Source organism: Stegostoma tigrinum, chromosome 25, assembly GCF_030684315.1.
Source record: "Stegostoma tigrinum isolate sSteTig4 chromosome 25, sSteTig4.hap1, whole genome shotgun sequence".
Classification (NCBI taxonomy): Eukaryota; Metazoa; Chordata; class Chondrichthyes; order Orectolobiformes; family Stegostomatidae; genus Stegostoma; species Stegostoma tigrinum.
In genome coordinates, this window is record NC_081378.1 from 48,631,389 (window position 1) to 48,775,567 (window position 144,179).

At 45.6% G+C, this 144,179-nt stretch overlaps 2 protein-coding genes across 10 annotated transcripts; one reads left to right on the forward strand and one right to left on the reverse strand.

Annotated features, from left to right (window-relative positions):
- The first annotated feature begins 5,530 nt into the window (after nt 1-5,530).
- Nucleotides 5,531-104,728, forward strand: rassf8b (Ras association domain family member 8b). 7 transcript variants are annotated; one of them, XM_048554612.2, is made up of 6 exons: nt 5,531-5,723; nt 11,988-12,074; nt 69,565-69,731; nt 90,332-91,218; nt 95,726-95,867; nt 102,991-104,728. In XM_048554612.2, the coding sequence occupies exons 3-6, from the start codon at nt 69,626-69,628 to the stop codon at nt 103,110-103,112; spliced, it is 1,257 nt and encodes a 418-aa protein (XP_048410569.1). In that variant the 5' UTR covers nt 5,531-5,723; nt 11,988-12,074; nt 69,565-69,625; the 3' UTR covers nt 103,113-104,728. The 7 variants fall into 7 exon arrangements, with proteins under 7 accessions (XP_048410569.1, XP_048410571.1, XP_048410572.1 ...); XM_048554611.2 differs by lacking the exons at nt 5,531-5,723; nt 11,988-12,074 and adding exons at nt 61,596-62,230; nt 62,738-62,861; XM_048554610.2 differs by lacking the exons at nt 5,531-5,723; nt 11,988-12,074 and adding exons at nt 62,247-62,499; nt 62,738-62,861.
- Nucleotides 104,729-122,288: 17,560 nt separating this feature from the next.
- Nucleotides 122,289-130,197, reverse strand: bhlhe41 (basic helix-loop-helix family, member e41). Of its 3 annotated transcripts, none has more exons than XM_048553700.2 (6): nt 130,086-130,197; nt 128,800-128,884; nt 128,645-128,699; nt 128,290-128,397; nt 127,890-128,001; nt 122,289-126,970 (listed from the first exon to the last, which is right to left on the reverse strand). In XM_048553700.2, exons 2-6 carry the CDS (start codon nt 128,877-128,879, stop codon nt 126,117-126,119), a joined length of 1,209 nt encoding a protein of 402 aa, XP_048409657.1. In that variant the 5' UTR covers nt 128,880-128,884; nt 130,086-130,197; the 3' UTR covers nt 122,289-126,116. The 3 variants fall into 3 exon arrangements, with proteins under 3 accessions (XP_048409657.1, XP_048409661.1, XP_048409658.1); XM_048553704.2 differs by lacking the exon at nt 130,086-130,197 and adding an exon at nt 129,969-129,986; XM_048553701.2 differs by lacking the exon at nt 130,086-130,197 and adding an exon at nt 128,986-129,122.
- Nucleotides 130,198-144,179: the final 13,982 nt, after the last annotated feature.

Genomic DNA, 144,179 nt, shown 5'->3' on the forward strand with positions numbered 1-144,179 from the left:
GGAGGTTACCATTGACCAGAAACCCAACTGGACTTGTCACATAAACACATTGGCTACAAGAGCGGGTCAGAGGCTAGGAATCCTTCAGCGAGTAACTCCTTACTCCCCCTGAAGCCTGTCCACCATTTACAAGGCACAAGCCAGCAGTGTGATGGAATACTCCCCACTTTTCTGGATGAGCGCAGCCCCAAAAACACTCAAGAAGCCTGACACCATCCAGGACAATGCAGCCTCCAAGTTCCCCTCCCAGCCGTCCTGACTTGGAGAAATATTACCTTTTCTTCACTGTCATTTGGTCAACATCCTGGAATTCCCTTCTTAAGGGCATTGTGGGTCTCCTTACAGCATGTGGACTGCAGGCGGTTTAAGAAGGCAGCTCACCACCACCTTCTCAAGGGATGGGCAATAAATGCTGGTCATGAAAGATTAAAATAAATCTTTCCAAACCTCTAGGCAAATCACCTTAATCTGGTTGAGATTATGAGTAAAATGAGGTAGCAGCTGAAAATTAATATCGTCAAGACCAAACCTCCCAATGGAACCATTGTCCCTCAGTTGCTTGATGCTCCTTTAGTTGCCTGCCTAGGTGAGAGAGAGAGAGCTATGCGACCTAGCCCTGCTCTTTCTGAACGTGTAGTCTGTCAGAGGCCAGTGTAACTTCCTTTAGCTGTGATGCTCAGCGGTGCAGTTGATGTCTGAAGTATGACTACCTCCCCTTTATCCTTCCTTCCAGCCCACTCAAATAACGGCAGTCACACCGCACGGCTGCTTTGGGTTTCCTTCTCTACCCAAGGGGTGTTGATCCTTGCAAAGCATTTGCCTCCTCGTGACAGAGTAGGGGCATTTTAAAATTCAGTGAAATGGACTACCCGTGTACCACAGAGAGCTTGTTAGACACAGCCTTGTCTAAAAATAATACCAGTACACGGCAGCTGTATGTGTCACTTAGAATTAGCCCTGTCCTCCAGAATGAGTTGCATTGTTAAATCGAAGTCAGCACATTTACTGACAGCTTGTGATTTTGTAGGAATGGGCGCAGTGCCTGTTAAATATTTAGTTTTCATTATATCTAAAACGTCCTCTTAATCTTACATTGCATTTGTTTCATGTCTGTGATGCTGTTTAATATAAGAAATTACATATATATACTGAAATAAACCTTGCTTCTGTGAATGTGCTGACTGCTTGTCAGAAAATATCCATGGCTATGTTATTATGTTGGGTTCAGTGATTTCTATAAATCCATAAGCTTTCATTGTTGGCACTGTGAGACAAAGGAGCCTTGGGGTTGGCGATAGTGGATGAGAGAGTGCAAATATAGCAGTTATGTTATCAGACCGTAATTCACAGGGCTTTGGGCTCGGAAGTTTTGAGTAAATCTCAACACAGTATTGGAGGAATGCATTTTCAATCGAGTTATCTTTTCAGACTGGATTAAAAATCTTGCCACAATAATGGTGACCAAGAAACTATAGAACAATAGTACAGCATCCATCTCATTCACAGATTTCCTTTAGTGTAGGATAGAAATGTGATATCAAGAAGCATTCAAGAGCATATTGAATGATTATTCAGACAAAAATAATATGTAAGGGTATGGGGGGGGGTGGATTTAAAGCAGGAGATTAGGAGATTGGCATGAGGAAATGAAGCTGGTTTGAAGAGTTGATGCAAGCAGAATGGGCCAAATGGTGTCTGTCTGCATTGTAACACTTTTCAGTGACCCTTACCCAGTCTGGCCTGTACATAATTCCAGACCCATAATAATGTGGTTGGCTTTTAAACTGCCCTCCCCTTTAAAATAGCCTGGCAAGCCAAAGTTAGATTCATCATCATCTGACAATAAGGCGGTGAATGCTGGTCCCATCAGTGACATCTGTTTCCGTGAATGAGTTGGTGGGGGGGCATGGTGTGCTTGGACACACCATGCCCCCCCAGAGTCAGAGGGTGCAGTGAAGACCAAAGCTCCCAATTCGTAATTGTATTAACATACAGTAAAAAGTAAAATAAAGTTGCTGCGCTCCCAATGGGCCCTGGAGCTGCAGCTTCATTAGAAAGAGATTGTGGTGGTTTAACCTGAGAATCACCACTCCTCAGGAAAGGGGTGAGGTTGAGAAGGAAGGCCCTTCATGTTAAAGGTAAAGTCGCTATAGTCCCAGGGGGCGTTAGGGCTGCTGTCTCATTGGACATGGAGTGAGAGACAACTGGCAGTAAGTTTAACCTAAAGGCCACCTTAGGCTAAGGTTAACCTTAAGCTCAGCTGATGTGAACAAGATAGGATGCTCATTGCAAACTTTTTGATAACCTCAGCCTGAGCGGGAATTAGGCCCATGTTATTGGTGTTACTCTGCATTGCGAATCAGCTGTCCGACAACTGAGCTAAATAACCCTTTAACATCCATTGGATATGAGGACATCTTCTCTGATTGTAAACATTGTGAGGGCTCACAAAAGTTTAAAGACTGGTATAAGGATGGCGTGGCCTGGAAAGATGGATTACACTGGTCCTGCGAATCATCTGCAAATCCTTCCAATGCTCCATGTGTGTCTCCCGAGGAAGCGTGCGGAGAAGTGAATAAACACCAACCAAGGATGCAAAGAGTCGCAAATGTTTGGGACTGGTACAAGGAATAAGGTTAAAGGTCACGTGGTTTCTTTCATGTGATAGGTGCGCAAAAACAGAGACTGGTGGCTTTGATTACCCGTCCCATTGTTGCTGTGTTGTTGCTTGGACGGCGTTTATGTTCTGTGCTTCATTCCTTCCTGTGGGAGTATGGGAGTGATAGTTCATTAAGTAGTGAGCTGATTCCTGTTCGCTTTCACAATGGAGGGAGTTGAGTGAGTGAAAAGTTGTACCTTGCAGGGGTTTTCTTGCTGTTTCATAAGGTTGCCACTCACACATTACTGTACCACGGCTTGACAGAATCCCAGATTCCAGAGTGTATAAAAAACAGCTCATCTCCAGCTTTGTGCTGACATCTGTATGTGACCTTCCTGTAGCTGGTTCCCATCGTACAGATCTCCGCTCCGTGGTTTCTGTACCTCATAATCTAAATTATATCCAGTTACAACGTTCTAGGAAAAGCCTTTTAGTACTTTTCCATTGGCCTTGCTTTGTGAACGTTGAAACTCTGTTGTCTGCATCACCTTGCTTGTGTAAAGACTCTGGCAACCTCCTGGTCATGTGCTAGTTGTGTATTTGCACCTTGCCTGCTTATGGCCAGGGGAAGCCCAAGTACAAATTGATCATTATAGATCATTGTCTCAGAGATAATGGGAACTGCGGATGCTGGAGAATTCCAAGATAATAAAATGTGAGGCTGGATGAACACAGCAGGCCAAGCAGCATCTCAGGAGCACAAAAGCTGACGTTTCGGGCCTAGACCCTTCATCAGAGAGGGGGATGGGGAGAGGGTTCTGGAATAAATAGGGAGAGAGGGGGAGGCGGACCGAAGATGGAGAGTAAAGAAGATAGGTGGAGAGAGTGTAGGTGGGGAGGTAGGGAGGGGATAGGTCAGTCCAGGGAAGACGGACAGGTCAAGGAGGTGGGATGAGGTTAGTAGGTAGCTGGGGGTGCGGCTTGGGGTGGGAGGAAGGGATGGGTGAGAGGAAGAGCCGGTTAGGGAGGCAGAGACAGGTTGGACTGATTTTGGGATGCAGTGGGTGGGGGGGAAGAGCTGGGCTGGTTGTGTGGTGCAGTGGGGGGAGGGGACGAACTAGGCTGGTTTAGGGATGCAGTAGGGGAAGGGGAGATTTTGAAACTGGTGAAGTCCACATTGATACCATATGGCTGCAGGGTTCCCAGGCGGAATATGAGTTGCTGTTCCTGCAACCTTCAGGTGGCATCTTTGTGGCAGTGCAGGAGGCCCATGATGGACACGTCATCTAGAGAATGGGAGGGGGAGTGGAAATGGTTTGCAACTGGGAGGTGCAGTTGTTTGTTGCGAACTGAGCGGAGGTGTTCTGCAAAGCGGTCCCCAAGCCTCTGCTTGGTTTCCCCAATGTAGGACCGCTTTGCAGAACACCTCCGCTCAGTTCGCAACAAACAACTGCACCTCCCAGTTGCAAACCATTTCCACTCCCCCTCCCATTCTCTAGATGACATGTCCATCATGGGCCTCCTGCACTGCCACAAAGATGCCACCTGAAGGTTGCAGGAACAGCAACTCATATTCCGCCTGGGAACCCTGCAGCCATATGGTATCAATGTGGACTTCACCAGTTTCAAAATCTCCCCTTCCCCTACTGCATCCCTAAACCAGCCCAGTTCGTCCCCTCCCCCCACTGCACCACACAACCAGCCCAGCTCTTCCCCCCCACCCACTGCATCCCAAAATCAGTCCAACCTGTCTCTGCCTCCCTAACCGGCTCTTCCTCTCACCCATCCCTTCCTCCCACCCCAAGCCGCACCCCCAGCTACCTACTAACCTCATCCCACCTCCTTGACCTGTCCGTCTTCCCTGGACTGACCTATCCCCTCCCTACCTCCCCACCTATACTCTCTCCACCTATCTTCTTTACTCTCCATCTTCGGTCCGCCTCCCCCTCTCTCCCTATTTATTCCAGTTCCCTCTCCCCATCCCCCTCTCTGATGAAGGGTCTAGGCCCGAAACGTCAGCTTTTGTGCTCCTGAGATGCTGCTTGGCCTGCTGTGTTCATCCAGCCTCACATTTTATTATCATAGATCATTGTCTAACGGCTTTGTTTCTCAGAACGACAATTCAGCAATCCTTTGTTATTCTCCCATACATTACACTGCTGTTGGTTTGCAAATGCTATTTCCAGGCAATCAATGTGAGGGAAGAATTTGTGATTTACTGTTTGATGAACATGTCAATGGAAAAACTTGTTGGAATTGTGTCCAAAGATGCTTGGCAGAAATTTGAGCAAAAAAATGTTGTTTTGTATCCCAAGCTAACTCGAATGGTGTTTCCTCCCTTCCTTCTCTCTCTCCCCCGTGCCGCCCTCCCAACCACTTACGTCCTGCAGTGGCTTGTTTGTTTGTGTGCGTTCTCCTATATTCCTGACTGACTACCCCATTTGTACTCAGAGTAACAGATATGGCTAACAATTCAGCAGAGAGTGAGAGGGAGAGAAACTTCTCAATTTAAGAAATCCACATGCCAGACTTTGATTCCCAAGAACATCGCTGAACAAGTTGTCCCCCTGGGGTGTGGGGATGGTGGGGGAGGGAGTGCAGTTGTGACTTTGAAGCCATTCCTTTAGACTCCTGTCAATCAGCAGAGTCCAGGCATTTGAAGCTCAAGAAGCAAACTCTGACCCAGCTCCCACTACAACTAGACTCTGTAGACCTCTCACCGGTGTTTGACTGCAGAAGGGAGATGTAATTCAAAACCCATGATGACCGAAGAGGGTTAACAATGCATTATGTCGACATTTTACTGCTGTAATAGTACTCTGGCATTCTGCACAAACTTCAGGGAGGAAGTTAGTGCAACATGACACCAAAATACATACCACCGTAGCAACCCAGGCAGCAGAGAGAGCCAATATAAGGGCCATGTCAGTTTATTGTATAATGAATCGTGTCAGGACAGGACATGTTGAACACATTTGGAGAGGAGACAAACACAGAAAGACAAACTTTAACCTTCAGAGTGCAATTCATTTCAAAACAGTTTCCAGGATTTGCTGAAGGACTGCTGAAGATGAATGTTAACTCATGGCCTGCTGAGTGAAGTGGAGTCACTCTGAATCCACCGGTTAGTGCTGTGGGACAGATGGTGTGTGTGTGTGTGTGTGTGTGTGTGTGTGTGTGTGTGTGTGTGTGTGTGTGTGTGTGTATGTGTGTGTGTGTGTGTGTGTGTGTGTGTGTGTGTGTGTGTGTCATTCACTCCCAATTAGAGAAAATTTCCTTGTGGAGCCGGTGAGGGACATTAGAGAGCCAATGCTGTTTGTGTCAGTGTTTTGTGGACTGCAACATTCCCTTCTCCATGAGACACTTCCTGCCACCGTTTTGAGTCAGCACAGAGTTATTTTGTGGCAGGAATGGTTTCTCAACCAGAATTACCCAGAGCACTGAAGGCCGTTTGAATGGCCATGCTGAATAGATGTTTCCTTGGGAACTGAGGGCAAGCGAGTTCCTTTGAAATATAGGAGCAGGAGCTGGCCATTTGGCCCTTCAAGCCTGCTCTGTCATTCAATATGATCATAACTGGTCATCCCAGTCAGCCCCCTCTTCCCACTTTCTCCCTGTACGCTTTGATCTCTTTAGCCCTAAGAACTATATCTAACTCTTCTTGAAAACATTCAATGTTTTGGCCTCTGTCACCTTTTGTGAAAGAGAATTCCACAAGACTCTGGGTGAAGAAGTTTCTCCTCATCTCAATCCTAAACTGATTACCCTGTATTCTTAGACTGTGACTCCTGGTTCTGGTCTGCCCAGTCATTAGGAGCATCATTCCCAATTTACACTGTCTAGTCCTGTTAGAATATAATCCTGACTGATCCAGTCTCTCTTTATACTTCAGTCCTGCCAACCCAGGAATCAGTCTGGTAGACCTTTGCTGCACTCCTTCCATAGCCAGGACATCCTTCCTCAGATTAAGGAGACCAAAACTACACACAATACTCCAGCTGTGGTCTCACCAAGAACCTGTACAGTTGCAACAAGACTTCCCTGCTCCTGAGCTCGAATCCTCTCATTACAAAGGCTAACGTTCCATTGTCTTCCCCACTGCCTGCTGCACCTGTATGCATATTTTCAGTGACAAGTGTACTCTCTTTCCCAATTTATCACCATTCAGATAATAACCTACCTTTCTATTTTTGTTACTAAAGTAAAGTAACCTCACGTTTATCTACAGTATGCATCACCTGCCTTGCATTTTCCTGCTCGTCCAACCTTAGCCAAATAACACTGAAACTTGTCTGCATCCTGTCCCACCCAGCTTTGTGAGTGAGATGGTTGAGATTGAGAACTGTGACTGTCTCTATAGGCCAGAGTGTTGGTAACTAGAGGGCACAGGCTTAGGATAAATAGATAAAATTGACATAAGAAGCAGAGGGAAATTGAAAGTTTTTTTGTACATGGACATAGTTGTGGAAAGGAATGTACAGCTTCGAAAGGGCAGTGAAAGCAGATGCGGCCATTCAAAATGAAATTGATTCAGATTAAAAGAGGGAACGTTTTTGAGAGCTGAGGGGAAGGTGCAAGGCAATGGACTAATTGAATAGTTCCTTCAAAGAGTCAGCACAAGCACAGAACGCCTTTCGTTGAGGATGGAATTGAAATATTTCATATTGCTAACAGGAAGAAAGGGTCAAAGCTCAAAGTCTGGGCTGAATGGCCTCCTGTCCTCCAATAATTCCATAAATTGGGCTAGCAAGGAAATGCAGTTTCTGAATTTATCAATGTCCTTTCTTCCAATATCAGAGATGCTCTGTAATATCTTGTATGTCAGCTGTAGCTTGGGGGTACCACTCTTGTCTCATTTCAAAGACTGCGGGTCTGAACACAAAAATTTAGGCAGCTGCTTCAATGTAGTATGAACAAGAGTTCAACTGTTGAAGACGCTATTTCTCAGATGAGATGTAGGGGCAAGGCCCGGTCTGTCTCTTTCTTGAGCACATGTGAAAGACTCTGTGACACCACATTTAAAAATGGCAGGACAAAATGGCAAGCCCGCATATACAGCTATGTCCTAATAAGCTGTTTATTTAGTGATGGAAGGTTGAAAATTGGTCTGGTTGTTGTTAGAACTCACTGCCCTTCTTCAAATCAATGCAAAGGCTCTTTCACATCCCCTTAAAAATTGTAGTTGGGACAGCACGGTAGTTCAATGGTTAGTACTGCTGCCTCACAATGCCATGGACCTGGGCTCGATTCCACCCTCGGGTGACTGCCTGTGTGGAGATTGCACATTCTTCCCGAATCTGTGTGGTTTTCCTATGGGTGCTCCAGTTTCCTACCACAGTCCAAAGATTTGTAGGTTAGGTGGATTGGCCATGGGAAATGCATGTTTATAGGGTAGCATGGTGAGTCTAGTTGGGATGCTTTTCAAAGGTTTATTCTAAATTCAGGCTGAATGGCCTGCTTCCACGCTGTAGGGATTCAATGTACACTACAAGGCCAAGCCAGTGCCTGTGACAGAGCAGCACCCACTCAGCAGTATCCTTGAATGCCAGTCAATGGTGTGCTCTGGGACTTGATTTTGACTCAACTTTGCTGCTACTGAGACATGTTCTTAACATCATTGAGTTGTTGTTGAGATATGCTTGAGTCTACATTTGTAAATCCAATCTGCTTAGGGGAATAAAAAGTCTACAAAACAAACTTGTCATATTTGTCTAATGTCAATACTGGTTGCCATTCTAATCCATCGATGACTAAAGACTTGGGATATGTGTATCTTCAAGATGTGTTGTGCTTTGGAGATTTGTAAGACATTAGCACAGTATAAATTCACTCACCCACTCATCAAGTCAGATGTTAAAACCTAAACAAGTGAGGGATGGTTGAAAGTGCTCAATAAACATGTTTTGGGAATGGAGAGCGTTGGCTTTTGATGTAGGTGTAAGGGAAAGCCAGGAACAGCGTATGGTTTGTGGTGACAGGCAGCCCAATCCAGCTGTGAGCTTTCTCTGTAATTACCACTATTTGGGTTTTCCTTAAAGTCACATGCTTAAATACCCCTGTCAAATTTCTATCCTGGACAGTTTCGCATGTGGGGTAGGTCAAGCTGCAACAGTATATTGAGAAGATTTCTGAAGAAGAGTCGAGGCCTGAAACGTCAGCTTTCCCGCTCCTCTGATGCTGCTTGGCCTGCTGTGTTCACCCACCTCTACACCACTCCGGGCTACAAATATTACTGTTTCCACATGGGGTCCAAGTTTGAAATCAGCTATTAGTAGTCAAGAGAAACATTTAATTTAGTTCATCTTGAAGTAGTTTTCTTAGTCCTGACTCAGTGATTCATAGCCTGGAATTTTTGGAAGGTAGGTACATTGATACAGAATACCTTGGAATGGCTAAAAGTTCAAGTGAATATTTTGTTAGGTTTAGCCATTGGCTGAGTTGACCAACTCTCTGGGTTGTACTGGAGCCTCCTAGAATTAAAGGACATTGCCAGTAGGAAACAGGAAGAAAATCCGTTGAGGGATTGAAACACAGTGCAGTTTTTTTTTAACATAATGGAATATGTGAGCTAAGGCTACATGATTGGCTGGGGCATTTGAAGGGGAAAGTTGCCTGATAAAACCTTCAGGAATACATCCAACCAGAATTGTCAATCCAATGTTGGGATGTTCTGTGTTGGCTTGGCCTTCACTCTGAATTTTTTCATAAAGCTCAGCAAGCCTTGATCAGGTAGGCCAAGGAGTGGCAGATGAAGTTTAATTTAGACAAATATGAGGTGTCACATTTTGAAAAGGTAAATCAGAGCAGGACTTATGCACTTAATGGTAGGATCCTGGGGAGTGTTGCCAAACAAAGAGACCTTGGACGGTAGGTTCATAGATCCTTGAAGGTGGAGTCACAGGTAGACAGGATAGTGAGGAAGGATTTTAGTACGCTTGCCTGCACTGGTCAGTGCATTCAGTTAGCATGTCATGACGTGGCTCTACAGGACTCTTTTGGAATACCGCATTCAATTCTGGTCCCCCTGCTGTAGGAAAGGTGTTGTGAAAATTGAAAGGGTGCAGGGAAAATTTGCTTGGGTTGGAGGGTTTTATCTTTATGGAGAGGCTGAATAGACTGGGGCTATTTTCCCTAGAGACTGAGGGTTGAATGTATAGAAGTTTATAAAATCATGAGGGGCAAGGATAGTGTGAATAGCCAAGGTCTTTTTCCCAGGTTAGGGGAGTCCAGAACAAGACGGGATGGGCTTGAGGTGGGAGGGGAAAGATTTAAAAGGGACCTAAGGGGCAACATTTTCATACAGAGAGTTGTGCGTGAATGGAATGAGCTGCCAGAGGAAATGGTGGAGCCTGGTACAATTACAACATTTAAAAGGTATCTAGATGGATACATTGATAGGAAGGGTTCAGGAGGATGCAGGCCAAATGCTGGCAAATGGGAGTAGATTCTTTTAGGATATCTGGTCAGCATGGACAATTTGGACCAAAGTGTCTGCTTCTGTGCTTGTACAACTCTATGACTCTGTAAGCACTTTGTGCATAAGGTCAAAAGTCACACGACACCAGGTTATAGTCCAACAGGTTTACTTGAAAACACAAGCTTTCGGAGTCTCACTCCTTTTTCAGGTATTAGTGAGAGAAGTGGCATCAGACACAGAATTTATAAGCAAAAGATCAAAGGGCCATAAAACTAATGTAAATGTATTGAACAAACCGAAGTTGGCTGTTAAATCTTTAATCACTTCGAAGGGAGATGCAGGTTTCGATTGATTAATACGCAAATCCCAGAATTTCTTTCAAGCCACCGCCTTGAGGTAACTAAAGGTTTTATCAATGTACACCAGAGGTGACATCTCAGTCAGACAATGCACTTTTGGTGTGAGGCCTTGTTTAGAATCTGGCTGTGTTTTAACTTGCCTGGTTTTATTTCCAAAGTAGGAATTTACAAAATGCCACATTGACTGTCAACAAATTGTGTGCTTTTTTGAGCAAAATAGAATGTATCTACAATTACACTTGTCCAACGTCTCCACATCACTCTGTGAATGACTGGGATTAAACTGGTTGTCAGTCCCCATCAATGGAATACACAGGTGTTTGACGTTTTGAGTGTGACACTCTAAAAGCAATGGAAGCAGCAGCACATTCACCACAAAAGGAATTTATTGTGTGCGAGAAGCTCCTTGAACTGATAATAACCCCTTTTACAACTTCACTGCAACTCAAAGCCCTTCGCTGCAAACAAGGTACTTTTGCTGAATATATGGATTGGAAACCATGTGCCTCGGATTGAGCATTCTGTCTGGGTGTATCATGGCTCGGTACAGCAACTGCTCTACCCAGGGCTGTAAGAAACAACAGAGTTGTGAACACAGCCCAGACCTTCACGCAAACCAACCTCCCATCCCTCTTCAGTCCACCTCCCTCTCTTTCCCCATTTATTTCAGAATCCTCTCCCCATCCCCCTTTTTTGATGAAGGGTCTAGGCCCGAAACGTCAGCTTTCGTGCTCCTGAGATGCTGCTTGGCCTGCCGTGTTCATCCAGCTCCACACTTTGTTATTTCCCATCCATTGACTCCATTTGTGCTTCTCAATGTCTCATCAAAGACCCCTACCACCACTGCTATATTCTCTTCTAGCCCCTTCCATCAGGCAGAAGATACAAAAGCTTAAATAAACATACCAACTGATTAAGAATAGCTTCTGCCCAGCTGTTATTAGACCGCTCGAATGTTAAATTTAATGTTGATCTCGCTGTTTGTGCACCTTCTCTGCTGTCATAGTTTTATATTCTTTGTTCTGTTCTGCTACCCTAATGCATTTTGTATGGTATGATCTGCCTATTCTGCATGCAAAACAAATGTTTCACTGTACTGAGGTACATGTGACAATAATAAATCTAACCAAATTAAATCAATGACTGTAATGTGAAATGCAATACAAAGCTACCTGATAGATATTTAGCTCCACTGTGTCTGACTGCACCCTTACTTCACAATCAGGCTGTGTCCACGTTTAATCTCCAGCAGCAGCGACAACTGGAATCCCATGATTTCTAGGTGCAGTGTAAACTGCCTCCTCCACTTACTTTCTTAACAGTAGCTAGGTAAACACATTTTCCTGATGTCATTTCTTCTCTAATATAGAAACTTTTCTGAAATTGAAGAGTGTCAGGGATTAGTGTGAATTAATAGTCATGTCATCAAACAGCCTTGGATTAAGTCTGGAAACTAGATCTAATAGTTTGCTGATATTCAGATGTGCTGCATTTTTAAGACTCTCCCCCAACATAAAAAGCTGATCATTGTCGCTCTGTATTTAGTAAGGAATGCGAAACTTGTTTAACTGAAAAAATGTTGTAGTTATTCAACACTTTATTTTACTTTTAGATGGTCTTGAAATTTCAGATCCAATTAATTACATGTTTTGAAGATCGATTGCAATTGTTATGCACCCAAGCATCGCAACAGTATTACGTAAGTAATGTCTCTTGTACATTTAATTTGCATTGTCACACCAGTGGAAAATATTTCATTACGGTATCAGATGTGTGCACAGTTGGTGTCAAATCATCGTTGCATCAACAGCCACTTCCCAGCAGGGACTGGGTTGAGACTGATGTATTTCATTAAGCTTAAGGGGGAAGCCCACGGGTCCCGGGGGTGATTCCAGGACGGAGCCTGGAGCGGGAAACAGTGTGAGCCCGGGCTGGCCTGGGAGACGATTCCTGGAGGCTGGTCCCGGAGGTGAGTCCAGGCCGGAGGTCAGTGCGTGGAGGCAGCCAGACCTCGTGTTCTGAAACTCAGTGGGCAGAGACTCAGTGAAAAGGGCTATAATTTGAATACCTTTCAGAGGTACTTCTGTTCTTTAAATAAGTCAAGTACTTTCAAAACTTTGAATTCTTATGTTGGACTACTTTTTTTTAACTCTTTCAATTCTGTAACAAACACTTAAAGTACCAGAACCTAAGTTAGTACCAAAGTAGTGACATTACCAACTTTTCACGGCACTTATTCGAGTTACAATAAATTCTATTCTACAGTGGTGCCCCTACCTCTGGGTCAGAAGACCTGGGTTCAGGTCCCAACTGGTCCAGAGGTATGTCATAACCTGGCTGAATAAGTTGAACTAAAAATACCAAACAGAGGGAATCCTGTGGGGGTAACGTCACTGGACCAATAATCTAGAACCCAGAACCCATTTGAACATGGATTTCAACCCCACTTTGGCAGATGGTGAAAACTGATTCAATAAAATGAAGAAGCTAGTCTAATTTTCGATTGTCATAAAAACCCATCTGGCTCACTAATGCCCGTTAGGGTGGGAAACTGCCATCCTAATCTGGTCTGGCTTACATGTGACTCCAGGCCCACAGCAACCTGTTTGATTCTTGGGCTAGAGAACCAATTATCTCAGGGGCAACTAAAGAAGTGCAATAAATGTTAGTGACACCCACATCTCATGCACAGATTAAGAAAAAAACTAGGTGGAACTTTCTTCACATGATATCCAAGTGGGAGTCAGAACTGAATATACAATGCACAAACCCATGTAAATTGGGAAAACAAAGAAAGTCTTGGATTTATGTAGCACCTTTCACAACTTTGCTGCATTTACATATTCAACAGGATACCAGGGAGGACTCCCTGTGGCACACCTAACATGCATTGTCTGACCTAAAATGTTACCTCTGCTTTACACTGATAAAACCTTTAGTTCTCTCAGGATAGTGACGTGAAAGAAATCCAGGGATTAACATTTATATATTAACAGATTAAAACATTCTAACTAATTAAAGATTGAACGGCACCTTAAGTTTGTTTAATACATCCTCATCAGTGGTGCGACCCTTTGGCCTTTTACTTATAAATTCTGTGTCTGATACTACCTCTCTCACTAACACCTGAAGGAGGACTGAGGCTCTGAAAGCTTGTGTTTTCAAATAAGCCTGTTGGACTATAACCTGGTGTTGTGTGATTTCTGACCTCATCAATTGGAAAGGGCAGACAGAGCCGTGGCTTAAACTGCTGTACAGTCAGTGCTGTACCTTTTGAGGTATAGTTATTAATTGTAATGAATGAAACGAAGCACCCAATTTGCTGATGGTTATTTTTAATCAAGCGGTTTGGACACACCTCCAGGATAGAAGGGACTTGAAACCTGGACCTTCTGGGCCAGAGGTAGAGAAGCTATCGCTGTGCTACCAGGTCCGTTGTGTATTCCATGAGCCTAACATCATTTGAGTGAATAACCTTCTGATCTTGAACCAGGTGTGATGCCTTTGCACCTCATACCCTGCCATCCACTTTGCAGGTGACAAGGTCCTGCAAATAATAATGTGCTAATGACCAGGTACATTTTTTTTAAGGAATGCTGACTGGGGAGATAAGTCACCTGGATGTTTGAGAGAGCTCCCTTTCAGTTTTTTTTAACTTGGGCCCTGGGATCTTGCACATCTCAATGGAAAAGCAGACCAGTCCTTGGGTTAGTTTCACATCCGAAAGATGGTAGCTCCAAGCATTCACTCACTGCTGTACTAGAGGGTTAGTCACAAGTTTTTGTACTCCAGATTCTTAGCTGGGACTTTTGCTTCGGAGTCAGACAGTTCCAGTGATCCCAACCGAGCCCCAGCTCTCACCATTGTCACCCCATTCCCCGTCTGCAATCCTCTGTCAATACCAGATGATAGTTTACAGTCTATCCCCTGGAATTTCAAATCCTCTGTTTTAAAAGTAACATTGAAGTTTTGTTACAACAACTGTCCAGGAGTGTTTTGACTTGCATGAGATGTGTGTTGTTGGGCTGTAGAGGAAGAATATTGAGGGTGTAATGTTTTTATGTACAACAGGCTGATCTCCAGACACTGTTGCTTTTGATATAGTTGGGAGCTTTGTGTCATTAATTCTAGGTTGTCCCCTTAAGATTGTTGCAGAATGTCATGGTGTCCTTGTCTTGGCTTGCAAGTTAAAAACCAGTCAGCCTTGATCTTTTAAAGTAAAACAAGGAGGCTGGAAATAAGTAGATATTACTCATAGAATCCTTACAATGTGGACACAGGCCCTTTGGCCTAACAAGTCCACACTGACCCTCACACCCAGATCCATCCCCCTAATTTACACACCCCTGAATTCTCTGGGCAATTTAGCATGGCCAATCCACCTAACCTGCACATCTCTGGACTGTGGGAGGAAACCAGAGCACCTAAAACAAACCCACACAGACACGGGGAGAACGTGCAAACTCCACACAGACAGTTGCCCGAGGGAGGAATTGAACCCAGGCTTCTGGTACTGTGAGGCAGCAGTGCTAACCACTGAGCCACCGTGCTGTAAGTCTGCTGCAAGAAATCTGAAACAAAAATAGAAATTGCTGGAGAAACTCAACAGTTCTGGCTGTATCTATGGAGAGAAAGCAAAGACAACATTTTGAGTTCAGTGACTCTACATCGGATTGGGTTTTGGGCTCCAAGTGTTAATTCTACTTTCTCCCCACTGATGCTGCCAGACCTGCAGAGTTTCCCCAGCAATTTCTATGTTTGATCTTGTAAATGAGGGGACGACTCTGATGTGATGTTTGCTTTTATTATCAAGACCACTCAACCACTTGATTTTACAAACAGAGTAAGGAAGGGATTCTCCTGTTTAGATCAGCCTCACTCACAAAGGATATATTCCCACCTTGACAAACTACAGCTTCCTTATGTGATTAGTACAGCACAGATTCCTTCGGCCTTCCCGAATATTTTTATTTTTAGCCAACTTAGCCAATTGTGTGGCAACTACAGAGGTCAGTGATTTGTAGCTGAAGAGAGTTAGACACTCCTTTTGACTGGTGAGCAGTCAAGTTATTAACTTTATTTGGCTAATATTGAGCATAATGCTCTACTTGTCCCATCCTGTGCACTGCCCGAGTGATTTGATCATTGCTTTTCCTGAGGACAGGGAGTTAGTGTTCCATAATAGAGAGTGCAATCAGCAAAGAATGGTATTTTCAATGACTCACCGTAACCCTTGATAGTGATACAATGAAACCAAGCTGCTGGGATAAGAATGACTGTCCTGTTTACCACATTGAGCTAAATTTTCCCATTTTTAGTTAAGGCCATTTCCATGGTCGTGACTCCGCTGCTGCCTGGAGCAAATTTTCCTGCACAGTTTTGCAAGGAAACCTGCTGCAAACAAGAGCTTAATGCTCAGCTTGGCCCCGGGTCTCTGGGCAGCTCATCTCTTAAACCCTAACTCTGCCCCACACGCGAGGAAGAAGCGGGAAGAAGGTTTCATAAGGGATACCTGCTTGCGGTGCCCTCCATGTCTGCTATTGTGCCAGCCAAGACCCTCGAGCACATCCAGTAGCACCCCTTGTGCCTCCAGGAACCGTCACCTCCATGCCCCCACCCACCCTCGTGCCCTATCACCCGGTAGGTACTATATTACTGAACCACATTAATACAGTAACCAGTCTGCGTTACTCATTAGGTGAATAGCCAAGGTCTTTGCCCCAGGGCAGGGGAGTCCAAAGCTAGAGGGCATAGGTTTAAGGTGAGAGGGGAAAGATTTAAAAGGTACCTAAGGGGCATCTTTTTCACGCAGAGGGTGGTGCGTGTATGGAGTGAGCTGCCAGAAACACTGGTGGAGGCTGGTACAATTACAACATTTAAAAACCTCAGCACAGGTTCGTGGTTGGTGTTTGAAGTAACTATCTATGTTATGATAACAAAGTGTGGAGCTGGATGAACACAGCAGGCCAAGCAGCATCTCAGGAGCACAAAAGCTGACGTTTCAGGCCTAGACCCTTCATCAGAGAGGGGGTTGGGGAGAGGGAACTGGAATAAATAGCCAGAGAGGGGGAGGCGGTCCGAAGATGGATAGAGGAGAAGATAGGTAGAGAGGAGAGTATAGGTGGGGAGGGGATAGGTCGGTCGGGGAGGATGGACAGGTCAAGGTGGCGGGATGAGGTGGTAGGTGGGAGATGGAGGTGCGATTTGAGATGGGAGGAGGGGATAGGTGAGAGGAAGAACAGGTTAGGGAGGCGGGGATGAGCTGGGCTGGTTTTGTGATGCAGTGGGGGGAGGGGATGAGCTGGGCTGGTTTAGGGATGCAGTGGGGGAAGGGAGAATTTGAAGCTTGTGAAGTCCACATTGATACCATTGGGCTGCAGGGTTCCCAAGCGGAATATGAGTTGCTGTTCCTGCAACCTTCGGGTGGCATCATTGCGGCACTGCAGGAGGCCCATGATGGACATATCGTCTGAGGAATGGGAGGGGGAGTTAAAATGGTTGTGAGGTAGATTTCCCTCCCTTCTCATTGGGTGTGGCCATGTAACCAAGCTCCTACATGGAAGAAGATAACAAAGTGTGAAGCTGGATGAACACAGCAGGCCTCTGATGAAGGGTCTAGGCCCGAAACGTCAGCTTTTGTGCTCCTAAGATGCTGCTTGGCCTGCTGTGTTCATCCAGCTTCACACTTTGTTATCTTGGATTCTCCAGCATCTACAGTTCCCATTACCTCCTACATGGAAGAATCTTACTCCTGAAAACTAGGGAGAAATATACAGCCTGGTTGTCCTTTTTGAGCTGAATTTGCAGCTGTGTTTTATTACCCATTGTCCAACAGGAAGTGGGAATGTGTTTTCATGCTGACTTAATCTTGAACCTGTATACTCCTCAAAACCTGGGACCAAACTCCACTTTCCAGCTTTTTCCTCCACATAACTCTTGATTCTATTACTGATCAAAAACCTGCCTGCCTCAATGTTAAATATACTGAATGACCCAGACTGAACAGAATTAGAATTAGAATTAGCCTTATTGTCACATGAAAAGTTTACAAGTTATGGCCGGACGTCCATGCTGAGGCCCCCACCAGGATAGGAGACTGCCACGCCAGGCCGCGCTGAGGCCAAGAGTCCATGCCCATGCTGAGGCCGGGTGTTCAGGACATTGCCATGCAGAAAGAAGGTTTAAGAAGAAAACGCAGAAGCGGAAGGAAAAGTGAGAAAAGAAGCGACATAGCGGACGAGCTCCAGCTGAGGAGACGGACTCCGCCGCCATTTTGAATCCCTAGGCCCCTCCAGTAAAGAATTCACATTCGCTGCTCTCTGAGAGAGGAAATTCCTCTCCATCTGCCTTTTAAATAGGTGATCCCTTTTCTCTGAGATTACACCCTCTAATCTAGATTCAACCGGAAGGGGAAACAACCGTTCCACATTTATACTGTCAAGTCCTCCAAGAATCTTTTATATCCCAAAAACAGGCTGTTCCTGTTCTTCTAAACTCTGGTAAGTACAGGCAGAATTTACTGCACCTGTCCCCATATGGCAGTCCCTCCATACTCAGAATCAGCCTAGTGTCCCTTCCCTGGATGCCTCCAACACCAGTACAGCTTTCCTCAGATAAGGGGTCCAAAACTGTTTGCGGCATTCCAGGTATGGCCTGACTAGCATCCCGTACAGTTTCAGCATATTGTTAGACCCCAAATATCTTGGGAAACTTCATTCTGTAAAGGCGCTATATAAATATGAACTTTGTTCTCTTAAGAAATACGCACAGTGAAGAGATCTGGGATAAAGAAGTGATGAAATGTTTTGTGGGTTAGCTGCTGGTAGATGTACAGTTTTAGGTTGGGTTTCGATTTAGGTTTTATTGTCACGAGTACTCAAGTACAGGGTACAAGAGTACCATGAAAGTGTACACATGGTACTATCGTGGATACAAAGGTTCCGAAGTACAAAATCTTAGTTACTGAAATAGAGAAATAGATAAGTTAAAAACGTTCAGCACCACGGTGTTCTTAGCAAAAACATAGAAAAATAAAGTTAAAATGTCAACCATTACAGTCCTTTCTTAAGCCACGGGCCTGCAGATCCTCCAAGCTGGGCTTTCCCCAAGAGGGCTTGCTCTCCCCCAGGCTGAGCTAATATCCACCCTCCACGGCGCACCAGGTGTCTCTGCTGCTCACAAGGCTTCAGGCCCAACCTCCAGTGGTGCAGGGTGAATGTCCCCCTGAAAGCGCAGGCAGACCCCCATTTAGAGGCATCATGTGAAAGTTGGCATCTCCGGCAGCACAGCACTCCATCAGTCATGACAAATGAGTGTGGAATTTCTTTGGGATCCTGCGGTGGGACAGTGCGGACAGCGCAGTATATCTGGATAGATGCTGAGTGGGCACTTCCCTAGAGAGGCTGGCAAATGTTAACCCATTCCCACCGTGCCCCCCTGCCAACTCTACATATTTGGGATATGGGCAAAACATTATTCATTGGCTACCCCAAGAGACACTGACCAGCTGTCGAGTTTTCAGTAAAATACAGAAATCCACAGGAATTCCAGAATATTGACTCAATGACAATGAAGGAACAGTGAAATATGACCAATATAAATGCATCACATGAAACTTTTAGAGTGTTTTTAATTATCGCTGCACTTCATGATGGGATATAATTACAGAGGGATTTTTTTGTGCATTGGTTATGTAATGAGAGGTTCTAACAGTGGGAATGAGGAGAAACTGCCTCCACAGACAGGGAAGTCAGTAACTAGAAAACACACATTGAAGATAATTGGCGAAAGAATCAGAGGCGGGTTGAGATTCTTTTTTTTAATTGTTTGATCTGGAATGCAGTGCTTGCAGGAGTGAAAGCTTTCAACATTGAATGTTTTCAAGAAGGGGATATTTATAGTTCTTAGAGCCAGTGGGGAATAAGTGAGAACGGGGGTCTGAGCTAGATGATTAGCCATCACCATGGTCTACTCCTGCTCCTATTTTCTACATTTCTGAAGAAGATTTTAAATACTAGATGCTCCAGTCTTAATCTCAAGAAGCTTGACACCGTCCAGGAGCCCACTTGACTGCCACCAGCATCCGTTCCCCCCATCACTAACGCTCAGCAGCAGCAGTGTGTACTATCTACAAGATGCATTGCAGAAATTCACCAAAGACCCTCAGATACCACCTTCCAAACCCGTGACCACTTCTATCTAGAAGGACAAGGGCAGCAGACATATGGGAACACCACCCCCTGCAAATTCCCCTCTGAGCCACTCCCCATCCCGAGTTGGAAATATGTCTCCGTTCCTTCACTGTCGCCAGGTCAAAATCCTGGAATTCCCTCCTTAAGGGCGTTATGGGTCAAGCTAAAGCGCGCAGATTGCAGGGGATCAAAAAGGGAGATAAACACTCCCTTCTCCAGGGCAATAAAGACTTGTGACAATATAAGCAATGTCTACAACCTGTCAATGAAACCAATAAAAAGACTTGTGACAATATAAGCAATGACTACAGCCTGTCAATGAAACCAATAAAAAGACTTGTGACAATATAAGCAATGTCTACAACCTGTCAATGAAACCAATAAAAAGGAGAGGAGGAAGTTTGCAGGGCTGGAGAGAGAGTTTGGGCAAGTGGGTGTCATTGAATAATGTTTTCACAGTGAGCTGAATGGTCTCCCTCTGAGCTGTGAGTGTTTCTTTTTTTAATGCCTTTTCATCGCTGCAGTCCTGTAGCATGTGCCTGCTTAGTAGGAGTATTAACACATGGCAGTAGATATTTTCGAATTAACCTGTTTAGAGATGTTATGACACACATGTGGAGCAGGTGGAACTTGAACGCAGGCCTCCTGGCTCACATCATTTTACACTGACAGGAAAGCTCTAACCAGCAACTGTGAATGAAACACTGCCATTACAGGGAACCGAAGCGGGTCAGTTCCTCACTGTTAGCTGAGCATTAGTTACACTTGGAATGCTGGCACCTGGTGTTGAAGTCCGTGCATGCTAGAACATTGCACTTTCAGGAGCAGTAAACATTGGCCCTGAGTTGAAGCCCACCCAGGAGGTTTTGGCTGTTAACTCATCTGGAGCATTGCAAAAGGCCTGAATTAAACACAGTGCTGACATAAAAGTGTTTCAGTAATTAGCTTTAGTAGCATGACTAATATGCATCAAGGTTCAAAGGGCAAACTCTGACTTGCGTGCTCCTCAAGCAACTTTAGCAAAAGGCATCCTCTTGGATTCAGACTGCCCAGTTCCTGGAATCGCCAGCATTTCGATAATAAGTCCACAAATCAAGTGGATATACTGTGCCTTGTAGTAGTTCGCGAGATGTGCTTGTCCCCTACAGAAGCCTCAAGAAATCAGTTGCTGAAAAGGAAGGTTCTGACAAATTAGCCACAGTGGTATTCAAAATGCACGAGATAAGTGGGTTCGAATGTTTGCAGTATTTCACAATGCCTGACCTTGTACGAGAGCTCCTGACAAAGTGACTCTTTGTCTTGCAGTTGGCCTTGTATAGAAGGGTGCTAGTTTTGTAACTATTCTTAAAGATTCATTCTCAGGATCAGCTTTGGAAAAGAATCACTTCCGGAATTTCAAATACGGCATTGAAATTGTCGAATTGCCACAGTGGGGTTTGACCCTGTAATGAGCCCAGTACACTACTGGACAAGTTTAATTCTTGGTTTTGGGACACGCTTATCTATCTGAGTCCCCCAGGGGTTAATTTTTTGAGAAATGTCAGTTTAGAGTGCAATAATAGGCTTAATCAATTGCACAAAGAGCTGGTCAGGTGTCAAAGATCAAGCCCTTGGGCTTCTGGTCCAGCTAGAAATCAATAAGGATAAAAGAACACACTGTTCAGAGAGACAATTTGGTGAGGGAGCCAGGTAGCAAGTGAAATCCCAACTGCTGCCTTCACTGGGAATACCAACCCATTTCTGAGGAATTATGGATCAGCAGTTTTATAGTTAGCTCTGCTAACTGGGCCAGAGTGACATATTTATTACTTTCTGCACTATATCACATTTTACTTAATTAAGTTAAAGCAAGTAGTGGCCAGGTTACTGTCCACAACAACTTAGGGTTTGTGAAAGAAATCTGCTCTAATTTACAATCAGATGACAGTGCTGGGAACACTCAGCAGGCCTGGCAGCATCTATGGAGAGAGAAGCAGCTAACCTTTCTGGTAGGTGATTTTTCTTCGGAACTTCCAACATCAATGTTTCTCCGCCTACAGATGTTGCTGAGTGTCCCCAGCACTGAATGTTATTGTTCCAGATTTCCAGAATCTACAGTACCTTTCAACATTTGTATTTGTGTCACTAAACTTGTAAATTCTGCCTCATGGGATGTCTTGGAAAAAATTTTCACTTCAGGTTGTGCGGTGCTGTTGCAAACCTAGATGGTGTAAGGTAACAGTGAACTCCTGATGATGTGGAATGGGAGGTCCTCTTAACAGGCAGCCCCAACGAGGTTGAACCAAACAGAATACCTTTGTGTTGATCTGAACGTTGCAAAACAGGAGGGCCAAAGCCAAAGATAACAGCAGATAGAGGAAATGGAAGGAAAGGACTGGTGTTTAGATGGCTGTTTGGAAAACGAAAGACAGCGGGTAGGGTTAAGGAAAATGATGTTTCTCAGTCTAGAAATTTTGTCTCAAAGCACTGTTGAAGTCTTGGAATTATTATGTTCAAGAATTAGCTCCATTTAAGAATTGAAGTAACAAATTGAACATTGCTTTTTGCACCAAACTGAAGAATCACCGAAGACTCCAGGAGAACTTGGGCAGGTGGGTACACTTAAGACTCAGGAGGAGAAAATGATTTGCAAGAAAGAATAAGGAACTGAGATACCACTGAAATGGTAAGACTTTATTGTGAGTAGAAGAGAAGCGACTTTATTGTACAGGAACCTAATTCGACTCAAGGAAGATGAAAGAGGAAAAAAATGAGGTCAGTTGCTACTTTTGCACCTAAAGGTTCAAAGCACAAAGTGCTTTTGAACTACTAAAAGAGCTTATTGTATTTTCGTGTAATGTTGGCTGAAGGATAAATATTGGCTGGGACACTGGGGGATCCTCCCCGCTCTACACAGTCATTTTTACATTATCTGAGAGCAGACAAAACCTTGAATTAATAAGAACCAGGACTGTGAGAGAATACTCCCCATGTGCCTGGATGGGTGCAGCCCCAACAACGCTCAAGAAGCTTGACACCGTCCAGGACAAAGCAACCGCTTGACTGGCACCACACCCACAAGCATTCACTCCCTCCACCACCGATGCTCAGTGGCAGCAGTGTGCACTATCTACAAGAAGCACTGCAGAATTTCATCAAAGATCCTCAGACAGCACCTTCCAAATCCACGACCACTCCCATCTAGAAGGGCAAGGACAGCAGATACATGGGAACACCACCCCCTCCAAGATCGCCTCCAAGTCACTCACCATCCTGACTCAGAAATATATCGCCGTTCCTTCAGCATCACTGGGTCAAAATCCTGGAATTCCCACCCTAAGGGCATTGTGGATCAACCCAGAGCAGATGGACACCAGTGGTTCAAAAAGGCAGCTCACCCCCACCTTCTCAAGGGCAGCTATTGATGGGCAATAAGTGCTGACCAGCCGGCTATGCCCATATCCCACAAAATGAATACATTTTAAAAATAGTCCTTTCCCACTGAGTTCATGCCCACCAGGCTTCAGAACACTCGGCCTCACTGCCACCACACGCTGGCCCCCATCCTGGACTCGCCTGCCGTGACTCCATTCCCGGACTTGGCCTGCGCTCGCTCCGCTCCCGCTCCGGGCCCTGGCCGTGGCTCCGTTCCCGGACTCGGCCCGCGCTCGCTCCGGGCCCTGGCCGTGGCTCCGTTCCCAGACTCGGCCCGCGCTCGCTCTGCTCCCACTTTGGCTGCAGCTCACTTCTGGGACTCAGCACCTCCGGCTGTAACTGATCTCCTCATCAGGCTGGTCTCGGACTCCATTTTCCATTCCCCCCCGGCAGGGTATTATGGGGTAGGGGGTGGAAACAATGAAACATTGCAGCAAGAGGAAAGATAGGAAAGAAGGAGAAAAAGGAGCTGGCGAGCAGAGGAGTTCCAGCTGGAGTGTCTTACCCTGCCACCATTTTGTAGGGCCTTCTAATGGGGCAATTAAGGACTGGCAATAAATACAGTCACAAGAGTGATCTTCACTTCATCTGAAAGTCCAAGGTGGACCGTGTCTGCAGGGACTCCATGTACGTAGTGCTGGATAAGCTGTGGAAGAACATACAAACACCGTCTTCATCCAGATGGTCATCTTGTGAGGTCCTGATTCAAACTGTGCGTAGACCCTCCGTTCGCAAACACCATATACTGAGGTTTTTCCTGTCCCTGGTGCTTGAGAGGATGGGACTTGCCTCGCTGCCATGGAACACTCCAAATAGTTGGACCATTCCATGCCACATCTCCTTGGGGGAGAAATTTGAAAACAAAACAATCTTTCACTACAAGCGCATCAGGAAGTGGTCAGCACGTAGTGTCAGTGCGGCCCTGTAGGAAAAGGAGAGGGTGGATCCTGCCAGGTTGTTCCCCGAGCAGACTGTCAAAGTCATTTGGCAGGATGCCCCATCACCAGAACTTTCCTACAGGCAACAGGATGTAGCTTGGCTGGTAGTGAGAAGGTCACTGCCTGACAAAGCCTTCATGCAACTGCACGCTGACCTCGAAGAGGCTGTAGGAGGTTAGAGACTGCCACAAATCTCCTTCTGGGATGTATCTTTGCAAAGAAGGTCTTGAGAGAGATGCGAGATAATGAGAAGTGCAGATGCTGGAGAATCCAAGATAACAAAGTGGGCATTCCACTCCCGCACATCCCAGATGTCCTCGTTCTTCAAGGGCCACAACTTACCTCCCCACAGTGGTCGAGAATGCCCTCAAGCATGTCTCCCGCATTTCCCGCACCTCATCTCTCACAACCTGCCCCCACAATAATCACCAAAAGAGAATCCCCTTCATCCTCACATACCACCCCACCAACATCTGGATACAACGCATCATCCTCCGGCACTTCCGCCATCTACAATCCGACCCCACCACCCAAGATATTTTCCCATCCCCACCCTTGTCTGCCTTCCGGAGAGGCCACTCTCTCCGCGACTCCCTTGTCCGCTCCACACTCCCCTCCAACCCCACCACACCTGGCACTTTCCCCTGCAACCGCAGGAAGTTCTACACGTGCCCCCACACCTCCTCCAAGGCCCTAAGATGACTTTCCATATTAAGCAGATGTTCACCTGCACATCTGCCAATGTGGTATACTTTATCCACAGTTCCCATTGTGGCTTCCTTGACATCGGGGAAACCAAGTGGAGGCTTGGGGACCGCTTTGCAGAACACCTCAGCTCGGTTCACAACAAACAACTGCAGCTCCCAGTCGCGAACCATTTCAACTCCCCCTCCCATTCCTCAGACGACATGTCCATCATGGGCCTCCTGCAGCGCCATAATGAGGCCACCTGAAGGAACAGCAACTCATATTCTGCTTGGGAACCTGCAGCCCAATGGTATCAATGGGGGCTTCACAAGCTTCAAAATCTCCCCCTCCCCCACTGCATCACTAAACCAGCCCAGCTCGTCCCCTCCCCCCACTGCATCACAAAACCAGCCCAGCCTGTCTCTGCTTCCCTAACCTGTTCTTCCTCTCACCTATCCCCTCCTCCCACCTCTAGCCGCACCTCCATTTCCTACCTATTAACCTCATCCCGCCTCCTTGACCTGTCCATCCTCCCCAGACTGACCTATCACCTCCCCACCTATACTCTCCTCTCCACCTATCTTCTCCTCCATCCATCTTCAGTCCGCCTCCACCTCTCTCCCTGTTTATTTCAGAGCCCTCTCCCCATCCCCCTCTCTGATGAAGGGTCTATGCCCGAAATGTCAGCTTTTGTGCTCCTGAGATGCTGCTTGGCTGCTGTGTTCATCCAGCTCCACACTTTGTTATCTTGGATCCTCCAGCATCTGCAGTTCCCATTATCTCTGATCATATGTCGTCGAGGCTTTCAGTTTGCACCTATTGTTAGTGTCCACCAGTTCTGCAATAATCTTCTTGGTTTGATTGATTGTCCCACCAGTGAATCATGGGGCCGGGGAAGGGTGGGGGGGCAACTTTTCAAAAAAAGATTAGAAACTGATTCATTGACAGCAATTTGTTAGCTACTGTCAGTGTCAGTGGTAGAACACAGATTATCTTGCTGGCTTTTGAAATAGCCTTGAGGTGCCAAAAGTCATGTTCTTGAGCTTCTTGGCTGTTAAACACGAGATGTGCCGCATGCCTCGTTTCTTGCTGAAAGTGAAACCAAGACACTTTGATCTGAAGACAAAGGGTGGGAGAAATGTTCCAACGCAGAGCATTGCAAAGATGAACAGCACTGCACTTGTAAGTGTAGGACTGATGCTTCCAGTCGTCTTGATGCCTCGGCAGGTCCCTGCCTAATGCACATCAGATTGCGGTAAAAGGCTGCTTTGTAACTGAGGTCAGTGTCTGAGCACCGTCCTCTCCAAATGATTGACTTTTGAGAGGGCTCCCAAATGCTGCTATCCCTGTTTCTGTAGCTGTGGCCCCAAAGCATTTTCCCCGTGAGCTTCGCAGATCATCTCCACTTTTATTTTGTGCTCACACGAGCTTTGAACGGAAGGCACTGTGCGAAGGGGCTCAAATCTGTATTGCTTGGCAAATTGTAACAAGCGCAATGCATTCTCATCTCCAGGGGCAGCGGAGCTTTTTCACAGGCATGTTGTTCAAGGGCTTAGCTGGCTTTCAAATGCAGACTGCAATGTACAGTTGCTGATTTCTGTGTGCGTGCTTCTGCTGGGGCCAAATTCAGTTGATTGCTTCCAGACTGAATTTATTCAATTATGGCGTGGTCCCCTTTCATCTGGAGAGGCTGGAAGGTCGGAGGAGGAGGGAATACTCTTGGATTGTGAAGCTCCTCTGGGCAGAGGAGTGAGAAAAGGAGCGAAATCAAGATGGACATTACGGCATTTACCGACAGCCGTCGGTAAGATTAGGGTAAGAATCTCACCACAGAGTCGGACCACTTGATTTTTCCAGTACTGTTTGTACTTATATTAGATCTCCAGCATCTGCATTGTTTGGCTTCTATATTTGTGGTTGCCTGTCTTGTACTGTTCTAGAAATGAGGGGTTAACGTCACTGCTGTATTCAGATGGAACAACATTGAGGTACCTTGCTGCACTAAAAATGCTCCTCCCAGTGACATTTCCTTCACTTCTTGCTTTTTTTGTACTTGGCAGACTAGGTGACCAGTGTCAATAAATGTGGAGCTGGGAAAGCACGGCCCGTCAGACAGAAGAGCAGGAAAGCCAATGCTTCGGGCCAAAACCCTTTGTCAGGACTGGCTGGGCGACCATTTTGTGGAACAGCTGAGTCAAGTTGACGTCACATGACACGGCACTTCCTGTCACCCGCCATTTTCATTCTCCAACCTGCTCCCCACCCTGACCTCTCTGTCCTCGGCCTGCTTCACTGTCCCAATGCAACCAGCGTCTCATCCTTCAGTTGGCCAGTTTATAGCCCTCTGGGATAAGCCCTGGGTATCAGAACACAACGTCCGTCCATAATTTGTTTACTTGTTAACTCGATCCTGAATCCGATCCTCATCCCACTGGTCAGGGAACCAGTGAGAGACCCACTGCCTGTTTTCAGGGAAAGCCACAGAAAACCATCGGCCGGCTGGGCCATGGTGAGGCCTGCCAGTGAGATCTTGGGACCGCCCTCAGTAAATCTATGCCATGGGTGCTCACCTCTTCTGATCAGCAGCACCACAGGAGATGCTGTATCTGCTCAGGGGAAAAGCATCCAGTGGAGTCCCGGGATAGCAAAGTGACAAAGGCTCGGGCGGGGGGGGGGGGGGGGGGGGGGGAGGTGTGGAGCAGGAGGTGGGTGGTGGAGGGAGGCCAGGTACATCTCATCCCACTTCACGAGGTGTCATTCCCACCTCCAAACCTGCCTCCAGCACGAACAATTGATTTCCACCGCCCCCCACGCTGCCCTCTGTTTCTCTCTCAACACCCACCACCAGACCTCGTCGAGAATTTGCAGCATTTCCTATTTTTTTCATCTAAGGAGGAAGGGACACGCATTTATGTAGCCTCCTTCTTAACTTCAGGATGGCCCACAGTTATTCAGGCCAATGCATTTCTTAAAAAACATCAATGTAGGTGACCATTGGGATCCTGACAGGCATTCTTTTGCACAGCACTATCCCACAAGCAGGTCATCAAGATCATTTATTCCGCTGGGTGCTGGCTGTGTGATTAATATTGGCTCAGACACTGGCAGGTGCCCCCAGCTTGGAGCCATCCGAGAGGGCCTTAGCTTAATGTCTCATCTGAAAGATGTGGTACCACCAACAGTCAGGTACATCTGAAGTGATTCTTAAATCGACGATCTTCTGACTCCGAGACTAGGGAGGTGCAGAGCTGTCTGCTCATCACGTTGATAGTTCCTCAAGTGGATCTGCAACTTTCCCCTCAATCTCTCAAAGCACCAGATCAATACTGATAGCAGGGCTAGTAAAACCTATGAGCTTTGTAACCAGGTATGTTTCCGTCATTAAAATAGGATAGTTTGCATTTGCAATTCCTCCCATTAACATTGATCAACATAATAGCATTTTGAGGGCTGGATCTCAAAGATCAACACAAAAGCTCAGGCTTTCCCAAAGGACCTCACATCTGTGAAGTTATTTAAGCTCTTGGATGGGCAATTTCTGCCAGCCAGCTTGTGCAGGGCAGCAGACCAAGGACAGCACAGTGGCGAGGGCACAGACAGTCAGTCTTTTGGCTGCTATCACCAATTGGAGCTGCAGGAGGAGGAGGCGAAGAAGTTTCTCCTGCAGCAGCGTCACGAAATCTGGCATGTCAACCCCTGTGCTTCCTGTGCGAGTCTCAACTCATCACGATAAGGATCAAGGGGAGCAGCAGGCTTGTGTGAATAGATGAGGTATCTGTTGCCCTGGCGTTTCTCATGCTGTGGATTATCTAAGGGACGAGGCCGTGTGTTGAGACCATCTCCTGGGCAAATTGTCTTTGCCGGTGTGTCTTTGCTGCACTCCTGAAGGTGATGTTACACCAGCAGTCTTGTTTGAGAAGGCATTCCGAAGGCACCCTCTGTATATGATCGTGCCTGAGTACTTAATCAAGACTGAGACTGTGGAATGCTGCCCTGCCTTACATGCCTTCTTTCAGATGGAGGCCCATTCTGCCTTTTCTGCTGGGACTAATGGATGCCATTCTGAAGAAGAGCATGGGGCATTTTCCCCAGCGTTTTTTTAAATGTTTCCTCAGTCAACATTATTGTGTCAACATTATCACGGCAATGCTTGTGGGATCTTGCCATGCACAATTTGACTGCTGTACGTTACGGCTGCGATTGCACATCTGAAAGTGCTTCATTGGCTGGAAACATGTTGCAAGTGATGTAAGGCGCTATATAAATGCAAACTTTTTTCTCTCTGTTTGCTGGTGGCAGTGCAGTTAAAAAAATACACAAACACACAAGCTAATTTCACAAAACAGTCTTGAGGCACTGTACATGAAGAATCAAGATAAAATGCCATCCTCGGGTGAGAGGCTAGACAACGGGAGTTAACTGAGACGAGAGTACACTTGCAGAGTGCAAATTCCTTTTTAAAGCCAACCCAGATTTACATTTGCATCAACATTTGAGATTGAAAACTTTTGACATTGTAATTATAACCTCCCAATGGTGATGGTGCCAGAGTTCCTACACTCATGGAAAGTTATAATTCCAGGTAACAGGTTTCCACAGACAATTCTGGTTAATGTTCTATAGAAATTGTGTAAGCTATTAGAAGGTAGCATGTAAAACATCATTTTGTTCATTCTGAAGCGATGTGGGCCTGGAGCAAAACATGCAAATTCAACCATGATTAATTTCTTATTCAATATTGGTAACCAGGCAATGGAGCTTGGAAAAATCACAAACATGACCAACTCTTTAAAGGATCAAACGTGGGCTTGATGACCTCGCCTCTGCCTTTTTGGCAGTTAGACGTTGCCATATCTTTAGCCATTTTTGATCGAAGTTTGAAGCCAGGTTTGCACTGATTGGAAGAGACCACAGTAATTGGCCTCAGGACCTTTAGGTTTGGACAGGGATGAATGATGATCAGGGATGAGTGAAGAAAGTCACGCAGGATACTAACTGGAATTGTGTGTGTGTGTGTGTGTGTGTGTGTGTGTGTGTGTGTATGTCTGTGTGAGTGTGTGTTTGTGTGTGTATGTCTGTGTGTGTGTCTGTGTGAGTCTGTGTGTATGTCTGTGTGTGTGTGTGTATGTGTATGTCTGTGTATGTGTCTGTGTGAATGAATGTGTGTGTGTGTGTGTGTGTGAGTTACTGTGGGAGTGTGTGTCTGTGTGTGTGTGTGTGTGGGAGGGAGAGACAGTGTGGAAGTGTGTGTCTGTGTGTGTGAGTGCGTCTGTGTGAGTGTGTGTGTGTATGTCTGTGTCTGTGTGTGTGACCGAGTGTGTGTGTGTGTGTGTGTGTGTATCTGTGTCTGTGTGTGAGTGAGTGTGTTTGTGCCTATGTGTGTGTGTGTGTGTGTGTGTGTGTGTGTGTGTGTGTGTGTGTGGTGTGTGTACCTGTGTACGTGGCTAAACTCACTTGTATTAGCTCTCGATTGGCCTTGGACAGAGGATGTTTGACCCGATACATCAGCTTTCCTGCTCCTCTGATGCTGCTTGGCCTGCTGTGTTCATCCAGCTTCACACTGTGTTACCTACAGGGCAGTGTTTGTGCCAATCAGAACTTCTCCAGGCCAATTCAACAATTGTTTGTCTAAATGTATCCTAAATAACTCTGTGACTTGCTGCTTAATTATGGTCAAGATTGTGTTGGCTGGGAATTGGATTAGTAATGTCAGAGTGATCATGCTGGCGTCTGCCACCAACTGAGGACTTAAGTGGAATTGAAGTCCAATTTCAGGTATACAATGACAGTATTCTGACCTCACAGTATTCCCAGTTGCTTCTAACTTTCCAAAAAATTGACCTATTTGTGCTGATTCAAGTACTCGGCGCTTTTCTGCAGCTCTCCCCAGTAGACTGTCTCTGAACTGGATGTGTTTCTGATGGATGCTAATTTAGTTGTGCAGATGGTTTTGGTCACTAACAATTCCTCCCTATTGCGGTCCTCTACAACTAATTGTCTTAAATAGGAATGTGCGTACAATCATAGGGCTCACATTATCAACTTTCACTGTGACGTTGAAGAAGGAGTGAGCCATTGTGCAGTGCAGGGTTTGGACCCTGAGGAGCTGGACGGCGATAAGTTGGCCTCCATTTTGATCTCTCGAGAGGATTTGATCTCCATTCACCTTAAGCCAAGAGCGTTTGATGTAATGATGAACTGGGAACTTCAAATAATTTGGAACTAAATCCTCTATATGTCATTCCATCTTTCTCCATTTAATGATCAACAGCTGTGGGCTGCGATAGCAAGACCACCCAGAGCAAACTGTCATTGTTCATTGACAGAAATTTCTTTGCAATTTTTCTGAGCGAGCAGGAGCCACGAGTGTAGTGTTTTTAAACACGAGTTTCATTTACATTCGGAGGACAGTACCTCAAATTTGACCTAAGTAGTCTAAGTATGAACATCCCCCTTTTCTGATGAAGGGTCTAGGCCCCAGACATCAGCTTTTGTGCTCCTAAGATGCTACTTGGCCTGCTGTGTTCATCAAGCTCCACACCTTGTTATCTCAGATTCTCCAGCATCTGCAGTTCCCATTATCTCTGATAACAATTTTAGCCTCACTGCAAAGCCTCTTCCAGGGATGCCTAACCTGAAGAAATTACCCTCCTCCCTCTGGAAAAACCTCAGGGGATCTCTCTCCCACTGCAACTCTTTTGTACTCTCCTCTCCACCTATCTTCTCTATCCATCTTCGGTCCGCCTCCCCCTCTCTCCCTATTTATCTCAGAACCCTCTCCCCATCCCCCTTTTCTGATGAAGGGTCTAGGCCAGCTTTTGTGCTCCCAAGATGCGGCTTGGCCTGCTGTGTTCATCCAGCTCCACACTTTGTTATCTAAGTATGAAAACCCTACAGGTTTATGTTACACAAAATCATTTCCAGGTCACACATAGTACTAAGAAAACTGACATTGATTCCCAATATATGCCCAAGGCAGACTGGTGGCAAACTTCAATTTTAAGTAACTTACGTGTGAAACTGAAGATGAAGAAATCGTGAGGAAAGTAATGTTCTACAGCGATCTAGTGTGTATATGATGGGCTGAATGGCCTGCTCCATTATTATGGTGATACTGTGGCTCTATAAACTTGTCGAATGTTTATGAAGAACGCATAAACTGAGAAAACAACTTGGAGTGTTCCGAAATCCTGAACACACATTGTAAAAATGCAAAGTTCTGGAAAAGGGTCATTAGAAATGTTGAACAAAAACAAAGTTGCAGGAAAAGCCCAGCTAGTCTGGCAGCACCTGTGAAGGAAACAACAGAGTTAATGTTTCAGGTCCGGTGACCCTTCCCAGAACAGAACAAGGTGAGTGGCAAGTATCTTTTCTGTAGCATGGGGGATTTCAAGATTAGGGCGCATGTTTTTAAGGTGAGAGGAGAGAGGTTTAGGAAAGACATGGGGACAATTTTTTACACAGAGAGTAGTTCATGTACGGAAGGAGCTTCCAGAGGAAGTGTCGGATTGGGGTACAGTCACAATGTTTAAAAGATATTTGGATAAGTACATAAGTAAGAAAGATTTAGAGGGATATGGGCCAAGCGCAGGTAGGTGAGATTATGGTCAGCATGGACTGGTTGGACGAGGGGTCTATCACTGTGCTGTATGACTCTGAGTGGGAAACACAGAAGGCAGGAAAGGCTGTGATGATAACATGAGTGAGGGCTGTTTAAGGGGAACTTGATATACGCTGTCATGAGATGTGATGTCCATCTTGGTCAGATACATGGTTGTGTTAGAGACAATATTGGCCCTGTGTGTGTGAGGTAGCAGACAGAAGATGGTGGATCATATCTTTATGGAGCACAGAAGTTTATCGAGTTGTTTCCCACACTGCAGGGTGGCACAGTTCACTCAGGACAAAGCACTGGCCTGAGCTGCAATCCATGTCCCACAGGAGTTGCTCTGTCGCCGTGGCCTCCTGTGACAGTGAGCTGGAAGGGGATCTGCCTTCCTCTCTACCCACCAGCAGCAAGTGCCCGGAGCAGTGAGTCCTGGAGTGTGGGCCTGGGGACCAAGCTGGAACGCCACGTGATGCTGCGTGTCCTGGAGGAGCGTGTGGTATGAGCCCCAGAACACCGTATGGGGGGCTGTGAGTCCCAGAACACCGTATGGGGGGCTGTGAGTCCCAGAACACCGTACGGGGGGGTGTGAGTCCCAGAACACCGTACGGGGGCTGTGAGTCCCAGAACACCGTATGGGGGGGTGTGAGTCCCAGAACACCGTATGGGGGGCTGTGAGTCCCAGAACACCGTATGGGGGGCTGTGAGTCCCAGAACACCGTATGGGGGGCTGTGAGTCCCAGAACACCGTATGGGGGGCTGTGAGTCCCAGAACACCGTATGGGGGGCTGTGAGTCCCAGAACACCGTATGGGCGGGTGTGAGTCCCAGAACACCGTATGGGGGGCTTTGAGTCCCAGAACACCGTATGGGGGGCTGTGAGTCCCGGAACAGTGTATGGGGGGCTGTAAGTCCTGGAAATCCACATGGGGGGTGCTGAGAGTCCCAGATCCACTCATGGGGGCTGTGAGCCCTGGAAATCTACATGGGGGCTGTGAGTCCTGGAACAGCGCACGGGGTGGGGAGCTGTGAGTCCCGGAACAGCGCATGGGGAATCCAAGCCCTGGAGCAGCGCAAGAGAGATGAATCCCGGTAAAGTGTAGCTTATGTTGTTGGTGCAGAGTGCTGGTGAGGAGCAGACTGGTGTGATGCAGGATAGTTGTTAGATTTGGGCCTGGCACCACGTGCTGAGCTGCTGCTGTTTGGTACTCTTCCTGAGCTGTAATGTAAATCCTTACCTTTTAATCCTGTTTTGTACAACAACATTTTTTTTTACTCTAAGATTTGTGCCTAGGTACCTGTATCTAAGATGGCACTATTAAAAGGCAGCCATTGTAAAACCTTTTCACCGTACTCCTGTACTGGAGTAGAAGTGACAATAAAGGATATTCTATTCTGTTCTATTCTACGGATCGAGACCTCTAAGGTCCTGGATAAGAAGCAGGGAAACAGCTTTCCTTTCCTCAGGGCTGTATTTCGGTAATCACGGCTGAGAAGCACAGTATGGAGGAGCAGTTTCTGGTTGACAGCGACTGAAGTGGGGAGTAGCCGGGATTTAAAAATGGCATCAGAGGCACGAAACCCAGAGGTGCTGACTTTGTTGAACACTTTCACTGCCTCGTGGCCAATCACTTCCCCAGGCAAGGTATCATAAAGCCCTGAGTCATCAGAGGCTGGGTTCCATGGACCACAATTAATAAAACCCTTCACTGAAGATGGAGAGATTAAGCCCTTTGTGCTAACTGCAGTCATTCCCACTTTTGTCAGTCTCTGCGCATGGATTTCATCCATAGACCCAGGTCATGTTCTGGGTTCGAATCCTGCCACGACAGAGGGTGGAATTTGAATTCAATAGAAATATGGAATTAAAAATAGAATAGGCAATTGTCAATTGTTGTAAAAACCCGTCTGGTTCACTAATGTCCTTTAGGGAAGGAAACTGTCAGCCTTACCTCCCCTGGGCTACACGTGACTCGAGGCCCACAGCAATATGGTTGAGTTTTACCTGCCCTCTGGGTAATTAGGCATGGGCAACAAATGCTGCCCAGCCAGCAACATACATCCCATGAATGAATGAAAACAATGACAGCCTTTTTACCCTTGCTTGCTTATCATCAACTACGAGCTTCTTACCACCACTGTCAGCCCTGGGTGCCTAGATGAGATTAAAAGCCGACCAGGCACTTTCCTGGTCAGCCTTAGGGGTCTCGGGTCCTGCAGGGTGAATTCCACACCTCTGGCCATTCAGAGGCTGTCAGCTGTTTCGTGCCACTGAGGAGCGGTGCCCACTGCCAATACTGCAGGAGGAGGACCAGCCACCGAGCCTCAGACCCAGAAACGTGTGTGTGTGTGTCTGTGTGTGTGTGTGTGTCTGTCTGTGTGTGTATTTGAGCGTGTGTGTGAGAGAGTGTCTGTGTGTGTGTGTGTGTGTGTGTGTGTGTGTGTGTGTGTGCGTGTGTGTATTTGAGCGTGTGTGAGAGAGAGTGTGTGCGTGTATTTGAGCGTGTGTGAGAGAGAGTGTCTGTGTCTGTGTGTATGTGTGTGTTTGTCTGTGTGTGTGTGTATTTGAGCGTGTGTGTGAGAGAGTGTCTGTGTGTGTGTGTGTGTGTCTGTGTGTGTGTGTGTGTGTATTTGAGCGTGTGTGTGTGTGTGTGTGTGTGTGTGTGTGTGTGTGTGGTTGGGGGGAGGATGTCTGTCAGACTGGTGGCAGTGAGGAGTGGGAGGAAGGTCAGTGGACTGGGCAAGGCCTGGTCGTTCCTACAGGAATGGCCCTTGCTACTGGCTGTTGGCCATAAGTTGCCCATGTGGGGGTTACCCCCAACCCCATTCTCCTGGTAGCCAATCCACATGGTGTAGGCACACAATCAGCCTTGGGATGCAGCAAGACTGTCCTTGACCCTTCATGACCTGGGTAGCTGTGAGAATGGTGAGCTGTCCCCTAACCTGCCAGTCCGCTCCGCAGAGCCACTGTGCTCCACCAACCCATAACAAAATATCCATTGGAATGCTACCAGAGGGACCGCCTGGCATTGGTCGAGTTATCAGGCGTCGCACAGGTGTACCCAGCCCAAAGCAACTCCCCGTGAACCTCCTCACTGACATCTGGCGATGTGTGTTGGAATTGGGTGAGGTGTCCCACAGAACACTCATAGACCAAAAGCTGCTTTGGCACCCAATTCCAGGCCTATGGGGCAAGGGTAATGGGAACATGGGTAACCTGCCACTCGCAAGACCCTCTAAGGCACAGAGCTTACTGACTGAACAATACCACCATTCCTTCGCTGTGGCTGTCTCTGAAACAGCACGGTAAATATACCCACATTACTCAGACTGCAGGGGCTCACATAGACAGCTCACCATCAATGTCTCCAGGGCAGTTAGGGGCAAGCAACAAATGCAGGCCTAACCAGCAATCCTGTAAATAAATAAATATTTTAAATTCCCAGGAAGATGTCTGAGACCTGTAAACACATCTTTGTAATCTTCTCGGATTTACTCTGCAGTCATTGGCCTGTGAAATGCTACAGTTTGCCTTCTGGCCCCTGGAAGTCCAAGCTTCGGCTCAGGGGAGAGGGTTTTGCTTAACGTCTCTATCTGGGACTCCAGGTCTTTGCTCTTCCCGTGGCAGAGGGTTGTCAGCTTCATTTGCCCTTTAGGGATGAGCATCACTGTCTTGAGTTGAGCCTGTGAAGCTGATGGTGTTCCATGAATCACCACTGCCTGCCTGACGCTTCATGTTCTCTTTCTGCAGTTATCACACAAATAGTCACAAGCTGTTGATCTTTAGGCCCGAAGTAAGGCCTGAAGTGATTTATTAGAATCACTGACTGACATCATTACAGTGCCATCTTTATAAGCTCACTTTTCTTCTTTCCAGCTCAAACCTTGTGTGCAATGGTCCCACTTCTTACAATTTCCCCAGTCTGGACACAAATTCTTTTCTTTCAAGCATTACCATATGTAATGTTTACCCTGTCCCCTGCCTTTGATCTTTCCCCTGGCCCTTATGTCACAGTTTTTCTTGCTAATTTTTAGGCCTTGTTCAGCCCAGAATGTCTTTCAGAGTAATGCAAAGCTTCATCTGTTCTCCCTTTAAAATGCACTGGCCAATGATTGACAACTTTTGCGCATATGTATAATATTCTTGAAAGGATTGTTCTCCTCTCTCAGCAGAAATGCTCTCATGGCAGGATCTCTTATGATTAAGACAATCTCTCTAATGACATCACTTTTTAGTAGTCCAAACTCTCAGGCGTTAACACAATGTACCACCATCGTCAGATGTAGTTCAATATTCTTCTCCCCTCCACCCGCTGAGCTCTGATGTTGAACACAGTGCTCATAAGTAATACTTGTCGAGGGCTCAAATTTTGTTTTTACTTTTGCTCGCTTATCATCAACTCCCAGCTCCTCAAAGAACAATTTCTTGGCCATCTTCTCCTTCTTTCCTTTTTTTCAGGACTTCCTCAGTCGAAGGTTGCTTTGTCTGTCTTTCAGGGTGGATTTGGGTCAACCTGACCTCTCCCTGACTTGAAAATTTCTTCACTGTGACCTTTCTGTGCAATCACAGTTGCAACCGAGTTTGGAGCACTCTTTCCCAGCACCAGTAACACAAATGCTGTTCTTATTTATTCAGATTTCTTATTAAGACTAGTAGCTCTCTCACAGTTTTGCCAAACACTGAGATTAGAAGTTCCAGTTCTGTCTCAATGTTGCTTTTTTTGTTATATGCTTTAATGGCTCCTCATTCCAGTGAAAGCAAGGTTCAGCAGAAGTCAACCAGTAATGGTCAGCCACCATGGTACAGTATACAAACACATTTCTCCAAATACTATGCACAAGTGAAAGCCAGTGTTAGTTTGCTGTTAGATCAGCCTGCTATATTTATGGCATACTGTAGCATGCTAAACCCCTGTGAGCATTTCCAGCCAGAATGTTCTCACAATAGCTGCTAATGCTACACCTCTCTGGTTTATTGCAGTGGATAGAATTTGCACAAAAAACCAAGGAACTGAAATAAAGTGACAACTTGGTCAACAGTGTGAAATCCTCTGGGTAATGTATCAGAACCAATGGTGGGACATGTGTGTTTAATGATTCAATGATGGCTGCCCCGTGGGATGAACCCCAGTAGTTCCTACCAGAGGGAACCATTGTGTCTTTAGACAGTGCCTCTGATCATGGCCTGGTCACTTGTTGATGCTGGTATTTTCTTGTCTGTTCGTGAAGAGATTACCGCACTACTCAGTTAAATCAGATTACCGAAACAAACCAGACACCAATCAGCAAGTGGATTACGTGGTCTTAAATCTCTCGAGTGACTTAATTCCATACGGCGAATGCAAATTAGTGGTGACCTACTTTTGTGAGTAATTGTTTCGTTTACTAAATACCTAGGAGCTCGGCCCCTCATTTGTTCAATTCCCAGAAATGCCAACCCTGTGGGTTATTTTTGTTCTTTCTGATCCTTACAGGTTTAAAATTAAGTAAATTCATAGACTTGGAGCCAAAGTTCAGGAGAGACAATTGGACTGGTGTAGAGAAACATGGGAGAGGTTTGAGTCTGTGTTCACATTTTCTCTGTGTTGGAGGTCAGTTCAGAGAATGTTTACTAGATCAGTACCTGAATAGGCAGGCTGTTTTATGAGGAAAGCTTGAACAGGCTAGGCCTGTGTCTGCTGGAGTTTAGGAGAGTTAGAGGTGACTTGATTGAAACTTATAAGATAGAATCCCTACAGTGTGGAAGCAGGCCATTCAGCCCATCAGGTCCACACCAATGATCTGAAGAGTATCCCACTCAGATTCATCCTTCTACCCCTCCTGTGGCTAACCCACCTGGACACCACAGATCTCTGGACACTACTGCATGGTTAATCCCAACCCACACAACTTTGGACTGTGGGAGGAAACTGCAGCACCCGGAGGAAACCCACACAGACATTTGGAGAATGTGTCGATTGTGCAAAAATCAGTCACCTAAGGCTGGAACTGAACCCAGGTCCCTGACGCTCTGAGGCAGCAGGGTTAACCGCTAAGCCACCGTGCTGCTGAAGGATTTTGACGGGATAGATGAAGAGAGGATATCTCCTCTTTTGGGTCACTGTGTTTAAAAATATGGTAACACCTATTTAAATTGGTGAGTTGTTTTCCTTAGAGAGTCTTTGGAACTGTCTTCCTGAAAAGCTGATGCAAACCAAAACCTTCAATATTTCTAAGGCAGAAGTAGAGGAATTCTTGTTAAGCAAGGGTTTAGTTTATCAGGAGTTGATGGGGATGCAGATTTGAAGCTCCAATCAGATCAGCCACGATCTTATTCAATGGGGTAGTAGCTCAATGGGCTGAATGGTCTACTGCTGCATATTGTTTATGTTTTTGTATGTTCTGTGCTTGAATTGGAGAGGGGTCTGTTGCTGATGTTGAGGTGGCAAATTGAAAAGGATTTGTTTTCAGTTTTACTGCCTCTCACTGCCATCCTATCCATCAGTTGGGTTTCTGATGATGCTGCCACTTTAAAAGGTTAAGTTGTCCTTGGTTTTTTGGAGGAGAGGGTTTAGAGACAGCAGTGCCGAAGAGTCTAGGGAGTAACAGTTTAACATTGGAAAAGGAGTGCCCAGTTCTCCCAGTTCACGTTTTTGTCTAGAGATAGGTGGAACTGCAGATGCTGAAGAATCCGAGATAACAAGGTGTGGAGCTGGATGAACACAGCAGGCCGAGCAGCATCTTAGGAGCAGGATGGCTGACGTTTCGGGCTTAGACCCTGAAGGAGGTTACAACACTCAGTAAAGAATTCCCACCTGGCTTTCTCTGAAATCTCTCTGGATGTTATTCCCTCCTGCCTGTAAAAATCTGTGTTTGAATTTACCCTTTTGCCAAGACGTGTGTTTATGGGATGTTACTATATTGGAACAGTTAATTAGTTAAGTCACTGTTGAGTATTTGGTTAAGTTTTCCAATAGTTAAGCTAGTCTAAATTTCCCATTTTTTAGTTCATGTTTTAACTGTAGAGTTTAAATAAATTGCATTTTGCTGAAAGCCAAGTTGTTTGACCAGTTGCATTGCACTTGCTTCACACCTACCTTTAAAATAAAAAAAAATTAGGATCTAGGTGTTCTGCGTGTTCCAAACAGTTGAAACATCTGGACTTTTCAAAATATATTTTGAGGGAGTTTGACCTAGTCCATAACAGGTGGTAAGGAAGCTCTCTGGCAATGGACAGACCACCATTTCAGGTATCTGACATCAACCAATGTGAGCTCAAATGCCACCATTGAATTTCTGACCCCAGGTTACAAGATCTGCCCATGGCCTCTGGATTACTCCCAACCACCATAATTCCACATGTGGCCTGACCATTCACCCTAAGGAACAGTGGGTTTGCACTTTCTGTTTATCCTCCTTGTTCATGAATCTGCAGAACTGGTCATGCAAACTGCTCGACTGTTTGATTCAGGGCATTTAAACATCTGCCTTGTGATTTTATTTCTTCCCTTCCACTCATCCACCGCACCCCTCCCCCCACCACCACCCTTTCATGTCTGGAACTAATGAGCTTTGGATTCGCTCATTAAAAGCGATTTTTCAGTGTGTTTCCACTCGAGATGTACTCAGTTTAAATGGCCTCCAGAGCGAACTGCAATCCCCAGGTCAATCACACAAGAGGGCAAAAAGATGGGCTTAGTTCTAAACCTTGACTTGGGCGCAGCCTTAGTTAGATTTAAATGTGGTGAGGTTTAAAGAATGCGTGTTCCAAACAGTTGAAACATCTGGACTTTTCTTCCCTGTTTGTCGCCTGGTCATTCTTCCCAGCATTACGCCCCCCATACCCACCCACCACTGACCACCCATCCATACGCCCAGATGTCAGCAGAGTCTGAGCAGCCGAAATAAGTGTAAGGTTTAGCAAGCAAGTCGTTCTGGCAGAGGCATCTGCAACGATGCACATGTCAGGAGAAATACGAGGAGGGAAATGTCTAGTGAGACATCTGGAGCATTTGGGCCCCACCCTCAAATCCTCACCAGAACAAACCAAGGCGAATCAAGGAGGTTCTGATTTAACATTTTCAGCAAGGTTCACTCTGTACTTCAGCAGAGGGTAGGAACTGAGTTCTTACTGCAATTCAACACTGTACAGAATGTTCCTGATCATCTGAACTAGACATTTATTTGAAGGTGAGTGGACAGAAAATGTCATCATATGTTGCTGGCCTACTCTGCATCTGCCTTCTTTAATTTATAATCCCATCCATTCAATTGTGACAGCCCGCAAACAAACAATATTTCTTTTTCGAAAAACTCGAGCAACCATTTGTAACTCCCAGTAGCCCGCTGTGTCTGTCTGTAATTACCTCATTTGAAAATATTTTTCAACGTTGCCAGATGTTAGAAGTGACCTTCCTGTATCCTGCTTTGGTTTCCTTTCTGAAGATTTGTCATAAATTGTTCCTTTTTTGGTAGGTAGCACCTTGGAGCAGACTGTTGTTGCATTCTAGGGTCATTTTTTAGATTTTCTCCTTCACATAACCACTGTTACAGTCTGGTTTGCAATTCCTCTTGTAAAACTCTTGTGTACAGCTTTTGAAAATTGCATCGAACCATTTGCTGCTTTTTAAAAGAAAAAGTCTGGCAGGTTTGCTGAAAAGTGCAATGAGTGCAGCATTATGTTCTAGTCTGAGTATTTGACCTGTGAGGAGTTTCATCAGCACTATCTCTCTTTACTATTCCTCACAGCTTTTTGTGAACAAATAATGTGTTTGTAGTTAAGTGCATTCGCAAGGTTAATCTGTAATTGTTAACTATTCTCGACTTGGAACTCCTGCTAATTATCTCAGACCTTTCACGTTACTCTGATGAAATGCAGGGATAGGGTAGGGGGTTGGGTCTGGGTGGGATGCTCTTCACAGGGTTGGTGTGGACTAAATGGGCCGAATGGCCTGCTCCTAAACGGTAGGCATTCTATGATTCTGTGAAAGTGCTGCGCAAGTTCCAAAGAACAAGTCACACCAGACTTGATACATTAACTTTGTTCCTCCCTCTAAAGAGACTGCTAGACCTGCTGAGTTCCTCCTGCACTTTCTGTTCTTGTGTCAGAGGGGTATATGGAGTTGATTGGAAAATGGAACAGTACAGGCCCTTCAGCCCACAATGGTTGAGCCAAACTATTATCCTACTAAGATCAATCTACCCTTCATACCCTACATTTTACTATCCTCCATGTACCTATCTAAGAGTCGCTTAAAAGTCTCTAAAGTGTCTGACTCCGCTACCACTGCCGGCAGCGCATTCCATACACCCATCACTCTCGGTGTGATGAGCCTGCCTCTGACATCTCCCCTATGCCTTCCTCCAATCACCTTAAAATTAGGGAGGGAATTACAGCATTTAATGTTGAAACAACTGAGGGTATGCCCAACAATAGCAGAGTGTCGTCGGGAGTGGGGGCATGGGGGGGAATGGGACAGGGGGGGTAGCTGACTGCGGTGTAGGGTTAGGGCTGGGATGTGTGGTGGAAGAAGAAAACTGGGATAGTGCAAGAGGCCAGAACTGGGGGATCGCAGAGATGTCTGTGGATGGTCAGTCTGGAGCACATTAACAATGTGTGGACAGGTGAGGCCATGCAGGGATTTAAACATAAGAAATTACATGTTTAAAAGTGACAAATAGCAAATATAGATCAGTGAGCATGGAGGTAAAGTGACAGCAAGGCTTGATGCCAATCTGGGTATGGGTAACTGATCATAGAATCCCTACGGTGTGGAAACACGCCCTTTGGCCCAACAAGTCCTCACCAAGCCTTCGAGCATCCCACTCTTACCCACCTAAACTACGTATCCCTGAACACTACAGGCAATTTAGCATGGCCAATCCACCTGGCCTGAACATCTTCAGAATGTGGGAGGAAACTGGAGGAAACCCATGCAGACACTGGGAGAATGTGCAAACTCCACACAGACAGTTGCCTGAGGGAGGAATTGAACCCAGGTTCCTGGCACTGTGAGGCTGCAGTGCTAACCAATGAGCCACCGTGCCACCCCTTCTGTTTTGTTTCGCACAATATTTTGTTTCATTCCACCCCCTCGCTTGCTCCTCTTTTTACGTTACTCCTCAAAACCTTGATTTTTGACTAAGCATTCAGTCATCACTTGTAACATCTCTGCTCGTGGTGGTTGATGATCTTCTGAGTCATTTTGGGACATTTTCACTAAATAAAAGACGCTGTGTAAATGCACACTGTTGTCTGTCCCATTTCTGGACAAAACGTCTGCCATTCTCCTCTCACTAACTCAACTATCTCCCGTGCCACTGGAGAGAAAGAAGCAGCTTGCCTTTAATAAGGGGACTGATCACATCTCAGGCAAAACTTTGCATCCACGGACTTACTTCTGCACTGTCACAGGGGCAAAGGATTCAGCAGGCAGCAAGTACCTGTAAACAGCAACTTAAAAGGGTGACCAGTTAATTCGCTTTGGATGAAATTGTTTGCAACCATGCTTATTTCTGGTTCTGAGGCTGGAAAATGTGTTCCTCCAAGGATTAAGTCCTGGGACAACTCAGAGAAGCAGTTTGCAGTTGGAAATACAAATGCAAAACTCGGGAGCAGAATTCCTGTGTAGCAAATGCAGAAATCCAAAAGCACACCAAACTTTGTTGGCCAGGTCGCTGGGAGAGCCTTGATCTGCTTTTCAAAGGCTTATCGATAGCTAACCACAATGTATCATAAATTCAGGTATGGGTAGGCACTGTTTGAACAACCTCTTCAACAGCTCTGACATAGTGGTCTCTTAAAGGATTCTGCCTCCTGCTTTTTTAGTAACGGTGTTTTCATATACTAACATCTATATTCCACGAATTTGTTTTATATTAACCTGGTTATGGCATGATAACCCTGTTTTATGTGATTTTGAATGAGGCATAAATATTGACCAGGACTGGAGACAGCACACACGTTCTGCCTGAGATATTGCCCTGGGATCTCTTATGTTAGCTCAAACTTGTGATTTTGTTTCAAAATCTCATCCAGAAGACAGCGCCCCCAGAAGTTCCCCAGTTCTGCACTGGAGTGTTCATCTTGGCTGATGATGTGCTTCCAGCCCTAAGTGATTCTTGAACCCAGGACCTTGCAGTTCAGAGGGCAAGAGTGCTTCAAACTGTGATATAACTGAGAAGGAACTAACCCTTCCATTCCTAGCCTGGAATACAGGTCACAGCAGTGAGAGCGTCGGGTCCTGATCATCAGAGATGCCATAACGAGATTTGCAACAAAGTTGCCAACAAGATTCCACATTTTAAGAAAAAGAACTTTCATTCGCAGAACTCATTTCACTATCTCAGGACCGTGAGTACAGTGTTGTGTCCTGTATCTAAGGAAGCATATACCACCAGACTGATCTTCAGTATGGAGGGACTGTCTCATGAGGAGAGGTTGAATGGATTGGGCCTGCACTCATTGGAATTTAGAAGAATGAGAGTATTGAAACATGCGAGATTCTTAGAGGCCTTGGCAGGGTTGATGTGGAAAGGTTGTCTTCCTTGAGGGACAGACTAGGACCAGAGGGTCATACATTTAAGACAGAGATGAGGAGGAATTTCTTTCTCTGGGGTGGGGGGGTGGGGTGGAGTTGAATCTGTGGAATTCTTTACATCTGTTGAGGCTAGTTCATTAAGTCTGTAAGCTAGGCAGATTTTCAAACAATAAAGGAATCAACGTTATGGGGAAAAGGCAGGAAAGTGGAGTTCAGCCATGGTCTCATTGAATGGCAGGGCAGACTCAGTGGGCTTAATGGCCTACTTTTGATCCTATGTCTTGTGCTGTAATGGATTTCTAAAGCTTACTTTGTGGAGTACAATTGAAATTGTAACATAATGTGCATCAGAAAACAATTAAAACAATGTCCCATCAGTAGCCAAGACCAGATAATGTTCATTGAGGGAGAAACATTGGTCAGAACACTGGGAAGAACTCTTCCCTCTAGTTTACTCCATTTCAAAGTTGATAGAGATTAAGTGAGTTTTCTTGTTGAAATTGGATTTGGGATTGCCTGAAAGGTAGCAAGCAACAAGTTATTTTAAGGTGGAACTTGTCAGGGTGCATGTTTTAAGTGGGAGTCTCCTAGGGGTCAGTTACATCTCTCAGTACTGCTCTGGAGTGTGAACCAAGCTCCAATATCCTCGAGTAGAACTTAAAACTGTGCGATTCGGATGAGACTTGTTTTTTCTACGCACTCGTGGGATCTGAGCATCACGAGCTGAACCGGCATTTATTGCATATTGCTAAGTGTCCCAGAGAAGGTGATGTTGTTCTCACTTCTTGACCTGCTGCAGAGCTGATTAAAGGCCCCTGCAATGCCGCTAGGGAGGATTTTAACCCAGTGACACTGAAGGAACGGCAATATATTTCCAAGTCAGGATGGCGAGTGGCTTGGTGGGGAACTTTCAGGGAATGGCGTTCCCATGTATCTGCTGCCTTTGTCCTTCTCGAAAGTAGTGGTTGCGTTGTTTAAGGAGCCTTGATAAATTTCTGCAGTCATCTTATCAATGGTACACATGTTTGCTATAGAGCATCGATCGTAGAGGAAGTGGGTCCTTGTGGATGTGGGGCCAGTCAAACAGGCTGCTTTGTCCTGGATGGTGTCAAGCTTTGTGAGTGTTGTTGGAACTGCACTCATTCACACAAGTGGGGAGTATTCCATCACACTCTTGACTTGTTCTTGGAGATGGTGAACAGGCTTTGGGGAGTCAGGAGACGAGTTAATTACTGCAGGATTCTTTATTGATGACTTATTCCTGCAGACACTGTATTTATATGATGCATCTAATTCAGCTTCTGGTTAATGGTTACCCCAGGAGGTTGATAATCGGGGATTCAGCAATGCCGGTACCTTTGAAATCATCTAGTTAAACAGTGGTTAAATTCTCGTTTGCTGGAGATGGTCATTGACTGACTTTTGTATGGTGCAAATTTCACTTGCCGGTTGTCAGCCCCAAGCCTGGATATTAAAACCAAAACAACTGCGGATGCTGTAAATCAGGAACAAAAACAAAGTTGCTGGAAAAGCTCAGCAGTCCTGGCAGCATCTGTGGAGGAGAAAACAGAGTTAACGTTTTGGGTCCGGTGACCCTTCCTCAGACCCGGGTTCAAGCCTGGATATTATCTAGATCTCGTTGCATTTGAACACGGACTGCTTCAGTGCGTGAGGAGTCCTGAATGGTGCGGAGTATTGTGCAAATGTTGATGAGCATCCTCACGTCTGACCTTAATGATGGAGGGAAGGTCATTGAAGGGGTTGTTGATGGTTGGGCCGAGGACACTACTCTCATGAGCTCCTGCAGAGATGTTTTGAAGCTGAGACCAGTGACCTCCAACAACCACAGCCATTTTCCTATGTGCCAGGTATATTAACTGAGCTCAGCTGATAAGATGTATTACACACCCTGCACTGTCCAGGTCAATGTTGTCCAATATGTTTGCCGTTCACCACAGACACACAATGAATTTTTCTTTATTAGGTGAGATTTTAAACAGATGGACATTAGGACCCTGTGGCAGCCTGTCTAACTGAGGACGCAGTTCCCCAGACTGTATTGCACAATTACCCATCAAAAGCAAGAAGTAAATTCTACAGTGAAAACAGCCGTTAAAGTTAGGACATAGCACATAGAACATTACAGCACAGTACAGGCCCTTCGGCCCTCGATGTTGTGCCGACCTGTCATACCGATCTCAAGCCCATCTAACCTACACTATTCCATGTACGTCCATATGCCTGTCCAATGACGACTTAAATGTACCTAAAGTTGGCGAATCTACTACCGTTGCAGGCAAAGCGTTCCATTCCCTTACTAATCTCTGAGTAAAGAAACTACCTCTGACATCTGTCCTATATCTTTCACCCCTCAATTGAAAGCTATGCCCCCTCGTGCTCGCCGTCACCATCCTAGGAAAAAGGCTCTCCCTATCCACCCTATCTAACCCTCTGATTATTTAATATCTTTCAATTAAGTCACCTCTCAACCTTCTTCTCACTAATGAAAACAGCCTCAAGTCCCTCAGCCTTTCCTTGTAAGACCTTCCCTCCATACCAGGCAACATCCTAGTAAATCTCCTCTGCACCCTTTCCAAAGCTTCCACATCCTTCTTATAATGCGGTGACCAGAACTGTACACAATACTCCAAGTGCAGCCGCACCAGAGTTTTGTACAGCTTCACCATAACCTCTTGGTTCCGGAAGTTGTAGAAAAGTTGTAAGGATTTGAAAGGGTTAATACTGAGGAGTGCCTAACGCACCACCCACAGTGATGATGTTTCTGGATTTGTGGGCAGAGTAAGTTTTAGATCTCGAATGAGTGTGACCTAACATCTGGATCATCTACACAGTCTGTGCAGTAGTGTCGTGTAATATCAATGTAACCCACAATGAGTCACCAACAGCAGTAATCTACTTGTTGTTCAATACGAAACCCTCATTTGTTTCTCTAGTATATAGTTTACCTCTGCCACACTAAACAGGCAGGCCCTGTAACTCCTTACACAGAGAGGATGATGGCAGCAAACCTGCTACATAGAATCCCTACAGTGTGAAAACAGGCCATTCAGCCCATTGAGTCCACACTGCCCCTCCAAATAGCATCCCACCCACACTTCTACAAGCCTGCATTTTCCCATGGCTCATCCACCTTACTTGCATATCCCCGGATACTATGGGCAATTTCGTATGGCCAATCCATCCTGCACACCTTAGGACTGTGGGAGGAAACCAGAGCCCCCAGATGAAACCCAAGCAGACAGGGGGAGAATGTGCAAACTCCACACAGATGGTCACCTGAGGCTGGATCTAAACCCGGGTCCCTGGCGCTGTGAGGTAGCAGTGCCAACCTTTGAATGACCGTGCTGCCCTGCATGGTGAGGTGCTGACTCAGTGTGACTGTCTCTACAACACTGTCTCTAAAACAACCTACAGCCCAGATCTGTCAAGGTTAGTGGTGAAGAGGATTGAAGGAAGCCGGGACCCTTCTTCAGAAAATTTTCAGACCCTTCTTAAGAATGGTCCCAACCCGAAACATCAGCTTTCCTGCTCCTCTGATGCTGCCTGACCTCCTGTGTTCTCCAGCTCCACACTGTGTTATCTCTGACTCCAGCCTCGGCAGTTCTTACTATCTCTTTGAAGGACGTTGAAGCTGTTTGAAACATTTAAATTGCAACACGAAAGCTTGATGCTGTGAAGTAGTGAGCTACCGTTACAACATGATTGTTTGATAGATCTGCTGTCACAGAGCAGTGGTCTCATTCAGTGCTGTTCCTCAATTCCATTGCAAAGTTCACCACAACACTGGTAAAGGTTTTATATCACATGGTGAGTATAGTGACCTTATCACTGCCAACAGTGAAACGCAATTGGACAACACTGGTTTAATTGTCCCACTCCGATTGGCTGATAATAGGTAGCAGTGATCCCTACTCTGTTATCAAATCTTTGGGAGAAATTGTTTTTGGTGTTATGCTTTCCTTTAGGAGACACATTTTGTGAAGAATTGTCAGAGTAACAAAAATGCAAAAGAGCTAATTAAAAAGCAAACGTGAAAAGTAATTGACCGATGCATGAGAGTGAGCACGCTCTCAGTAGATTCTGAGCAGGCCTTTATTAATGTCACAGACCTTGTTGTGCAAGGTACAATTTCAAAGCTTGCGGACAATACAAAACTTGTGAGCACTATAAACTGTGAGGACAATGTAAACCTTTTAAAGGACATAGTGAACCAGGTGGAGCAGGCGAATAGGTGGCAGATGAAGGTCAATGCAGAGAAGTGTGAGATGATAGATTTTGACACACAGAATATGGAGGTAGAGTATGAAGTTAAGGGCACAACCTTAAAGGAGCAGAAACATCCGGGTGTGTGGTGGGGTGGGGTGTCAGATTATTAAATTTGGCAGGACAGGTCATAGAGCACGGAAACTGACCCTTTGGTCCAACGTATCCATACCAACCACATTTTCCAAACTAAAATAGTCCCATTGCCTGCCTTTGGCCCATTTCCCACAAAACCTCTAACAAAGTATAGAGTATCCTAGGCTTTATTAATAGGGGTATGGAGTACAAGACCAGAGAGGTGATGCTGAACTTGAATAAGATACTTGTTTAACCACAAGTAGAGTAGTGCATACAAGCCCTGGGTGCTACATTACTGAAGGGTGTGAGTTCATTGGAGACAATGCAGAAGATGTTTACAAAAATGGTTCCAGGGATGAAACACGTAAATGACAAGGATAGATCAGAGAATTTGGGACTGTTTTCCATGGAGAGGAGAAGGCTGAGGGAAGATTTGATTCAAGTTTTCAAAATCTTGTGCGCACAGACAGAGCATAGAACATAGAACATAGAACAGTACAGCACAGAACAGGCCCTTCAGCCCACAATGTTGTGCCGACCATTGATCCTCATGTATGCACCCTCAAATTTCTGTGACCATATGCATGTCCAGCAGTCTCTTAAATGACCCCAATGACCTTGCTTCCACAACTGCTGCTGGCAACGCATTCCATGCTCTCACAACTCTCTGCGTAAAGAACCTGCCTCTGACATCCCCTCTATACTTTCCACCAATCAGCTTAAAACTATGACCCCTCGTGCTAGCCATTTCTGCCCTGGGAAATAGTCTCTGGCTATCAACTCTATCCATGCCTCTCATTATCTTGTATACCTCAATTAGGTCACCTCTCCTCCTCCTTTTCTCCAATGAAAAGAGACCGAGCTCAGTCAACCTCTCTTCATAAGATAAGCCCTCCAGTCCAGGCAGCATCCTGGTAAACCTCCTCTGAACCCTCTCCAAAGCATCCACATCTTTCCTATAATAGGGCGCCCAGAACTGGACGCAGTATTCCAAGTGCGGTCTAACCAAAGTTTTATAGAGCTGCAACAAGATCTCACGACTCTTAAACTCAATCCCCCTGTTAATGAAAGCCAAAACACCATATGCTTTCTTAACAACCCTGTCCACTTGGGTGGCCATTTTAAGGGATCTATGTATCTGCACACCAAGATCCCTCTGTTACTCCACGCTGCCAAGAATCCTATCCTTAATCCTGTACTCAGCTTTCAAATTCGACCTTCCAAAATGCATCACCTCGCATTTATCCAGGTTGAACTCCATCTGCCACCTCTCAGCCCATCTCTGCATCCTGTCAATGTCCCGCTGCAGCCTACAACAGCCCTCTACACTGTCAACGACACCTCCGACCTTTGTGTCGTCTGCAAACTTGCTGACCCATCCTTCAATTCCCTCGTCCAAGTCATTAATAAAAATTACAAACAGTAGAGGCCCAAGGACAGAGCCCTGTGGAACCCCACTCACCACTGACTTCCAGATGTTGTAAAGGAAATTCCTCCAGTGGATCAGTCCAGAGCTAGGGAGTGCTATTTAAAAATTATTGCTCTTTCAAGGCAAAAGGGGGTCTTTTTTCTGAGAAAGTCATGCACATTTTGGAATTCAGTCTCAGATGATGTAAGTGCGGAAAATGAATACTCTTAAGAAACGAAGTTAAAGATTATCAAACAAAGGTTATTGCAGGAAGTGAGAATGTAGAATTCAACATGAACAGAATGGAAGAGCAGGTTAAAGGGGCCAGATAGTCTATTTTTGACAGGCTGATTAGTGGCAATTCAATCCAGATAAATGTGACGTGATGCATTTGAACAGGACAAAGGCGGCAAGAGAATTCCATAAGACACAGGAGCAGAAACTACACCATTCGGCCCATCAAGTCCGCTCCGCCACTCAATCCTGGCTGACAAGTTCCTCAAACATACTGTCCCGCTTTCTCCCTACAACCCTTGCAGACAGATAGAAATTGTTCCCACTTGCTCAGTGATCAATAAGGAGATGGCATAGGATTGAAGTTTTTCCAAAATAAGTAGATGCAATGTAGGAAAAATCTTTATCACTCAGTGAATAATCAGGGTTTGAAATGCACCACCTGGTAATGTGCTGGAGGCTGGAGACTGGTTCAACTGAGATATTCAGGAGATCATTGGATGGTTATTTGCATGGACTATTGGGCAGAGAAAGGGTGGGAGAGTGACAGTAGGTCATAATGCTTATTTAGAGAACTAGTGCAGACACAGTGGACTGAATAGATACCTTGTGTATCATAATGCAGTGACTTCAATAGACAGGAGAGTTACAGGCTAGGTTAGCACTAGCAGCAGAAAACACTGAGGTTCTTCAATGTTCAGGGGGTTCTGTAGGAGCAGTGGGAGTGTGTGAACCTCTGATCAAGAGGCTCTAGGTTGAGTCCCTCACCAGGACCTGTTGGCCATGGAAGGTCCATTCATAACATGGTCAAACGGGTGACTTACTGGTCTTTAAGTTCTTCTGTTCAGCCTGATGGTAAGTGAAGGGTGTCAGAGAGCCTCCTGGTCAGCCATCCTACAGACAGCAACAGCAAACTACAGCTGCACTTAGCCCATAAGCCTGAACCAAACTGTGGCCCAACTTGGAAACGAGGCAGAGACGAAAGTCAGTGTTTGCGATGGACACTGCAAAGAGCTTCACTCTTAAAGGAGCGACTGATGTCCGTGAGAGGAAAGGTACCAAGTGACGCAAGCATAGCGTCTCCTTGTTTCGGCCTGTGTGGATTTGTGTGCCCAGGAGTATGAACAGTTACAGAGTTCAGCCAGGTCTGTGCCAGTCTCAGAGCTTCCTCTAAAGAACAGGCGATTGTTTGAAATTTCTGACCAGATCTGACTCTTGTTGTAAACGTGGTATCATCATGCTGACAGCTCATCTGGGGTCTTTGTTATTTGATACTCTGCATTCGAAGTGGAGATAAATACAGATGCAATTTGCATTATTCTGTTGCTGTGATTTGGCTGTCACTATTCATATTCTACAATGGTAGCTTTAATGTGACATTAATGTTTAATCATTAACCAGTATTAATGACAATGCCATAAATCCGAAATCTATTTGCTGAGTATTCTGGTGATGGCAGATTGGAGAGTGCCAAAATTGAGTGGTAGCCCTTGTGTTTTTGAGCTATTTCCTCATTTAGACCCACTCTTACAAGTATCTCCTCCAGACTGTTTTATAAATAGGCAATTTTATTTTGCAAATAAGTAGGCCACGTTAATAGAGACGTGTTGGTCGGAAGAAAAGTGCTGAAAATCAGACCTCTTGGATAGATTTTACTTTTCTATTGTAGACCCCTTTATCCTTGTTTATAACCAATGCTATGCTGTGTTCCCACAACTGAATTCCAGATCTGACTCAGGAGCTGAAAGATTCCAGAGTGAAACAAAACCATTCGTTTCAGCTCAATGATAGAACATGGTAGAAAATATCTGTCCGCAATTTTGCTTCCCATCCTTCTTCCACACCATCTCCTCCAACATCATCATATCCTACAGATGATTGAAAAATGATTCTCAATTACCTTTATCTCTGACCTGTAGTGACAGAATATTAGTGCCTCTGTTTCAGCCTCACAACTTCCATTTGTATGATGATATGGAGGGATCTCTGGAAAAGGCTCTAGGTTATAGACACAGGCATTCGGTGATAGAACGAGTGCAGGCACAATGAGCCGAATGGCTTCCTCCTGTGATCATTGTGCACTCCAATGTACAGTTTTGTCTTAGTGATGGAATTTGACTTCTGCACCGCTGACGACAACAACAACTGACCCTTAAGTAGTGCCTTTCATAGAGTGAGGCGCGTAGGAGGTGGAACAGGAGCTCAGTGGTTAGTTCCACTGCCTTATAGCACCAGGGACCCAGGTTTAATTCCACCCTTGGGCTGTCTGTGTGGAGCTTGCACATTCCCCCTCCTGGGCCCGTGTCTATGCTGGTTTCCCCTGGGTTCTCTGATTTCCTCCCACAGTCCAGGCTAGGTAAATTGGCTGTGGGAAATTGCCCTTAGTGTTCAGGTGGTTTAGTCATGGGAAATGCGGGGTTACAGGGAAGAGGGATGGGTCTGGGTGGGTTTCTCTTTAGAGGGGTCAGCGTGGATCCGATGGGCAGAATGGCCTGCTTCCGCTGTAAGTGTATCAATGTGCCACATAAGTGGTGATGTAGGCAGGTGGCCTAAAGCTCATGTAAGAAGTAGATTTTAGGAAGCGAGGCGACACAGCTGGACGGGTTTAGGGAGCAGTTCTAGAGTGTAGTGCCCGGGCACCTAAAAGTGCCATTCATAGGGTAGAGGAAAACAGTGATGTGCAAGAGGCTAGAATTAGATGAAGAAATTGATTACCTTAATCTTTTAGCATTGGAAGAGGAGAGGGAGCTGTTTCATACATGCGCTGGAAAACTTCAGGAGTACCTCTGCTTGGAATTGGCACCTGATGTGTTCACACGATTAATTCAGAAATGCCCCTTGCTGGGGAGGAACTCTGATTGTCAGCAGGCTTTTCACAGATCATCTAAAAGTCCTTCACAAACTGGTGTGGACTTTTGCAAAGCCGCACCCATTCCAAAGATTGTCCACTCATCTTCAAAGTCGGAATAAAGGATTGGAGAAAGCTGCAGTTTCCCAGTTACTTCAATGTTATTATTAAAGCATGTCACCCAACACTCTGTTGACTCCAACTTCAAGACTGGGGTTTGTTCTGTTTAAGAATGAAATCAAATATCGGCACACTTTTCCAGAAAATAATGGCTCGCTTGTTGAACTTTGCGATTCTGCCACTTTCAACCTGTAGGCAGTATCTGTTGGTAACAGCAGAATTCAGAAACTGTCCCAAGAATTGAGCAGAGATAGTGGGAACTGCAGATGCTGGAGAATCTGAGATAATAAGGTGTAGAGCTGGATGAACACAGCAGGCCAAGCAGCGTCAGGGGAGCAGGAAGGCTGACATTTCAGGTCTAGACCCTTCTTCGGAAAATCTTTTTGAAGAAGGGTCTAGGCCTGAAACGTCAGCCTTCCTGCTTCTCTGATGCTGCCTGGCCTGCTGTGTCCATCCAGCTCTACACCTTGTTATCACAGAGTTAAGCAGCTGCCTTTTGAGCCTGGGGCCTGTATTCAAGTCTAGCTCAGCTGCTGGGGAGAAAACTTCTTCAAAGCAGCCTTCAGGACAAATGTGGAGTGGGGTACAGTTGGTGGGGGGTCAATAAAACGTGGAGCTGGGGGTGCACAGCAGGTCAGACAGCATCCAAGGAGCCGGAAAGTCAGCATTTCAGGTCAGGACTTTTCATCGGGACATTGGTAAAATCGATTCTTTTATGGGAAATAGGCATCACTGCCTGGACCAGCATTTCTTGTCCATCCCTAGTTGCCCCCTGAGAAGGTGGTGGTAATCTGCCTTCTTGAACTGCTGCAGTCTGGAGGTTGACCCACAATGACCTTGGTGGGGTGGGGGTGCATTCCGGGATTTTGACCCAACGACAGTGCAGACCAGTGATATATTTCCAAGTCAGGATGGTGAGTGGCCTGGAGGTGAATTTGTAGGTGTTAGTGTTCCAATGTATCTGCTGCCTTTGTCTGTCATTGGAGGGGCAGAGATTGGATTGGGGCCGATCAGTCTGCACACTTAAAGCTCATTAAGGGCCTAGGCATTTCCTAATCAACCTGTTCAGAGATGTTGTGACACACTTCTGGGGCAAGTGGTACTTGAATCTGGGCCTCTTGCCTCAGAGGTAGGGACACTACCATTGTGCCACCTTTCCATTAAAGGCCTAATGGAGCAAAATTAAAGAAAGCCAACTGGAATTTTCCAATCAGGCACCAGGTTCCCTCAGGACCTGTTTAGAGGTGGACACCTTGCCGGAGGGCAATGAGCTAGTGCTGTAGGCAGGCCTGAATGTTCTCTCTCCCTCCGTTCTTCCATACTACAGGAGCAGTCAGAAACCTTCCTGTTGCAGCATCCATTTTCCAATAAAGGGCTGTGAAAGGTTGAAGAGAGGCATCTCTACCTCTTTATTTATTCATTCACAGGATGAGGGCATCGCTGACCAAGCAGCATTTATTGTCCATCCCTAATTGCCCAGAGGACAGTTGAGAGTCAATCACATTGATGTGGGTCTGAAGTCACATGTAGGCCAGACCTGGTAAGGATGGCAGTTTCCTTCCCTAAAGGGCATTTGTGAACCAGATGGGTTTATTTCCCAACAATGGTCATCATTAGATATTTTTAATTGAATTTAAATTTCACCATCAGCCATGGTGGGATTTAAACCCAGGTCCCCAGGACATTATCTGGGTCTGTGGGTCAACAGTCCAGTGATAATGCCACCAGGCCATTGCCTTCATCTTGGATTATGCATGTTCTCTCTCACTTATCTTCCACTGAAGGTTGTCTCTCCCTCTGGCCTTTCGAGGTGCCACCTCCTAACCTTAATTATCTGCCCGTTAGTTGTTCACGTCTTGGTAAGTAGCCCAGGGGAAAGAATAGTAAGCAACAAACACAATAATCCTGGGAAATAAGTGTACTGCATTTTGAACTATTCAAGATGAATCAGAGCAAGGTGTGTCATTTGCAGGTTGTGCCTTATTGTTTGTTCCAGGAAGTTACAGAAATGGTCCCATACTTCCTGCTCCCAGAGGGAATATCCAACCTTAGTGTCTAAAATGTATTTGAAATGGAAATGTCCCATCGATGGACTAGACTTGTTACCAACATTGATGGTGCTGGAACTCTACTGTTTCTTGACCATGAGCTGGGCCTAACCGGGGAGGGCCGGGGATGGGGGAAAGCCAGTTGCAGAGATCAAGCAAACGAGAGATGTTTCCTCCTTCATTTTCATCAGACATTCCACTCCTAAGAACTAAACTGGCCACTGCTGTGGGGGTGACAAATAGGCAATAGTATTGCTGAGGGCATGTCTTTGCACAAGCAACTTAAGATCAGGAGTCTTTGTGTTTTATTTTAATTTGTTCATGTGATGTGGGTATCTCTGGCTAGGCCAGCATTTATTGCCAACCCCTAATTGTGCAGAGGGCAGTTAAGAGTCAACCGCATTGCTGTGGGTCTGGAGTCACATGTAGGCCAGACCAGGTAAGTGTGGCAGTTTTCTTCCCTAAAGGACAAGACCTCTTATAAAATAGAACCTTAGGATTGTGACATACATTTGGCCTGTACTTTCTCTGCTGGCCCATTTAAGGAGCATTTCACCTAATACCACTCTCCAATGTTCCTTCTCCAACCCTTGTGGCCCCACACCATCTTCTTCACAGGTAACAATCCAATTCCAGTGGGAAATTCCCAATTGAATCGGCCATTACCATGCTGTCAAGGTATAGATGCCAACCATTCTCTGTGCGAAAATGTGACACCTTTAAGTTGGTGTCCTTCTGGTGCTCAACCCTTCCACCAGTAGAAACAGTTTCTCTCAATCTGGTCTGTCCAGGCCCTTCATAAAAACAGTCCCAACTTCTCAACCTGTTCTCCCTCTCTGCCACTGAAGGTCTTAAGCTGGGCCACTAAGATTACAATGCCAACTCCGCCAGGGAGAATCGGGATCCATGACTGAACATGGAGAGATTAATGGTTCAGCATTGAATCAGTAATGTTTCAACTCCAAGAAATCTCGCTGGTATCGATTCGGATGAGATTCTATAATCAAGGGGATTTTTATAAACTGGAGTATTTGGTTCATAGGCGCACATCATTAGGAAGTGCTGCAAATGGTTGTTGTGTTGAGTTCCATGGGTAGCTAGCTCAAAAAATCCTCCCAATCCCACAAACTGTTCCTTTGCCGGGTGAGGGAACAGGGAACCAGCTTCAGGTTCACCCCACAAGCCGCACACCATCCTGAGTCAGAAAAATGTGGCAAGTTCCTTCATCGTCACTGGATCCAAATCTTGGTGAATGTCCTTCACATGGATCACTCCATGTTCAAAGAAGCAGCTCTGCAACACTACCTTCTCGAGTTCAGCTAGGAACAGACTGGCTTTACCAAACATATGCTTTCAGAGAATTTTCTTAAGAAAACAATCTAAGTTTGTATTTGCATAGATTTTAAGAATGGCACTTTTCAAAAGAATTAAAGTCCCTTGGTTATTAACATCGGATACACCATGCTATATACAACAGCCTGTCCATCTCCACATCGCAAAAGCTCTGATACTAGAAACAGAAGTGTTGTAACCAACACTGATGTTGCTGTGTGTGTGGTTTGGAACTGTACTCTTTGTTGACCATGTGCTGGATCTCATGGTGGGGGCCAGGGATTGGTTTCGGGCTGTTGTAGTGATCAAGTGAATGAATGAACAAAACACACAAATGAAACTGATAGTGCTGGCTTCAATGTGAAACGGATAAGCCATTTCTATTCTCTAACCCTTGAATCAAAAGGTCTCAGGTAAGAGGTTTAAAAGGGATATAAGGTAGAATTTCTTCACCCAGAGGTTGGTAGGTCTCTGGAACTCTCTGCCTGAGAGGGTGGCAGAGATGGGAACCGTTACAACATCTAACATTTAGAGGAATACTTTTAAGTGCCGTAACATGCAAGGCTATGGATCAAGTGCTGAAGTTGGAATAGGTAGATGGAGGTCCTAGTGCATGGATCACACAAAGGTAGCATCCAAATTCAGTGGGTGATAGGGAAAGCCAGTGGAATTGTGGTATTTATTTCAAAGAGAATTGGGTGTAAAAATAGGGAGGTCTTGCTAAAACATTCCACGATACCAGTCAACCACATCTGGGATAATGTGAAAGGTTATGGGCCCCTTATCCAAGGAAAAATACAGTACCATTGGAGGCAGTCCAGAAAAGGTTAACTAGACAGATCCCAGGTCTGGAGGGATTTTCTGATGCAAGGTTGGGGTTTGGATGAATGAATGGAGCGCTAATTGTAACACATATAAGATTCTCAGGGGACTTGACAGGGTAGATGCTAAAAAGTTGTTTCCCCTTTTGGGAGAGTCTAGGAGCAGAGTATATAATCTCAAAGTAAGGGGTTGCCTCGCTAGGATAGAGATGAGGAAGATGTTTTCTCTTGGGGTGGGGGCTCTTACATGCTGTAAACCCCTATGGCTTTGTGATGGGAGTTAGGAAGCTGAGAGAGAAACAGCTAAACTTTAGCAAAATAATTTCCTTCCTGTCTCAGTCTCTCCTCCTTGACCTCCTGAGGCATATTCTGGGTTTAAGTGTAACATGTTATTAAAGCCACTGTGATTGCGAGCTATTTCTGCATGATAGAAACATATAGGATCAAATTATTATCACCCCATCCCCAGCTCCTTCACTGATTAGTACTTAAGAAGCAGAGCTTTTATGTGTTTTTTTTTCTCATGTACTATAGGACTGCGTGACCCAATACGTTTAATGATACAACAGTAATCCTCTGCCTGGTCTTTTGTTGTATGTTTTCAGTAGCCTGCATTTTCCTAACCAATGTACTGTTTAAGTATTCCTGGTGTAGTCAGTCAAACTTTAAAGGAATATATTTTATATGTGTTGGAATTTACTGACCATTCATTAGAAGGTAGCAATGTAAAATCCACCAAACTGCCCCATCACAAATTGCTGGTTACAAAATGATAGTTGGACCTGAGCCCCACTCGCCAGCTGACCACCCATCCACATCAGCAACCCCGCCCCCACACACACACACACACACACACACACACACACACACACACACACACGCGCACGCGCTGTTTGTACTCACTGGAAATTAGAATTACAGACTTTACAGCAAGGCAGTACCATTCACACACAAATGTAACAGGCAGGATGTCCCCTTGAGAATTTATCTCTTCCTGACCCCCTGAAGCAGGCCCAGATGGGCAATCATAAGGCCTTCTAGTGCGACAGTCACTCTGAGTATCTTTCCCCAATGAACGACCAGAGGACTGGTCTGCCAACCAGCCAAGTGCAGTAGGCCACCTCTTCAAACTGGAGGCCGAAGCAGAGGCTTTGGTGCTTGATGGGAGCAGCTGGTTGCCATGGTAGCTAAGTGACACAGAGACGCTTCAAAACAGGGGCTCCCTCTCTCCAACCTTTCTTGGCTTTAAGTTGAAAAAACGCCTTTGCAGCCAAGCCATCACTGGAGGTTGTTTGGTGAGAGGACAGCGGGAAGGGGTGGGCAAGCTGTACCTACTACTGAGGCCAAGCAGGCAGATGGTAACATTGACCTTTGAGACTTTTCACTCCTAGCCCCATCCATTCCGCTATAGGGAGCCAGCCTCCTGGCAACTAGAATAACAGGCCTCAAGCTTTTATTGCCTCATTGTCTCGAGTGCTCATTTACCTCCGTCCAGAGCAAGAATAACTCAAGGGATTTGTAAACGTAATCCACTCCAGCAAAATGTCTGCAAGATGATGTTTTGTGCATTGTTTTTAATTGCTATGTGATCTATTTTAAAGCAAGAAGAGAAACTCGAAACAAAAGGTTTGCATGCTTTAGAGGGGAAGTAACTGGATCGTTTATTGAATGAGCTGGCGTAGACACAATGGGCTGAATGGCCTCTGCCTGCGCTGTATGGTTCAAGACCTCAACAAAAACTGGATTGTAGCATTAGCAAATTCCATACAAGCGAGAGTGCAACTCATAGGGGTGATCCTTCAGCCCATTCTAAATTGGTACTAGCCCTTCAACTGCTGGTATCTTCTCTGCTCCAATTGTCCTGTTATTTCATCGTAAAAGCTATCACTGAGACTTTTCTTTCTGCATTTTTTTTTGCCAGCTTCTGTTCCGTGAGTACTGCATTTCTCCGAAGTACATTTTGTGAACAATGATACTATTTCTACCAGTTTGGTTACTGATGCCTGGAATATGTTCCTGTGACTATTCCTGTTGTGTTCCAGTCCTTGATGCACACCTAGTACTCTGCTCGCACTTTAAAGAATCTATTATTGAGCTTACTCAATATCTTTCACAGGACACGGGAATCAGTGGCAAAGCCTGCATTTATGTTGCCCTGGTCCTGAGTGGCCTGCTCAGAGAAGGCAGTCAAGAGTCAACTGTGTTATACTGTAGGTGTTCAGTCACACATAGACCAGACCAGGTCAGGACAGCAGATTTCCATTTCTAAAGAAGTTTGGTGAACCCATTGGGTTTTAATAGGTTCATAGTCACCAACTCCGTTGTGAGTGCACGGAATACTTTGCCAGTGTGAGTCGTGGAAGCGGAGTCATTAGTGACATTTAAGCGACTGCTGGACATGCACATGGACAGCAGTGAATTGAGGGGAATGTAGGTTAGGTTATTTTTTATTTTTGGATTAGGATTAATCCATGGCACAACATCGTGGGCCGAAGGACCTGTACAGTGCTGTACTTTTCTAAGTTCTATGTTCTAACTCTCCAAGCATATAGGCCAGGGGTTTAATTCCACAACCAACCCACCTCCCTTTCTTTTAAGAGACAGTAAGTACTGCAGATGCTGGAGAATCTGAGATAACAAGGTGTAGAGCTGGATGAACACAGCAGGCCAGGCCGCTTCAGAGGAGCAGGAAGGTTGATGTTTCGGTTCTGGACCCTTCTTCAGAAAATCAGCCTTCCTGCTCCATTGATGCTGCTTGGCCTGCTGTGTTCATCCAGCTCTACGCCTTGTTACCTCTTTCTTTTAACCTGCCTTATATTCTGGTCGCCCTGCTACAGGAAGGATGTTATCAAACTGGAAAGAGTACAAAAATGATTTACAAGGATGTTACCGAGATTGGAGGGCTTGAGTTTATAAGGAGAGGCTGGACAGGACGGGACTATTTTCCATGGAGCGTACGAGGCTGAGGGGTGACCTTACAGAGATTTATAAAATCATGAGGGGCATAAATAAGGTAATAGCCAAGCTCTTTTCCCCAGGGTATGGTTTAGGATGAGAGGGAGAAAATTTAAAAGTGAACTTAAGGGCAACTTTTTCACACAGGGTGGCATGTATTGAATGAGCTGCCAGAGGAAGTTGTAGACGCAGGTATGATTACAACATTTAAAACATTTGGATAGCTACATGGATTTTTTTAGATTAGATTAGATTCCCTACAGCGTGGAAACAGGCCCTTTGGACAACAAGTCCACACCGCCCCTTGGAGCATCCCATCCCCCTATAGCCCACACATCCCTGAACACTACGGGCAATTTAGCATGGCCAATCCACCTAGCCTGCACATCTTTGGACTGTGGGAGGAAACTGGAGTGCTCGGAGGAAACCCACGCAGACACGGGGAGAATGTGCAAACTCCACACAGACAGTTACCCGAGGCTGGAATTGAACCTGGGTCCCTGGTGCTGTGAGGTTGCAGTGCAAACCACTGAGCCACGTGCTGCCCTAATGGGTGGGATAGGAAAGGTTTAGAGGAATTATGGGCCAAACTATGATGGCTCAGTTATTAGCACTACTGTCTCATAGCACCAGGGACCCAGGTTTGATTCCAGCCTTGGGCGACTGTCTGTGTGGAGTTTGCACATTCTCCCCGTGTCTGCGTGGGTTTCCTCCGGGTGCTCCGGTTTCCTCCCACAGTCCAAAGATGCGTAGGGTAGGGTGGATTGGCCATGCTAAATTGCCCCATAGCGTTCAGGGATGTGTAGATTAGCTGGATTATAGGGGGATGGGTCTGTGTGGGATATCCGACGGTCGGTGTGGACTTGTTGGGCTGAAGGGCTTGTTTCCACACTGTGGGGATTCGGCAAATGGGATAACACAATGTGGAGCTACAAGTGCGCAGTATCAGAGGAGCAGGAAAGTTGATAATTTGGGCTGGCATGCCTCTTGTTGCTGCCTGGCCTGCTGTGTTCCTCCACAATGTGTTACCTCTGACTCCAGAATCGGCAGCTCTTACTATCCCTGGCAAACTGGACTAGTTCAGTCTAGGAAGCTTGGTCGGCATGGACGGTTTGGGCTGAAGGGCCTGTTTCCGTGCTTGATGACTCTGTAACTCCCACCTCCCTCAATGTTCACAAAAATAAAACAAAAGCACAGGGATGGGAAGTGTCGCTGACTCAATCTCTCGTAGACTGTTCTCGAATACCGAACAAAAATCTGTCTCTTAAAGTGATAACGGATAGTCCGTGCAGACTTGGTTTATCCCCGCGGTGTCTGAGCTGTTAGGCGTTTCCAATACTCAGCATATGCCCCAAGGATCACAGCTCGAATTAGTTCACACCGTGGCCATAAGTGGGCTTCACTGTGGGATTGGCCTGTGCTTTTTAATTGGGTGCAGCCTGGTTAGTGTCTTGGCCCATTTTGTACAGTAAAAAAGAGGAGATCGGAGCAGGGGGTAGGCTTAATACAGTGTCCATTGCAGACTGCCACGTTAAATAAAAGCATGCTAATCTTGCCCCTGTTTATTTTCAAACAAGACATTAAGAAGGGATTATGCTTTGTGGATAAAGGAACGGTGGATTTGGTTTGCTGAGGATTTGAGTGCACAAGAGACAGTCAATATGGGACTGATTTCCAATGAGATTTGAGAGCAGGCCGTTTTAAGGAGCTGTGCACTCCCTGTGAGGGCCCCTTTTAAGATCTATAGCACTGTCTCACTGCGTAAACATTGACATGTCAGGAACTGGTCAGTCTTACTGTAGGATCTAGTAAGTCTTTGTGCATTGTTCAGTCCTTTTCCCACGGGGCCCCCTCCCACCCTAACCATTCAAAAGAAAATAGAGTTTCTTTTAATTTTGGAAAAGGGGCGTAAAAAGTGATCGTACCTATGGGAAATAAAATTTGAAATCACAGCGCGGGGAGAGGGTAAATGAAAATCCTTTAAGCATGTTTACTGATGTCAGAATCTAAAGAAACTTCTAGACAGGGGGAGAGAGAGTGAGAACCCCTTTTAAGAGTTGTCATATTTGTGAGAGCCTGGGGAAGCTAACTTTATTTGGTTTGGAGCTTGGCTGCATCCCCCAGGCTGCGGTCTTGATAGTATTCACATACGAGCAGGATCAGTTATCCTGAACCAGCTGATGTCAGCTCTTCTGAAACGCACCAAACTCGCTCGTTAAATAACCTGGCCCTGGATTTCAGTAACTTGAAGTTCCCAACTTGCACGTTATTGTTGAACGACAACAACAACAAAATCCTGGATGGTGAGGAGGGGGAGGGAAGAAGTCGGAGAGTGTTGCAACCGGTGGACTGGTCTCTGCTGAGCCTCATAAGGTAGGAGGTTTTCATTTGAAAATGTAGTTTTCACTGACCACACCAGAACGTTTAGTTTCCCACCCCTCTCTCCACCCCACCCACTGATGTTTGAGTTTAGTTCAGTGCAGTGTGAAGGACATATCGCCCTAAGGGATATAGAGACCGAGTAAAGCAGAAACTAGAACAGAAAATCCAGACATTGGAATGCTTAACTCCAGAGAGCTGAATTATCCAGTTATCCTGCTGGCTCTTTGCTGCAAGTCAGTTATAGCTGAACTGTATTCCCGGTAGGTAACTACACTTGATGATGTCTCAAGCAATGTGTTAAATCGAGTGATTGCTGGCTAATCTCTACTGATTTATCTTTTATAAGAAGTGAAACTTTATTCATATTTTTCGTGATATAAAAAGGTCCATTTGGTAGATTAGACCTGTCATTCAGTCACTGTTCTTTCTTTTAGATGGGTCTAATCAGCTTGTCAGAACGTTAATATTGAGTTTTCCCCCTCCCCAAACTGAATCCAGATTTCCATTTCGTGCTTTGAAAGTGTGAAAGCCAGGACTGAAGATTTCGAACCTGATATCTGCTGTTGTTTTGAAAGTGAAGCTGCCAAGAAATGTCGGACACACATGTTGTGTGCATTAGTAGGTAATTTAGTAGCAATTTTCCAGTCCTTAGTGCCAATGATAAAGTGTCTGTTGACTACGTGAATACCAAACCTTTTTGAATAACAACTCATTCAGCCCACATTGAGGCATCATTGCACAAACATACACTAAATCCTGTTACATTTTACCCTTTCAGCTAATACTTGCAGCTTGTCCCAAACTGCTGTACATCTTTAAGAATCTAACAGTGAGGAGGATCGTGTCTGAAGTTTCTCCTTCCTGTCTGAAATGTGTTATTTTCTAGCAGAATGCAAAGTGATCTTTGTGAGGCCAAATACTGAGTGTTGCATAACGTGCGGTCAACAACAAGCCATCTTTGCTCTAGAGTTTAATATCATCTGTGGATTTGCTTTTCTGTCTTCCCTCTGAATGTTTGGAGTATTTTAGTGTCTGTATCTGTGAGGGATGACCATCCAGTATCTCAAATTACATTAATATTTGAACTGGCTCGATCTGCATTTTGTGGGGGAGGGGCACGGAATGGGGTTCTCATTACTGTCTCCCTTTGGCTTATTACTTGTGCAGTTTCTTTAGGCTTTTGTAGCAGAGAAATTACAGTACTCTCACATGAAGATAACACAACCTCATGCATGTGAGGGGATTAACACGCAAACCAGAAACAGGTCATCCAGCCTTTCCAGGCTGCTCTGCCATTCAGTATGAACACAGAATCCCCACAATCTGAAAGCAGGCCTTTCAGTCCATCGAGTTGACACCAACCCTGCGAACAGCACCCAGACCCACACCCTGTACCCTGCATTTCCCGTGGCTAACCCACCTAGCCAGCATATCCCTGGACACTATGGGCCAATTTTTTGGCATGGTCAATCCACCCTAACCTGCACATCTTTGGACCATGGGAACAAACCCACACAGACACAGGGAGAATGTGCAAACTCCACACGGATAGTCACCTGAGGCTGGAATCAAACCCAGGTCCCTAGCGCTGTGAGGCAGTGATGCTAACCACTGAGCTATTGTGCTGCCCTCATAGTTGATCAGTCAACTGTTCCAATTTTCTTCCTCTATCCTTTAATCCCTTTAAGTTTAAGAAATACATCTACCTCCTTCTTGAAAACATTCAGTGTCTTGCCCTCAACTGCCTTCTGTAGCAGAGAATCCCTCAGGCTTCCCCACTCTCTTGGTGAAAATGTTTCTCCTCATTCCCAGCCCTGAATGGCCTACCCCATACCCTTAGACTGTAGATTCTGGGCTCCCAGGTCAATGGTAATATCCTTCCTGTGTTTACCCTGTCTAGTGCTGTTTGAAGGGCCAGCCTCCTCCAGTGCAGACCCTGTCACCCCTTTAATGCTCCCCAGTGGGACCTTACCTCTTCCTTTATTGCACATCCACTAGAGTTAAAGTCTCTGACTTTTTGTGCCACCTGAAGTCATTTACACAACTGCATGCAGTATAAGGTTTGAAAGCATCTTCTACGTGGAAAGACATTTAACTGTGCTTCGTTGCTAATGGAAAGTGAAAGCTCAAGGCCTGGGGCATTTATGTGCTGTTTAAAACTGCTGGAACAGCTGTCTCGAAGTGCTGAGTGTGCAGAGTTTTTTTTCAAAAAGCTAATCCACATCCCTGGACGAACTGTTGAGTACATTTCCAGGTTTCCACCAGTTCCTCAGAGCCACCTCCCTGAATTTTCTCATCTCCCTCCCATCTTGTTCCTAAAGCATTGTGGAGCTTTTCAGAAGGAATGAATTTCGGATCTGCCCCTTAACCGAAAGGATGTGTTTTCTCAGTGATGTTAGTTCTGATGAAGAGTCTAGGCCTGAAACGTCAGCTTTCCTGCTCCTATGATGCTGCTTGGCCTGCTGTGTTCATCCAGCTCTACACCGTGTTATCTCTTAGTCCCTGACAGTTCACTTTCTCTAGAGTCAGCGTCAATACAGTTGTTGGTTTTGCTGACCAGAGAATTCTACGTCAAATTGAAGTTGCTTCAAAAGCAGTGCAGCCCACAGCATTCCCCCCACCCTCCTGTTAATTAATATCACTCCATGAACGTTCGCCCTGAAATTAACTGTTGGTTTAATGAGCAGTCAGTCCTGGGAGAAATTGCTTAAGCCGAGTTGATGGATGGGACCCGTTATTAAGTTGCGAGCAACAGTTAAAACTGGCTTGATGGTTCACTGTTAATTAGTGCTGACTGCTGACCTTTTGTTCAGAATTGTGTTACCAACATCTTAATTGAAATATATTGAGTCCCTGACATTCCGTAGAAAGGAATTTAAAAACTTCATATATCTTATGCTTGTTGTCCTTTTCCAAAATGAAAACCTGCAGTGAATCATGAGTAATGCACGTGATCTTATTAATTGCTCTGCAATTTGTGAATTTTCAAAAATATTTTCATGGGATGTGGGCATCGCTGGCTGTGCCAGCATTTGTTACCCGTCCCTAGTTGCCCCTTGAGCAAGTGCTGGTGAGCTGCTTTCTTAAACCGCTGCAGTCCATGTGCTGTGGGTTGATCCACAGTGTCCTTAGGGAGGGGAATTCCAGGATTTTGACCCAGCAACAGTGAAGGAACGGTGGTATGTTTCTAAGTCAGGATGGTAAGTGGCTCGGAGGGGAACTTGCAGGGGGTGGTGTTCCCATGTATCTGCTGCCCCTTGTCCTTCTAGACGGAAGTGGTTGGCGGTTTAGAAAGTGCTATCTAAGATAATGCAGAATTGCCATATTTTTTAACTCAGTGCTGCTATGCATCAGGGGGTGAGTGCTGGTGAGCTGTGCTGGGGAGCTCAACAGAGCACAGGGTGGGTGCAGTGAGGCAGTTCTTTTCAGTAATATCACATTTTCGCTCACTAATGCATGTGACGACCTTTTGCGATATTGTTTCACGCCTGAGTACTGATCGTACAAGGCCCAATCTTCACTTGGTTTTGATCCTCTGGATCAGCTGTAGCTTCAGGTGGTGTCGGGTCCTGGTTTTAAAATGAGCCCAAGGGCCCGCCAGTGTTCTGGGACTGAAGACCCCTCCTAAAGATAGCGCTCCCCAAAACCTTCTCCCTCACTTTGAGGCTTGAAAATTCCCCCAACCAGTAAGAAATGTAAGAGTGGGGAGTGTGAGGGTGGGTGGTGGGGAGGTGTGGGGTCTGATGGTCAGGGCATGTGTTGGGAGTACAGATGTAGGAACTTAGTCAAAGCTTAACCCTGACCTGAGCTGTCTCAGAGCCTGTGATCCCAGAATTCCAACTTTTAAAAAATTTGTTTGTGGGATGTGGGCGTCGCTGGCTGGCCGGCATTTCTTGCCTGTCCGTAGTTGCCCCTTGAGAAGGTGGTGGTGAGCTGCCCCCTTAACCGATGCAGTCCATGTGCTGTAGGTTGACTCACAATGCTATTTGTTGGGGGGCAATTCCAGGATTTTGACCCAGTGACAGTGAAGGAACGACAATATATTTCCAAGTCAGGATGGTGAGTGACTTGGAGGGGAACTTGAATGTGGTGATGTTGCCATGTATCTGCTGTCCTTGTCCTTCTAGATGGAAGTGGCCGTGGGTTTGGAAGGTGCTGTCTGAGGATCTTGGTGAATTTCTGCAGTGCATCTTGTAAATAGCACACACTGCTGCTACTGAGCATTGATAGTGGAGGGAGTGGATGCTTGTGGGTGTGGTGCCAGTCAAGCAGCTGCTTTGTCCTGGACTGTGTCAAGCTTCTTGAGTGTTATTGGGGCTGCACTCGTCCAGGCAAGTGGGCAGTATTCCCTCACACTCCTGACTTGTGCCTTGTAGATGGTGGACAGGCTTTGAGGAGTCAGGAGGAGAGTTACTCACTTGTGACCCCATTCCCATTGGTTGCTAGTCCCCATTTTCAAAATCCTGCTCTAAGAATTAATTAACACCACAGCAGTTGGTCCCCAGCAGGCTACTGGGACGTGGATTTACAGTCAGCTATCTGCATTGGTTGGCAATATGAATTTGAAGACCGCAGAGGAGAAGGTCCCTATTAGGCCAGGAATGTTTTTTCCCAAGAGCTGCAGAAAGGCTGAGCCGAGGCCGAAGTACGAAGAAAGCGTAATAAAACAAAAGTTCTGAGGAAGGGTCACCAAACCCAAAACGTTAACTCCAATTTTTCTTTCTTCACTGATGCTGTCAGATCTGCTGAGCTTTGCCAGCAACTTCTGTATTTGTTCCTGCATAGGAAGAAAGCTATTCACAACAATTCAAACAGAAACACGACCGGTGCCCCATGGTTCCCCTGCTGCCTATCTGTATTCCTGCTCTTTCAGTCAGGGCAATGTTTACGTTTCCCCTCGAGTAGGTGGCACGGTGGCTCAGTGGTTAGCACTGCTACCTCATAGTGCCATGGATGCAGTTTGATTCTACCCTCAGCTAACTGTCTGTGTGGAGTTCGCACGTTCTCCCCGTGTCTGCGTGGGGCTCCCCGGGTGCTCTGGTTTCCTCCTGTAGTCCAAAGATGTGTGGGTTAGGGTGGATTGGCGGTGGGAAATTGCCCCCGTAGTGTGCAGGGATAGGTGGATTAGGCATGGGAAGTGCAGGGTTCCAGGGGTGAGGTGAATCAGTGACTGAACAGCCTGATGGTACACTCGAGGGGTTCTATTGCTCACTGTGCTGGGTATTACCGAACCAAAGAATGAGGGTTAGCCTGGCTCAATGTTTATCACTCCCCCCACGCCCAAACCTAGGCTGGAGTTTATGTGTTCAAGGCACACTCTGGACACGTGAGCATGGAATCCAGGCTGGCCCTCCTGTGGGAGTGCTGCCCTGTCAGGGGTGTGCTATTTCATAGAGACATCAAAGGGGAGTCCTGTTTCTGCCCTCTCAGGTGTCCATTAAAAATCCCATTGGCAGTATTCAAAGAAAGCCTTTCTTAAAGGGCAGGAGGTTACAATTGTCAATCCACCAATGGTGTGAAGTGAAACAATCATAAGCAACAACAACTTATATTTAGGTGACATCTTAAATGTAATCAAACCTCCTATAGCACTTAGGAAACAAAGTAGGAGATATGGGGTCAGATGGCTGAACACTTGACTTGAGTAGGTTTTAAAGAGGGGAGCAGTGTGGGGAGGGAGTTCCAGAGCTAGGTAACTGAAGGCGTGACGGCCAATGGTGGAGCGATTAAAGTTGGGGCTGGATAATATTTGGAAGAGCCTGGATATCTCGGAGGGTTTTGGAAATGGAGGAGGTTGCGGAAATGAGAAGGTGAGGCTGTGAAGCAATTTGAAAACAAGGATGAGGGTTTTAAAATCAAGAAATCGCTTGACAGGGAGCAGAGATAGTAGGAACTGCTGATGCTGGAGGCAGAGATAAACACAGTGTGAAGCTGGAGGAACACAGCAGGCCAGGCAGCATCAGGGGAGCAGCAAAGTTGACGTTTTGGGTCGGGACCCTTCTTCAGCAGAAGGGTTCTGAAGAGGGGTCCTGACTCGAAACATCAACTTTCCTGCTCCTTTGACAGGAAGCAGGCCTGTTGTGAATTAAGGCAGGAGCAGCAGAGTTTTCACTGCCTTCAGTTTACAGACAGAAGAATGTGGGAGACTAGCGTCAGTGTGTTGGCATGGACTGCAGCAGCTCAAGAGGCAGCTCACCTTCACAGTCTCAAGGGGCAACTAGGGACAGGCAATAAATGCTGAGCCTAGCCAGCGACACCCATATCTGAAGAATTAATTAAAAATAAACCTAGCCTTCAAGTAACTTGACGTATAAATGAGTTTGAGCTGCACATGAGCTAAGGGTTGATACAGAGGTGAGGTAGGAGTTCTTGGCTCTACGTAGGGTAGCGATGTTGTGCCAGAAGCTCATCCCCAGGTCAAATGTGACACTAATATGCAGACAGATTTATTTTTTCTCAGGCTGTTGTTACACATAGCTAGGGAATGGACTTCTGAGCGAGGACCAAAAGCGATGGATTTGCACTTCCCGAGACTTTATGGAAGGATATTTCTGCGCATCTAGTACGGGATGTCGGATAGCAGTCCAACTATTTGGTAACAGTGGTGGGGCCGGGAGAGGTGGTGGCATGATGGAGCGGTGTGTTGTCAGGGTTTGTGCAGAAACTAACGATGTGTGTTTGGTTGATGCTGCCAAGAGACAGTCGATAGGTGAGAAATAGCACGGAGTTAGGGATAGATCTGCAGCAGAGGTAACGGAGCAGGAACAGAAAGATGAGCCGTCGGAAATGATACTGTGTCTGCGGTGAGGTGGACAAAAATGGAAGCAGACGAGAGCAGTCTCACCCAGCTGAAGAGGGCCTGGGAGGAGGATAGTGTCGTCGCTGTGTCATGGGCTACCGACCTGATTGATAAGGACCAGAAGGGAGAGCGTACCACAGTCAACAGAGGATGTGAGTTTGAGATGTTGATAAGCACAGACCCAGTGATGTGGCAGGGCTTAGACCCTGGTTGGAGACTCTCAAACATGACGATCTGGGACACATGGGAACAAATTTGAGAGATGACTGGTTTTGACGACATTGGACAGGAGAAGGATGTTGCAAGATGGTGAGGTCACGTTTTCATTTTCTTCATGGAGCGGTGATGATAGAAGCTTTACAGAAACTAGACGTTTTTACATTTTTTTAATTGTATTTTTTACATTTGTATTGTACCTGCTTGAGTACCGTTTATCCTTCACAGACGGCACCTCCCATACTCCTGTAGTCCGAGTTCTGTTTGTAAATGAAGAGGTATTTAATGACTGTTTGATTATGTTTTCCAGTAGGTGAGTGCCAGCCTGCCAACTCCATGGTCCCTGGGCAGCGAGGATGAGCTGATGGTATATGATGGAGCTGAAAGTATGGGTGGATGGAGTCCAGCGTATTGTGTGTGGAGTGACAGAGGTCACAACCTGCCAGGAGGTGGTCATTGCCCTGGCTCAAGCCATAGGTAAGAGGCTGTTAATTGATTGGTGAGTCATGCATGTATGGGTGGGAGATGTCTTCTCCAACATGGAATTGGAACCTGGCCGTTGTTTTCCAGCTAATCTGTATGACCCGACTGGGATTAGGAATAGGCAGAGCGGAGAAGCTGAGCAATGCAGGGCTGATCTCCATTAAGCACCATCATAGAATGATTGATCATGTATGATGTTGTAACGACATTTCTTGTGCCTGTTACGGGCTTGATGATTAATAAGCCTGCCCTCGTCACCAGTCATTGTGGTTTATTTCCCTTTGTACTTTGGATGTGGGTCTTGCTGGCTGGGTTAGCATTTATTACGCGTCCCAAGTTTTATCTGAGTGACTAGCATTGCAGAGTCAATCGCATTACAGTGGGCCTGGAGTCACATGTAGGGCAGACTAGACCAGATAAGGGAGACAGATTCCCTTCCTAAATTACTGAACTGGATGGAGTTTATTTTTTAAAACAATAATCAACATGGTACTATTGGGCCATCTTTTTAATCATTCCACATTTTACTGAATTCAACGTTCACAGTCTGCTGTGATGGGATTTGAACCCATGTCCCCATAGCATTGTCAGTTTTGGATTATTAAGGCAGTGACAATCCCAATAAACCATGACCTTCCCCCTGCTGAAGTTCAGCTTATTTTTCTTCTGTTTGCTTGTTTTATAATTTATCGCCCTGTGATGGAGTGGTTTTCTTCAGTTCACCGGGTGTCACCATCAAATGTTCATTCTCCATTTCCCCTCCCCTCCTCATATTCTCCCTCTCCCTTCCTCTGCCTCATATTCTCCCTCTCCCTTCACCTCCCTCACATTCTCCCTCTCCCTTCACCCCCCTCACATCCTCCCTCTCCCTTCCTCCCCCTCACATTCTCCCTCTCCCTTCACCTCCCCCTCACATTCTCCCTCTCCCTTCACCCCCCTCACATCCTCCCTCTCCCTTCCTCCCCCTCACATCCTCCCTCTCCCTTCACCTCCCCCTCACATTCTCCCTCTCCCTTCACCCCCCTCACATCCTCCCTCTCCCTTCCTCCCCCTCACATCCTCCCTCTCCCTTCCTCCCCCTCACATTCTCCCTCTCCCTTCACCCTCTTGTCCTCCCATTCTCCATCTCCCTCTGCCCTGCAGCTGATTCCTTTCCCAGCCTGAGTTTCCATCCACTGACCCTATTGCTCAAGTGCGCCTCCCTGTGGTCAGTGAAGGTGCGGGTCACAGGTGTGAATGAAGCCAGACAAGATCCACTGAAGGTTTCACACATGTTGCGGAGCATGGTGGGAAATGGGGGCACAGGAGTAGAAGGAAAGGCTTGAGTTGACACACAGTCTTGCACCTTCTCCAAGTGTCATAATGTGCTTTACAGTGAAGTATGTTTGCTCCTCTTCCAATCTTTATGGGTAGCTCAGAGTCAGGCAGGCCCTTATTAGCTGGAGGATTGCAGCATTCCCTCAGTCCTGCACTGTTTAACCCTGGCATTTTGACTCCTGTCTCTGAGGTATGATAGAATCCCTAGAGTGCAGAAACAGGCCCTTTCGCCCAACAAATCGCCACCACACCTCAAAGCATCCGCCCAGACACACCCTGCTATAACCCACCTAATCTAGGCATCCCTGCACACTACGGGGCAATTTAGCACGGCCAATCTACCTAGCCTGCACATCTTTGAAGCGTGGGAGGAAACCCACGCAGCCACAGGGAGAATGTGCAAACTGCACACAGACAGTCGCCCGAGGTTGGAATCAAACCCGGGTCCCTGGCGCCGTGAAGCTGCAGTGTTAACCCCTGAGCCACTGTGCTGCCCCCGTGTCTAGGCTTGCAGCCTCCTGGGTCAAAAGGCAGAGAACTGCATTGAGCCATGGCTGACACCATGAGGCAGGATGTCGGTTAGAAATTGTGGCCTGACGGGCAGCAAAGCAGCTGAGAGGCTGGGTTGCCTGACCATCAGTCTGCGTGACCACATCCTTATATTTCCTACCAGCCAGACCACATCCTTTCTCCTCCGAAACCCTGTCTCCGTCTATGTCCAGTTTTGGAATATTGCATTCAGTTCTGGTCTCCCTGCTGTTGGAAAGATGTTGTGATACTTGAAGAGTTCAAAAAAGACTTACAAAGATGTTGCTGGGGTTGGAGGGTTTGAGCTATAGAGGGAGACACTGAATAGGGCTGGGGCTAGTTTCCCTGGAGTGTCAGAGGCTGAGAAATGACCTTATAGAGGTTTACAAAATCATGAGGGGCATGGATAGTTGAGGTCTTTTCTATAGCAAAGGGAAGTCCAAACAAAAAGGAACGGAAAGAAGTGTGGATGCTGTAAATCAGGAGCAAAAACAGAAGTTGCTGGAAAAGTTCACCCAAAACATTAAGTCTGTTTTTATTCTTCACTGATGCTGCCAGACCTGCTGAGCTTTTCTAACAACTTATGTTTTTATTCCAAACTAAAGGGCATAAGATTAAGGTGAGAGGGGAAAGATTTAAAAGGGACTCAAGTTTTCATGCAGAGGGTGTTGTGCGTATGGAACAAACTGCCAGAGGAAATGGTGGGGGCTGGTACAGTTACAACATTTAAAAGGTATTTGGGTTGGTATGTGAATGGGAAGGATATGGGCCAAATGGTGGGCAAGCGGGACTAGATTAATTTAGGACATCTGGTCGGCATGATGAGTTGGACAGTGGGGTCTGTTTCCACGCTGCACTCATCTCTGACTCTCGGCTCTATGCCCCTCTCTATTCCCCCTGACCCTGAAACCCTTCCAACATTTAGACGCCCCAAGACCAATACCCCCTCCTCAATCCTGCTCCCCTGGAAATCTTCTTAGTTGTTATGTTTATACCAAATGTGTTACATTTTGTGCATACGGTGAACATTAACTGGCAACTCGTTTGAGCCCCTTTGAATGGACACAGTCTGGAACTGTTTTATTTTGAGTTTGGAGATCTGTTTGTAGAGTGGATGTCTGCAAATAAAATCTTCAAACATGTGTGAAGATTGGGACGGCATGGTGGCTCAGCGGTTAGCATTGCTGCTTTACAGGGAGCCACGTTCAATTCCAGCCTCACACAACAGTCTGTGTGGATTTTGCGTGGGTTTCCTCTGGGTGCTCCGGTTTCCGCTCACAGTCCAAAGATGTGCAGGTTAGGTGGGCTAGCCATGTTAAATTGTCCATAGTGCCCAGGGGTGTATAAACTTAGGTGGATTAGCCATGGGAGATGGGAGAGCGGTTTACAGGAATAGGGTAGGTGATTGAGTTTGGGTGGGATGCTCTCCAGAGAGTTGGTGTGGTTTTGTTGGGCCAAATGGTCTGTTTCCACAGTTTGAGGATTCTATGATTGGATCTATTTCTATCCTTCACCACTGGACTTCCGGAATATAACCGTGCTTCCCAGATTGCTTCTCAGTCTGAGCCCATTTTGAGGCTCGGAAATAAATTGCTACAACCTCACCATGCCCGTCCCTAAACTCCATTCGCGGGGGCTTGTCCAAACTAAAGTACAGCTGTTCTAACTTGATCAGAATTTCATGGCAGCTTTTGTACCCTTCCGAGCTCAAATGTTCAGCTCATGCCCCACCTGGGAGTCCAGACTCCCATTCTGGGGTGGGGGGTGGGGTGCAGTGCGATGGTATCGGCACATAAAGACAGTGCTTCCCAGCCTGCACGCATAATCCAGAGGTTTTGGTGTCCTTAGGACCATTAAGGTCTTGGATCCCAGTATCCCATGGGCCATCCATCAGTGGTTGTCTTCACTGACCAATGATTGGAGGGGTGGAGGAGAGCACAGCCAACACAGCAGATTCTTCTGAAGGTAAAAAGCTGGGAGTCTATGAGGAGGACGGGTCAGACGGATGAGGTAAGATGGTGAAGAGAATGACACCAAGGGCTTGGGAGCTCAGCAGTGAAGTGGGTGGGGTGTGATCTGCAGAGGAGGAATGTTGCCAGTCAGTTTGACCACTGGCCCCTCGCTCTCCCCTCTCACCAACGTGACTCTTAATCTGTTAGTCTTCAATGGACATGCTGCTCACTGCAGTCTGGTTTAACTGATGATCGGAGTGTTTGCCGGTACATGGGGACGGGATGGCATATGCAGAGGATTGCAGGGGCTGAGGGGAAAGTCCCTGATCTCACTCTGTGTCGTGGGTTGGTTGTGGATGATGCAAAACTTCTGTAGACGCACGTGAAGTCAGCATGAGGTATCAGAATAGAATTGAAAAGTCAGCTTGGGGTGAGGAACCAGTTGAGCGGGGTGGGCGTGGTTTGCTGGTGAATGGTCAGTTTGTATAAGCTGTCAATTTTGATAGAGGCATCAATTGTAGGGGCTGGGGGGAGCAGTTTGATTGGAAACCCAGGGTTATAATGCAGTTTGTTAGTAAGCAGCCAGATTAGGACGAGGGTGCAGATTTGGGGTAATGGGTCCAATATGGTGTAATGGGACATCAGTGTCAGTTTGTACTGAGAGGTAGGAGTTCAATAAATGGGTTAGATTTGGGATGTGGGAGTATTCTGGTGTGAGATGGCACTATGGTTAGTTTGGGTACAGGGATAACTCTGAGATGAGTGGCTATTTTAGGGATGAGGGTCTGTTTGAAGTCATAGATATGTACAGCACAGAAACAGACCCTTCAGTCCAACTCATACATGCTGACCAGATATTCTAAACTAATGTAAGTCCATTCGCCATTAACCTTTTAATCCCATTAAACCCTTGCTATTCACGTACCCATTCAGATGCCTTTTAAATGCTGTAATTGTACCAGCCTCCACCACTTCCTCTGGCAGCTCATTCCATACACGCACCACCGTCTGTGTGGAAAGGTTGCCCTTATGTTCCTTCCCCCTCTCACCTTTAAACCTATGCCCTCTGGTTTTAGGCTCCCCTACCCTGGGGAAAAGTCCTTGGCGATGCGTCCTATCCATGCCCTTCATGATTTTATAAACCTCTATATGGTCACCTCTCAGCCTCCAACACTCCAGAGAAAATAGCCCCAGCCTATTCACCCTCTCCCATTAGCTCAAACCCTCCAACCCTGGCAAAATCTTCGTCAGTTTTTTCTGAATTCTTTCAAGTTTAACGACTGGAGACCAGAATTGAACGCAGTATTCCAAAAGTGGCCAAACCAGTCTCCTGTACAGCCTCAGGAACACCTCCCAACTCCTATACTCAATGCACTGACCAGTAGAGCATTACAAACGCCTTCTTCACTACCCTGTCAGTGTGGGATTCAGACAGTTTAAGGTGGGGATAATTGTGCGTGAGATTTAAGTTCAGCATGAGGATTGGTTTGGGCTGAGGAATTGGATTGAGAGTGAGTGTTCAGGTTGAGATGATGGTCAGTAAAGGATATGAGTTTGGTTAGAGGTGAGTGTACAGTTTGGAGTCGGGTGTTACTGTAGTGACAGGGCCTGAATTAACGGGTTGTCTTCTCTCAAAGATGATGGGGGAAGGTGGCTGTAGGTGAGTTGCTCATCCGGAGAGCTAGAGCACACATAATGGTCCCAATGACCTCCTCCTGCACTGTAACAGTGTTCTAGGAACATCACTATAGACCCTCCTTCAGAATTTAATCTCGAGTTCAGTTTAAATGAGAGTTCAGAGATAAAATTGAGGACATGAATGGAGCAATATGAAATAATAATCAAGGTCACTGATTTACAGTTTCCACAAGCATTGTGAACATTGTTTATCAAATTTAAGCTGTTAAGAAATTCCAGTAACACTTCCAGGATAATCTTTAAAATGCTGTTTGGTTGTCCAAGTGGCAGTGCTCTGATATATTGTAACAGAAATAAAGGCTTGTTTATATAGTGTTTCACAAATTCAGGACGTCCCAAACTACATTCTAACCAAATGAAATGATTTTGAAATGTAGGAATGTATGATCAGTAGTGGGCCATTCAGCCCCTCAAGCCTTCTCCACCATTCTAGATCAGGGCTGATCATCTACCTTAATGCCATATAGCCACACTATCCTCATATCCATTAATGTGATTGGTATCTAAAAATCTATTTCTGTCTTGAATATACAGAGTGACTACAAATGTTATACCGTAGAGAACACAGCAGTAAATTTACATGCAGCACGCTATGTTTTCAAAATGTTTTCACAGGATTTGGGTGCCACAGTCTGGGCCAGCATTTATTGGCCATCCCTAGTTTTCCTTGAGAAACTGGTGGTGGGCTGCCTTCTTGAACTGCTGCACTGCCTGTAGTCTGGGTACAACCTGAATGCCATTAGGAGGGAATTCCAGGATTTTGACCCAGCGGCACTGCAGGAACACAAAATATATTTCCAAGTCAAGATGGTGCATAGCTTGGAGGGGATCTCGCAGGTGGTGGTATTCTATGTATCTGTTTGCCTTGTCCTTCTAGGTGGAAGTGGGCATGGAATTAGAAAGTGCTGTAAAAGGAGGCTTGAAGAGTGACTGCAGGGCATTGTGTAGGTGGTACACACTGCTGCTAATGAGGGTCGGGGTGGAGGAAGTGAATGCTGAAGATGGTGGATGTGGCGCCAATCATCCATGCAGTCTTTTCCTGAATGGTGTAGAGTTTTGTTGGGTTTAGACAAATGGAGAGTATTCCATCACACTCCTGAAGGTGAGTTACACACTGCAGGCTCCCTAGCCTCTAACCTGATCAGTTATGTGACTAATTCAGTTCATTTTCTGCTCCGAGCTCACCCTCTGGATGTTGATAGTCAGGGATACGGTGATGGTGCTATCATTGAATGTCAAGGGCGATGGTTAGATTCAATCTCATTGGAAGATAATCATTACCTGGCACTTAAGAAGGATAAATATTATTTGCCATTTATTAGCCTAAGTCTGGACATTGTCCAAGCCTTGCTGCATGTGGACATTGGCTGCTTCATTGTCTGAAGTTGCAAATAGCTCCACACTTTGATCATCCTCCTTCTGATCTCATGATGGAGGAAACGTCACTGATGAAGCAGCTGAAGATGGTTGGGCCTAGGACAGTATCCTGAGGAAATCCTGCAGAGATGCTATCAAGCTGGGATGACTGAACTACAACAGGGGTTCTTCCTATGTGCCAGGTATGACTCCAACCACCGGAGAGTTTGCCCCCGATACCCATTGATTTCGGTTTTGCTCGGGCTCCTTGATGCCCATTCTCTCGATTGCAACCTTGATTTCAAGGGCTGTCACTCTCACCTCACCTCTGGAATTCACCTCTTTTGTCCATATTTGAACCAACGCTGTAGTGAGGTCAGGAGCTGAGTGGCCCTGGCAGAACCCAAACTGGGCGTCACTAAGCAGGTTATTGCTGAGCGGGTGCTGCTTGATAGCACTGTTACTGACACCTTCCATCACTTTCCTGATGATCGGGAGGAGACTGATGGGGCGGTAACTGACTGGGTTGGATTTGTCCCACTTCTTATGTACATAGAACATAACAGCACAGTACAGGCCCTTCGGCCCTCGATGTTGTGCCGACCTGTCATACCGATCTCAAGCCCATCTAACCTACACTATTCCACGTATGTCCATATGTTCATCCGATGATGACTTAAATGTACCTAAAGTTGGCGAATCTACAACCGTTGCAGGCAAAGCGTTCCATTCCCTTACTACTCTCTGAGTAAAGAAACTACCTCTGACATCTGTCCTATATATTTCACCCCTCAATTTAAAGCTATGCCCCCTCGTGCTCGCCGTCACCATCCCAGGCAAAAGGCTCTCCCTATCCACCCTATCTAACCCTCTGATTATTTTATATGTCTCTATTAAGTCACCTCTCAACCTTCTTCTCTCCAACGAAAACAGCCTCAAGTCCCTCAGCCTTTCCTCGTAAGACCTTCCCTCCATACCAGGCAACATCCTAGTAAATCTCCTCTGCAACCTGTCCAAAGCTTCCACATCCTTCTTATAATGCGGTGACCAGAACTGTACACAATACTCCAAGTGCGGCCGCACCAGAGTTTTGTACAGCTGCAGCATAACCTCTTGGTTCCGGAACTCGATCCCTCTATTAATAAAAGCTAAAACACTGTATGCCTTCTTAACAGCCCTGTCAACCTGGGTGGCAACTTTCAATGATCTGTGTACATGGACACCGAGATCTCTCTGCTCATCTACACTGCAAAGAATCTTACCATTAGCACAGTACTTTGCCTTCCGGTTACTCCTACCAAAGTGCATCACCTCACACTTGTCTGCATTAAACTCCATCTGCCACCTCTCAGCCCAGCTCTGCAGCTTGTCTATGTCTCTCTGCAACCTGCAGCATCCTTCGTCACTATCCACAACTCCACCAACCTTAGAGTCGTCTGCAAATTTACTAACCCATCCTCCTACGCCCTCATCCAGGTCATTTATAAAAATGACAAACAGCAGTGGACCCAACACCGACCCTTGCAGTACACCACTAGTAACTGCTCTCCAGGATGAACATTTCCCATCAACTACCACCCTCTGTCTTCTTTCAGCAAGCCAATTTCCGATCCAAACTGCTATATCTCCCACAATTCCATTCCTCCGCATTTTGTAAAATAGCCTATTGTGGGGAACCTTATCGAACGCCTTGCTGAAATCCATATACACCATAGCAACCGGTTTACTCTCATCTACCTGTTTGGTCACCTTCTCAAAGAACTCAATAAGGTTTGTGAGGCACGACCTTCCCTTCACAAAACTGTGCTGACTATCCCTAATCAATTTATTCTTTTCTAGATGATTCTAAATCCTATCCCTTATAACCTTTTCCAACACTTTACCAACAGCTGAGGTAAGGCTCACTGGTCTATAATTACCAGGGTTGTCTCTACTCCCCTTCTTGAACAGGGGAACCACATTTGCTATCGTCCAGTCATCTGGCACTATTCCTGTAGACAATGACGAGTTAAAGATCAATGCCAAAGGCTCAGCAATCACCTCCCTGGCTTCCCAGAGGATCCTAGGATAAATCCCATCCGGCCCAGGGGACTTATCTATCTTCACCCTCTGTAGGATTTCTAATACCTCTTCCTTGTGAACATCAATCCCACCTAGTCTAGTAGCCTGTATCTCAGTATTCTCCTCGACAACATTGTCGTTTTCTAGAGTGAATACTGTTGAAAAATATTCATTTAGTGCTTCCCCTATCTCCTCTGACTCCACATACAACTTCCCACTACTATCCTTGATTGGCCCTAATCTTACTCTTGTCATTCTTTTATTCCTTAAATACCTATAGAAAGCCTTAGGGTTTACCCTGATCCTATCTGCCAACAACTTCTCATGTCTCCTCCTGGCTCTTCTGAGCCCTCTCTTTAGGTCTTTCCTGGCTACCTCGTAGCCCTCAAGTGCCCTAACTGAGCCTTCACATCTCATCCTAACATAAGCCTTCTTCTTCCTCTTGACCAGAGATTCCACCTCCTTCGTAAACCACAGCTCCCGCGCTCTACAGCTTCCTCCCTGCCTGACAGGTAGATACTTATCTAGGACACACAGGAGCTTTTCCTTGAATAAGCTCCACATTTCTAATGTGCCCATCCCCTGCAGTTTCCTTCCCCATCCTATGCTCCCTAAATCTTGCCTAATCTCATCATAATTGCCTTTCCCCCAGCAATAACTCTTGCCCAGTGGTATACACCTATCCCTTTCCATCACTAAAGTAAACATAACAGAATTGTGATCGCTATTACCAAAGTGCTCACCTACTTCCAAATCTAACACCTGGCCGGGCTCATTACCCAGTACCAAATCTAATGTGGCTACGCCCTTTGTTGGCCTATCTACATACTGTGTCAAGAAGCCCTTCAGCACACTCTGGACAAAAACTGACCCATCTATAGTACTTGAACTATAGTGTTCCCAGTCAATATCTGGAAAGTTGAAGTCCCCCATGACAAGTACCCTGTCTGTCTTACTCCTATCGAGAATCATCTTTGCTATCCTTTCCTCTACATCTCTGGAACTATTCGGAGGCCTATTAGAAAACTCCCAACAGGGTGATCTCTCCTTTCTTGTTTCTAACCTCAGCCCATACTACCTCAGTTGACGAGTCCCCAAACATCCTTTTTGCAACTGCAATACTGTCCTTGACCAACAATGCCACACCTCCGCCCCTTTTACCATCTTCTCTGTTCTTACTGAAACATCTAAATCCCGGAACCTGCAACAACCATTCCTGTCCCTGCTCTATCCATGTCTCCGAAATGGCCACAACATCGAAGTCCCAGGTACTAATCCATGCTGCAAGTTCACCCACGACTTGGGGCTGCTCCCCCTCCCCCTTAAGGATCCCAAAAACACGATCAGAGACATCACGCACCCTGGCACCTGGGAGGCAACACACCAACCATGAGTCTCTCTCGTCCCCACAGAACCTCCTTTCTGTCCCCCTAACTATGGAGTCCACAATGACTACTGCTCTGCTCCTCTTCCCCCTTCCCTTCTGAGCAGCAGGGACAGACTCTGTGCCAGAGACCTGTGCCCCACTGCTTTCCTCTGGTTGCTCCCCCCCAACAGTATCCAAAACGGTATACTTATTGTTGAGGGGAATGGCCACAGGGGATCCCTGCACTGCCTGCCGATTCCCTTTCCGTCCCCTGACCGTAACCCACCTGCCTTTTTCCTGTACTTGAGGAGTGACTACCTCCCTATAACTCATCTCAATAACCCCCTCTGCCTCCCGAATGACCCAAAGTTCATCCAGCTCCAGCTCCAGTTCCCTAACGCGGTTTTCAAGGAGCTGGAGTTGGGTGCACTTCCCGCAGATGTAGTCAGCAGGGACACTAGTGGTGACCCTTACCTCCCACATTCTGCAGGAGGAACATTCAACTGCCCTGACCTCCGTTCCCATTATTCTAAATTCCCAAGACTTAAAAAATAAAGAATAAAAAATAAACTTCTTACCTTACCAATCAGGCACACAGAACCTTTTTGTTTTGGTTAGAGGAAGAGGAGGATGGGTGGGAGACATTACCCGGGTACTGTTTCGGGTAATGCAACCACACAAATATATTACCTCACTCACCAGTCCCGTGTCGGCTCCTGCTCAGCGTACTTCCGCCTATTCACGAGGTAAGCCTTTTATAGATTCAAAAACAGTGACTCACCGGCTTCCGGACAGGCTCCTGCTCCAAGCTCCCGCTCGCGCTGCTGCTCAACCAGAAATGGGACATACTTGGGCAATTTTCCACATTGTCAGGTAAATACCAGTGTAACTGTACTGAAGCAGTTTGCCTTGGGAAGCAGCCAGCTCTGGAGCACAAGTCTTCGGTACTATTGTTGGAATGTTGTCAGGGCCCATAACCTTTGCAGTATCCATTGTCTCCAGCTGTTTCTTGATGTCACGTGGAGTGAATCGAATTGGCTGAAGACTGGTAACTGTGATGGTGGTGACCACTGGAGGAGACTGAGATGGATCATCCACTCAGCACTTCTGGCTGAAGATTGCTGCGAATGTTTCAGCTTTGTCTTTTGCACTGATGTGCTGGGCTCTTCCATCATTGAGGATAGGGATATTTGTGGAGCCTCCACCTCCAGTGAGGTGTTTAATCATCTACCATCATTCACGACTGGATGTGGCGGGACTGCAGAGTTTAGTTCTGATCCGTTGGTTGTGGGATCGCTTAGCTCCGTCTCTCACTTGCTGCTTTCGCTGTTTGACGTGGAAGTCCTGTTTGGTGGCTTCACCAGGTTGACACCTCATCTTGAGCTATGCATGGTGCAGCTCCTGGCCTGCCATCCTGCACTCTCCATTGAACATAGAACATAAAACATAGAACATTACAGCACAGTACAGGCCCTTCGGCCCTCGATGTTGTGCCGACCTGTCATACCGATCTCAAGCCCATCTAACCTACACTATCCCATGTACATCCATATGCTTATCCAATGAAGACTTAAATGTACCTAAAGTTGGCGAATCCAGTACCGTTGCAGGCAAAGCATTTCATTCCCTTACTACTCTCTGAGTAAAGAAACTACCTCTTACATCTGTCCTATATCTTTCACCCCTCAATTTAAAGCTATGCCCCCTCGTGCTCGCCATCACTATCCTAGGAAAAAGGCTCTCCCTATCCACCCTATCTAACCCTCTGATTATTTTATATGTTTCAATTAAGTCACCTCTCAACCTTCTTCTCTCCAATGAAAACAGCCTCAAGTCCCTCAGCCTTTCCTTGTAAGACCTTCCCTCCATACCAGGCAACATCCTAGTAAATCTCCTCTGCACCCTTTCCAAAGCTTCCACATCCTTCCTATAATGTGGTGACCAGAACTGTATGCAATACTCCAAGTGCGGCCGCACCAGAGTTTTGTACAGCTTCACCATAACCTTTTGGTTCAGGAACTCGATCCCTCTATTAATAAAAGCTAAAACACAGTATGCCTTCTTAACAGCCCTGTCAACCTGGGTGGCAACTTTCAATGATCTGTGTACATGGACACCGAGATCTCTCTGCTCATCTACGCTGCTAAGAATCTTACCAAGGGTTGACCCCCTGGCTTGATGGTAATGGTTGAGTGGGGGATATGCCGGGCCATGAGGTTAAAGATTGTGCTGGAGTACAATTCTGCTGCTGTTGATGGCCCTCAGCACCTCATGGATGCCAGTCTTGAGTAGCTAGATCCTGTTTAGCACAGTAATGTCACACAACATGAGGGAGGATTTCCTACTGGAGTTTGCACTGTTCAGCTTCCTCCTGCCAGTACTCTCATGGACATATACATCTGTGGCAGGAATGTTGGTCAAGTGCTGCTGTAGGCCCAGTTCCCCAGCTATGCCCTTCTGGACTGGGTCACTTTGGTCAATAGTGACTCTGCTGTTAGACAGTGATAGACTTTTCCCAGACTGGATTCTGTGTCCTTGCCACCCTCAGCGCTTCCTCCAGGTGCTATTGGAGGAACACATGGAGGAATACCGACTGCTCCAGCGAGGGGATAATCTGCAGCAAGTTTCCTTAGGGTGCCTTGAGCCTTCGTTGAGTCCAGAGTCAATACTGAGGACTCCCTCCCAGATGTCATGCAGTTCTGGAATTGTTGTCCATGTGGCCCCTTTTGTCTTTGAGAGCCCACTGAAGGACACCTATCTTTTCCCGACTACCCTGCAATTTTTTGTTTCTTTTCAAATAATTCAATTCCATTTTGAAAGTCTCAGTTGAAAATCTGCCTCCGTTATATTTTTAGGCAATATGTTCCAGTCCCGAACCACATCAAAAACGTTCGTCCCCGCTCGTGTGGTCATTGCTTTTTTTGTTAAATCTCTGAAATGTCTACCCTCTGATTTTTAAATCCTTCCCCCAATAAGAATTGCTTCTTGCTATCTATTCTTTTCAGACTTCTCATGATTTTGAATTAAATTTGTTCCCATCCTTGTCATCTCCAAGGACAAGTTCCAACTTCTCCTCTCTGCCTTCATATTGAAAGCTGTCATCTCTGGAACAATTCTCCTCAATCTTCTGTGTACCCTCACATTGTTCCTAAAATATACTGGATGTAATACTCCACCTGAAGCCAAAAAATACATGTTTAAACTCATTTCCTTGCATTTGTATTTTACAAAACCTTGATTTACAAAGTTCAAGATCCCTATGCTTCATTAAAAGTCCTCTGAACATCCAGTCAGATGATGGTGGAGAAGGGCTTCTGAGTTCGGGGCTCGCCCACTCCGTCAGCTTTTCTTTTCATGTCTTTTCTTTGTTTTTTTCCTCCTTTTTTAAAAATATTTTCTATTTCTTGGCGCGGGGACCCGAGCTGGCCCAGCAGCGCCAACTTGTGGTGGCAGGGGCATTGCAGGTGAGAAGCCACAGCCTTAAGACTGCCTCATGGCAGAAGCTGTGAGGAACTCAAACTCACCTGCAATGCCCCTGCCACCACAAGTTGGCGCTGCTGGGCCAGCTCGGGTCCCCGCGCCAAGAAATAGAAAATATTTTTAAAAAAGGAGGAAAAAAACAAAGAAAAGACATGAAAAGAAAAGCTGACGGAGTGGGCGAGCCCCGAACTCAGAAGCCCTTCTCCACCATCATCTGACTGGATGTTCAGAGGACTTTTAATGAAGCATAGGGATCCTGAACTTTGTAAATCAAGGTTTTGTAAAATGCAAATGCAAGGAAATGAGTTTAAACATGTATTTTTTGGCTTCAGGTGGAGTATTACATCCAGTATATTTTAGGAACAATGTGAGGGTACACAGAAGATTGAGGAGAGTTGTTCCAGAGATGACAGCTTTCAATATGAAGGCAGAGAGGAGAAGTTGGAACTTGTCCTTGGAGATGACAAGGATGGGAACAAATTTAATTCAAAATCATGAGAAGTCTGAAAAGAATAGATAGCAAGAAGCAATTCTTATTGGGGGAAGGATTTAAAAATCAGAGGGTAGACATTTCAGAGATTTAACAAAAAAAGCAATGACCACACGAGCGGGGACGAACGTTTTTGATGTGGTTCGGGACTGGAACATATTGCCTAAAAATATAACGGAGGCAGATTTTCAACTGAGACTTTCAAAATGGAATTGAATTATTTGAAAAGAAACAAAAAATTGCAGGGTAGTCGGGAAAAGATAGGTGTCCTTCAGTGGGCTCTCAAAGACAAAAGGGGCCACATGGACAACAATTCCAGAACTGCATGACATCTGGGAGGGAGTCCTCAGTATTGACTCTGGACTCAACGAAGGCTCAAGGCACCCTAAGGAAACTTGCTGCAGATTATCCCCTCGCTGGAGCAGTCGGTATTCCTCCATGTGTTCCTCCAATAGCACGTGGAGGAAGCGCTGAGGGTGGCAAGGACACAGAATCCAGTCTGGGAGAAGTCTTCCCCTCCACCCACTGCATCCCAAAACCAGTCCAACCTGTCTCTGCCTCCCTAACCTGTTCTTCCTCTCACCCACCCCTTCCTCCCACCCCAAGCCGCACCCCCATCTACCTACTAACCTCATCCCACCTCCTTGACCTGTCCAACTTCCCTGGACTGACCTATCCCCTCCCTACCTCTCCACCTATACTCTCTCCACCTATCTTCTTTTCTCTCCATCTTCGGTCCGCCTCCCCCCCCTCCCTATTTATTCCAGAACCCTCTCCCCATCCCCCTCTCTGATGAAGGGTCTAGGCCCAAAATGTCAGCTTTTGTGCTCCTGAGATGCTGCTTGGCCTGCTGTGTTCATCCAGCCTCACATTTCATTATCTTGGCTTCGGAGGTGAGTTTGGTTTCCCGGCGGTGAGCTCTTCCAGCGCAGCTTCATGGAGAGGGTGGGGGAAGGTAAATTTGGGCCATGTGGTACAAGGCAGCATTAGTGGTGTCTGCATTGATGAGGCCCAGTGAGAGCTGATAGGGGCGAGGATATTGGTGGAGATGAGATGGCGCGGAAGAGTCCCATTGGCAGTGGCACAGGGAAGGGGATTTGTGCCTGGTCACTAGGCCCATGATGGAGCACTTAGAAGGAGGACTGTAAAGTTGGCCACTTCTTTATTTCTTCACTTTTCTGCCTTTATATTCTATATTTTGGTTTTATTTTCCAGCATTTTAAGCTGGCACTAGAGAGCGGTGACCATACAACACTTTTAAATGCAATTTCTAACAAGACACATGTGATAATAAATAAAACAAATCACTGAAATTGTTCCATCTCTTTCAGTAGTTGCCCAGTTCCTTCTGCTCCTGCTCCCACCTCCTTTATAATTTTACCTTTCTTGTTTATTGTCTTTCCATGGTATCCCCAGCAAATCTTTGCATATTTCTCTGAGCTGCCACTTGTCCACCCACTCCACCAACGAGTCTAAAGTCTGACATTCTGCATTGAGCCCCTCACAGTTCACCATACCCAAAACGTTATATTGTCCACAATGTTTGAAAGTGAATCATGTGCACCAAAGTTTCAGTTTCTGGCATGGTGATGTACAGTCATAGAGTCATAGAGTAGCACAGCATGGAAACAGGCCCTTCAGCCTAAACTGGTCCATGGTGCCCACTCAGCCAGTTCCAATTGCCGGTATTTGGTCCATATCCCTCTAAACCCATCCCATCCATGTATCTATCCAAATGTTTCTTAAATATTGGTATTGTATCTGCTTTAACCACTTTCTCTGACAGCCCATTCCGTATACGCAGCACTCTCTGCGTGAAGAAGTTGCCCCTCAGGTCCTTCTTAAATCTTTCCCCTCTCACCTTAAACCTATGCCCCACAGTCTTCAATTCTCCATCACTGGGAAAAAGACAATATGCATTCATCCAATCTATGCCCCTCATGATTTTATATACTTCAACAAGCTCACCCCTCATTCTCTTATGTCCAAGGAATAAAGCCCTATCCTGACCAACCTCTCCCCTATAACTCATGACTACTAGTCCTGGCAACATCCTTATAAATCTTCTTTGCACACTTTCCAGTTTAATAATGTCTTTCCTATAACAGGGTGACCAAAACTGTACACAATACTCCAAGTGCGGCCTCACCAATGACTTACACAACTGTAACATAACATCCCAACTCCTATACTCAATGGCCTGACCGATGAAGGCCAGCACGCTAAATGCCTTTTTCGCTACCCTGTCTACCTGTGATGCTGCTTTCAACAACCTATGTACTTGTACTCCTAGCTCCCTCTGTTCGATAACACTCCTCAGGGCCTTACCATTTATTGTATAAATCCTACCTTGGTTTGACTTTCCAAAGTGCAACATCTCACACTTATTTGTATTGAATTGTATTTGCCAATCCTCAGCCCACTTCCCCATATGATCAAGATCTCTCTGTAATTTTTGATAACCTTCCTCACTGTCAACGATACCGCCTAATTTTGTATCATCTGCAAACTTGCTACTCTTGCCTTGTACAGCTGAGTCAGCCATGGCAACTGTAAGCTCTGATCCATTTTATCCTTTTCGGATGATAATGTGACATAGCTATGCTGCTGGAATCTCTCTGGCCTGGATTTTCCAACAGTCTTTATTGTCAGGTAGAAGGAAGGTGCCCTGCGGAATCCCCATTGTAGCAGACTCAGAAGAAACTACACAGGAAATTGAAGATTTCACAGGAATCCTCTGGAAGTATCCATTTAAATCCGAAAAGTCAGAAATTAAGTAAATAACTACTGAGGAGGACTTAGACTGTTAAGGATGTAGTCTATCGGGGCAGCCAATATCCTACTGGTATTATTGCTAAACTATTAATCCGCAGAACCAGGTAATGTTCTGGGGGCCTGGGTTCGAATCCTGCCATGGCAGATGGTGGAATTTGAATTCAATAATAATCTGGAATTAAGAATCTAACGCTGACCCTGTTGGGAAAAACCCATCTGGTTCACTAAAGTCCTTTAGGGAAGGAAACTGCTATCCTTACCCGGTCTGGTCTACATGTGACTCCAGACCCATTGCAATGTGTTTGACTCTGAACTGCCCTCTGGGTAATTAGGGATAGACAATAAATGCTGGACCAGCCTACAATGCCCTCATCCCATGAATGAATGTAGTAATAAAAAGAATTCAGTTGTGGAGTTAGGCCGCAGATTGGTCACAATCTCATTGAGTAGTGGAACAGGCTCGAGGGGCTGAATGACCTGCTCCCGTTAACTGGTGTAGCTCCTGAGTAACTGATAAACTGATCCCCTCTTTACAACAGACTTCCCCCTGCTACAGACCCCTTCCATCTCCCTGGCGTGACCTCCCCCAACACCTCCTCCCGGCACCCCCAACCCCCCATTCGGGTTGCTCCAGAATCCGCTCCCTGCCCGCCTTCCTGTGGATCTGATTAATTCCACCTTCCCTAACAATTCACAACTTACCTGGCAAACTAGCCAGCTGGCACCTTATTGTCTGGGCACTCTATGTCCAGACCCTACCCTCACACGTGCCTTACTCCTGCAGCAAAGTGGCTGTGATTCTGGACCTTTCCATTTTGAAACACAGCAGCGATCTGTGTGAAAAGGGCCTTCTTCTCACACAGTCTCCAGTTACAAAAAAAGCTGGCAGAATGGACAGAGATAATGGGAGCTGCAGATGCTGGACAATCCGAGATAACAGGGTGTGGAGCTGGATGAACACAGCAGGCCAAGCAGCATCTCAGATGGCAGAATGGAGAGGTGGCTGCGAGTTTCTGAGGGAGACCTGAGTAGAGCCGTCTCTCAGAAACATGAAGCTCCCTCCTTTCGTCTACTGACAAAAGTGGTGATCTCACAATGAAGTTGTGAGGAAGGGTCACCAGACCCGAAACGTTAACAGTTTTTTCCTTCACCGATGCTGCCGGACCTGCTGAGCTTTTCCAGCCACTTCTGTTCATGTGGCGATCTCACAAGATTGTCGGTGCTGGGAAAGTCTTCGATCCTTGCGGTTTCTTTTAATGAGAGTCCGTTCGCAGAGCCGTCGTGAACGTGCTACTTGTACCTGCTGCTTAATTTTCAGCTCCGTCAAAGAGTCCTCCGCTACTTTCAATCCACTGGCAAGCAACCCGGTCAGCACGGTGGCTCACTGGTTAGCACTGCTGCCTCACAGTGCCAGGGACCCGGGTTCGATTCCAGCCTCAGGCTACTGTCTGTGCGGAGTTTGCACATTCTCCCCATGTCTGTGTGGGTTTCCTCCCCCAGTCCAAAGACGTGCAGGTTAGGTGGGTTGGCCCTGCTAAATTGCCCATTGTGTCCAGGGATGTATGGGTTATGGGGGATGGATCTGGGTGGGATGCTTCAAGGGGCGGTGTGGACTTGTTGGACCGAAAGGCCTGCTTCCACACTGTAGGGAATCTAATCTTACTCAATTAAAACTCATGTTGCTTCAGTGTGCAAAGTGCTGATTACAATGGCCACTAATTCGGATTATTCGGAGAATGGTGTATCCTTTCACTGACCACACATCAGAAGGCCAGAATAAGGGCTCTCTCCCATTCAAGATGGAAATGAGGAATTTCTTCTCTCTGAGGGCTGTTAGTTTTGGGAATCCTCTTCCGGAGAAAGCAGTGGGCACTTGGTCATTGGATGAGCTCAAAGCAGAGTTAGATGGATTTTGATTGACAAGGGAGTGATGGGTTAATGGTGGGGGGCTGGGCGGATGTTTGTGGCAGGCAGGAGGGTGGAGATAAAACCAGGAATCAGCTCAGCCATGATGAGATTGAAAAGTGGAATAGTCTCAAGTGGCCAAATGGCTTGCTTCTAGATCTTATAGAGTCATAGAGTCATACAGCATGAAAACAGATATTTGCACCACCTGCCTGCACTTGGTCCATTATCCCCCCAAACATTTCCTACTCATGTACACATTCAAATGTCTTTTAAACATTGTAACTGTGCCTGCACCTACCATTTCCTCGAGAAGTTCATTCCACATGCGAAACACTCTGTTCAAGGAGCAGGAATGCTGACGTTTCGGGCCTAGACCCTTCATCAGAAGGAGGTCCTTTTCTGATGAAGGGTCTAGGCCCGAAACGTCAGCTTTTGTGCTCCTGAGATGCTGCTTGGCTGCTGTGTTCATCCAGCCCCACACTCTGTTATCTCGGATTCTCCAGTTCCCATTATCTCTCATCTTATAAAGTATAGATTTTATAAAACTCCATCAGGTCACCCCTCAACCTCTATGCCTCAGTGGAATTTGTGTTATCTGTTGTTTGTTAAAAAGTGATTAGAAAGCGATCGCTTTATTTAGATGCCACCTGTCAAAACATCCCAAACTGCTTTACAGCCAATTAGATACTAATTAACATGCAGCTAAACCTTGGAGCAGCTGCCCAGCTTCAAGGGAACTCTGCCCCCACCCCCCAATTAAAGCCCCACTTACAAATTTACATGTAGCATTCACCAGCACGTTGATCCTAGCATGGTTCACAGCTCTGTCTTTCCCCCATCCTGGTAACAGTGCGCCACAAATCCCAGTCCATTCCTCCCTCACCAACCTCTGTGCCACGCATTTACTTGCCCGATCTTATGCGCCTTCCCCTCGATTCACCCATGGCTTGCTCATCATGGGGTAATTGGCTTTGCATTTCGGCTTTTTACTCTAATCCTGAGCTGCTCATCTCCTGCGATAATGCACAGTGAGCTTTGGTGTTTTTTTCACTTGTGCTCACATCTCTGGTGTGGGACTTGAAGTCTCAGGGTCTTTGGAAGGCAGTGAATTGTATTGTGGAATCCCTACAGTGTGGAAGTAGGCCATTTCAGTCCATCAAGTCCACACTAACCCTTTGAAGAGTATCCCACCCAGACCTCCCCCCCTCCCCCCCATCCCTGTAACATCACATTTCCCATGGCTAACCCACCCAGCCTGCACCTCTCTGGACACTATGGGGCAATATAGCGCAGCCAATCCACCCTAACCTGCACATCTTTGGAATGTGGGAGGAAACTGGGTCACCCAAAGGAAACCCACGCAGACATGGGGAGAATGTGCAAACTCCACACAGACAGTCGTCTGAGAGTGGAATCGAACCTGGGTCCCTGGCACGAGGCAGCAGTGCTAACCCTGAGCGACTGCACTGCAATTTGTCTCACATCTGATACATTGCAGGCATCGAAAAGCTGCTAATGGTCTTTCTGATTTTAAGATGCGCTGCCCTTTTTGCCTGTATTAGCAAAGATGTGAGCCAACATCATTGCTGGGAAACTTAAAATGATCCCGAGCAACTTTATTCTACTTTTAATACTTAACTCCTGATTCCTTTGTGCTTCCCAGGAAGAACTGGCCGCTACACACTCATTGAGAAATGGAGGGAGACAGAACGACACCTAGCGCCGCATGAGAATCCGCTCGCAGCCCTGAATAAATGGGGCCAGTATGCCAGTGATGTGCAGCTGATATTACGACGAACTGGCCCTTCGTTGAGCGAGAGACCCACATCAGACAGCTCCGGCCGAGGACCTGAGAGGACTCTGTACCGACAAAGCCTTCCCCCACTAGCTAAGCTGAGACCACAATATGATGGATCATTAAAAAGGAAAGAACCAAAAAGGAAGTCATTGACTTTCACAGCAGGCCCGAAAGGGTTTGTTGACGTTTTTGGAAAGGTCAAGGAATCGGAAGTCAAGCACCAAACTCTCAACTTCAGAGCCCCAGTCAAAGAGCTAAAGAAGCTGGTTCTCTTCCAAAAGGACAAGCTCCACACTCTTCAGAGCCAGCTGGAATCCAATCAGGTGGAGATCAGGTACTGGGAGGGCAAGGCAAACCCCAGGATTGACGAGGAGATTCTGAGACTGGGCCAAAGGATCAAAAAGAATGAAATTGAGATCGAAGAGGAGGAGTTCTGGGAGAATGAGTGGCAGATTGAACAGGAAAACGAAAGCCAGCTGAAGGAGCAGCTGAAAGAGGTGAAGCAGAGGATCAGGGACTGTGAGGACAAGCTGAAGGACTACACACGGAAAATCCAGGAGATGGAGAGCGGCATTGAGGCGGAGAAGCTGCAGCAGGAGCTGCGCGGGGCTCATATCAATGAGGATGAGGTCACAGGGAACTTGATCAAAATCCGAAATGATATTGAGCTCAAGTGCCAACAGAGTGCGAGGCTGAAGAACAGCCTGAGAGCTGTGGAAAGGACTTTGGGCCAAGCCAACAAAAAGTTTCAGGTACCAGTTTGCAATCTTATGCCCCCAACAATAGCACCGTCACATTTAGTGAACACTTCTGGAATTTTAAGAACTTGGAGGATACTTGAGAACTTAGAGAATTCTCTCCGCTCTTAATTAAAAATATAATATATTTTAACTCCTATTTGTGAGCTCAGCCCTCGCCAATTGGAAAGGGGGAGAGAGAATGCGAAATTTGAAACCAGTACTGCAGCCGATGACGGTCCGGGGTCCTGAAATTCTTTTTGCCAGTCCTCAGGACTTTTCCTCTCCCATCACTCGATTGTCCAAGTGTTCGCTTCACATAACTTTCAGAGCCAGTCTCAATGTGTCTGCGCAGTTTTTCTGAGAACGTGTTAACTTGTTAGCAGCATTCTCATTTTTTTGTTTAACGTTGGTTCAGGGGATGTGAATATCGCTTGGTCAGGCCAACATTTATTGCCCAGAGGTCAGCTCAGAGTCAACAATGTGGTTGTGGGTCTGGAGTCACATGTAGGCCAGACCAGATAAGGATGACAGACTCCCATCCCTTAAAGTACATTAGTGAACAAGATGGCCTTTTACAACAGTTGACCGTGGTTACATGGTCAGCATTAAATCTCTAGACCCTTAGGAGCATTGATATGTAGAGGGACTGTGGGGTCTCAGTCTATAGTTCCCTGAAAGTGGCAATATAAGTGGAAGAGGTGGTAGAGAAGGCGTACAGCATTCTTGCCTTCATCAGACAGGGCATTGAGTATAAAAGTTGGCAAGTCATGTTGTAACTGTATAAGACTTTAGTTAGGCCACATTTGGAGTATTGTGTGCCATTCCAGTCAGCACACTATAGGAGGGATCAGAAGGCTTTGTAGAGGATGCAAAAGAGGTTTACCAGGATGTGACCTGGATTGGAGTATATTAGCTATAAAGAGAGTTTGGACAAACTTGGATTGTTTTCATTAGAGCGACAGAGGCTGAGAGGCATCCTGATACAAGTGTATAAAATTGAGACACATGGAGAGGGTTGATATTCCGCGGCTTTTTCCCAGGCTGGAAATGTCAAAGACTAGGAGGCATAGCTTTAAAGGAGATGTGCGAGGCAAGTCTTTTACACGGGTACCCGGGGAAGTCATAGAGGCAGATGCGAAAGCAACATTTAAGAGACATTTAGACCATGAACAGACAGGCAATAGAAGGATATGGACCATGTGTCGGCAGATGGGATTAGTTTAGAATTGTCAGTATGGTAGCACAGACATGGTGGACCGAAAGCCCTGTTCATGTGCTGTGCTGTTCTTTGAGTTCTATTAGTTTAGTCCTTTATTCAAGATATTTATTGATTGTATATTTCCTCTTTGGCCATGGTGAAATTCGAACTCATATCTTCAGAACATTAGTCTGGCATTTGGATTGCTAGTCTAGTGATAAGGTCACTTATTCTTTCTTGTGCTTGCCTACAGACTCAAAACTTTGGAGCAGGATGAGTCCATTAAGCCTGTTCCTCCATTCAATTAGCTTTATCTGTACCTTAATTCTAATTATCCATTTTCATTCTCTCACCCTGGCTAGCAAATAAAATTGATCAGTTTATGTTTTATCAGTTTTTTTATTGAAATCACCCTTCATAGCTTCTTTGGGGAGACAGTTTCAAGTTTATGCTACGCCTTTAGAGAAGAAATTAGCTTGGAAGGGCCGAGCTCTTAGTTTATTGTCCTACCAGTGTATTCTGGACTCCCCCAACACAACAAATCTTTTAATCAGAGATAGCAGGAACTGCAGATGCTGGAGAATCTGAGATAACAAGGTGTGGAGCTGGATGAACACAGCAGGCCAAGCAGATTCAGAGGACCAGGAAGGCTGACGGTTCGGGCCTAGACCCAATCAGCTTAAACACTTCTGAACTCAATAAATGCAAATCATGGTGGGATTTGAACTCATGACCTTTGTGTTATTCTATCTGTAGCAGAACCGTGAAGCTCTGGCACATCATTTAGTGGCTGCTATGTTCATAGCAGCTTTTAATTAAAAGAATTTGATTCATCTTTACAATCTATTTTTGATTCAAATTAAAACTTTAGTTGCCTATTTTAATGTGACAAATGTTTCAATGTAATTAATTTAAAGTTTCCTTTTTGTCTGAAGGAAGTTGAATTAACCAGCTTCATTAAAATGGAAATGTAAAGAAAAAGTGATAAAATTTTACTCAAATTAACAGATAATTTGGAAACAAAATCTAGAGGCTGTTTACACTGAAATGTTGCTCGCTTTTAAAGAATTTGGATGATTTTTTAAAAATCTAAACACAATTAAAGACTTTTCTTTCTATAAATCTGAACAAGAGACTGTTCAGATACAATATAGTCCTGACAAAATCCAATCCATTACAGAGCTGAAGAGAACCTCTTTTGACTTCCAGAGCGAAGGGAATGCAGAACTCACAAACACAGGAAGTTGTGAATAGTGCAAATGTGTTTAAGGGAAACTGGATCAGTAAGTGCGTGACAAAGGGGCAGAAGCTAATGCTGAGAGGGAGAGGTGAGATAAGGTGCAAGATGGTTCTGGTGAGGTAAGGTGCAAGATGGTCCTGGTGAGGTAAGATGTAAGGTGGTCCTGGTGAGGTAAGGTGCAAGATGGACTTGGTGAGGTAAGGTGCAGGGTGGTTCTGGTGAGGTAAGGTGCAAGGTGGGTCTGGTGAGGTAAGGTGCAAGATGGTTCTGGTGAGGTAAGGTGCAAGATGGTCCTGGTGAGGTAAGGTGCAAGATGGTCCTGGTGAGGTAAGGAGCAGGGTGGTTCTGGTGAGGTAAGGTGCAAGGTGGTCCTGGTGAGGTAAGGTGCAAGGTGGTCCTGGTGAGGTAAGGTGTAAGGTGGTCCTGGTGAGGTAAGGTGCAAGGTGGTCCTGGTGAGGTAAGGTGCAAGGTGGTCCTGGTGAGGTAAGGTGCAAGGTGGTCCTGGTGAGGTAAGGTGTAAGGTGGTCCTGGTGAGGTAAGGTGCAAGGTGGTCCTGGTGAGGTAAGGTGCAGGGTGGTCCTGGTGAGGTAAGGTGCAAGGTGGTCCTGGTGAGGTAAGGTGTAGGGTGGTCCTGGTGAGGTAAGGTGCAGGGTGGTCCTGGTGAGGTAAGGTGTAGTGTGGTCCTGGTGAGGTAAGGTGCAGGGTGGTCCTGGTGAGGTAAGGTGCAAGGTGGTCCTGGTGAGGTAAGGTGTAGTGTGGTCCTGGTGAGGTAAGGTGCAAGGTGGTCCTGGTGAGGTAAGGTGTAGGGTGGTCCTGGTGAGGTAAGGTGCAAGGTGGTCCTGGTGAGGTAAGATGTAAGGTGGCCCTGGTGAGGTAAGGTGCAGGGTGGTCCTGGTGAGGTAAGGTGCAAGATGGTCCTGGTGAAGGTCAAACACCGGCATCGAGCAGTTGAGCTGACAGGGGGCAAGTTTCTGTCATGTTTGTCCTTGGGTGATACAGTGGCACAGAGGCTAGCACTGCTGCCTCACAGCACCAGGGACCCGAGTTTGATTCCTCCCTCAGGTGACTGTCTGTGTGGAGTTTGCACATTGCTCCGGGTGCTCCGGTTTCCTCCCACAGTCCAAAGATGTGCAGGTTAGGTGGCTTGATCAAGCCAAATTGCCTGTAGTTTGCAGACTGGGTGGGTTAGCCCTGGGAAGGGCTGGGGTGGGATGCTGTTTGGAGGGTTGGTGTAGATTTGATGGGCTGAATGGCCTCTATCTGTACTGTAGCATTTTCGAGGATTCTGTGTAATTCTGCACTATCAGTTAGTGAAAATGCTGTTGGTAAAAGTGCGTTTAATGGTTGTGATCTCTAAAACCCGATAAAACAAATTTATGTACAGTAATGTTCGAATCAGGGACAATTGAGCATCTGTGATATTATCCAAATCATTTAGTTTCATCTTTTGGTATAATTTGCAATGTAAATTCCAACTTTGCATGTTATAAAGTGAAGACATGAAGCAAAAGTTCCCTTCGACTTGCGCTGTTAATGGTAACTTGGTGTGACCTTCCTATGTTGCAGTCTGTAATCACTCAACCTTCCTCTGGTGTCCTGTGTGGAAACACTGACTTCAAAGTCAAGAAGGACTTTGAAGGTCTTTTGTAATTCTTGTGCATTTTCCAAAATAATTTGATACAGTCTTTGTAGAGGCCAACAGAGCTGAAGGAGTGCTGCCCAGTGGCCAGAACTTATAACTACACCACAAGCTATTGACAACAGAAACACTGTGAGGATATTGGCAGAACAATTCCAGATTACGATAAATGTTGACACAAAAATAGTAGCAGGTTAAAGTAGGGTTTGTCGACAATAAGTGTGTAATCTATTCCATACATAAACCAAAGTGCAATCCTAAAAATTTGAAACAGGGTTACTTGAAAAGTGTCAATTTAATTGTGTGCCTTAAACTTCAGAATAATGACTTTTGAGTACTGACATTATTCAATTTGGCTTGTTGTTGGGGTTTGTGATTTGTCAAGATGGTTGGTCTGTGTCCACACATTCCAAAACTTTACAAACCTCTCCTGTCCCCACAGGAGAGAGAACTAGAGCTGGAGCAACTGACCAAGGAGCTAAGGCAAGTGAACCTCCAACAGTTCATCCAACAGACGGGGACTAAGGTCTCAGTACTTCCTGCTGAACCAACTGATGACGAACTGCCTGCATCCCAAGAGAAAGGTGATGTTCTGTTTGTGGCTTAGTTCCTTGTGCTCGGGTTTATTGCATGGAGACGGTCCGTTCGACCGGTGCTCCTGTCTGTTCGCCATCTCAGTCGTATTCTAACCCCATAAACTAGTCCTATTCCCAATAATCTTTCATCCGCATCCTTCACCCTTTCTCTAACTTATTGCTTCATGTTGACAGGTTCTGAATTTTAGCCTCACAGCCTTCAGTGTGTAAAAACAAAACACTGTTGTTCTCTAACCTAAATTTTTTACCCTTAATCTTCAATCTACACCCTACTGTTCATCTTTCTTTCTATTCTGTCCCTTCTTGTTGTAATTTTAAATGTCTCTGTCAGATTCCTTCTAAGCATCCACTGTTTTTAAGAAAATTTTGAACTATCTTGCCGAGGTTTTGTCTCTCTGTTTGCTGCCAACCAGCTTTTTTTCCATCCATGCTATCCTCTACTCCATAAGCTTTTCCTTTCCATAATAACCCACAATTAGCACCTTTTTAAATGCCTTCTGGAAATCCAAGTATAGACCATTGATTGGAGCTTTGGTGGGACAGTGGAAGTATCTTTATCTCCAAGTCAGGAGTCCTTGGGTCAAGTCCCAGAGGTGTTTCAAAGCTCGCCTGAGGAGGCTGATTAAAAATATCTAGGCCATCTCCTCCTGCACACATTAGAGAACTCCAGTAAGTTGCTTAAAAATTATTTCCCTTTGATTTCCCTCTTTCTAATTAAGTTTAATTTTCCTAGTTGTGTAGCTGTAACTTTTTAAGTAATTTAGTCACAGGATGTTGGCAAGATCAGTACTTATTGCCCATCCTAAATGCCCAGAGGGCAGTTAAGGGTCAAACGCATTGCTGAATTAGTTAGGCTTTTCCAACAATCGATAATGGATTCATGCTCATCATTAGACTGTTAATTCTAGATCCTTTATTTAATTCAAATTCTGCCATGACAGAATTTGAACCCGGGTCCCCAGAACATTAGCCAAGTTTCTGGATAAATAGCCCAGCAATAAGACCACTGCCTGCCCGTATAATTTCTTTATAGATTGATTCGAACACCTTCCCAAAGGCCCACATCAACCGGTCTATAGTTTCCTGCTGGCTGAATGCCTTCCTTCTTGAATGGGGGTTTTCTTCTCTTGTGGGATTAGCAGGGGTGTCAAGGGGGTAAGAGTGGGCAGGAGGCTTTAAGAGCTTAACCCCTTTCCTACCAGCTGGGGGCAATTGGAGGCCCCTCAATGAAGCAGGCAACATCCAATACCATATTCATTAATTATAGTATGGTGCTGTGTTTAATTCCTCAGGAAAACAAGCCCCAAAATAATTATATTCCACCACCTCACCCAGGATTGCCTTGTTTCCAACCGATTCATACCATCTTACGTTAACTTGTACCGAAGGGGCAGCTAGGACGTGGTTCTACTCTCTCATAATCCAGAGGCTAATGCTGCGGGGCCATTCAACCCCACTATGGTGTGGAGGTGCCACCGCTGGGCTGGGGTGGACACGGTCAGAAGTCACGCGACACCAGGTTATGGTCCAACAGGTTTGTTTGAAATCACAAGTTTTCGGAGCCTCAGTCCCTTGTCAGATTATTTCGCCTGAAGAAGGAGCGAGGTTCCAAAAACTTGTGACTTCAGATAAACCTGTTGGACTAATAACCTGGTGTCGCGTGACTTCTGACCGAATCCCACCACAGCAATTGGTGGAGTTTAAATCCAACGGACAAATCTACAGTTGAAAGCGAGGTCGATATTTTCTCTTTCTTTTTACTTGAAGTGTGGGCATGGACGACTTTAAAACTCACCCCCTGTCCATTGGAAGAGTGAGGAGCGACAGATCAGCCAGGATTGTATTGAGTGTCAGACCATGCTCGAGGGGCTGAATGGCCCACTCCCATTCTCTTTTTTAAGACTGTGTTACCAGGTTCCAATCAGGCAGTTAAGTGGTGACATGGCGGGCAAGTTGACCTATCAAATGAGGTGGTTCAGAGGTCCTGCCCCATCCAAAACTGCCGGTCAGCTGGAGGATAGCCACTGGGAATGGCAGAGCCTTGTTGGGGTATAGGTACTTCTGATGGGGACTGTGAGGAGAGGGTGGGGATGGGTCAGTTGAGCGGGGGGGGGGGGGGCGGTGGTTAGAGTCAAGCACAGGGGATGCATAGTTTTCAGGACCCACCAACCTCGTCTTCCGCTCCTCCCCAACCCCAAACAAAAAAAATGAAACCCCAGGTAAACAGGGATGGCCTGTTTTCCCAAGTAGGAGGGCAGTCCGTTTCCTTGCTGTCTGAGGTGATAGAATCAGGCTCGTCGTTAATTGACCATTTATTTGGTGATGGGTCAGGAAGGCCACAGCAAACCATCCCTGCCCCAGGTTGCTGAGCTGTTGGGAATTGAAGGAGTATTTCAGCCATACCAGCCCATCCAATTGTTTGCCCTTCCCACCACTTCTAGGAGGTGAATCTCACTGATGGTGACTGTGACCAATCTCATGAGTTGTCCTAAGGACACACCTCGCTTGCTAAAGCCCTAGAGGGAGCAAAGTCAGCCATCTGATCTGGCTTACATGTAACTTCAGACCCGCAGCAATGGGGCTGACTCTGAGCCGGTCTTTGAAATGGCTGAGCAAACCATTACAGTTAGAGCTACAAATGCCAAATACCGCTCACGCTCGGATGTTGAACAGTTTTTCCTCCGCCTCCGTGCTTACTTCTTCGACCATGAATCTAACCCTCCCTCTACTGACCCTTTCTCCCGCCTCCAACACACCCCCTCCTCCTGGGCACCACCCCAAGGACTCCTACCCTCCCTTGACCTCTTCATCTCCAACTGCTGCCGAGACATCAACCGCCTCAACCTCTCCACCCCTCTCACCCACTCCAACCTCTCCCCCGCAGAACGGGCAGCCCTCCTCTCCAACCCCAACCTCACCATCAAACCCGCACACAAGGGTGGCGCAGTGGTAGTATGGCGCACTGACCTCTACATCGCTGAGGCCAGACGCCAACTCCCCGACGCCTCCTCCTACCGCCCCCGGATCATGACCCCACCCCGACCACCAAACCATCATCTCCCAAACCATCCACAATCTCATCACTTCAGGTGACCTCCCACCCACATCCTGCAACCTCATCATTCCCCAACTCCGCACCGCCTGCTTCTATATCCTTCCCAAATTCCACAAACCTGACTGCCCTGATCAACTCATCGTCTCCGCCTGCTCCTGCCCCACCGAACTCATCTCGACTCCATTTTCTCCCCATCTACGTCCGTGACACCACCCACGCCCTCCACCTCCTCCAAAACTTCCAATTCCCCAGTCCCCAACACCTCATTTTCACCATGGACATCCAGTCCCTGTACACCTGTATTCCCCATGCAGATGGCCTAAAGGTCCTCTGCTTCTTCCTGTGTCGCAGGCCCGACCAGTCCCCCTCCACTGACACCCTCATCCACTCAGCCGAACTCATCCTCACCCTCAACAACTTCCCTTTCGATTCCTCCCACTTCCGACAGACAAAGGGGGTGGCCATGGGTACCCGCATGGGCCCAAGCTATGCCTGCCTCTTTGTAGGTTACATGGAACAATCCCTCTTCCAAAGCTACACTGGTACCGTACCCCACCTCTTCCTCCATTACATCAATGGCTGTATCGGTGCCACCTCGAGCTCCCACGAGGAGCTCGAACAGTTCGTCCACTTTACCAACACCTTCCACCCCAACCTTACGTTTACCTGGGCCATCTCCAACACATCCCTGTCCTTCCTGAACCTCTCTGTCTCTATCTCTGGCATCCACCTGGAAACCGAATTCCATTTCAAGTCCATTGACTCCCACAGCTACCTAGAATACCCCTCCTCCCACCCACCTTCCTGCAAAAATTCCATCCCCTGTTCCCAATTCCTTTGCCTCCACCGCATCCCAAGATGAGGCATTCCATTCCTGGACGTTCTAGATATCCTCGTTTTTCAAGACTGCAACACCCACAGTGGTCGAAAACTCCCTCGACCACATCTCTCACATTTCCCACAACTCATCCCTCACACCCACTCCCCGCAATAACAGCCAAAACAGAATCCCCCTCGTCCTCACATACCACCCCACCAACCTCCAGATCCAACACATCATCCTCCGACACTTGCGCCATCTACAATCTGACCCCACCACCAAAGACATTTTTCCCTCTCCACCCTTATCTGCCTTCCGGACAGCTGTCTCCAAGACTCCCTTGTCCTCTCCACACTCCCCTCCAACCCTACTACACCCGGCACCTTCCCCTGCAACCACAGGAAGTGCTACACCTGCCCCTATACCTCCCCCTCACCCCAAGAAAACCTTCCACATTAAACAGATGTTCACCTGCACATCCGCTAATGTGGTCCATTGTATCCGCTGTTCCCATTGTGGCCTCCTGTATATCGGGGAGACTAAGCAGAGGCTTGGGGACTGCTTTGTGGAATACCTACACTCGGTTCACAATAAACAACTGCACCTCCCAGTCACGAGCCACTTCAACTACCCTCCCATTCCTCAGACGACATGTCCATCATGGGCCTCCTGCAGTGCCACAACGATGCCACCCGAAGGTTGCAGGAACAGCAACTCATATTCCACTTGGGAACCCTGCAGCCCAATGGTATCAATGTGGACTTCACAAGCTTCAAAATCTCCCTGCCCCCACCCGCATCCCAAAACCATCCTAACTCGTCCCCGCCTCCCTAACCTGTCCATCACTTCTCCCACCTATCCACTCCTCCCACTTCAATCCCCATCCCCAACCTACCAGCCTCATCCCCGCCTCCTTGACCTGTCCGTCTTCCCTTGACTGACCAACTCCCACTCTAATTCCCCACCTACACTCACCTTTACTGGCTCCATCCCCATCTCTTTGACCTGTCTGTTGTGCCGGGTTGTCTCCTCTCCACCTATCTGCTCCTTTATCCATCTTCTATCTGCCTCCCCCTCCCTCTCTATTTATTTCAGAATCCCCTTCCCCTCCCCCATTTCTGAAGAAGGGGCCCGACCTGAAACGTCAGCTTTCCTGCTCCTCTGATGCTGCTTGGCCCGCTGTGTTCACCCAGCTCTACACCTGTGTTATCTCAGAGTCTCCAGCGTCGTCAGTCCCTCCTCTGACGAGCATTGCCCAGATTCCACCAAGAGATAAAGATTAAAACAGAGCCTGCTATGCTACACTTTACTGTATTTCACCACAGTAGTGTCTGCATGAGCTCTTCCACTGCTATGTATTTCATACTAAATATTATAATTTATATTTCATATGTCTGGCCTTCAAGTGGAAATATCTTCTCTACATCTGCCCTATCAAACCCTTTTGTTATCTCAAAGACCCCCTACTGGATGATGCTTCTCACATTTTAACCCTGTTTCTCAGTCTGTACACCCTACAAGCATCTCTAAAATTACTTACACTGCATCCTTGTGGGTATTGCACACCTTTCTCATAAAATTGCTTGAGGTCATCGTTGTTTCAAAAACATTGTCTCGGGATACAATTCTGCATTCAGTCCTGGTCGCCACATGACAGGAAGGATGTGGAAGCTTTGGAGAGGGTGCAGAAGAGGTTTACCAGGATGCTGCCTGGATTAGAGGGGATGAGTTACAAGGAGAGGCTAGAAAAACTCGGGATGTTTTCTCTGGAGCGGCGCCGGCTAAGGGGAGACTTGATAGAAGTCTATAAAATTATGAGATGCATTGATAGGGCCTGACGGTCAGAATCTTTTCGCCAGAGTTGAAATGTCTAAATGTGGGGGGCATATATTTAAGGTAAGAGGGGGCAAATTCAAAGGAGATGTGAGGGGCATGTGTTTTACGCAGGGAGGGGTGAGAGTCTGGTACACGTGCCGGGTTGGTGCTTGAAGCAGACGCGATAGGGGCATTTAAGAGACTTTTAGATCAGTACATGAATATGCAAGGAATGGAAGGATATGGTCCATTGGCAGGAAAAAGGGATTATTTAATTTGGCGTCATGTTTGGCACAACATGGTGGGCCGAAAGACCTGTTCCTGTGCTGTCCTGTTCTCTGATATAATATCAATAATTATTGTGAACAGTCATGAGAAAAATAAATTGAATTGTATCTCATTGTAAAACCTCTTACCTAGGGTTCCACATTTAACATTTTTCATATTCTGTAAAACTGCAGCATAATATTTGGGCAGCTTGGTGGCTCAGTTATGAGCACTACAGCCTCACAGCGCCAGGGACCCGGGTTTGATTCCCACCTCAGGTGACTGTCTGTGTGGAGTTTGCACGTTCTCCCCGTGTCTGCGTGGGTTTTCTCTGGGTGCTCCAGTTTCCTCCCACAGTCCAAAGCTGTGCAGGTTAGGTGGATGGGCCATGCTAAATTGCCCGTAGTGTTCAGGGGTGTTTGGGTTATAGGGAGATGGGTCTGGGTGGGATGCTTCAAGGGGCAGTGTGGACTTATTGGGCCGAAGGGCCTGTTTCCACACTATAGGGAATCTAATCAAATATCTTGGAGCTTCCCTGCAGATTTTCAATGTTTGAACGCCTTTGCTTTTAAAGATGCGCTTGTTTATAAATTGCTGGGTTAAGACCTGAACCTCCAGCCCAGAGAATATTTTGATGGAAATATATCGTGTTGCAGTAATCACTTTGTACCACAAGAGGATGCCTTGGCTCAGCTGTTGACACTTTACCCACACCTAACACTTCTGATCACTTGCAGAGGCTTATCATCCAACACTCCACTTACGCCATTTGTATGATTTTTTTTATCTCTCTGCCCTTGATGCTTCTGCCCATAAATTCTGTGACTGTGTGCTACCCTTTCACTTCACCTTACGCAGAGGCTACGCTCCAAAAGCTTGTTATTTCAATTAAACCTGGTGTTGTGTGACTTCTGACTTGGGTCTGGTTGCTCAAAGAATGACCGGTGACAGACAGGAATCATGTGCCGTATTTGTTAGGCATTCCTGGGAATGTTGACTTCTAAACCTGCAGCAATAATAAATATGCTGGACATTCTTTTTATGGTAAATATCTTTTACGCCGAGCTGATCTATACATTGCAATTCCCCTGGCTGTAAGCCTGATTTTTTTTTGGTTTGCTCTAACGCAGTTTCTCTTTGTTGTATCCCTATAGCGTCAGTGACCCCTGCTGCATCACCGAAAGGGCCAAGCCCAGCAAGGCAGCTTCCCAGCAACTTGAGACTTCTGCAGAACCCTCTGATTTCAGGCTTTAACCCAGAGGGTATCTATGTATAACTAGATAATGCCTCCCGCTGGCGAAACCATCTAGAGTGGCTCAAAGGGATCTTTCTCCCCATTGCTTTTTGCAAGAGTGTGATCGATACGCACTTTGTGCAATGAGTCTGTCCATCCTGTGTGCCTTTTACAGTAGCTGCCTCTACCCCAAAGGACAGGAGTCACATAACCGCTGAGCTGCTGATGCTGTTGGAGGGTAGGGAGAGACATTGGCGAGTGCAGTGGTCGCTGGACAAAGGGCAAGAACATCTGTGCAAAATGGGCTGCCTTCCAGGGGCATGTTGGTTCAGTTTTTGCTTCAGCCTTGCAATATATCAAAAGAGGTTAGGGTGGAGAGTCAGGAACATCATGCAAGGCACACTGCTGGATCGGTGAATCCACCTGAAGTTTGTTTAAAACTCTTTCGGTCTCTCCACCTCGTGAGGAAGTCGCCTAGAATTAAAAGCTTAAAAATTCCTGTCTGTATTCACAAACTGGACCTGACTTCTTTCTCGCTGAGTTCCCTGAGTGTGCGTTACAGAACAAACATTACTGTGATGGTGTCTGGGATGCTTTTAAAATCAAGCTTCCTTCGTGTGTAGTTGATTGGTACTGTGAAACAGCGAGCGAACTGTGTTTCTAAAGAATGAAGTTCAAAAATGGAAATTGAACCTGAGTTCCAAAATACCAAGCATCTAATCTGCTCCACAACATCTAAAAAAATTGCTGGGTTTTTGAATCTAAAGTTGTTGGGGTTTGGAATGCGAGGCTTGCGTTCTGCATCATTACCTCCTGAGATTTCCTAACGACGACTGATTTCTAGACTTCTGCTGTGATTGTTCTAACACATTTTGCCACTTCTGCCACGACCAGCCCTCAGGAGAAGGTCTGTCTGCAGACAATGGAAATTAGCTTGTGTCAAAATCTCTGCTGCGAACTCTCAGCAAGCAAGCTAGCGCATTAAAGCCGTTGGTTGGAAGCTCAGCTTGTAATGTTTGCAAAGTTCAGTAAACCAGTCAGGTGGCCCACAGGCCATGCTTATTAACAAACATTGACACACACAACGAAAAGAAATGTATATTTGATGTATTTCAGTGAATCTCAAGCAGATTGGGGCTCCGTAACTTGGGGATTTGGTGAGGCAAATGAGATTTGCCTGATTCCAGCTGTACAATGTATAACAAACAAAATGTTAAGATGGTATTTTTGGCTACTCTTCGGTAGATATTGGTATGTACAATTAATATAAGAAGCTGTTTAATGATGTTGCCTTTATATTATGCAAAGTGATCAAGATGGATAAATGCACAGACTGAACACGTGAGCTTCTTTCACTGTTTGGAACGACAATGCCTTGGCTGTCAAAACAATCATTTCTGTAAATCCTATTTATTATGTACTGTTACTCTGAATTATTCGAAAGGCTGATGTCACACTCTATAGTCTCAATAGCAAGCATGCAATTCGTGCTAAATCAATGCAAAGTGTTAATATTTCAGTATTATGAAGTGCAATGAAATGTACTGTAAAATGATTTTTATCACATTAAGTTGTAACATTTTACGTTTCAAGCTGCCTCATGCTGATATTCTGCTAATGTGAAAGGCAGAGAAGAATAAAGTTCATGCCGATCGGTTGATGATGAAGTGTGTAGATCTATATAACTTGTATTAAGTGTAATCCACACCTTAAATCTGCAGCTCAATGTTAAACCGACACATCCCCCCTCCACCACACCCCTGAATATTGCATGTTTTCTAATTGGTTGAAGACACCATTCGGCACATTGATCTGCTCTAACGAAAGGTATCAGTAACCATCACAACCAGATCTGATAGAAACATACAAAATTACGAAGGGAATGGATAAGATAGGAGCAGGGAGGTTGTTTTCACTGGTGGATGAAACTTGAAAATCAAGGGATGGTGATTACATTGTCTGTTATTGGAGCGGGTCACTGACTGGCATTTGTTGAGTGCAAGTGTTACTCGACACCTGTCAGCCCAAGCCTGGATCTTGTTGCATTTGTTCATGGGCTGCTTTGGTATCTGAGGAGTTGCGAATGGCGCTGAACATTGTGCAATCATTGGCGAACATGCCACTTCTGACCTTATGATGAAGGTCATTGATGAAGCAGCTGAAGATGTTTGGGCCTAGGACACTTATTTAAGATTAAATCCAGATACATTTTGTGCGTGTTTATAATGTTGGTACAGCCTCAAAATAAGGGGTCGCAGATTTAGGACTGAGTTGAGGAGGAACTTCTTCACGCATAGGATTGTGAATCTGTGGAATTCCCTGCCCAGTGAAACAGTTGAGGCTACCTCATTGAATGTTTTTAAGGCAAAGAGACAGATTTTTGAACAGTATAGGTTATAGTGAGCAGACAGGTAAATGGACCTGACACCTCAAAAAGATCAGCCACGATCTTACTGAAAGGTAGAGCAGGCTGAACAGGCCAGATGGTTACCTGTGGTCCTATTTCTTATGTTCTTATGCAACAGAGGGACCTGTTAAGATACATTGTCAGATTAGCGATGCAAATGTTTCCGTGGTTTCTGGGCTAATAATTCAGAAAACGAAGTCTCCACCATGGCTGACTGAGAATTTATCTTTGGATTTTAAGAGAGAAGTTGGACCCAAGATGCTAAAATGTAGCCATGCGTGATCTGTTGGACTGGCATAAAAATATTTCTGATAACATACATTCACTCAAGGAAAGGAGGTTGCCATCTTTCTCCATTTGGCCAAAGTGTGACTTTTGGCAAGGAACTAGTGTGGTTGACTCTTAAGTGGTCTCGCAAGTGCCTCAGATAGAATAGCTAGTGATGAATCAATAAATGTCAGTCTTGCTAGCAAGCATGTCTGCATCCCAAAAATGAGTCTTCTTTTTACTAAACTGCATTGAACCAATTACTTCACACTTGATTATTTCTTAACGCGAGCTACCATTTAATAGTCAAGTTTAAGTCATTTTTTTAAACTGGTGAGTATCCATTGCCATCTTGCACTCTGACTCCTTTAATGCGAGCATAAGCAACATTATAAACACGCACAAAATGTATCTGGATTTAATCTTAAATAAGTGTCCTAGGCCCAACCATCTTCAGCTGCTTCATCAATGACCTTCCACCCCCCCATCATAAGGTCAGAAGTGGCATGTTCGCTAATGATTGCATAATGTTCAGTGCCATTCGCAACTCCTCAGATACCAAAGCAGCCCATGAACAAATGCAACAAGATCCAGGCTTGGGCTGACGAGTGTTGAATAACTCTTGCACTCAACAAGTGCCAGGCAGGCCGTGACCATCTCCAGTGAGAGACAATCTGATCACCCTTGAGTTTCAATGGCATCACCATCATTGAGTCTATCACCGTCAATATCGTGGGATAACCATCGACCAGAAACTCACTTGGACTCACAAACCAAATACAACAGTGGGTCAGAAGTTAGGAATACTGTGGTGAGTAACTCACCTCCTGGCTCCCCAAAGCCTGAACATAATCTACAAGGTGCAAGTCAGGAGTGTGATGGGATACTCCCCATTTGCCTGGATGGGTGCAGCACCAACAGCACTCAAAAAGCTTGATATGATCCAGGATAAAGTAGCTGCTTGATTAGCACCACATCCACAAACATCCACTTGCTCCACCATCAATGCTCAGTCACAGTGGTGTATATTATCTCTTTCTAATTCATTGATAGGATTAGGGCATCACTGGCTAGGTGAGCTTTTATTGTCCAGGATGCACTGCATTTCAACAGCACCTTCCAATCTCTCAGACACTTGCACCCAGAAGGACAAGGGCAGCAGATGCATGGGAACACCACCCCCTGCAAGTTTGCCCCCAAGCCACTCACCATCCTGACTTAGAAATATATCACCGTTTGCTCATTGTCCCTGGGTGAAAATGCTGGAATGCCCTTCCTAAGGTGTGGTTGCACCTCCTGGACTGCACTTATTGATGGGCAATACAACCTGTGAATTGATAAATTGACAAAAGGAAAGCAGTCCGATAATCATGCTTATGCCACCTCCTTACACAAAGTGTCCAATTTAGCTCACTTCCCCTTGCTTTTTCTCCTAATCCTAAAAGTTTTATCTTTTCAAATACATATCCAATTTCCTTTTGGAAATTGCTGTTCAATTTGCTTCCACTATCATTTCAGGCAGTGCATTCCAGACTGTATACATCATTTGTCTCATGTAAGCTTATACCATGGAGCATTCAAGCTTACTAACACTAGCCTGTGACCTTTAATGACTGTAGATGACTGATATTATTCTGCTGTTTAATGGGGTGGGCTGCTTTTCGGCTAAAAACACAAGGGTTCAAGTAAACACTGACATGGACACAGCATGCCAGAAAGCAGTGCATTTGTGACTCGATGAATACAGAACCTCACCTCCAAGAGATGTAAAAACATTACATCAGAAGGAAGCACAAAGGAAGAAAGAGTGAAATGAATTAAAATTGGGTGTTAAGTCTCACAGCAAGTATGCAATACCTTTCATAAGCATACTCATGGTGTCATCAACATATTGTAGCATGTGATCTGATGGGCGGAATGTCTCAATCTCCATCTTACTCAGCCCTCTGACAGTTTGAAGTTGTGGGTGGTACAGGCAGGACAGTGGCTTAGTGATTAGCACGAACGCCTCACAGTGCCAGGGACCTAGATTCGATCCCAGCCTCGGGCGACTGTCTGTGTGGAGTTTGTGCATTCTCCCTGTGTCTGTGTGGATGTCCTCTGGGTGCTCTGGTTTCCTTCTGCAGTCTAAAGATGTACCAGTTAGGTGGATTGGCCAGGGGAAAATACAGCGATAAGAAAGGGTGGGGGGCTGGATCTGGGTGGAATGCTCTTCAGACGGTTGGCCCAGACTTCATGGGCTGCACGGCCTCTTTCTGCACCGTAATGATCCTAAACATGCAACAATTTACATCCTAATTGCTTGGCTTGAGCCCAAACACATACAGCTAAATATTATGGGTTCTTTATCTAATTGTGAGTTGCGCAAGTTTTTCCTGGAGTGTTTCCACCATGCCTTACCAAACTCACCTCATTAACTACCTCGTGTGGCTCTGTAGCATCATAGAATCTCTACAGTGTGGAAGCAGATCATTTCAGCCCAACGAGTCCACACTGACCCTTTCAAGAGGACCCCACCCATACCTGCACCCCCTACCCTACCACTGTAACCCTGCATTCCCCATGGCTAACCCACCCTAACCTGCACATCTTTGGACTGTGGGAAGAAATCAAAGCACCTGGAGGAAACCCGCACAGGCACAGGGAGAATATGCAAACTCCACGCAGGCAGTCACCCGAGGCTGGAATTGAACCCACGTCCCAAGTACTGTGAGGCAGCAGGGCTAACCACTGCACCACTGCGCCACCCCAAAGGCAGGGCAATGGTGAGGGTCAGGAAACTGGGAACCTGGCATATGCTGTGCATGCCCCATCCTCACAGGAGACAGGGCAATGCCAGGAGGAATCGCACGAAGTCCTCTCCCGTAGGAACAAAAACAGATATTGCTGGAAAAGCTCAGCAGGTCTGGCAGCATCTTGTAGAGAGAGATCAGAGTTGACGTTTTGGGGTCCAGTGACTGCTCCTCAGAACCTCTCCTGTCAGGACAGGCCAGAAGTGGCTACACCCAACCCTGAGGATGCTCCTCTCTCTGTATAACTCGCAGGCCCTAGGCATGTCAGGCTGGTCTGGGTACCAGGTCTCCTGGCCAAACCAGTGAGCTCTCCAGCTGGTAAACAGGCTCCTTGCTGAGACTGAATGGCAGAGACAGGAGAAAGAATTCCTACTGAAGGCATTTTGGTGACACGGGTCAATTTGGAACATAAGTGAGAGCTCTCACTGTTATCCAAGTCAGAGATTTTACAGCCCAACTATATGTTTGAGTCTTTGTGTAGCCCTGACTATAATGGTGGCATTTCCTCTCCATAGAACATTTTAAAGTTGCAGCATGATATGGTGGGTAGGTGTATTAACCATGGTAAATGCAAGCTTATGGCAATAAGGTAGGGGGTTGGGACTGGGTCTCGGTTGGATGCTGATTGGAGGGTCGGTTCAGATCTGATGGGCTGAATAGCCTCTTTCTGCACTGCAGGGCTTCGAGCCTGATGAAAGCCTGAAGCTCCTAACCTCTCCGCTACATGTCTGTGAGGCCCTGAATGTCCAGATCCTCTTCCTGTGCCCCCCTAGGCTTCACAACTCACCCACCCATTTACCTAAAACCACCTCTACCTACCTCCCCCAAACTCCCAGCCTATGAGGTGGCCATGCCAAGTGTGGTCATACAATGCCCATCCCTTGAGGCCCAGGGTGCTCCCGACTGCGGACAAACACTCCTCCTCCATTTCCCCTTCTCTAGCTGTCCCTCACCACGTCTCCCTTCACAAATACAGCCGCCCCCTTTGCAGTTGTCATCTCTCCTCCAAACCCCACCCACAACCCCAGAATTGGTTTGTGATCTTCCTTCCCACTATGGCAGATCATCTTTAACCTCCTCCATCCCCTTACCCCTTCGTTTCAATGACAGACTGACTGTGACCCCCATTCTCCCTCCCCAAGCTATCTAACCCCAAAGTCACAAGAAATGGGCAATAGCGAGTGCTCAGGTTCCTTAGTGATGCCAGTCATTCACCCTGACTACACTCACCCTGGCCCCCATGCCCCACCAGACTGGCCATTGTCGATTGTCAGAAACAAAACATCTGGCTCACTAATGCCCTTTAGGGAAGGAAATATGCCACCCAGTGGGTCTGGCCTACATGTGACTCCTGACCCACAGCAATGTGTTGTTTCTCAACTGGGCAATTAGGGATGCGCAATAAATGCTGGCCTGGCTAGTGCCACCCGCTTACAGTAATACAGCTTGGAAACAGACCTTTCGGTCCCATCACCCCAACCCAACCACAATGCCAAACTAAACTAGTCCCACCTGCCTACACTTGGCCCATTTCCATCCAAACATTTCACATTCATGTACTTATCCAAATGTCTTTTAAACATTGTAACTGTATCCTCATCCAACACTTCCTCAGGAAGTTCATTCCACACATGAACCATTCCCCTTGTAAAAAAAGAGTTGCCCCTTAAATCTTTATCCTCTCATTTTAAAAATATGACCCTGGTCTTGAAATGCCCCATCCTAGGGAAAAGAGACCTGCCATTTGCTTTATTTATACCCCTCATGCTTTTGTAAACTTCTGTAAGGTCACGTCTCCCATGAACAGAATAAAAAACACAAAAAGAAGCAAGGCAAACTGTTGTGGTTGTGTGACTATGCTCATCAGCACAGTAAGGCATGGCGGGGGCATGCTATGCAGGTTGGCACTAAATGAATGTTAAGAGGTGAGCGGACCTCTTCCAATCCATGACCTGGATCCCTGTCTACATGCAAAATGTCCTTGCAGCAACATTTCATCTCTGGTTATTAGAGCACACTGTGCTTTCTAATTAGCCTGTAAGTGCATCAGAGATGTGCCGCAATGGTCGTGAAGTGTTGGCAAATGCTGGATGCCAGCCACTGTGGGTGAGAAGTGAATGCAGTTGATGCTCTGAGATGCTGATTGACACAGAGGCTCCTCACAGTCAGCGGCTGGTCAATTTCTCCATGTATCCATTCTGAGTGCCACATCCCAGAGCAAGGAGTTGACCCTGACCATGTGTGGCAGACTGGTGCATTCCAACATCCAGGTCTACATGCTGAGGGACACACTAAAGCTTGGGGCACTACCAGGGAAAGACCATTATCTGAGGGCTTCCTGCTGAAGGTAAATGGGGGTCCGTGTTTGTGCCTCAAATGTATGTAATTATAATCTTGCATATGTCAGAGAGGTTTTAGTTTGCTTGAATAGAGTCAAACTCCAATGTTTGTTTGTTCCCTTGATACATTATTGTACAGAACTGAACTGCATTTGTGACTATGTATATATAAAAAGATATGTTTTATGAATAAAGTTTATGCTTGAAATTTAAAAAAACGTTCAGATTGCCACGTTGAGAATTCTTGACATCTAATTTCTTCAGCACGTTTTGGTGAGAAGCTGAGAATTGACAAGGAGAGGTGTGGCCTCAATAAGATGAATTGGTGACTTGCCTCTGCCAAGGGTGTGACTTGCTATGCCACCTGTCAGAAGAATAAATGATGCAGCAGGTTGTTCTGATGTCGAGAGTTCAGGCACGATTCTGTGACTAATCTCCGTCAGTGCTACAGCCCGCATTGTTCAGGTCTCTCACAGATTCTGCTCCAAAGTGCCTGTGATTGTAACGTAACTGCCAGGAACTGTACTGAATTCTCCCAGGATGTTTCAGTACCATGTTACCCCTTTTTCTACAACTAGTCTGTATCCAAGATAGGGGAGGCAATGGCTAGAGGTATTATTTGTATTATTATCGCTGACATCTGTTAATCTAGAGACCCAGATAATGTTCTGGGGACTGGGGTTTGAACCTTGCCACGGCAGATGGTGGAATTTGAATTCAGTAAATATCTGGAATTAGGAGTCTAATGGTGACCATGAATCTATTGCTCATGTCGGGAAAAACCCATCTGGTTCACTAATGCCCTTTACGGAAGGAAACTGCCAACCTTATCTGGTCTGGCCTACATATGACTCCAGACCCACAGCAATGTGCTTGACTCTTAACAGCCCTCTGGGCAATTAGGGATGGGCAATAAATGCTGCCTGGTCAGCGACGCCCTCATTCCATGAATATATAAAAAAAATTCCCGATCCGAAGCTGTAAACAGTTTAGTGCTCACTCAATTCATTATTTTCACACGTCCTATGATGCAACAGTGTATTTCATTAGCTGTAAAGCAGTTTAGCAAGTCCTGGGGTCATGGAAGGTGCTATATAAAGTCAGGTCTTTTCTTCTACCAAGGTCAGAATCCACAAGACACCACGTTATAGTCCAACAGATTTATTCGAAAACATCAGCTTTCGCAGCGTCTCACCTTCCTTGGGTGCTGGGGGAGCAGCGCTCCAAATGCTTGTGACTTTAAATAATCCTGTTGGACTATAACCTGGTGTTGTGCAACTTCTGACTTTGTCCATCCCAGTCCAACGCTGGGAGCTCCACACGATGGCTGTGGGACTGGGTATCACATAAAGACCAAAGGGGCGAGATTTCCTTCATTATCGGAACATGGGTGGTTTTACAACAACAATCAGATGGCTTCATGACGACTTTCACTGACATCAGCCTTTTTATTTTCATGTGTTTAAAAACTGAGTTTGAATTCTGAGATAGTATTGATGGCTGGAACTTACAATGTTTATGATAACACTGGCGTACAAATCTAGTAAGATACATCTATAATTTGGAACTTTTTATTCCTTTATTTTTCTGTTTTATTCCTATGACTTTGTATTTTTCTCATTAATTCCTAAGAATCTGTACTTAAGAATCTCTACCAAGGTTCCTTTGTACCTAAGATGGTGCCCTAAATGGCAAATTGTAAACTTTTCACATGTGAGTACATGTGAAAATAAAGCTAATGCTAGTTCTCATAAATGCGAGAGACCAAAACAGAGGGAGCACACTTTGCTGCACATTCTTGGTTCAACATTGGTTGGCAGTAACGAGCTAAACTCTCATTGTGTTACAAAGCTGAATAGCACAGGTGGTAAAGAATGTTTTTTTTACAGAGAGGTGACACTCGGGTTACGCTTCAATCACATTTCAATATAACTCATCCGGATGCAAAAACGTCTTCTCAGTCTCAGTACTATCGGATCAGGTGGCAGGGCATTTTGATCAGACAAAAGCAAGTGTAATCCTTGCCTTTAAAAATAGAAGCATCATGTACAAAAACTGGTTATGTTAAGGAAGTTATGCTAGACCCTCATAAAACATTTGTTAGGTCTCAGCTGGAGTATCGGCTCCAGATCTGGACATCACACCTTAGGAAGGATATCAACAAGATGGTGAGGGGGGTAGAGGAGATTATGTATGAATACACAAGTCTCGGCTGTTTGGAGGCAGGAAGGTCTTGTCCACACACTGCACTTGTTTCCACTTGACAAAACATGTGACAGACACCCCTTGATTTATTTGCCTGCCCAACCATCATGGTTTAAACGGCAAACAAAATTTGGCAGTTAACTGTCAGTCATTGCCTAACTGGTACAATCTCCATCACAACACCTCCACCGTTCAGCGTCCACTTGCCAATTATCAGCTCGTGCAGTGCAAAAGTTGTTTTCCCTTCATATTTGTATTTTTGCGAATTGTCTTGATGACTGTAAGATCAAAATGCGTCTGTTTTCAGTAAACAGCGCCCTTGCTGGCATAACAGTGTTCCTCGAAATCTTTATTCTTGAGTATCCTTGATTTTATCCATTTGACTATCGTTGGCTGTGCCTTATGTCCTTGAATTCCTTCCTTACAGCTCCCTGCCTCACTTTCTTTCTGTCTGACATTCCTTAAGGTTAACCTCTTTGACTAAGCTTTTGGTCACCTGCTCGAACATCTCCAAATGGACCTCAGAGTCACCTTCCTTTGTGCAATAGACATTTGATTATATCAGAGTTAAGCTAAGTTGTTTTAATGATACTGTGGATGAGGAACCAGGGTTGTGCAGAGAACTGGGAGTTTGTTCACCCTAAAACAGAGAAGGTTGAAGGTGCATGTAACAGAGATGGTGAAGAATCATACAATCCCTACAGCGTGGAAGCAGGTCATTCGGCACATCCAATCCAAACCAACCCTCCAAAGAGCATCGCACCCACTCCCACCCCCTACACTATAACCCTGCATTTCCCATGGCTAATCTACCTAACCTGCACACGTTTGGACTGGGGGAGGAAACTGGAGCACCCAGAGGAAACTCATGCAGTCATGGGGAGAAAGTGCAAACTCCACACAGATCCCAACCTGGGTCAAACCTGGGTCCCTGGCACTGTGAGGCAGCAGTGCTAACCACTGAGCCACTCAGATAGTCAGAAATATAGAGAAACCTGCCACTGGCAGGATGGGAGAGTGAGATCATCACAGGGGAGAGTGAGACCATTGCAGGGGGAGAGTGAACCCATCGCAGCGGGAGAATGAGACTATCACAGGGAGAGACTGAGACCATCACAGAGGGAGAGTGAGGCCATCACAGGGGGAGAGTAAGACCATTTGCAGGGGGAGAGTGAACCCATCACGGGGGAGAGTGAGACTATTGCATGAGAGAGTGAGAAAATTGCAGGGGAAGAGTGAGACAATTGCAGGAGAGAGTGAGACCATCGAGAGGGAGAGTGAGACCATCACAGGGGGAGAATGAGACCATTTGCAGGGGGAGAGTGAACCCATCGCAGGGGGAGAGTGAGACTATCATAGGGAAAGAGTGAACCCTGATGTGATGTCAGCAAGGTAGTCCCAGTGGCGAACGATGGCACCTGAGGATTGGCAACTTTATTGTTGATTGGATCCAGTGCTAGAGGGGGTGGATCAGTGGTGGAAGACCATCACAGCAACATCGAGAAGGTGGGCCACAGCAACAGACTCTGACATTGGTGGGCCTGGCGCAAGCGGGGGTGGTGGTCCAGCCGTGAAAGATGGTGCTCGGGGATCAGTGACTTTGATGTTAGTTGGGTTTGGCGTGGACGGCAGCGAAGTAGTTGCTCAGAACTTAAGTGTAGCTGGAGTTCTCTTTAAGCTGTATCTTCTCATTTTGCTTTTATTCATAAACCATCAAAATGGTGCCATGTTGTGGCAATGAATGAAAGTGTTTCACTGTATTTTATTGTATTTCTCACTGTAAAATACACGCGATAATAAAAATCATTCATTCGTTCACAGAACCCAAGATCAGAGACACAGAATTCCTGAAGGGGACTATCATAATTGCCTAGCGAGTGCTAGCCAGCAACAACTAGTTTTAAATGATGAATCATTAAGAACAGATGAGCTGTGTCTTGATGTTGAACAAACGAAATTCCTGAGTAAACAGGTTGACAGCAGCTGGGGAGAGGGGTCCTTCAGGACTGGAACAGAGGCACAATGGGCTGATTGGCCTCCCACTGTGTTGCCCATTTTCTATGAGTCATGCTTGCAACAAGTGGGAGAAGGTCTGCAGTGTTTACATGTTAAAAGCCGCCCCTCTGGTTGGAAAGCTGAGGGCTTCACTCTGCCTCACTGTTGCCCCCTTATGGACATGAGGCAGAAGCCAACAAGGCTGCCTCTGACCTGGATGCAATCCCCACCACGCCCCCCCAGCCCCTTATGGCCTGTGCCCACATGCTGTGGCTATGCACGGCTGCTGCCACATGACCAATCCAAAACAGTCCCACCAAACCACCCCCCCCACCTCCACTACCACCAAGAGGTTGGACCCAAGCAAAATGAGGCTTCTACGTGGCCCATCGCCCCTGGGCAGTGACAAAACATCAAGACCTTTGATGCCTCAGTCTGGGCGCATTGACTCGTGTTTAGCTCAAAGGCCGTTATCTGTTGTCTCGCACTTGGCTTTCAATTCTGGCAAGGGTCAGAACTGAAAAGGAAATGTCTTGCTGTCTCTGTCTGTCTGTCTATCATGAACCAGCCTTCCTTTACAATGGGAACGTATAGCTTTGGTTTACCAGAGCAACTGAAATCCTTCTTTGCAGACATGTGAGGCAGACAATTAGGGTACTTTGTGGACACACTGATGAATTTCTAAGGGCAGAGAAAATTGTATCTTTCCTGCATCTAGCAGCTAGGCTGCAGCTTACCATTGCCTGTTCGAATTCCAAAAGGAATCAGAGCGTTCCAACACAGAAGCAGGCTACACGAGTAATTGTGCAAATCTGGAAAGCTTCCACAAAGGAAGCTGGAATTTGTCTGGATTAACTATGTCAAGACACTGAGTATCATAGAATCCCTACAGTATGGAAACAGGCCCTTCAGCCCAGCAAGTCCACACTGACACACAGAGCATCCCACCCAGACCCATTCCCCTACTCTACACATCCCTGAATACTACAGGCAAGTTAGCAAGGCCAATCCACCCAGCCTGCACATCTTTCTAGGTGGATTGACCATGCTAAATTGCCCATAGTGTTCAGGGATGTGTAGATTAGGTGGGCTATAGGTCTGGGTGGGATGCTTGGAGGATCAATGTGGACTTGTTGGGCCAAAGGGCCTGCTTCCACACTGTAAGGATTCTATTATTGATCTTCAGATTGTGGGAGGAAACTCACACAGACAAAGGGACAGTGCGTGAACTCCACACAGACAGTCGCCTGAGGGTGGAATCGAGCCTGGGACCCTGGCACCGTGAGGCTGCAGCGCTAACCACTGAGGCACCGTGCTGCTCTCTTTTCTCGAGGGACGATCTAATGTAATGGCAGAACAGGCTTGAGGGCTGAATGGTCTTCTCCCAGTCTTCTGTTCTATCAGACCCCTCAGTCTAGCTGCAGTCTTTCTCATCTCCAGTTAATGAGTGTAATTCCCAATTCATTCAGAAACCTTTTGGAAAAACTGATGGATACTGGTGTTCGAGAATTTCCATTCTTGCGTTCTTTTTTTTGCGAGATCATGTGCTTTTTATTCCCCAGAGGGCTTTTGTGGCACAGTGGTATTGTCCCTACCTCTGAGCCAGGAGGCCAAGGTTCAAGTCCCTCCTGTTTCAGAGTTGTGCCATAACACCAGTTGATCAGAAGCAATTTATTTAAGTATTTTTAATCAACCTGTTCGGACATGTTATGTTACATCATTAACATTAGTGGGACCTGAACTCTCAACCTTCTGGCTAGAGACATAACTGCTCCGTTCACAAGATCCTCAAAAAAATTTATTTTTATCATTTTACCAACTGCTGGAAAAAAAATCTCTCAATAGAGTCATAGGGTTGTACAGCTCGGAAACATACCCTTCACTGTAACTCGCCCATGCCGACCAGATATCATATATTAATCTAGTCCCATTTGCCAGCATTTGGCCTGTAACACTCTAAACCCGTATGATTCATTTATCCATCCAGACACCTTTTAAATGTTCTAATTGTACCAGCCTCCACATCTTCGTCTGGCAGCTCATTCCACACACGCACCACCCTCTGTGTGAAAATGTTGCCCCTTAGGCCTCTTTTACATCTTTCCCCTCTCACCTGAAACCTATGTGCACTAGGTTTGGACTCCCCTACACTGAGGAAAAGACATTGGCTACTCACCCTATCCATACCCCTCATGGAAAATAGCCCCAGCCTATTCAGCCTCTCCCTTTAGCTCAAATCCTCCAACCCCAACAGCATCCTGTAAATCTTTTTGCACCCTTTCAAGTTTCAAAACATCTTTCCTATAGCAGGGAGACTGCAACTGAATGCAATATTCCAAAAGTGACCTAACCAATGTCCTGTACAGCCACAACATGACCTCCCAACTCCTGTACTCAATGCACTGTCCAATACAGACAAGTATACCAAATACTTTCTTCACTATCCTGTCTACTTGTGAGCCCACCTTCAGGGAACTATGAACCTGCACCCCAAGTTCTCCTTGTTCAGCAACACTCTCCAGGGCCATTCAATTAGGCATATGAGTCCTGGCCTAATTTCCAAAATGCAACAACTCACGTTTATCTAAATTAAACCCCATCTGCCACTCCTCGGCCCAGTGGCTCATTTGATCAAGATCCCATTGTACACTGAGGTAACCTTCTTCATCATCCACTACACCCCCAATTTTAGTGTCACCTGCAAACCTGCTAACCATTCCTCCCATATTCACTTCCAAATCATTTATCAAGGATCCTTGACCACCTCAATCAGATCATCCATGAACTTACAATCCAGCTTTTTTTAATAGCCCAAATGTCTTTCACCTGAATCAGTGACTGCATTCTTCATTTGTTACTGATCACATGATGCCAGTCACACAATTTCTGGAAATTTCTCAATGGCAGAGGACATAAGATGATATCGTCCTTCTGAAATATCACACTCATTGCACAGTAGAGACATCCCAGTCAAGTCACACAAAAGATCTACAGACAACGTATCTTCCCAGCTGGAGTGGTTTGAAAGAAAACTTTTGAAACTCCTTATGTTAAAAATGGTATTAACGATTTTTCTGATATATTTTAATTACAGCTTGAATTTGGTGAGGAGTTATCAAGGAATTTCATTCACTAAAATATCTCAACCCAAACTTGTCATGTGACTGACACTCCTAGTTTATTTGAACTGCCTTATCTAATGATAGTTTTTGACTTCTCTCCTCAGTTTGCTCGTAACACCAGAAAACAACAATGCAGCTCCAAGCTTAATTAATGCTGCCTTAATCTCCATCAAAAGGCTAATTTAAAGAAAGCATCTGTCTCTTGACTGCAAAGTTAACCAAATTTAGTTTACAACAGCTGCAGTTTCCATAACAAGTCATAGGGAAGAGAACAGAATGTACAAACCAACTCAAAGGATATTAACTTATTGGACTCCAATTCATGTGAACAAACATCTTTGCTTTGAAGCATTTTGCAATTTAAAACGTATTTCCTTTCCCTTTCTTCTTTCCTTGGATGCATATGTGTGTGGAGATGTGTTGTGAACCAATCCCCCTGATTTTTGCATGCATTACTAAATCCTGCTTTGTTTTACCTTGAGAATTTTCCTGTGGGCGATTTAAAAAAATTGAACTTCACACAAAGAATTTGGGAAAGCATATCACTGTCTATTATAAAATAAATGAATTAAAAACCTGTTGTGTCATTGACAGATTAGAGAACAGTGAAAATAATTCAATGTGCCTTTTTCCTCAAGTCTATGCCAATTTAAATATTAATGTAAATAAATATAATTTGTTATATTTTCAGGTGTAGTGCCCAATTGTTCCATATTCCTCTGCCTGTTCATCTCATTGATACAGTGTAGGTAGCTTCTCAAATTTTATTTGCTTGTCTTATTCTGCACAAGGCAATGACCATCTCCAACAAGACAGAACTTGAACATCATCCTTTGACATTCAATGACATTATCACCACTGTATCCCCTGCACACCACTCCCTGGGAATTAGACAGACCAATAACTAAACTGGAATCATCATATGAACGTTGTAGTTACAATAACGATTCACAGGCTGGGAATTCTGTGGTGAGTAACTCATCTCCTGACTCTCCAAAGCCTGTCCACCATCTACAAGGCACAAGTCAGGAGTGTGATGGAATACTCCCCACTTTCCTAAAGAGTGCAGCCCCAACAACATTTCAGTGTTGCGGGGTAACTCCCTCCCTAATAGCACTGTGACAGCCACGATACCATGTGAACTGCAGTGCTTCTAGAAGTCAGCCCATCACAAACCCGTTAGATCTCATATTTTCCAAGGAGAGTCTGAGTCCAGTGGTAGATTCAGGTACAACTTTATTTTGGTTCAACTTCGCCACAGTTTTAGGTTTTCGTTTTAGCAGGACACATTAAAACTTCAGATTGTATACAGTTAAAATTTAGAGTGCATATACGCCCTACCACCAACCAACACCCAACTTTGATACTTCTGTTCAGCACCGTTCAGTTATCCCTCTGTGATTGGCTCTCTGGTACAGCACCTTAAAGAAATGGACAGGCTGGTGGTCATGATGTTTTCACAGACTGTAATGATAAGGGGGGGTGGGGCAGACACTTCTACTGTCTGGAACTGGTTTGAATCTTTACTTTCAGTGGTTTTTTGTACATATTTTTTAGATTAGATTACATTACCTACAGTGTGGAAACAGGCCCTTCGGCCCAACAAGTCCACACCGCCCCTTGAAGCATCCCAACCAGACCCATCCGCCCCCACATGTGGATCTATAACTACCTGGGAATCTATATCTATGATTATCTGAAGGATCTGAACTAAAACCGACTCTTAATACTGTCACAGATTGATTAAATAATTCAAGGGGAACAACTTCTTAGAGTAAAATGTTCTTATTGTGTGATCAATTGCAGCTACACAGTCTATCCCAGCCAGTGACCTTGATTCTTACAGAACTGCTATTGTCCTATTTGCTGAGGCTACATTAACCAAATATTTTCCCACATGTTCTAACTGCTGTCAGCCATGTTCTGCAGAGCTTGTCAGGGATAGGTGTCGGCCATTTTGCACCTCTCAGAAAGAAGCAACATGTTGAGGTACAGCCACCGAGGTTTGTTTTTGGGCATACAGAAAATCAAGTGCAAATAAATTTTGCAAATTATTATGTAGCAACATGCAGCACACTGTAATAATTCAGTCATTTTAACACAGCATCCTGCTCACGTGCCTTGGCATGCTGCAGTGTTCCAGTGAGTCACAGCACAAACTGGGGGAACAACACCTTATCTTCAGGCTAGTCTCTTTAGAGCCCTTTGGGCTCAATATTGAGTTCAACGTCTTCAAATTGTGAACCAACTTCCATTCCTTCCCTTTCTTTTAGCTTTGCTTGTCCTGTCACCATGTCCTCTCTCCCCTGCTACACCGTCCCCCCTGTCCCTGCTGTGGGATACTGTGTTGTTCCCAGTCTGGCAGTTAGACACACCATTCTTCTGCCATTCTCACACTCCAATCACTTAATCTGATCTGTCAACATCTTTTCTCCCCACGGCACTCCAACCCACCCTTCAACTGTTGTATAAATAGTAAGAATAAGTCCTCCACACTTCACATCAGCTCTGCTGAAGAGTCACCTAGACACAAACCAATAGCTTGCTCTCTCCATGGATGTCTGACCCTCTGTGATCTCCAGGATTTGTTGTTTTCAATAGTTTAAGAATAACTGTATGTCAACTTAAAGTAACCTTCTGCTTGGTTTATTGTAAGCCATGTTTTTGAATTCAGCTTTCATTGAACGGAAACACTGAACTTCCATCATAATATAACCCCATGAAAGAAAATGAGAGCAAATATTGTCTGAACTCCCAGGAAAATCTCATATAAAGTCTAAATGATAGTTTAGCACAGAGAGGGGAACTTGGAGGTGATGGTGTTCCCATGTATCTGCTGCCCCTTGTCCTTCTAGATGGAAGTGGTCATGGGTTTGGCAGGTGCTGTCTGAGGATCTTTGGTGAATTTCTGCAGTGCATCTTGTAGATTGTACACACTGCTGTGACTGAGTGTTGGTGATGGAGGGAGTGGATGCTTTTGGACTGATGCATGAAATATTCACTGGAGTTTAGTAGACCGACGATGAATCTCATAGAAACCTATAAAATTCTAACAGGATGAGATAGGGTAAACGTAGAAAAGACGTTTTCAATGACTGGGGAGTCCAGAATTAGGAGTCACATAAGGATACAGGATCGGCCATTTAGGACTGAGATTAGGAGAAATTTCTTCACACAGAGAGTGCGGGGACTGTGGGATTCTTTGCCACAGAAAGTGATTGAGGACAAAATATTGAATGCTTTGAAGAAAGAAGTTTGATATAGTTCTTAGAGTTCAAGACATCAAAGGGTATGGGGAGAAAGCAGGAACAGGGGACTGATTTGGATGATCAGCCATGATCGTATTGAATGGTGGAAAAGGTTCAAAGGACCGAATGGCCTACTGCTGCTCCTACTTTCTATGTTTCTATACCGTAGTTGACAGAACTGTACACCGTATTCCAGTCAAAGCCTACCCAGCATTTTATAGTTCTAGTTTAATGCTCTTTTGTCTTGTATCCTATACGCTGGTCAATAAAGGAAAGCATCCCATATATCTTCTTAACCCCCTCATCCACGTACCTGCTACCTTCAGGAATCTGTAAAAATGCACAGCAAGACCTCCCAGGGTCCTGCCTTTTCTAGTGTGATTCCTTACCTTCTTCATCCTCTCCAAGTGCATTGCCTCACACTTTTCCCAATTGAATTCCATTTGCTCTGTCCTTGTGAACAGACCAGTTTAAAGTCATTTGTAGGGAAGGTGTTAAAATCTGTTTTACAGGATGTGACAACAGGGCGTTTTGAAACAAATGGTGGCACCGAACAAAGTCAACATGGAGTTCTCACAGGAAATCGTGCTCAACAAGCCAGTTGACATTTATTGAGAGTATTAATTGTAGCATGGATAAAGGAGAATGAGTGGATGTCTTGAATCGGATTTACAAAAGGTTTTTCACAGAATCTCTACAGAGTGGAAACAGGCCATTCAGCCCATCAAGTCAGCACTGATCCTCTGAAGGCCATCCCACCCAGATCCAGTCCCCCACCCTATCCCCATAGCCCTGTACTTCACATGGCTAATTCACCGTGCCTGCACGTTCCAAGACACTACAGCATATTTAGCATGGCCAACCCACATAATCTGAACATCTTTGGACTCTGAGAGGAAACTGCAGCACCCCGAGGAAGCCCACACAGACACGGGGAGAATGTGCAAGCCCTATACAGTCATGCAAGGCTGGAATCAAGCTGGGTCTAGGCCCGAAACGTCAGCTTTTGTGCTCCTGAGACGCTGCTGGGCCTGCTGTGTTCACCAAGCCTCACGTTTCATTATCGTGGGTCCCTGGTGCTGTGACGCAGCAGTGCTAACCACTGAGCTGCCCAAAGGTATGACACTGGATAAGGTTCTCCACAGAACAGTAAGAGCAAATGGCACTGGGGCAAATATGCTAAATTGGACTTCGAAGTGGTTAACAAGCAGAAAATAGGACTGAACAGATCACTCTCAGGGTGGGATACCAGAGGAACAGCATTAGCTCCACAATGATTCCAAATTATTTGGATCTGGAGATCAATTGCAATATTCCCAAATTTGCCAATGACACCAAACTGGGTGGGAATGAGAGCAGTGAGGGTGCACGGAGGCTTCAAGAGATGGACAGAAATAGTAAATGAGCTAGAACATTGCAGGTAGAACATAACATGAAATAATAAGCATGTCAAATTGTCCACTTTGGTTGAATATCAGAAAGGGAGGAACTCTTTTCAAATGTTGAGCAGTTGGAAGGTATTCTTAGATTTCAGAAGAATAAGGAAGGGTAACCTCAACGATGCTTACAGAACTTCTCCAGGATGAGACAAAGTAAATATCGATTGTTACATTTTCCCAGTCTGGTGCCTCTAGGACCCCAGGGCATAGCCTCAGGATAAGGGGGAGTTCATTTAAGACTGAGATGAGAACGAATCTCTTTTTTCACATTCATTCATGAAATGTGAGCATCACTGCTGGACCAGCGTTTATTGCCCATCTCTCTGGATGGTCTGGACTCACATTTAGTAAGACCAGGTAAGAATGACAATTTCCTTCCCTGAAGGAGATCTGGGAACCAGATAGATTTTTTTTGCCAATCGATAACATTTGTGGTCATCATTATAGTTTCAATTCCAGATTTTATTTTTAATTGAATTCAAATTCCACCATCTGTCACAGTGGGGTTGAAACCCAGGTCATTACCTAAGTGTGGGGATTAAAAATCTATCAGTAGGCCATTGCTTCCCCTTCACTCAGGGAGTGGGGAATCTTTGAAATTCACTCCCACAGAGGCCTAAGGAGTTCAATCGTTGAATGTGTTAAAGACATGCACTGATAAACGTGTTCAAGTTCATTCATTGATACATCTCTAGAGACTACTGATATTGAGGGATATAGAGCTAGTGCAGGAAGGTGGTATTGAGGTAGATGATCAGCTATGAGCTGAAACGGCAGGGCGTGGACAATGGCCTCTTAAGAATCTCCTCCACAATGCTCCAAGTTTGCTGATTTCCTCCAATTCTGGCCCCTTGCTCATCAACAGATTTCAATAGCCCCGACACTAGAAGCTATGCTTTCATCTGCCAAGAATTAGCTTTAGAATTCCCTCCTAAAACTACTCTATCTCTCTTCCCTCCTTTAAGACTGTCCTTAAACCAACTCTTTGACCATGACTTTGGTCATCTGCTCTAGTACATTACACAGGTTTGTCTGTATTATTTTCTAAAGCTCTTGTGAAGCACTTAGTCCTGTTTTAATACAAATAACAAATGTGCAACTTACAAAATTCATACCCTAGATCACTAGGACTATCTCTTTACCTTAGTCAGTCCTACAATATCATCCAAAACCAACTGAAAGTGCAATATGAGGATGACCATCATTTTGGACCCAGTTTTACATTCATTTCCAATAATAATGGATTTCGCAAGTGGCTTATATAATTTACTCCATTTGTTGATAGCAATATTTGCATATTTATCAGTTTTTAGCATATTGCCAACTTTCACATTGACTCATTAACACTATTACTTTCAGATGAAGTGGAAATCACCAACTGATTGACAACCATAATCAATGCAGGACTGCAAATATAAATAGAACTCTTAAGAATCCAACACAACTCCTTTCAAACTGACTGAGTGTCTCCATCTCTCTGCAGCTTTATTCTAAATTTTAAAATACGTAGGAGTTGACCAGTTGCACACGACTGCCCTTTTCGGTATTCCCAAATCTAAAATCCGCATTGATGAAATTCTTTAGCTGTAGACTGCAAGAATTTTAAACAGATTCCAGCCATGTGCAATTCATTTAGACATACGGTCATAGAAGTTCACAGCATGAAAACAGGCCTTTCGGCACAACTTGTGCGTGCTGCCCAGTTTTCACAAGTAAACTAGTCCCACATGCCTACGTCTGGTCCGTATCCTTCCATATCTACCCTGCCCATGTACCTCCCCAAATGTTTCTTAAATGACAAAAATTGTACTTGCCCCAACCACTACCTCTGGCACTCCCTCTACAGATATGCCCCACCGTCTGTGCAATCTAACTGCCTCTCTGGACCTTTTAGTAAAGAAAAGGAACACACTTTACTCTAAAGTTATAATGGGAGTGAATCAGTTTTTATCTTTTAAAATGCAGACAATATTTATTATAATAACTTAATATTGCATAAGCAGTAAAGCACTAACAAGAAGTGCAAAACATTATTGAACAACTCTTCATAAAATTCAGTTCATTCAAAACAAAATATTCAGGGGTTGTCATGTGCCATTATCCCCATACAAAAATAGCATATCAGACAATATTCATCATTATTCACAAACTATTTACAGTACACAAACAAAATCTACTTGAGGCAATATATGTATTTCACAATATTGTAGGACACAGCATGTCAGGCATTCAGCAACAGCAATGTAATCAGGATGAGTACAAGTGTTGGATCACGCTCAGGCAGGAATTTCTCTCAGCTGTTACATAACCCCGCACAGCATCACCAAACCAGCTGCCTTGGCAACAACTAAAAATAGGTCTTACTGAGGCCACCATCTCCTCGGCCTGGGTGATGAGGTTCTCAACTGCGACTTTCAATTCTCCAACTGAACAGCAGAAAGAGGGCTGCAGGAGACAAACAGCATTAAATGCGCCCAGCAACTTTCATCTCTGAAACAAATAGGCCACAAGAGTTAACACATAATTCCAAGCAGGACTGAGGCAGGCAGTCAGCCATGAACTGATGGGCACAAGGCAGTGATCTCTCTGAAATCTGTATTTAACTCAGAAGTAAAGGTGTGAAGATCCAAATGGTTTGCGTTCTCGGCACACTGGAGAAATCCCCTCTGCTCATTCTGTCTTCTTGTTTTAAACATCGGCAGAGGGAAATGCAGAACATGCTGTTTTTAAACCTTTACTCGGGCTGTGAAATCTTTTAAGTCAAACAGGCATCAAACGCAAACTAATGGAGAAAGAAAAATATGACAGCTTCTCCAGCATTTTTAGGTGTGGGACATGAACACAAGTATTGAAAGGAGGGAGAGGTTAATCTGCAAAGTGACTGCCAGGTAATTACTCAGCACAAACAAGGGTTAAACCCCAATTCGAAGAGTATGAATCTAGCGTAGGAAAATGGTGGTACAGACTTAATAGGTCAAAGGCCCCCTCTGTATGTAAGATTCTATGGCTCTTGTACTTTACATGAGTCTAATCCAAGTTGATCTTTACCCACTGTCAGAACTGAGATTGCTAATTTGTGTAGCCTCAAACTGCATGTTCTGTGTATGGTTGTTAATTTTGGACCTCACTTCCTTCCACCTCTACGCCTCTCTGTGAGGTTTGCTGCCTAGTTCTATAGTTTGGTACGTGGGGAGCGAGAATGGAGGGGAACAATAGGAGCATGGTGGCTGCTTCAGGACTTGCTGTCTGGTGATCGCCGTGGCTCCAGATCTGGGCTCAAAACTCCTTCTGCTGGGAGAAGGAGCCCAGTTGCCTCGGACCCACACGCACGGGGCGGCAAACCAGGGCCTGTGCCCGGGGAGAGGTCCTGGCAGAGGAGTCTATTGGGTGGCAAGGCTGAAATGGCAGGAATGCCAGGGTAAAGGACTGGAATGGGAGCTGGGTACCAGCATCTGTCCAGGTTGGCTTTGTCCAGAAAGGGCACGTATGGAGCAGCTGCCGAGGAATTGATGAGATAAAAGGGCACACAGAAAGGGGGCTGCTGACCAAGCGTGGGCATCATGCCAATCCCCATCATCGGGTGAACAGCAGGCTTGAGGCCTTCCTCAGAGCCGGTCACGTGACCTGCCAGATCAACTTTGACCCTTTTGGCTGGTCGGTCATCGGTCTCCTGTTTAATGTCACAAGTCCGGCTGAATGTGTCACATGGAGTCAACTCCTTCTCACTTCTCCCCTCACCCCTCTCCCCTTCTCCTCCATAGCCACTGTCAGTGTCCGTGTCGCTCCCAGTGTGCTCCACCACTTGTGTCCGCTGGATGACCGGGACACAGTTGCCACCGGGACCGGCCTGGCCTGGCGCCACCGCCACCACCACCTGAGCATCGGCCTGCCCTGCCCCCAAGGTCGGCATCTCCCCATTGGCTCGGAGATGGGTGACAGCACGGTGCAAGTGGCCAATCAGCTGCTCCTTCGGAGTCCAGTTTTCGAAGCTGGTCAGGTGTTGCAGCACTTCCCTGGCACATGTCTGAAATCCTAAATGGAAGGCATCCAGATCTGACTGTGTGGCACCTTTCAAGGCACGGTCCCCTCAAAAAAAAACATACAAAGGCAGATCACAAGTGACGGATCCTGACTCTGTACAACTACTCTCCAAACAACACTGCTCCAACACCATGACAAACAAATCCTGAATCAGCGTTAGAACCAAGCCTTTGTCTATCCTCCCAGCTGGGTATAAATCTCATATCCCATTCATCATAACTGTGGTAAATTATAAACTATCAATTTCCAACTTCCATCAGTCAAATTTAATATCTGAGACCTTTGTGAACTAAAATAATTTTTTTGTGGACAGAGCATTGACTTAAAATATCTACGCCTGATCAGATTGAGCCAACCTCATAAAACCGATGAGATAAATATGGCCTGAGCCAAATTTAGTATTTTATATAAGGGCACTGTGTCTCCTATTTTTGATTTGCATCTTTCTGGGAGTTGTACGTATTGGGGTGAAAGTTGCCTGCAGATCATTCAGCTTGAGTGTGCAATGATGCCAGACATGGGAATACACAAGCAAACTGTACTTCAGGAAATCAGCTTTTGGGCACAGCCATGAGAAAACAAACAGATTCATGACGGCAAAACCTGGAAAGCTTGCTCTCCAGCTCTCCTCCTGTTTCTTTCTCAATCTCTTCGGAAGCCAGAATTGGTGATTAAGCAAGGAGAAACAAACAGTTACCAAAATCTCAATGATTCTACAAATAAAACTATTGCTGATCATACAAGACATTAACTGGAAAACACATGATCTCAGGTTCAACTCTGACAACATGAGGACTCTGAAAAACTTTTATAACATCTACTCTATTTTTTCTCATTCCTGGAACAGTGACTACACTCCAGAAGTATCTCAAAGGCTGCAAAACTCTCTAGAGTGTCACAAAGACATGTAAGACACTATGGAAATAAAAAGAATATCTATTTAAAACACTGTCCTGTCACTTACCATTTTGCAAAGTAATAATCTTCTGATGCTGTTGCTCTGTTAAAGTGGTCAATGCCTTTAAGTGTTTCAGTGTTAATTCCAGTACTACAGCTTTTTCCAGATGCCCCAATGACTTGGATGGAATGGGGGGAGGGAGGGTGGAAGAATAGGGCAATTTAATTTTTATAAATTATTTCTTCAATTATAACTTTAAAAAACAGTTCTGACAGCAACAAAGTTATCAGTATTACTTGCAGTAAACACACTTTGTAAATGTGTCTGCTCCTCACTGCTCCGTGAGCTGCAGATAAGAAGCAGCCCACGCCGGTTCCTGATATGAGTTATGTATCTCCCCATTTCTCCGGGGCTAAGCTCACGCACTACTGCGTTAACAGAGAACGCACAGATTTCAGTACCTTACCGTCAGTTTCAGGTGCTCGGGCAGCAGATCCTTAAGCTGCGAAATGCATTCGTTAATCCTATCCCGTCTTTTCTTCTCGACCAGTCTGTGTGGTAGTTTATAGGCTTCCTAAGAAAACAACGTGAAGCCAAGACGCATAATTTCAGTGCGCGCACACACACATAAACTGGGGAGGGGGAGGCAACGCTGTTGCTATGCGCTATATTCACTGCATTTTAAGCTGTGACAATTTTACAGTGAAATACGGTTTGAAGTATATTAAATAACGGACGGACGGAAAGCAGAAGTGATGAGAAGTTTGGATAAGGTGGGCAATGAGGAGTACATCTCTGAGGAGATAGATCAGTCAGCCTACCTTTGGTTTCATTGCCCGCTTTGACTTGCATACGTAGATGGAGCGGGACTCCACACTGTCAAATTGGGAGGGGGGGGGGAGAGAAAAAAAACAGTAAATTCAAACACTATTATCAACAGGGCTGACTGAAAACGAGAGGGAAGATGCAAGCTCACCCAAAAAAGTCTGCGTTCTCTAGTAACGTCCGTTCAGTTAAGCAAGCAGTGGCTTGCAAAAGAGGTAGATCATCCTGCATTATTCCTGAATTGGGGGGGGGAGGTGAAGATTATAAAAGTGAAATTAATGTCCCCCCCACCCCCAAAACACACACACACACACACACACACACACAAGTGACCGACCAGCACTGGCTCAGAGGTTGTAGTCGCCGGGAAGGATGCCCAGACAGAGGGCAGACCCCCCGCCCCCAGTGCAGACAATCTAATTGTCAGTCTCTGTGTATCTGCCTCTCTCTATATTCAGCCTCTGCTTCTCTTGGTCGGAGTTTTTGTCGCAAAAGAAGCGCAGGCGCAGCGAGCAGCTCCTGCAACTCACGTGTAGCATCAACACCAGCCCCCAAAATCCCACTCAGCACGCCCCCCCCCCCCCCCCCCCCCGCCACAACCACCACATCCAGTAAAAAAGAGGAGGAAGGAAATTGAAGGAAAACTGTAACCTTCTGTTACATAAACCTTGGCAGCTTGCAATGTGTTCAGTATGCACCCGTGACTGTGCTGCTGTCTGCCTGAATGTAGCTCTGCCTCACTTCTCGGGGAGTCCAGAAAGGGTGCTTTCCTTATTTAAAAAAAGTTTTTTTTTGAAAAGCGGTTTGCAAAAGTGCATTCCACTCCCCTCATCGCAAACAGAGGCAAATATTTATTGGACAGACCATGACCTATTTGCAAACGCGAATGTTTTGCACGTCGACGCTCCGCATCAATTTTGTTTTATTTCAGAAATATATCAAAACAAAAATATTTGTATAAATAGAGTCACAAATGCAATTTAGTTCTGTACAGCAATACATCAAGAAAACAAAACAAGCGTTAGACTGTCACTCTATCCGAAGAAAGGCCATCTCTTACACTCCCCCCGACCCCCACGAACCTAAATGATGCACAGCAGAGTTGTTCAAGGGGAACCTGACTAGTGCAAAGGGTCATACACAGCGGGTCAGCTGTTTGCACAACCAAAGTGCAGATTCCGTCCTATAAGCGCCTTTTCGCCAACAACGCTGTCAGTGTGATGGAAGAATTTTCACCCATCCTCTGTCTCCCGCCACCCCCATTATCTCTCCATCATTATAACAGAAAATAACACAATCCCCCGACCCCGGGTTTAATACCGTGTGACTATGACACAGCAAACAATATCTGTGCTCGCGGCTGCTGGAAATCCTGCTGCATGAGTTAACGTTTTATATCCAACACACACCCACGTTAGCACAGAGACGGAGCCAGACCTCAGAGCCAGAATCTGGAATCTTCCCTGCAGGTCAAGACATAGTGCCATTATGTTTCCAACAGCCCACAAACTTCATTCACCTCCACCATGTGCCGGTACATCCACGCCCAATTTGCTTAATTAAATATTCCGTTATTTTGTTTACAGCAACACTGTCTAATATGGTGCCCAGACTCGTTTTTCTTAAAGGGTAACCGAGGAGAAATTTAAATACTGTATGAGCAGTACATAGGTACTGATTAAAATTGCAGCTTGTTACTGTGCCACCTTAACGTATGTGGAATAGTCACCTTGAAGTAGTTACAAAAGGCAATAATAATTTCTCGGAATGGATGGACTGGGACAGCTTGAGTTAATTCAGGACAGAGACCTGACATGAACTCGGCACGTTGCTCAGTCATGCTACCAACCGTTCAGGAAGACGGTGTGTTGGTGGCGTGTTAAAGTCGTGTGACGCGGGGTTGAGAATTACTGAAGCAGGGCTCTTGTGGCGCGGCGGTAGCTCCCTAACTCTGGGCCAGGAGATCCAGGTTCAAGACCCACCTATTCCATAGGTGTGTACTAACATCTCCGAATCAGATCGATTAGGAAAGTTCAAGAACCACTAAGTTGAACCCCGCACGTTTTTGGCTAATAAATATAAAAGAGGAGTGGGTAAAGATTAAGAGAATCTGGCTGATTAAAAGATAAAGTTGAACTTGAAATAGTAAACCCTTCTTTCTCTCTTGACAGATGCTGCCAGAACTGCTGAGTTTCTCCTGCATTATTTCAGATTGGCAGCATCTGCATTGTGTTGCTTTTATTAAAAGTTAAGTTGTTGGTTTTCAATTCCGAGTGAAGTGACAAACACACCGGAACTGCAATCAAGCAAATTTGCCTCAGAGTTTCTTTTGCCTGTAATAATAGCTTCATGTTCACTGTTTCCTTTTTAAATACCAAACGTAATGTATGTAAAATAATAATCATAGAGTCATACAACACAGTAACACACACTTCATTCCAACCAGTCCACACTGAACATAATCCCAAACTAAACTATTCCCAACTGCCTGCACATGGCTCATATCCCTCCAAACCTTTCCTAATCATAAACTTATCCAAATGCCTTGTAAATGCTGTAACTGTACCTGCGTCCACCACTTCCTCAGGAAGCTCGTTCCACAGACGAACCACTCTCTGCGTGAAAAAAGCTGACCCTCCTGTCCTTTCTAAATCTTTCTCCTCTCGTCTTAGAAATATGCCCCCCCCCCCCGGTTTTGATCTCCCCCACCTTAGGGAAAAGACCTTTGCCTTATCAGTGCCTCCCATGATTTTGTAATCTCTATAAACCTCAGCCTCCTGTGCTCCAGTGATTAAAAGCCCCAGCCTCTCCAGCCTCTCCTTCTAACACAACCCCTCCATCCCGGCAACATCCTGGTAAATGTAATCAATTACAGGGAGAAATGAACAGATTTAAAGATGTTTTCGATCACAGCAATGGGCTTTGATGTTTGCTGCCTGCTCCCTCAGCTTTTATTAATGTTTTGAAATGAAAGACTAGAGAGTTATATATCCACATTTGTGGTTAGGAGTCACAAAATGTCATTGCAAGGGGATCTAGAGAGACTGAGTGAGTGGGCAGAATGATGGCTGATGGAGTTCAGTTGCAGGGTCATCCTTTCTCTGCACGAATTAGGAGCGGGAGTAGGCAATCTAGCTGCTCGCTCCTGCTCTGCTATCTAATATAATCATGACTGATTTCATCCTGGCCTCAATTCCACTCTCCTGTCTGCTCTCCATAACCTTTCAACCCATTACTAATAAAAAATTGTCAACATCTTCCTTAAATCTACTCAATTTTACAGCATCCACTTCACAGTCTGGTGTAAGGAATTAGACAGATTCATGACCCTTTGAGAAAAGTAATTTCAAGGATAATGGGAACTGCAGAATGTTTCTGATGAAGGGTCTTGGTCCAAAACGTCAGCTTTTGTACTCCTGAGATGCTGCTTGTCCTGCTGTGTTCATCCAGCTCCACACTTTGTTATCTTAATTTCTGTTCAAGTCTGTTTTAAGTCTGCTGCCCCTTATCCAAAAGCTATGACTTCCCATTCTAGACTGCCCCACATGAGGAAAGATCCTTCCTATATCTATACTTTGCCAATTCTCTTTCGTGTTTTATAAATCTCAATTAGATCTCCTCTCGTCTTTCTAAACTCCAGAGTATATGTACCTAAACTGCTGAATCTCACTTCAGAAGACAAACGCTTCATCTCAGGAATCAATCTAGTGAACATCCTCTGAACTGTCTTCAATACAAGGGCATACCTCCTCAACTAAGAGTACCAAAATTATATGCAACACTCCAGGCACAGCCTCAGTAATGCCTTGTACAGTTACAGCAACACTTTGCTACCTTTGTACCCAATTCCTTTAGCAATAAATGCTAGAATTTCATTTGCCTTCCTTATTAGCTGCTGTGCCTGCGTGCCAGTTTTCTCCAATTCATACACAAGGGTACTCAGATCCCTCTGCACTGAGGTATTTTGAAGTTATTCTCCATTTAGATCATTTGAATCAGAGAAAGATAAATAGGACATTTCCTTTCTGGTTAGAGACTAGGAGCCATGCAGGAGCCCTTATAATGTGACACGTGTGACCTGAGTCATTTATCTTAAATACACAAACAATTCGAACCGTCGACCATTCAGCCCCACAAGCCTGCCTCACCAGTGAATATGGTTGATTTTACCGTGGCCTCAGTGCCACATTCCTAACAACACCAATGGTCTTTGACTCACTCATTAGTCAAGAATCCGCCTACTTCCACCTTAAAACTGCTCAATGACCCCACCTCCACTACTGCCTGGTGTAGCCAGTTCCAAAGGCCTTCTACCATATGAAAGAAAGCAGTCTCATCTTTTTCATCGTAAGTTGGGGGAACCACTCAAACTGTGTCCTGTAGTCCTACAGGTAAAACACCATTTCAGCAACATGCCTGTCAAATTCCCTCAGGATGCTATCCATCTTATGTTCCCCTTTTTTTAAACCCTTTCATGGGTGTCGCTGGCTGGGCCCGAGTCTATTGCCCCTCACTGGTTACCCTTGAGAAGGTGGTGGTGAGATGCCTTCTTGAACCACTGCAGCCCACTTGCTATAGGTAGACCCACAATTTTGTTTGATTAGGAGTTACAGGATTTTGACCCAGTGACACGGCAGGAACAGCAATATATTTCAGAGGCAGGATGGCGAGTGGCTTGACGGGAGTGGTGGTGTTCTCATGTAGCTGCTGTGCTTGTCCTTCTAGGTGCAAGTGACCGTGGGTTTGGAAGGTGCTGCCTGAGGATCTTTGGTGAATTCTGCAGTGGATCTTGCAGATAGTACTTACTGTGCTTCAGTGATGGAGGGAGTCAATGTTCGTGAATGTGGTGCCAATGAAGCAGGCTGCTCTGCTCTGACTGTTGTCAAACTTCTTCAGTGTTGTGGGAGCTGTACCCATCCAGGCAAGTAGGAAGTATTCCATCGCACTCCTACCTTGTGCCTTGTAAGAGGCAGATTGGTTTTGTAGGATCAGGAGGTGAGCTACTCACTGTAGGATCCCTGGCCTCTGACATGCTCTTGCAGCCACTGTTTTATATGGCTAGACCAGTTAGGTTTCTGGTCAATGGTGGCCTCCAGGCTTGTTGTTCGGGGAATTCAGTGATGATAATATCAAACGCAATGTCAAAAGTAATGGTGAGATTCTCTCTTGATCACTTAATTAGTTACCAATCTTTTGAGTGTCCATTATTTTCCATTGTGTTTTTAGAATGCTTTACATACTGTATTGTAAGTTGCCCAGGAGTATAGAAGGTTTTAGTGAAATCCAGAGCCAGGTCCTCTTCCCTTACCCAGGGGCATGAAAGCTAAGACAAGTATGAGACCTCCTTCAAGAAACCTCTATTTTGAATTTTGTTTATACTTTCAGTCAGATGGAACACGCCATTTTTTGAGACATTTGTATGGATTATTTTTTCAAACGTAGGAAATAGATACTCCTCCTGTCAAAAGTCCCTGGGTATTTGTGGAAGGCATGGAGTTGTAAGCATGTACAAACTGTATTTGCTTCAATTGGAGATAGACTAATTTTGTTTGCAGTATAACTCTGATCCACCTACTGCGCTCACAGCTGGCTGATGCCATGTTTACAACATGTTGTAAGCTTATAAATTCATTTCTATAAATAATGTACTCATGATTACTTTAAAATGTGATAGTTTTACTGTGTTGTTTAAAACTAGTAGCATTTCCACCATTAATTCTAAACAGTCCTTTTGCTTATTATGTGGGTTTTAATTTACTGTGTTTGTTAAAGTTCTTCATTTAATAGATCGGAGTCCAAGCAGAAGGATGTTATGAAGGCCTACTGCAAACAGGATTAATTTGTCTTTTCAAATATTTCCTTGTCAGCAAAGAGCAATTGGTCAGCTCCTGTCTGTGCTCAATTATGATCATAGAATCCCTGCAGTGTGGAAACAGACCCTTTGGCCCAACAAATCCTCACAGCATCCCACCTATCCACCCATCCACCCATAATCCACCTATCCCTCAACATTATGGGACAATTTAGCATGGCCAATCTACCTAACCTGTACATCTTTGAACTGTGGGAGGAAATCCATGCAGACACAGGGAGAATGTGCAAACTCCACATAGACTGAGGGTGGGATCGAACCCAGGCTCCTGGCGCTGTGAGGCAGCAGTGCTAACCACTGAGCCACCGTGCCGCCCCTATGTGCAGCAGTTCTTACAGCAATTTAGTGATTCAGGTACATCGAGGCTGAACAGAGGGGGCCATTTGAAAAGGAGATGATAAAGTTGAAATGAACGTAACCTGAAGAAACTTCCCACTTTATTCATTCATCAGCAGTTTACGGCTGTTTAGCACCAGTAATATATAATTTTTAAAACACATCAGTGAGGTGAGGGCTGCAGAGACGGACAATCTCAACCTCATCCCCATGGCAATGCCCTGGCAAATCAGAATGGACTTGTTTGGCTCAACGTTTAATAAACAAACTAAGATTGACTGGACAGTTCCTGCTGCATAACAATCCCCCACACATAGTGGAAATAATCAGCACCCCTCTCCTCATGCTGTATAAATCGTTATTTCCTCTCCAGAATGGATTTTTCTTCTGTATTTCAAACCTGATGGGTGCAAGATGAAAAGCTTCAGTTTCACGTCTGTTTTGTGGCCATGTTTCAGATATAAAATGTTTAAAGGTGTTTTGTACAATGTAGGGGAATGGATGCTAAGCAGCAGAAAGGGAGATTAGAAAAGCTGCTTGAAAATTTGTTTAAGAAACAAAAGGTTTTAAAACTACAGAGGGAAGTGAAGAGGAAGATATGAAGATGGTTCTGAAGAAGAGTCACACCAGACTCCAAACATTAACCCAATTCCTCTGCCCGCAGATGCTGCCCAACCTGTTGAGTTTCTCCAGCAATTTCTCTCTTTGTATGTGATGAGGAGGCTAAATTTGATGTTATGAGCCAAAATATAGTCAAACTGCACATCCTTATGGTTAGATCAAACTTTGAACATTGTGCCCAGCCTGGTGCATGAAACACAAGGGGAGATATTCAGGCGCCAATCTTGAGTCTGATCCCTCATCTAAGGGGCTTGAGCGAAGTGCTAAGGCTGCAGTACCTGAGGGAGTGCTGCACTGTTAGAGATGCTGCTTTTCAAGATTGTGTGGAGAAATAAATGCAGAACCTTATTTACAATCACACTTTAGGATCGGTGGTTTGAACCAGTGAAAGGCAGCAAGAGACTTTTAAATAAAGAGTCAATAATGCTGAGACTAAGCTCCCAGAGTCAGTGGTAAGTTGGGCTGCCAACACTGTTTGGATGTATTTCTGAATGTTTTATCACCTGGTCTTCTGTTGAACAACGGTTTTCCCCTTTGCAATATTTTTAAAGCTAATTAATTAAAATCTTGAAAGAAAACAACAAAACATATAATTTTCCTTCCGGATATTCTCAGCAATTCCCAAGAGGTTAACATTTTAATTTCAGGAGACTATTACTGGGAAGTTGGTAACTGAACGACGGGAACAAAATGCATGGAAACAGTTATGGAGCAAGGGGAGGCACTAACCTAGTACTTTTATTGCTCAACTATTAATTCAGAGCCCCGGGTAATGTTCTAGAGCTTGGGTTCAAATCCCACTGGGGCAGATGGTGGAATTTGGGTTAAATAAGAAAAGAAATCAAGGCGTCTAATGTTGATCATGAAGCCACTGTTGGATAAAACCATCAGGCTCACTAATGCCCTTTAGGGAAGGAAATCTGACATTTTGGTCTGGCCTACATGTGACTCCAGATCCACAGCAATGTGGTTGACTCATAACTGCTCTCTGGGCAATAAATGTTGGCCTAGCTAGTGACATGTATATAAATGAATACAAAGAAGAAATGCAAGAATGTGGTAAAGGATCTGGCTTCCAATTGTAAATTAGACAAAAGCTTCCTTGTGCATCAGGATGAAGAAAGATTGGTGCGACTGGCAGAGCCACTGCACTGTCGAATTTGGAGAGGAAATGATGCTGAAGGAGGTTGCCATAGAAGGGATGGGGTGAGGGTGCTGAGGCATTTGAATAGGTGTTGGAGAAATTGAAGTTCAATGTGCTTCGGTCAGAGGGCTAATACAGACCAGCAAGGATTGGGAAGATGCATAAGGAAGAGAAGGAAAGGCTAGGGAGGGGATTTGGTAGAGGTATTCCAAATCCTGAAGAGTCAGGACAGAATAGATAAGGAGAAATTTCCCACTAATGGAAGCTTCAAGAAGGAGCGGGCACAGATTTGAAGTAAAAAGAAACAAAACTGACACAAGGAACAGTGCTTTCACCCAGTGAGTGGTTGGGGTCTGGAGTACACTGCGCGAGATTGTGGTGGGGATAGATTGAATTGAAATATTCAAAAGGATATTTACAGTCACCTGTAAAGGAAGAATGCAGAGGGTTATGGGTTGAAGGCAAGAGAATGGAATCAAAGAAATTGTTCATTTGGAGAGCCACTTGAATGTCCTGCTTCCGCAGTGTGAAAATATTGTGATTCCGTAAAGATATAACCCCTGAACTTTGCTTGCAACATCAATAATCTTAGCCATTTTAATTCAGAGCCATCCATCTAGATATGTAGATAGGGTTCAATAATTATCTAATTGCTGCTAGCTCTTTGATAATATCAATTATTTGATAGGTAGTAACGGCTCTTGTCGGTCTGAGGAAAGTAAGAATAATCTCTTCCCCTTCCACCTCCATTTAATTTGGCTGCCTCACTCTCTCTCTATCACTCCTTCACCTTTGATGGTCCACATTGCCCTTAACAGGCTTTCCTTGTAAATTAATCTATTGGAAACTATGGATGATTTCTTGATAGAAGATGAAAAACTACCAGAGGTGAATTGTAGATGGGAATAAAAACATTCAATTGTGTATAAGAGCGATATATATGAATACATATTTTAAAAAGCCATGTTTACCCTGAGGCATGCATGTGGCACAATGATAACGTCCCTACCTATGAGCAAGGGGACCCAGATTCAAGCCCCTCCTGCTCCTGAGGTGTACAGCAACACAGAGAAATGAATACTTTCATCCTTGTTAGGCTTTGTATGCAAATTAATTAATTAGAAACTTTGATGGTGGGTAAAACGAAAAGCCGCTCACTTGTGTGTAAGAGCACTTTTGGAAAGAGCTGAGGCATAAAATATTTAATAAAGCGTCTGGCAGTTTGGGAAGTGTGGGATTTAAGGGAAATGGGACAGGGCAGTCTTCTTTCTTTTCTCTACTGTTTTGCTTTCACAGATCTCTGCGGCAAGGAGCAGAGCAAGGTCCAAGAGCTGGAGAGATTATTAAGGGATTAACTGAGAAGCACCAGGGGTAAGTAAAAGTCAGATAATGAGAGCAGACTAAAGTTAAGCTAAAGGGAGTATCTTTAAGATTAAGTAATAGAGAAGCCAGTTAGGTTTAGATACCCATATGATGTGTAAAGATTGTAACTTTTTATTTTTCTCTATTCTAGGTTGTAGACTGAAGTGGGAAAAGAACTGGTTTAAACGATAAGGAATGTGGAATGATTTACTGTAATTTTCAAAAAAAAATTACCAAAACTCACTGCAGGTGATGTTTACATGGCTGCTTTGTTCAAGCACGTGGCAGATGGGCTAGAATCAGGGCTGTCTACACAGAAAGTTTCCTCCAGCAACAAGTAGCTGATTGGTCTGTGGAGAGGTGACCAGTTGTCGATGACAAAAGTCATTGGCCTGTCAACAATTATGAGATTGGCTCCTGGGAGCTGAATGGCTTGTGGGTGTGGATGACATTCCCAGAAGCCTTCGGACCTTTGGAAAGGGATGCGGTTTTTAAAATTCATTTGTAGTATGTCAGCATTGCTCACTGGCCAGCCAGTGTTTAATGCCTGTTCCCAGTTGCCCTTGAGAAGGTGGTGGTGAGCTAGGCCACCTGCTGTGGGTTGACCCCCCCTATATCCTTAGGAAGGAATTCCAGGATTTTGACCCAGTGATAATGATGGAACAGCGACACATTTCCAAATCAGGATGGTGAGTGGCATGGAGGAGAACTTGAAAGTGGTGGTGTTCCCATGTATCTGCTGCCCTTGTCCTTCGAGAAGGAAGTGGTCTTAGGCTGGGAAGGTGCTCCCTGAGGATCTTTGGTGAATTTCTGCAGTGCCTTTTGTAGACAGGACGCACTGCTGCTACTGAGCGTCGGTGGTGGAGCGAGTGGATGCTTGTGGATGTGGGGCCATTTAAGCGGCTGCTTTGTCCTGGACAGTGTCAAATTTCATGAGTGTTGAACATAGGCTTGGAGGGTCCCTGTACTGAATTGATCTTTGTTCTAAGTGTGATTATTTGTCATTAAGTCACAATGCTTATATGAGCCTGAACAAGTGACGTTAATCCTGCAATGAGGAGCAGATTCCCTGTGTAATCAACATTGCTGTCAAAATTTAAGACTTCATGAAAGATGATTTAATAAATAACATGCTGGTGGGTCATTACATGAGTGGGAATTAAAAAATAACTTCCTTCACAGCAAAACTTTACTTCATGCACTGTGTAATAAACCTCCCGAAAAACTGATGATGATCTGATCATCTTTGGTTAGATCTCTCAGAGGTCATTAATATTAAGATCATTAATTACTGTCACTAATAATTAGCATACGTATCTTAGCAGCAAAAATGACTTTGAAACTGGAACAAAAAGCCCATTGGGGTGCTGTTGTGGCCACTGAGGCAGGGGACCCAGGTTCAAGTCTCAAATGCTCTGGATGCATGTCATAGCACATCTAAATAGTTTACTGTATCTGAAGAAAGAAACCTAATTGGTTTATTATAGAACATAGAACATAGAACATTACAGCACAGTACAGGCTCTTCAGCCCTCGATGTTGTGCCGACCTGTCATACCGATCTGAAGCCCATCTAACCTACACTATTCCATGTACGTCCATATGCTTGTCCAATGATGACTTAAATGTACCTAAAGTTGGCGAATCTACTACCATTGCAGGCAAAGCGTTCCATTCCCTTACTACTCTCTGAGTAAAGAAACCACCTCTGACATCTGTCCGATATCTTTCACCCCTCAATTTAAAGCTATGCCCCCTCGTGCTCACCGTCACCATCCTAGGAAAAAGGCTCTCCCTATCTACCCTATCTAACCCTCTGATTATTTTATATATTTCAATTAAGTCACCTCTCAACCTTCTTCTCTCTAATGAAAACAGCCTCAAGTCCCTCAGCCTTTCCTCGTAAAACCTTCCCTCCATACCAGGCAACATCTTCGTAAATCTCCTCTGCACCCTTTCCAAAGCTTCCACATCCTTCTTATAATGCGGTGACCAGAACTGTACACAATACTCCAAGTGCGGCCGCACCAGAGTTTTGTACAGCATCACCATAACCTCTTGGTTCCGGAACTCGATCCCTCTATTAATAAAAGCTAAAACACTGTATGCCTTCTTAACAGCCCTGTCAACCTGGGTGGCAACTTTCAATGATCTGTGTACATGGACACCGAGATCTCTCTGCTCATCCACACTGCTAAGAATCTTACCATTAGCCCTGTACTTTGCCTTCCGGTTACTCCTACCAAAGTGCATCACCTCACACTTGTCTGCATTAAACTCCATTTGCCACCTCTCAGCCCAGCTCTGCAGCTTATCTATGTCTCTCTGCAACCTGCAGCATCCTCCGTCACTATCCACAACTCCACCGACCTTAGTGTCGTCTGCAAATTTACTAACCCATCCTTCAACGCCCTCATCCAGGTCATTTATAAAAATGACAAACAGAAGTGGACCCAACACCGACCCTTGCGGTACACCACTAGTAACTGGTCTCTGGGATGAACACTTCCCATCAACTACCGCCCTCTGTCTTCTTTCAGCAAGCCAATTTCCGATCCAAACTGCTATATCTCCCACGATTCCATTCCTCTGCATTTTGTACAATAGCCTATTGTGGGGAACCTTATCGAAAGCCTTGCTGAAATCCATATACACCACATCAACCGGTTGACTCTCATCTACCTGTTTGGTCACCTTCTGAAAGAACTCAATAAGGTTTGTGAGGCACGACCTTCCCTTCACAAAACTGTGCTGACTATCCCTAATCAATTTATTCTTTTCTAGATGCTTATAAATCCTATCCCTTATAACCTTTTCCAACTCTTTACCAACAACTGAGGTAAGGCTCACTGGTCTATAATTACCAGGGTTGTCTCTACTCCCCTTCTTGAACAGGGAACCACATTTGCTATCGTCCAGTCATCTGGCACTATTCCTGTAGACAATGATGAGTTAAAGATCAATGCCAAAGGCTCGGCAATCTCCTCCCTGGCTTCCCAGAGGATCCTATCCGCCAACAACTTCTCATGTCTCTTCCTGGCTCTTCTGAGCTCTCTCTTCAGGTCTTTCCTGGCTACATTGTAGCCCTCAAGTGCCCAAACTGAGCCTTCACATCTCATCCTAACATAAGCCTTCTTCTTCCTCTTGACCAGAGATTCCACCTCCTTCATAAACCACGGCTCCCGCACTCCACAGCTTCCTCCCTGCCTGACAGGTAGATACTTATCTAGGACACACAGGAGCTTTTCCTTGAATAAGCTCCACATTTCTAATGTGCCCATCCCCTGCAGTTTCCTTCCCCATCCTACGCTCCCTAAATCTTGCCTAATCTCATCGTAATTGCCTTTCTCCCAGCTATAACTCTTGCCCAGTGGTATACACCTATCCCTTTCCATCACTAAGTAAACATAACAGAATTGTGATCACTATCACCAAAGTGCTCACCTACTTCCAAATCTGACACCTGGCCGGGCTCATTACCCAGTACCAAATCTAATGTGGCTTCGCCCCTTGTTGGCCTGTCTACATACTGTGTCAGGAAGCCCTCCTGCACACACTGGACAAAAACTGACCCATCTATAGTACTCGAACTATAGTGTTCCCAGTCAATATCTGGAAAGTTGAAGTCCCCCATGACAACTACCCCGTCTGTCTCACTCCTATCGAGAATCATCTTTGCTATCCTTTCCTCTACATCTCTGGAACTATTCGGAGGCCTATTAGAAAACTCCCAACAGGGTGACCTCTCCTTCCCTGTTTCTAACCTCAGCCCATACTACCTCAGTTGACGAGTCCGCAAACATCCTTTCTGCAACTGTAATACTGTCCTTGACCAACAATGCCACACCTCCGCCCCTTTTACCATCTTCTCTGTTCTTACTGAAACATCTAAATCCCGGAACCTGCAACAACCATTCCTGTCCCTGCTCTATCCATGTCTCCGAAATGGCTACAACATCGAAGTCCCAGGTACCAACCCATGCTGCAAGTTCACCCACCCTATTCCGGACGCTCCTGGCATTGAAGTAGACACACTTCAATCCAACTTCTTGCTTGCCGGTGCCATCTTGCTTCCCTGAAACTTTATTTCGGACCACCCTACTCTCAACCTTTTCTATAGTCGAACTACAATTTTGGTGCCCATCCCCCTGCTGAATTAGTTTAAACCCAGCCGAATAGCCTTAGCAAATTCCCCCCCCCAAGGATATCAGTACCCCTCTGGTTCAGGTGAAGACCATCTTGCTTGTAGAGGTCCCACCTACCCCAGAAAGAGCCCCAATTATCCAAGAATCCAAAACCCTCCCTCCTGCACCATCCCTGTAGCCACGTGTTCAACTCCTCTCTCTCCCTATTCCTCGCCTCACTAGCACGTGGCACGGGCAACAAACCAGAGACAACAACTCTGTTCGTCCTAGCTCTCAGCTTCCATCCTAGCTCCCTGAATTTCTGCCTTAAATCCCCATCTCTCTTCCTATCTATGTTATTGGTGCCAATGTGGACCACGACTTGGGGCTGCTCCCCCTCCCCCTTAAGGATCCCAAAAACACGATCAGAGACATCACGCACCCTGGCAACTCGGAGGCAACACACCAACCGTGAGTCTCTCTCGTCCCCACAGAACCTCCTATCTGTCCCCCTAACTATGGAGTCCCCAATGACTACTGCTCTGCTACTCTTCCCCCTTCCCTTCTGAGCAGCAGGGACAGACTCTGTGCTGGAGACCCGTGCCCCACTGCTTTCCCCTGGTAAGTCCCCCCCCCCCAACAGTATCCAAAACGGTATACTTATTGTTGAGGGGAATGGCCACAGGGGATCCCTGCACTGCCTGCCGGTTCCCTTTCCGTCCCCTGACCGTAACCCATCTGCCTTTTTCCTGTACTTGAGGAGTGACTACCTCCCTATAACTCATCTCAATAACCCCCTCTGCCTCCCGAATGATCCGAAGTTCATCCAGCTCCAGCTCCAGTTCCCTAACGTGGTTTTCAAGGAGCTGGAGTTGGGTGCACTTCCCGCAGATGTAGCCAGTAGGAACACTAGTGGTGACCCTTACCTCCCACATTCTGCAGGAGGAACATTCGACTGCCCTGACCTCCGTTCCCATTATTCTAAATTCCCAAAGACTTTAAAAATAAAGAATAAAAAATAAACTTGTTACCTTACCAATCAGGCACACAGAACCTTTTTTTTTGGTTAGAGGAGGAGGATGTTTGGGAGACATTACCCGGGTAGTGGCCTGGAAGGTCTCAAACATGCCTCCTCAGCCTGGCCTGTAGTTGACTCAAGGTCCATATCAGTGTATAGGTATTCCTACTATAATACGCGTTTCATTAACATAAATTGGCCGTAATGCGATTGATGAATAGTGGAAGCTGATGGATAATGCCATCTTTCTATTGCACAGGTATAGCAATTTCCCTATATTGTGATCTTCTATGAAGAAAGGTCACACAAAGATGCAAATATCACGCTCTGAGAGGAATACCTGTAGTTGACCCTAAACTGTTGTGTGAAAACTGGCAAACCATGCAGTTGACATCAATGAGGGATTGACCTCACCCATGATGTCCACCTTCCTAATGTGTGTAATCAATCATATGACTGTTTTTGCACATTGCCATGTTGAGTATGTCATCAGGTAGTAATGTGATAGATTAACTTTCAAATTAAATTTGTGCCCCATTCTGTGTCCATCGACACTGACACGTTGCCATTTTCATCTCCTATGTGCTGAAGGTTACTCTGCAGTTTCAAAATAAACCCGTTGGACTTATAACCTGGTGCTGTACGACTTCTGGACTCTCCCAGTCCAACACTGGCACCTCCAAGCCACATTTAGCATCTAGGCTGGGATTACAAAGGGCAGCAGGTCTATTTACTGGCTCTGTAAATAGTGGTCCAGGAAGTGGTCTCTGGATGCTAACATCTCCGGAATGGTTTTGAATTTTGACAAGGTTCTGACGGTGGGGGGGGGGGGTTAAGGAGAGGAAAGAGTGGGAAACACGCCTACCACCAGCAAATGGCTCCTTAGGCTTCTTCAAGAATGCTGTCTTAAAGTTTCTGGCAAGCCCACACAATTTTGGCTCACAGGGCTCATATAATTTTCTTTTTGAGATAAATCAAGGGGTCAGTTATCACTGGCACAAGCATGGGTCCTTGCATTGTCATTTAGTTATTATGTCACCTTGGTCTACAGCCA

Bases quoted from the DNA above. Each gene is read 5' to 3' on its own strand.
- bhlhe41 (XM_048553700.2), bottom strand. From the start codon at position 128,879: ATGCAGGATGATCTACCTCTTTTGCAAGCCACTGCTTGCTTAACTGAA. The intron at 128,700-128,799 runs GTGAGCTTGCAT...CCAATTTGACAG, and splicing joins GAGAACGCAGACTTTTTTGG to TGTGGAGTCCCGCTCCATCT. The intron at 126,971-127,889 runs GTAAGTGACAGG...TTTTTTTTTGAG, and splicing joins GATTATTACTTTGCAAAATG to GGGACCGTGCCTTGAAAGGT.
- rassf8b (XM_048554612.2), top strand. From the start codon at position 69,626: ATGATGGAGCTGAAAGTATGGGTGGATGGAGTCCAGCGTATTGTGTGT. The intron at 91,219-95,725 runs GTACCAGTTTGC...CTGTCCCCACAG, and splicing joins AAGCCAACAAAAAGTTTCAG to GAGAGAGAACTAGAGCTGGA. The intron at 95,868-102,990 runs GTGATGTTCTGT...GTATCCCTATAG, and splicing joins GCCTGCATCCCAAGAGAAAG to CGTCAGTGACCCCTGCTGCA.